Source organism: Ictalurus punctatus, chromosome 16, assembly GCF_001660625.3.
Source record: "Ictalurus punctatus breed USDA103 chromosome 16, Coco_2.0, whole genome shotgun sequence".
Lineage (NCBI taxonomy): Eukaryota > Metazoa > Chordata > Actinopteri > Siluriformes > Ictaluridae > Ictalurus > Ictalurus punctatus.
Window position 1 is genome coordinate 4,539,425 of NC_030431.2, and position 144,179 is coordinate 4,683,603.

Here is a 144,179-nt window from a genome sequence, read left to right on the forward strand (position 1 = left end):
CCCAGGGAGCATCGATGCTCACTATGTTCTCTTACTGGAAATGGCGTCATATTTTCTGAAGCCTCTCAGCTTAAAAAAATAATTACGGACAAACTCTCAGCCAACTTCGTCTACAAATGTAAACAGCTTGTCATCATTATCGTAGTTCTCAAATGACTACTTCCGTTAGCGATTTTTTTCCTTTTTTTGACGTTGTGTATACGGTTTGTGTTTTTAAGTGTTTAATGATTTCCACTAACTAGCCTACGATCCTGCTTGAAGTACCATGACGTGTGATTAAGTTAACAAATTTATACGACATCATGTTAGAAAGATATCAGTCCTGCCTATTGTTGAAAAATGCCTGATGTTTTACAAAGCGAGTACGTAGTCATGGGTGTCCTAATGCAGGGGTTCCCAAACTTTTCCAGGGCAAGGCCCCCCAAATGTCATTAACATTTGACAGAGGCCCCCCTTTTGCAAGATGTCTTTAAAACACATTAAAAATACAGACTTCTGAATATATCCCCCTTTTTTTGTTAATAATTACATCTTACATCTTTACATTACATTACATTAGGAATCGATTGTGTGTGTGTGTGTGTGTTTGGTTGTCTGAGAGTGAGAAAGAGAAAACATACTAGTGGGAGGGATGGGCTTGGTGGCTCCGACCAAATTGTTGAGGCCCCCTGGGCGCCCCCTGGCGGCCCCCACTTTGAAAACCACTGTCCTAATGTGACGTGAGCCAGGGTTCTTACTAGTGCCCTAATTTATGTAGACCATATACTGATTCACCACCTAGGGAGCTGATTGAGACGGACCCATGATCATGTCATGTCCAAGGCAGGAGAACCAATACTGACCTGACAAAAGAAAATGTTATCTCAAGGTTGTTTTTTGGCACAATGGCACGAAAAGGGCCAGCTGTCACAATTCTACCAAAATAATGTTGCTCCAACATGCTGAAAAATGCTCTGTAATTCTAACATTACAGAAATGTTTGTGTTGATGTTCTTACAACTAAAAACGTTAAGCAACAATCTTAGTAATGTTTATCAAGTCGATGTTTTACATGACGAAGTAAGACACTGTAACATAATAAATAGTAATAATTATCATGAATGTTCCAAACAATTGAATTTTTTTTAACCGTCAGCTTGTAATTTCTCGACCCGGTCAACCAGAAATGTAGTTAAATGCTAAATGAATTAAAGTTATTATTATTATTATTATTATTATTATTAAAGGTTTTATTTAAAACAGGTCCAAAATATTTCATATTTCAAAAAACTTCACTGCATAGCTAGCATTATGTCCACATGGAAACTTGGAAGTATGTGTGTGTGTGTATCAGGTGTAGAAGGTGTTTTTTTTTTTGTCAGCAGGGTGTGTGTGAGCAGACTGAGATTAGCCTCCTCCGTCTCCGTCTCAGCAGGTCTGATCTGAGCGCACTGACACAACGGAGTGGAAAAAAAAACGCACAGCAAATCTGCCTCCCTGACCGGAATTTAATTAGCGAACATACGGCGCTGCAGTCGGACGTTTCAAAATCGTAAATAACACCGCCTGTTTTTTGCTGTCCTACAATGCAGCCCAGACACTGAGATTTATCCCTTTTGGCCAGTTTTTGTGAACAGTAACTCACGATGAAAGCTATAATGCGCTAATAAAATCGCAGTATTTCGGATAGATCTCTGGATAACAGCGTGATCGGTATGCAGCGGTAAAAAAGTGTAGCCGAGCTCAAGGTTACACATTTATCCCGTCAGAACAGAGGCTTAAAGTTTACAGATGTGTTTGCGCCTCTCGTCTGAGTTATTCTAGTCGTGTAATGTGTTTAAATCATCAGATAAAAAAATAAAATGTACACAGTTTGACTAATTTGAGCTATATGTATACAGCATACAGTGTGTTAGCTTGCTAATTAGTGAACTAGCAAGCTAACAAGCTAGCAGTTTCAACGAATAAAGTTTCATTAGCTTGATAGATGGAGCAGTCAGAGTTAAAACACAGCATGTTTGAAACAGTATCTTTAATTCTCTCTGTAACAAACTTATGGTTTTGGACCACAATGTATGCTACGGTGCATCTTAAGATGGCAACCAGGGTTAATCAGTGAGGGGGAGTCAGCGAGGGTGAATTAAAAACAGGATTGGAACACACCCTGGGTTTACTCCTGTCAAAACACCAAGGCTGAACACCTTGGTATATATATATATATATATATATATATATATATATATATATATATATATATATATATATATATATATATATATATATATATAAGGCAGCCTAATACAGTTTAGGCACACACACACACAATACAGTTTTTAAATGTTAATGTTATTTAGTGAAATAAAAAAGTTATCTAATATAAACTGGGTCTGTGTGAAAATGTATTTGCCCCCGTAGTTGCTAATTCCCCAAATCTATGGAAGTGCATTCATAAGGGGCTTCAGCTGGACTAGACACTTCCAGGTCTGATTACTGCAAACCCTGTTCAATCAAATCAACATTTAAATAGAACTTTTTCAACAGCAGGAAGTTGGTTAAAAGATCTTATCCATGAGCACACTATGCCAAAGTTCAAAGAAATTCGAGAAATGGTGAGGGAGAAGGTGATTTGAAATACATCAGTCTGGGAAGGGTTACAAAGCTATTTCAAAGACTCTGGGACTTCAAAGAACCACAGCGAGAGCTGTTATCTCAAAATGGAAAAACTCAGCACAGTAGTGAACCTTCCCAGAAGTGTCCAACCTTCCAAAATTCCTCCAAGAGCACAGCATCGACTCATCCAGCAAGTCACAAAAGAGCCAAGGACAACATCAAAGGAACGACAGGCCTCTTTTGTATCAATAAAGGTCACTGTTCATGACTTCACTATCAGAAAGACACTGGACAAAAATGTCTTCCATGGAAGAGTGGTGAGGTGAAAACCACTGCTAACACAGAAGAACATTAAGGCTTGCCTGAACACACCTTGATGATCCTCAAACCCTCTGAGAAAATGTTATGCGCACTGATGAGTCGAAAGTCAAACTGTTTGGAAGACAGGGGTTCCGTTACATCTGGTGTAAACCAAACACAGAATTCCACAAAAAGATCATCATACCTACGGTCATGCATGGTGATAGCCTCGAAGGAACACAGACTGTGGTCATACTCTATCTTAATTTATTATTTATTTATTTTAAATGATTTAAGGTCTTAAATGAATGTTTATTTCCTAAATGTTTAGCTCTGATGTGTCACATGCTATGCCAGAAGAGAAGATTGAAGCTAAGGTCTCGACCACCAAAGCAATGTGAACTATGCATATAAATATTCATGAGCTCATTTGCATATGTGTAGTGTGATAGGGTGAAGTCGATATGCATAAGGGGTGGAGATTAAAAACAGCAGAGCTAATATGTGAAAAGAAAATGCTGGTTTTATCCGCACTGTTTGGGGAAATGTTCACATTAAACCACAAACCACTTGGATTTTACAGCAGTATGTATAGGAAAAGTGACCTTACAGTAGAGGGTACAAAATTACATCATTCTCCATCCAGGGTTCTGAAATGTTAGATTTAGGGTTCCTAATTTCCTAGTTCCCCAGTTGTTTCTAGTATGTACTCTCTTTGTGTTGTGAATGTGTTTGTGAATCTTGATTTTTATTTTATTTGTTTTACTACTTACTTTCACTACAGTTTGTTACAGCACCTTAACTTCCATCTTATTAATATTTTAGACTTTTTTTTTTTTATCTTACTTGGCCAGTAAAAAAGAATCAGATTTACAGCAACCTAAAATGATCCTAAATATCTGAAAGTCCATTTTCCCCCAAAAAAATAATAAAATCTGTGCATGCAGGAGTTTTTTGCTGTGCTTGGGATATTTTTGTGCAGTTTTTGCAGCTCCAGCATGATTTTTGATGATTTAGGTACAGATAGTATTACAAGTGTGTGTGTGTGTGTGTGTGTGTGTGTGTGTGTGTGTGTGTGTGTGTGTGTGTTTGTCCGTGCGTGCATGTGCATGCGCCCGTGTGCATCTGCTTCTCATTTGCTCTGAAGGTCAAGAGCGTGTCTGGATGCTGAAGAGGTTTTTTTTTTTTTTTTTTTTCATTTCCTCGGGGCTTTCTCTCTCTCTTTCTCTCTCTCGTTCTCTCTCTGTCTCTCACACACTGCCATGACAACAACACCTCCCTGTCATTCATCATAAAACACACACTTAGTGAACAAATCTCACTCAGCATCGCCTAATTACCTTATCGTGTAAATGAAATTCACATTAGTGTACATCTGTATGTGGCTTCAGTGGAGGAAAATCTGTTTTAGAGCCATCTTAGACATTTTACATGAACATCCTGAACCGTGATTAATGATTAGATTTTTAGTTCAGATTCATTTAAAGCTACAGTTAATTACAATATGTTGTGATACAGTACTGCACTGCAAATAAACCATCACAGAAATAATCCTGTGCTCCTCTTTCCATCAGAAGATAACGTAGAGAGGTGCCAATACTTTGTGTAGAGCAACAACGTGACCTGTATAGATAAACTGGCAGCTTGATGTATATTAAAATAAAGAAAATTTAACAAACTGATCTAATATCTGATCTAAACCCTTAGAAATGTAGAAGCTTTACGGTTGTTGCTCTGGAGAACCCATCTACACAGAACCTTACAACACAGTGTTTTCCTATCAAATTGGATTCCAAGTAGAACCTATTTAGAAGCTAAGAACCATTAATTATACAATTATTGGTTATCATTATCTTTTAGAATCTGTCAGGTATTTAAAATATAGCTCTTGGTACTTGGGACACTCTTTTAAAAAAGGATTCTTCAAGAGATCTTTAGGGTTCATTGGTTAATTAAGGGTCCTAAGTGTACATATTAACTGGGTAAGTGTGCAGTACAAACTTCAAATTATTGCACTTTGTTTTCTTCTTAATGCCTGGAACCTGTCAGGAGTTTAACATTTAGCTTATCTGCCTTGGTCAGGTAAAACCCTTTCAGAAGGCTTAATTATCCAATGAATCCATGAATCCAAGAATCATTAAAGAACCCTTTTTTTTCTTTCTTTTTTTTCTTAACGAGTATTAAGTAGCTACCAAAAGCTAAATTTTAAACTCCTGACATGTTCTAGGTTTTAAGAAGAAAATCATGAGGAGAAATAACTTTCCCAAGTAATCCATGGACTCTAAAAAAGGTTCCTCAAGTGTTCTTTAATGGTTCGTTGGATAACGATTAAGGGTTCTTAGCCAGTTCTACTTGGACCAAGACAGGTTAGCTAAATGTTAAACTCCTGACAGGTCCTGGTTATCAAGAAGGCAATAACGAGCAATACTTATGTGTTTGTACCACACACTTGCCCAGCTCTCAACAAAAAATGGTTTCTTCAAGGGTTCTTCAAGGGTTCAGGGGATGACGGGTTCCTAGCTTCTGATTGTTGTAAATTCTGACAGGAAACTATTGTTCAAGGGTTCTCCACAGCACCTTTAAGGTTCCCCACAGATGGAGGAAGAACTCTGAATAGGAGTTCTGAATTATTTAGGAGCATACATGGTCTGTTCAGTTACTGTACATATTTGGGCTATAAAATACCCTGTTCCTATTTTTTAGAACCAATTTCTGGGACTTTATCTAAGGCTCTAGTGCTCTCTAGTGGAGCTGCTTGACACCAACCTCATGAAGAAAATCATGAATCACATGCTATAACCTAATACTTGGTGTTTACTTTGTAGATGACTGTCAAAAAAAACAAGCAAACAACAGATTAATTAAAGGAATATCTCTACACCTTTATCAGGATCTATGAATATGCACGATTATGCAAATTAGACAGATCCTCCTGTCCTTAATAATAACCTAATTTCACTAATGTTAGCTAATTCAAGCCGGTTTTATATTGAGATGTCCAACCACCTTGGGTCCCCAGAAGCCAGGCTTTCATACACAAATAACGCATGCTGAAAATGTAAATATCAATGTTAGTACACCGAAATGATTTATATTGCTGTTATTTCAGTGACAACCAGGAGACACCGCTGCTGCATTATAACAGAGAAAAGAAGCTCAAAGATAATTGATGTAAATGTGTGCAACTGAATAGGGCCCCATTACTATATTTTACCTAGGGCCCCCAAATCACTACATTTACAATGAACAGATTCTGTGACAGCAACGTCAGGCCGAAAATCACACATCGTTAAGCCGGCTTAAGTTAGCTAACCGGCTAAGCTCTAAGAATGGCCATACCCTCCACTGAGGTCACTGAGGTTCTGACCTTGGTATTTTTTCTGAGGTGTAGCCTATATCACTGGTTTTCAAACTGGGGGCCCCCTTGGGAGCCGCCAGGGGGCGCCTCAACAATTTGGTGGGAGCCACCAAGCCCATCCCTCCCACTAGTGTGTTTTCGCTTTCTCACGCTCAGACAACCACACACACACACACACACACACACACACACACACAATCAATTCCTAATGTAATGTAATGTAAAGATGTAATTATTAATAAATAATGGGGGATGTATTCAGAAGTCTTTGTATTTTTAATGTGTTTTAAAGGCACCTTGCAAAAGGGGGGCCTCGGACAAATGTTAATGCCATTTGGGGGGCCTTGCCCTGGAAAAGTTTGGGAACCCCTGGCCTATATTTAAAAAAAAGTTGTGAAATAATTGCCTTCTGGAAATCAATTTGTGCCAAAAGTATTGAACGTAACTTTTCAAGAAACAAACAAAAATATACAGTGAGAAAGAAGAAAAATGCTCTGAAACCGTGAACTCAGTGTCAAAAATTTTATATAATTTTTTTTTTGCACGTTATGGATTTTATTTGTATATGGTGTTTCCATCCAGCATTTTTATTTTTAAATGCGATATCCCAAAATTCTAATATAAATACGTGGATGGCAACATAGCTATTTTCTCAGACAAACTTGTCAGAATGTAGCTAACGCTACCATAACAACCACTAATTTGTTATAATTAACTAAATTAGCTAGTTTAGCATGCATGTTCTGTGGCTAAATTAGTCGGTAGCACGTTATCATCCTCTAATAATCTAATCTCAGACGTGATTGGTCTAGACATTATTTACTGACAGCACACACAAAAAAAGAGCACATCATAGCCCCATCCCAAATCCGTTTTTACAGAATTGCTGAAAGTATCTGCTTTTTAAATTTTTATTATTATTATTATTATTATTATTATTATTATTATTATTATTATTATTATTTATTTATTTATTTATTTATTTTATCAAACAACAGTCTCGGTTCTTTTTTTAAAACTACTTTTTAAAGTTACTGTACTTGTGTTTGATCACCAGATGGCAGTGTGTTACTGCTGAACACCACTCAGGAAGCCTGATAATGATGGACAGTCACCTGAGCCAATTACTATTAATAGGGGGTGGGGCTTAATGTGACCAATATGAGCCATTAGACGGCAGTCATGTGATTATACTCAAGTTTCATGTGAGGTCCAGATGAATTAAACACTCAGAGACAACAAGAATGATGATTTGGGAACGTATTATTAGCAAATATTAGATTATTAAGGCAGTATTTTTTTGGACATTTTTACTAAATTTATTTTATTTTGGCAGAAAAGTTTGCTTTTAAAGAAATAAATATCTGCTTTTTAAAATATTGAAAAACTTTTGTTAGGGCATTTTTAACCGTGGGTTAATACAGAGAAAAATCAAGAAATTAAATGTTCTAAGAATTAAAGAACACACACACACACACACACACACACACACACACACACACACACACACACACACACACAGAGAGATCACAGATCACAGTCACTCTAATGAAACACAATTGGTGTGTATATTGCAGACACACACTTTCTAATCTCTCTTAAACACACACACCCCCCCACACACACTCATAATGCATATATTGCACACACACACACACACACACTCATAAACACATTATTTGTGTATTACAGACCAACACTATCATAAACACATTAATTGTATATATTACAGACACACACAATCTCATAAACACACTTTGTATACTGCATTTTTTATACTGCAGTCACACACACAAATTGTGTATACAACACACACACACACACACAAATGTTTATATTACAGACACAATCTTATAAACATTTATTTTAATAAAAAAATACACTGTAAATTGCAATCACGCACACTCTGTATATCACACACACACACACACACACACACACACACACACACACACAATCTCGTTAAAACATTTTGTATACTGCATTTGTGAAAGACAGTTATTTTGCGCGTGTGTGTGGACTCCATGTTTGACTGACTTCAGTGTGTGTAGTCCTGTTACCATGGTGATCATGGAACCCCCAGTTTAGCATTCCAAGCCCTCTGATTGGCTGAAATCCCGTCATAGACATATCAGTATTGTCCAATAGGGGCAGAGCAGCACTGGTGCAGTTGCTATGGGCAGTGAGTGTGAAGCCTGGAATCTGTCTGTCTCTCTCTCTCTCTCTCACACACACACACACACACACACACACACACACACACACACTGAGGTATTCACTGTCTGTGTGTGATTTTACGGCTGTGGTTGTAGACGGATGATGAAAGATGGGAGGAGACGAGGTCATGTTTCTGTATGTGATAAATAAAAGGACGCTCCGCAGATCCTCAAGCGTGTGTTTTTATCTGAAAATCACACACATGCACAATGTAAAGTTAATGATGCACAGCTTTCGTCTCTTGATGATGCATAAATTGAATTAAAGGAACAGTTCAGCATCGGTATGAATCTCAACAATGTCCCCTTTACCTCAGATGTCGTATATCAGACAGGACGTGTTTCACGTCTGAGGTTTGCTTGTTTCGTTTCGCACTAGTGCATTGATGCTAATGTAGCTAACAAGTAAAGAAAGATTATTCAGTCCATACAGGATTTGCGCCCAAAAATGCTTGATTCTGCCGGGGTTTTTTTCCCCAAAAATTTGCGATGCGACTTGCATTTCTTGCACTTTCATTGCTTTCACAGCAATGTTTGTTGGTAAACGACTTTTAGCTGTACTCGTGTTTGACGCGCGTGATTCGAAGAGGGCTTTGGATGAAGGCGCGTCAAGATGACGTCACATGATGGGTCACGGCCCAGATCTGTCAAAAATCTGTGGTGATTTTGAAAAATTGCACGCTCCTCAGAATATTGCGGAGTTTGCTTGATTTTGCGTTCATTTCTACGATCGCAAAATGTGTGCATTAAAAAAAAATCCCAGACGGACTGATTAAATGAGACAGAGATTCAACTGATCGACTCTGGTTCGACTGAGAAAGAGATTCCACTCTAATGCTTGGACTCAGATCAACTCCGAGTACAATTTTCGCTCCTAAACTACCTCTGCAGCGTAGCGCTGCTTATGCTGTTATTTTTAAAGAAATTAGAACCACAGTGGTGGCCTCTAGTGGCAGACGGTGGAACACCGCGAGTTTGGTTCCATTCATTGAAGACAAACTTTGCAAAACAATTAAAAAAACAAAAAAACAAACCTGCATTATTTGCTAACAGATGATTTGTGTGTTTTATTTTAATGAACAGTTGATTACGAGTTACAGTTTAGAGTTATCAGTGATAAGCCCCACCCCTTCTGTTCCGTCACACATGACAGGACAGGTGAGTTGATGTCATGGATCATCTGGCTCTTTTACTGTTTGATGTATTTGTGTTTCTCAGAGTAGGTTTGAGAGGCAGCTTGTCTAGCGGCAGTGTTGCTTTCGAGGTGCTACTACGGCGCTGTATCAGCTGCACGTGCACAGGTGTTACAAAGTGAGTTTGCTTTGTTTAGACTCCAAACAAAATTTCCATCATGTGTGCAATGAAAGCCTGGTGGGAAAGACCAAGCACCGGTGTGAATATTGTGAATATTTCACAATTCTAATTTATAAAACACACTCTTCAGAGCGTTATGGTACACACCAGCTTTCCAAAGAGACCCCTGTTTCTGTCAGCTAGAAAATGGAGTCAACTGTGGAGGGCTAAAAATAGCTTGCAGTGTGTTGGCCTTGTTCCAAAATGCACACACATATATGCACTGCACACACATTCACATGTACACACACTCACACATACACACACTCACACACACAAACGTACACACACACACACACACACTGTAGCTGAAGTGCACTCCCACTCGGTCCTGATTGGTCATACTGCCCTGAGTGGCAGAGAATGGCACACAGGGATTGGCTGCCAGGTTTTGACAGACAGGTGAGCCGTGTGCACGTGCATGAGTCGGCGACCGTCTGAGCATCGGAGAGAGGAGAAGAGGAAAGAAGGAGGGAGGAAGAGGAGGAGGAGGAGGAGAGGAAGAGGAGACAGGTTCGGGTTCAGGGAGCAAAGGATCAGTGGAGCGGAGGAGGAGAAGAAGACAGGACTTTTTTTTTAAAAAAGGGAGAGGACGAGGAGGTGGGGAACTGCTGATGTCTATTTCTGTGGCTCTGCAACATGAAGACACCTCCTGCATGTGTGTGTGTGTGTGTGTGTGTGTGTGTGTGTGTTCATATACATTCATAAGCATAATTTGATTGTATGTTAATTATCATTAAATTATCATTATGCGTGTGTTTGTGTGTGTGTTCCATTACGATGCAGATGGCATCTATATTGATCTATAAAAGATCATGCATGAAACACACACTTGCAGTTTTACACTTGGTGCTACTAATCATTTAAAGATTTTTCAATCATGCATTTTGCATGTGTGTGTGTGTGTCCTTGTCTAGTGCAGGCTTTTACGGCGGGTTGTGGACTGTGTGAATGTGTGCATTAAGCTGCTAGCTACACACTGACCTACATTCATTGGTTAATCACCATGCTGGGCTACAAACCACTAACATGTCATTCTGTAATGCAAAGCTCTTTAAAACTCTCACACACACACACACACACACACACACTCTTGCTCTGTTTCACCGCAAATCCATAAATCAGAATCCAAACCTCTCTCCCACGATGCATCACTGCAGGATGAAACATTTGTAGATGTCCCTTTCAGGAGCGTAATTAACGATCCAGAGTCTCAGCCAATCACACGCTCTCTTTCTCGCTCTTCTGGAACATTAATCAGGCGTCTTTCTCTCACTTGTGGAACGGAGATTAGTTGTTGTATTCTTGTCGGATAATTAGACACATTTTTTGCTCTCTAGGTTTATTTTACATTAGTCTACATGTAATATTGTTGCGTTCCTTTGTATTCCAAACTTGGGAAAATGATGTGCAGTGGACAGGGCGTGTGAGTTGGAATTCCCACTCGGGAAAGGTGAACACAGTCACACTTCATGAGGTTTTATTCTATAAAACAGGGTTCGTTGTTTTCAGTTATGAATAATTTGCTGTAACAGTGTTCTGTTTTGGGATATTGTGACTTATTAGATACCACAACTTACTCTAATGTAACAATGTAGTGTTGTTTTTGAGCTGTTGTTAAGATTAACATTGTTCGTTTGTTAGGATTATTTGCCACGTTGTTGTGTTGTGTTATTAGGATGTGATGTGTTTTTGTGCTGTAGGATTGATAAAATGTAACTGGTGTTGTGCTGTAACGTTGTTAGTATGTAACATTGTTAGGGTGTAACATTGTTGTGTAGTGTTTTAACTTGTTAGGATGTAATATTCTTGAGTTATAACATTGTCAGGATGTAACATTGTTGTGTTGTAACACTGTTAGTCTGTAACATCGTGTTGTTGCATTGTAACATTGTTGTGTTGTGACATCGTCAAGATTTAACATTGTTGTGTTTTAATGATGTTAGGATATAACATTGTTGTGTTGTAACTTTGTTAGAATGTAACAATGTTGTTTTTAAAATTATGTTAGGATGTAACATTGTTGTTTTGGTACATTGTAACATTGTTAGGATGCAGCATCATTGAGTTGTTGCATTGTTACATTGTTAGGATGTAACACTGTCAGGATGTAACATTGTTGTGTTGTAACATTGCTAGAATGTAACATTGTGTTGTTTCATTGTAACATTGTTAGGATGTAACATTGTTGTGTTGTAACATTGTCAGGATGTGGCATTGTTGTGTTGTAACAATGTTATTATGCAACATTGTGATATTGCATTGTAACATTGTTAGGGTGTAACATTGTTGTGTAGTGTTTTAACTTTGTTAGGATGTAACACTGTTGTGTTGTAACATTGTCAGGATGTAAAATTGTTATGTTGTTGCATATTAACATTGTTAGGGTGTAACATTGTTGTGTTTTAATTTTGTTCGGATGTAACTGTTGTGTTTTTGTGTTTTAACTTTGTTAGAATGTAACATTGTTGTTTTTAAATGATGTTAGGATGTAACATTGTTGTTTTGGTACATTGTAACATTGTTAGGATGCAGCATCATTGAGTTGTTGCATTGTTACATTGTTAGGATGTAACATTGTCAGGATGTAACATTGTTAGGGTGTAACATTGTGTTGTTTCATTGTAACATTGTTAGGGTGTAACATTGTTGTGTTGTGCTTTAACTTGTTAGGATGTAACGTTGTTGTGTTGTAATGTTGTAAGAACGTTTCTGATCACAGTTAAGCGTCCCATTTAAACAGAATTTGGGTGAACAGTCAAGCTAGTGAAAGCTAACCTAGCGAGAGTAGCTACTGTGAGGTCGAATCCTGATTCCCTGTTGGAGTGGAGTTACAAGCGGAGTCTCAGACAAAGGGCTGTGGATTAGGCATGCTCATTAGAATATTAGGCCAGGCCCTTTAGGACAGTTCTTTAGTAGAGTTCAGCTGATGTTTGAGCTTTCACCATATTTCAATCTTATTTAAACTTTGCTAGATGTTTGATATAACAACTGTACTCATCATGTTGTTGGTTCTACAGTAGCAGGAGCCTTATGTCCTGTAAAGTGAGCACACGGGAGATAAGTGTCACCTCACCACACACACACACACACACACACACACACACACACACACACACACACACTACAAAACACACTGTTTGTCTTCATTATTCGAAGGCACAGCCTCTTGCAGAGTGTTGTGGTAGAAGATTTGAGGAAACAGCGTTCAGACAAAAAACACTCATGACGTCACGTAGGAGACTGCGGCTTCCTGCCACTCACACTTCACATCGCACTGACAAGAAGAGTGGGTAAATGAACGGAGTCACTTTACTACATGCTCTCTGGTGGGCAAACGTTAACTCAAATTATAACTCTGTCAAGCTTGCTAGCAAAGTAACAACGATGAATGTCACACGAACGAGTTTGTGATTGGCTGATCAGGTTTAAGGGTACTTCCTTCCCTTGTTGTTCCAGAGACTCCTGTCACTCGCTAGGTTAGCTTTCCAGTCAGCCATAAAAACTATTGTGTTGTACAATAAACACCAGTAGTGGTGATGTCACATGATCAAAGAGCTTGTTGCGTCGCCGTGTGTTCAAAAGTGTATCAGAAACCGGAACGTTTGTATACACTGGAGTGGCATAACAATTCTGAAGCTCATGGCCAGAAAAGTGTACAAAAGATAGCCATGGGTGGAGCTTCTAAGGCTGAAATGCCCCACCCACTTGCTGGAATGTTCCATTTGTGCAAATGTTCGGGGAAGGGGGCTGGCGTAAACTTATAAACTAGCAACTTAAAATGCATTAGTGAGCCGTGATGGAGATTCGGTGCCACTGAAGTGTGCGTGGATCAGTAGTGTTAAAATGCACACACACATACACACACATACACACACACAAACTACAGTGTGACTGGAGAATACAGTGATTTGTGTCTCCATTTACCACTGGAAGGTGATTTCTTTTGTGTTACATGGCAGTGTGATGGAGAGAGCATGTGTGCACAGGCGTGTGTGTGTGTGTGTGTGTGTGTGTTTGCTGACTGAGCGAACTTAAAACTTCATCCATCACATGTACAGTGCTGCAGTGTCTCCTCCTGCTACAGAGCTTCAGTGAGCAGAAGGGCTATAACGTGTGTATGTGTGTGTGTGTGTATGTGTGTGCGCGTCAGGTGAGGTTGTCCTGCCAGATTGATCGAGTGTGAGGGGAGTAGAGTGTGTTGCTGGTTTCCTTGGAAACGCATACTGTATACCAAAGGTGTGAATGAGCGAGAGAGAAGAAAGAGAGAGAGAGAGAGAGAGAGAGAGAGAGAGAGAGAGAGAGAGAAGACTGAAACTACATATAGAAATAGATTTAGAGAAACAGGCAGAAAGACAAAGAAAAATAGAAACAGGTAGATGGACAGATATGAAAATGTATAGACAAGAGAGAGAAAAAGATAGAGGGACAGAGACAGAAGAAAGAGGGATAAACAGACAGACAGCAACTGAGATTGAGACATATGGAGAAAGAGACAGACTGATAGACAGAGAGACAGAAAAAAGGCAGAGAGAGAGAGGGAGAGAGAGAAAGACATACAGAGAGAGAGGTGACAGAAAAGGAGGAGCCAAAGAGCTGCAAGCTGATTGGCTGGTAAAAATGGGCGGAGATTCTTTTTTCCCCCCAGCCTCTCTCTCTCTCTCTGTTTTTTTTTTTTTTTTTTTTTTTGCTTTCTCTTTCCCAGCCATCCCCTTCCTTTCTTTGTCTGTCTGCTGGAGGGGGAACAAACAGGGTGGAAGAGAGAGAGAGACAGAGAGAGCGCACGCAAGAGAGAGAGACAGAGAGAGAGTGAGACAGAAAGTGGGAGTGAGGGGAGGGGGAGAGGGGGTGAGTGTGCAGGAAGAAAGGAAAGAAAGAAAGAATGAAGGAACTGCAGTCATCTGTGTGACACCGTCTGTCTGTCAGAGTAAGTGCTGCGTGTGTGTGTGCGTGTGTGTGTGAGAGAGAGTGTGTGAGTGTGAGTGGCGGCTGTTTAAAGGGACTGAACTCGGCTGCCATTATCTGCAGGCGTCCGGAAGCGTGTGTGTGTGTGTGTGTGTGTGTGTGTGCGCGCGCGCGCGCGTGTGCATGCATGCATGCATGCATGCATGCATGCAGGTTCTCTCCTGTGTGTATTCATCATATGCAACAATAAAAAATGCAAAGAGGATACAGATGATTGCCCACAATGCCGCGTGTGTGTGTGTGTGTGTGTGTGTGTGTGTGTGTGTGTGTGTGTAATATGATAGCAGTGTAATAGTGAATGCAGGAAGTGAGCTTATTACCTCCGCTTATCATGATCCTGCCCTCACAGTGTGTGTGTGTGTGTGTGTGTGTGTGGGTGGGTGGGTGGGTGGGGGTGTGAGTCGAAGGAGAAGTTAAAAATAAACATATAATGCAGTACAGTCATTTTTTCACAATATATATATTAAACTATTTACTTTTTCTCTAAATACTAACACACGCGCACACACAATAGCAAAATAAAATATTGTGAAACAATAAATGTATTGAAATTATCATTAATACATTTTACTATAAATTTAAGTTGCTTTTAACAAATGTAAGGTGAACATACAATACACTGAATACACTGTGGATAAAGTTTGTGTGAAGATTGTTGCTAGGCGATTGGGTGACAGACACCAAACAGAAGCTAGCTAATGGCTGAAGTATCAAAGTGCAGCTAGCATGTCTTCTATACAGCAGGGGAAAGACACAGTGACAGTGAAAATGTAACAGAAATATCTGGAATGTCAACATTTACCTCAGATATGTAGGTTAAATTACTAGGAAAATCTCAGAATGCCTGAAATTACACTGTAATAATACTTAGCATCAAACGCTAAATAATATTCCATATTCCATGTCTGAGGATTAACAACAGTAGCAACAAGGGAGGAGCTTCAAGGTTTTTCTGATTGTACTTTACGCGAATGCATTGAAATTCTAGCTAGCTTGATTGTCTTATGAGGATGGTTTGACTTGAGGTCTTATATACTGTTAACTTGGCAGATACGTTCTGATATATTCCAGGTTTTCCTGAATGTACTCAATGTAGAAAAAGATTTTAGCGAGCTAGAAATCTAGCTAGCTTCCACCCCCCCTCCCCCGGCAAAACGGCAGTCGTCTGAGTTGTGTTCTTGGTCCTCAGACCTTCCGCAGTGGCATTATTTCAGCCATTGATAAAAGATTAAGTTCTACCAAAGCTTACTAAGTTAGCTATTTACGTTGTACTGTACATTCCAAAAGTTGGCGAATGCATTTCCGAAAGTCTGCTGCTACACGTGCGTGTGATGTGTTTTGTTGCCTGCATGTTGCGTCCTCGACTCCTTTCAGAGAACCGACGTAGGCGCAGGGTGTCGAAATGAACATCCGGAGTCGCTCCCCCAGAAATCAGTGGGATGTACAGTAAACCTACTCCCTGTCCAATACTCACCCCTAAAATTGGTTTGTTCTGGAAAGTTTTCCTCAGTTTATATATTGGTTTGTTCGGTTTGCCAAGCCTTTCTTCTTCTGTAAACGTTAAACTGGGGCGTGCTGATTTCAATCATCAATTTGACTAAAGACAAAGTGCTTTGCTTGCGGCTTTCGCGTCACACCCTCGCACACATAACAAACCATCCTACACACAGTGAAGCATTTGCAGTTTATGGGGTGGTTCCTGGATACACGTTAATGACATAGTCTGAGATTAAAGTCAAAACAGAAACTTTGGTGCAGTACCTGTGTGTGAATGCTGTGATGATTCTAGGATGTATTCCTATTGGTTTATTTACACACATTCGATTGTTTGTACTCGAAGCAGTAGAACAGGAATCCCCGCATGTGTGTGTGTGTGTGTGTGTGTGTGTGTGTTATTGTGTTTTGTTGCCTGCATGTTGCGTTCTGATGATGAACTCCCGAGTCAGTCCAAATCCTTGGTAACTCGATCCCCTTGCCCTTGACCAGTGCTCTCTTACTCCTAAATCCTTCTCCCTCCCCCCCTCGTCCTCTCTTTCTTTCCTTCCGGCTCTCGGTTTCCCTGTGTAGTTTTCTCTCTGCTCCGCCCCCTCCCTCTTCTCATGTGCTATCGGTTTCAGGAGATTGAGCTCGGTTGGAGATTGTTCTCTTTGTCTTGGTTCAGTCTGAGCTCTCGTAGTCGTCTCGTTGTCTCGCAAAAGTGCAAAGTGAGACAGACATGGATACAGATACCTCAAACTAAGTTTGTATTGATGAACATTAAGAGTGTATGGGCTCATTACCGGGGATGCCCTGATACAACCCTGGCTATTTTTATCATCTGGGGTTGAAGTTGGACTTAGTAAATGAAGGAGCTCTGCTTCTTTTAGCAGTGTGCTAGTGATAATTACCTTCAGATTCTTAGCTGGTATAAACCAGTAACCAGAGCCTCAATGTGTTTATGCCAGTGTAGGTTAGTGTGCCTTTATGATCACATCTGCAGCAGAAGTAGTTACTTTTCCACAGGAAATTAACACCACTTCCGTCTCACCTCGTTCCCATGCCAACTATACTATGCACCTGCCCACACACAGTTTTTCACATACAAATGCAGGGTTGCATTTCACCCCATTTTAAAAAAGCTTTAGGCTACACCCCCTACTTGAGCCTGATGCTTGAGCTTTCTGAAGAAGAAAGTGACTTGATTGTTTGTAGCTCTGCGATAGCCTTTTGTCCATATTTGTAGACAACAGGGTGACATACAGAGTCCGAAACCACATCAGCCAGTGTGTTTGAGATGCTAAACAGCAGCACAGTTAGTGCATCATGCTAAACTGGAGGCTGTGAGTTTCCACTACTTTCCACTATAGCGCTAAAGAAGCAAACTTTAAACACAAACATGCCTCAGCTGATCAGCTACATTTGGGGTTTTAGTAACGAAACAGCAGGATGTTAGAATCATGAAGAGGGAGGACGTGTCCGCAAAATTGTGCATGAAATAGATCCAGTTTGATCTATTGGTGATTAGTCGATCATTTTTTGGCTTAACATGTGTTCATTTTGCACTGTCTGTAAATCTTAAAACTATGCAAAGGACACCACATTGTACGATGCCCGTAGTTTAGATCTAGCGCACGAAAGAGCTAGGGGTCTTAGAAAACCCTTAAAGGTTCTAACTCTGCAACAAAGGATTCCCTTTCAAATACCCTTCCTCTAGGATGCTGCGAACCCTAAATTATCCATATAAATCTCAAGGAACCTTTTAAGGGTATATAATCAAAAAGCCATAATGTGTTAGTGCTTAATTTGAGATAAGTTTTAGTGTGTGTGTGTGTGTGTGTGTGTGTGTGTGTGTGTGTGTGTATGTGTGTGTGTGTGTGTGTGTGTGTGTGTGTGTGTGAAAGAGAGAGCGAGAGAGAGAGAGAGAATGTGCAAGACAGAATCTTATTGGTTGGCTGTTGGTGTTACGAGGGGAATGTGTGAGCTTGCCACTTACTGTACAAGCAGAACTCTTCACAGCGTTAAATAGGAAACTAGGAAAACACACACACACACACACACACACATAAACGCATGCCGTGGCCTCATTCCTCTCATTCTTCTCCTGCTGGTCCGTCTCGCCTCCACACTCTGATAATGTCTCTGACACAGCAGTGACATTCATGCACTTATCAACTCATTGCACACACACTTCAGAAGAACTTGTGTGTGTGCGCATGTGCATGTGTGTGTGTGTGTATCTGTTTCTTGTCATGGTTTGAGTCATGATCGGAAGGGTTTCGTGGTGTGGTTTTGTGTGGTGCATTTGGTAAAGAAGTGGGGGAAGAGAGAGAGACAACGAGCTAGAAAGGTTTTCCAAAATAAACACAGCTGTGTGGGTATAACAAACTTGACTACATACACCCACAACCGGGCAGTGCAAATGACATGTGTGTGTGTGTGTGTGTGTGTGTGTGTGTGCATGCTCTATTTTGGTTCCAGTTCCACTTCCAAACAATGGCTTACTGTTAACGATTTTCCTCTTGCTCCGTTTCAGGACTGGAAGTGAAGTCAGGTGCTGTTGTTGTGGTGTCACACTTCTGCACTGGAGGGATTCCCACACACACTAGTGTGGTGAGTTTTTATTCGCAGATTGGATGCTCACTTCCCTGTTCTGAATGTGTAGTCTGCAACAACATTCTCCATGTGTTGCCTCAGGCTGGATGTATCACACAGAGCACCAGTATTCTGGCCGGTACTCATGGGACTCCTTCCCCTCTGGCGGTTCCAGCAGGGCTTCATGGACTCCCGGCTCCAGCCGCCACTTTCCCCCTCCATCCAGGTATGCTTTCTAGTTACCAAAATACTGTCATTCATACACCACTGTACTCATGTACCTTCTCACCGTACGTACAAAGGAGCAGTGGTGGAGGGTACCAGTCAACCCTGAACCATGCGTCAGGAAGGAACTATCACAAAGCTTATAACAACAGGTCAGTCCGAGTCTAGACAATACCATTCAGCAACTTTCATGATATACTTTAGCAGACAAGTGGTTCAGCCACTTATATATTTTATTTGCTGTGATCTTTTAAATTTTCTGCTTGCCACCAGACCTCCGGAGTTCAGCAGGCACAGAGTTCATGATCACCCCAGAGAGAGGGGGCCAAACAGTAGAGATCGGGTCACGTCATGGTCTTGGGGTTTGAATCAGCACCAGAACCCTGACCGGGCCGCTATGAATGGATACAGCTCAGGATGTGGAGGACGTGTTCCCAGTAATCAGCCTCCAAGGGTGAGCAAGGGTGAAATATAGAGAAATTTGTGAGCCTGTATGCAACCACTGAAAAAATTAGGAAGCTTTGTGATTCATACATTCACTTTCAGTAACTGCTTTATCCGAGTCAGGATCTGGCACCTATGCCTGGAACACAGGGCAGGAATATGCCCTGGATGGAACTGGTTTCTGGACTCGCCTAGTACTGGCAACACAATGCTAATATTTCCTGCAACACAATGCTAATATTTCTGTTTTGGTATTACCAAAAGAGAATACACCTCAATGTTATTACATATTTCATTCCATAGTATGGAGGCCCTCACCAGCAGCACCGGACTCCAATGGCAGACAGATGGAGTCCGGTGGCCTCGTCCAGATCCTTTCAAAGTCCCTCACTTAAACGTCCAGGCCCCCGAAACCCCTCACCATCGAGAGATGACTGTCCGAGCAAGAGGAGCAAAAGCGTCAGCTCACACCAGGTCAGTGACCCTTTTCTTTAACGTAGCCTTCATATATGGCTGTGAAGGTCTTCAGTCCTTACTGCATAATTTCACCCCTCTTTCACATGGTTTTCCAAGTTATTATGGCTCACACCTATTGAAGAGAAGTATCTTAGCACCATCTGCTGGTCAGTTTAAGAACCGCTTGGGTAAGATTGATGTATTCCTAAATAGTTTGTTCTTATTTATTCCTCAGCAGGCTCTTCCCTCCAAAATGAAGCACCCTATGCCTATGAATCACCCTTCCTTGTCTCATCTCCCTCACACTTGTAGCCCTCCATACCGCAGTGATGCCCAGTGGAATCAGTCAAATAAGAGACAGTCTGCTTCAGGCTTTCAGGTCAGTCACCAAACGTCCAAATTTCCTCCTCATTTCCTCCCTTGTTTTGGTTTCCCTTAAACTAAGCCTGTTATTATCTCAAAAAGAACATCTAAATATTCCCACTCTGTTCCTGTTTCAACAGGATTCTAGTCAGTCCAACAGCAGAGATCACCTACACAGGATCTATCCAATGTTCTCGTCTACACTTGGTGGCCCTGGCCAAGATTTCCACAACTCAAAGTCCCATCACTCTTACAGCCACCAAACCTATGATCACCTGGGACCCCATGGAACCAAAGGGGACTGGGAGTGTTGTGTTCCGTCCTCACCAGCAAACCTCACCAGAGTGCCTTATAGCCCCCAGCATCAGCCTCCAGCGGGCCCACACAGGCATCCAGTACCTCATGCCAGCCGTGGTTCACCCACGCCAGCCTGGAAGGACAAGCAGAGCAGTGTGAGTGCTGTCATGCCTCATGAGCCATTTAAACCACCTTAAGACCTTCTATCTTTGGAGTTTTGTCCAATCATAGGGAAGAAGTGCGAGCAATCGTATTTGCTCCAGGATGGACTTTCAAATCCGTCAAGCCCTTAGTGAGTAACTAAGGGCTTAGGGTGTTGTAAGATCAGCACTTATCTTGTGAGCTTTGAGTGATATGTTTGTTTATCCTAAAATGTGGTGTGCTTCTGTTTCTGCACAGGAAACCAGGCGCTCTGGTCTAGGGCCTGAAGAGCGGCAGCAACTGCAAGGGTTGAAAGAGGGAGGACGGCATCACAGCACTCCAAAACACACCCAGCTCCGTTGCAGCCCTGAAGGCAGAAGTGTGCGACATGGCACCACCTGCGGGAGAGCAAGCCTGTCCCCAAGCCCACAACCTAGGTTCAGCTCTCAGAGGCTAGAGGGGAAGAAAATCAGGGTTTCTAAACACCGGGCTCCATCGAATTACACTAAGCCCAGCTACTCTAACCATGGTGGCCAGGAGAGCCCAATTCGTCGGCTGGACACAGACATGTTAAAGCATGTTGAAACCAAGAAGAGGCACAGAGAGCGAGAGAGAAGACAAGAGAGGAAAGGGGAGGAGGGGGCGGATGAACGAAAGGCGAGGATACTAAGAAAACTGGAGGCAAAGAAAAAGAAAAAGGAGAGGCAAGAGAAAAGGCGTCACCGGGAAAGGAAAGGAAGCCATAGAAAAGGAGAGACAGATGGACAGTCTGAGAGAAAAACAAAAGATGAGAGGAAAAGAGCAAGGAAAGCAGAGAGAAATGGCATGAAGAGAGGGGAGAAGGACCATTTAAGAAGAGTAATGTCTCCCCAGACTCCTTCTTGTGACTCACTGGGTAAAAGTCCAGACTCTGCCATCCTTGAGTCTCCGCCAATGGCAGCTCCTTCAGACACATCACTGTGTATTCAAAAATACACAAAACATGAAGAAGAGGAGGAGTCCAACTGTGACTCTGACTCTTCACACACCTCAGGGTTCATTTCGCCCTCCACTCCCCCTCCAGCAAATCAGAACCATCCGCTTCGGTGTCAATCAAAGGACATTGCCAATACCATAACCTCAGAAAGTGACAACAGCCTGCCATCCTCTGAGCCTACAAGTCCAAACACCAGCAGTTTTGGGACTCAAGACAAGCAGCTTCACCAGGAGGACATTACCTCTGAACCACCTGCTAGCAATGAGCAGGAGTTGCCAATGTTGGTTCGCTCCAGTTGTTTAGAGGTAAAAGTTCCTCAGCCTGAGGAAAAGAACCAACATGCTCCAGACCTGCTACCTGCCCACAGCAATTCTATGGAGGACCATCTGAGACTGGATCCCTCAGCTAGTCCCCCAGTACTGAGCTGGCAGGGCTCCCCTGTTTCAGATATCAGTGAGGAAGAGGAGGATGTAGCAGGGGCCAACATAGATGGAGTGATCAGGAGACCAGTCCTCCAGCCAAGCCCCACTCATTCTTCTCCAATCCGAGGCCTAGAGGAAATCTGGAAAGAACCAGGTCATTCCTTAGGTCTGGACTACTGCCACAGTGACCTGGCCAAACTGTATGGCATTGCTGAGCCTTCAGATGTTGTGGAGGAAGAAGAAGACAAAGAACCTATGGAAGAGCAGCAGGACAGTAGCACAACAATCTCTCAGGGACCGCATCTGCATGACACTGATGGTACCTTGGCCTCAGACAGCCATAAATACACCTACAGAGGTGGCCCCTTTGGCTGGCCACCTCCCAACACAATGACTGGGGTCAAATACTCTTCCTCACTCTCACTGGGACCAGAGATACACCCTCCAGAGCAGCACAGTCCGCCATCCACATCCCCAAGAGCTGTGTCTCCAGTTGCCGTGCCCTTGACCAGCCTTTCCCCTTCCATATCTACCTCAGATCTTTCAAATCCTGACACCAACATGCAGGCAAATGAAGAGAAAAAAGAGTGCAGAGTTGTTCAGAATGAAAGCGATGACCTGATCGACGATGTACAATCATTAAAAGAATCAATCTGTACCTCTATACTGAAGGAGGATGAGGTCAAGGTGTTGCCGTCCACCTTGTTTCCTGCTACCTTGCAGGCTAAACTGGCACACAGCTGTGAGGTGCTGCTGAAGCAGAGCTCCAGTACCCTCCGTCCGTCAGAAGTGAACAGTGGAAAGGAAAAATCTAAAACCAAGCTACAGAAGAAGAAGCGAGGGCAAGGCAGGGACAGAAAGAGAGAGCAGCAGAAGAATCAGAAAACAAAATCTGACAGCAGCGGTATAACAGAAGAGCCAAGAACCAGAGAGGGAAGACATAAAAAGCAGAAAAGGAACACCAAAAGTGGAAAACAGCATTGCTCGTCTAGTGGTGAACCTGTCAAACAACTTGCCAAGGTCTGCAACAAACAAGAGGTAGCAGAGAGGAAACCGACGGAGACGGAGAAGGATCAAAGGAAAGGGGATAAGGAGATAGTCAATGCTAAAGAGGAGAACAAGGATGGAGATGCAGGAATGACAAAAACAACCTCCTCCAGCGGAAGTGACTCCAGTACAGCTCCAGCTGTTCAGGTTCTGTCCTCTGTGCCACTGAAAGTGCTAAAGATTCAGCTGGTGAAGCTCAAGATCAGTGGGAGGCGAACCTTCACTGCCTCAGAGTTCGAGGCAAAGAGGATCCTGCTGAAAGAGATTACCATCAACAACAGTGCAGAAGATATCATTAGAGCCTGCAAGTGAGTGTTGCTACTTGTTTGGGCTAGCATCTTCAAACGGTAACATCTTTAGGTGGAAAAGCCTCTTAAGCTGTAACAGCGTCTTTACATGGATCTTTTGATGAATACCAATAGTACCAAGTTTAGCTGGAATTACCTTTAGACCTTTACCTGGGTAACATATCAACTTTACCTGACAGGCATCTGTATAAGGAAATAGCATTGCTAGCTACTTTACCTTGAGTAGCACCTTGAGTTGTTAGCTGCACGTCACTTTAATTACTAGCTTCAGGCATGAGATGGATTAGCATGTATTTGAAATAGCTTCTGTGGGTGTAATAACATTGTTAGCTAAACAGGGCCTTTAGCTGGAATAGCATCTTTACCTAAGCAGAACATCACTAGGCTAACATGTTTATTTGGACTAGCATCTGTAGGTGTAATAGCATGTTTATCTGGAATGTCATGCATTTGAGCTGATTAGCATCTTTAGCTGTAAAATAACCACTTAGCTGGACAAGCATCTTTTCCTGAGCAGAAAGGCATATTTTGCTGGATTCTGTTTTAATTCTGTGTGTGTGTGTCTGTCAGAGATGCGAAGGTGCGAGGTCGTTTCCGTGAGTCCTATCTGCTTCCTTCATTGTCTGTGAAGCCCGTGCTGAACGTCACGTCTCAGATTCCTCGAGAGAAGCTCAACCCGCCCACGCCCAGCATATACGTAAGCTAGAGATTTCACCTTTTCATGTTAGAAACCTTTTATGTGTTTATTAGTATAATCTCCCTGTCTGAATCTGTGCGTGTGTGTGTGTGTGTGTGTGTGTGTGTGTGTGAGTGTGCGTGTGTGTGGGTGTTTCTAGCTCGAAAGTAAGAGAGATGCATTTTCTCCGGTGCTGCTCCAGTTCTGCACAGATCCCAAAAACCCGGTCACTGTTATCCGAGGCCTGGCAGGATCACTCCGACTCAGTGATGACACACACACACACACACACACACACACACACACACACACACACACACACACAGGCAGTGAGACACATCATCAACCAATGTACCTGATCAGTCGCAACACTGTCGTGACTTATAAACCAAAGCTTATAGCTACCAGTTTAGCATGGTTCACGAAATATACATTTTAATTCATAACACAGTGGCATTTCCTTAATCCTGATGCTTTTTGCTGTAAATAAACCACAAATAACATGAACGTATGACATCACCGCTAGATTTAGTATCAAATACTATTTGAATGTTCAAATACATTAGCTAAGCTTGCAAACAAGCTAGACACAGCAATAGCATTAACTAGCCTGCTAAAAGCTTAGCTAATATTTCTCCTACAGCAGATATTTGATGTTATTAGCCAGTCAAGTTTGCTTAAAGTTAGGCTAAATATTTATGTAATTCAAATTTCTAGTCAATTTAACTAGCATGCTAGCTAACATTAGGTAACATGAGAATGTTATATTGACATTGACTAAACAGGGATCTGCTAGGTTTTAGTGGGAGAGTGTTAGATCTCTCTGATGTCAGATCTCTCTCTCTCTCTCTCTCTGTCAGACCTGGGTTTGTTCTCCACTAAGTCTCTGGTGGAGGCGAATGCTGAACATGCCGTGGAGGTGAGGACTCAGGTGCAGCAGCCAGCTGACGAGAACTGGAACACGACCGGCTCGGCTCAGACGTGGCCATGCGAGAGCAGCCGATCTCACACCACCATCTCCAAGTATGCTCAGTACCAGGCCTCCAGCTTCCAAGAGAGCCTACAGGTACACACACACACCACACACACACTATAGTGTTTATTCCATTTGAATGTTCAGCTGCAGGAAGTGAATCAAACATTCCATGAAAATCAACACAGGATGTGAGAACGCAAAAAAAAAAACATGCAGTGGAGCACAATATCAAACCAACCAGGAAAATAAAAATTAATTAAAACATTATCATTAAGGGTGCCAATCATTTCGTAGATCTCTGTGAATATATTTTAACTCTACAGATCATTACAAGCTTTTAAAGTGCAGATCAAACCTAAAATTGAATGGGAAGCCCTTGTTTTCTGGTCAGGACTTGTTTGTGTTTTAAACATCCCACAGGAAGAGAAGGACAGCGAGGATGAAGATGAAGGAGAGGGAAAAGAAGAATCAAAGTCAGACACTCCAGCCAGTAACCCTTCCTGCACACAGAGGTGTGAAGATACCTCGTTCAGTCATCCGTTTATCTATAAGTGTCCTCTAATGTTCTTCATAGAGGTGTGTGTGTGTGTGTTTGCATGAGGTGTGTAAGCTGTTTGCTTCCCTCTCGTTCAGCTCAGAGCAGAAGTCCGTCGGCAAAATCATCAAGTTTGGTACCAACATCGATCTTTCTGACCCAAAGAGGTAAAACATGCACACACAGACACAGTTGATTTAAACCGGTGTGTGTGTGTTAATTATTTGTGTGTGTATGGGTATGTATGTGTGTGTATGTGTGTGTACAGGTGGAAGTCGCAGCTGCAGGAGTTGTTGAAGTTGCCCGTGTTCATGCGTGTTTCATCCACGGAGAACATGCTAAGCCACGTGGGACACACCATACTCGGCATGAACACCGTCCAGCTGTACATGAAGGTCCCGGGCAGCCGTACACCAGGTACACATACACACAAATACACACACACACAGATGCACACACACTGAAATACTTTCAAAAATCATTCACAAAGGTTCACATAAATCAGTAAATGAACAAAACAGCTAAAGGAAAAAATTGAATCCTGAAGAAATTACACATAAATTAACATAATTAAACAAACAGAAATGCTCAAAAGTGAGAAATTGTAAATAAATAAATAAATAAATAAAGACACAAAAGCAAATAGACAAAAATATAACTCAGAAATATAAATAATTCAACAACAAAGAACTAAAAACGTAAACAAAGTTAAAACGCAATCATTAAGACACAACCAAAAAAACACAAAAAGAGGGAATAATACACAAAGAACCATAAATTAAATTTATTAAGAATAATTCAGTAAAAATGAATTACAATTTAAATCCAAAATATAGTCATAATAACTCATGCTCATAGTAACATTTAAAACAAAAACCAAACTTACAAAAATAGCAAAGAATGACACACACACATACAAAATTTACGCATACCTGCACATACAATAAACTCGTTTGTATGCTACACCCACACTTGTTCATTTATAAACCTTGTGTTGAGTTTTCGTATTTATCTCCTCAGGACACCAGGAGAACAACAACTTCTGTTCGGTGAACATTAATATCGGCCCCGGAGACTGCGAGTGGTTTGCTGTACATGAACACTACTGGGAGGCCATCAGCCACTTCTGCGAGAAGTGAGTCGTGTCTCACATTCTGTCACTAATCCCTTTATCCTGTTCTCCGTAGTCTGATCAGCTTAGCATACAGCTAAACCAGCATTTCCCCAATGTCCCCTTGTTTGTCCCTTTCCTGTCCATCAGGAACGGAGTGGACTATCTGACGGGTTCATGGTGGCCGGTGCTCGATGATCTATATCGTTCCAACATCCCTGTGTACCGTTTTATCCAGCGTCCCGGAGATTTAGTGTGGATTAATGCAGGGACCGTGCACTGGGTTCAGGCCGTCGGCTGGTGCAACAACATCGCCTGGAACGTCGGGCCGCTAAACTGTGAGTGCTGAATAAATACAGAAAAAGTGTAATGATCTCCACCAATAACACACCAAACACTAAAGTTCTGAACTAAACATGAGACTTTCCAGTGTTTTTTAAAAAATTGTGCAATATTTGGACAGGAACATGAGACACTCTGAGATAACAGAACAGGTTCTGAGCGAAATATGAGATATTAAACTAAATAATACATTCTGTGCTACATATGAGATAGTAAACTAAATACGAGACATCCTGTGTTCAATATGAGGTGCTAAACAAAACACAAGACAATCTGTACTAAACATGAGATACTAAACTAAATACAAAATATTCTGTACTAAATATGAGATATTAAACTAAATACGAGATATCCTGTGTTCAATATCTGGTGCTAAACAAAACACAAGACATTCTGTACTAAATGAGATACTAAATTATATACGAGTCATTCTGTGCTAAATATGAGATACTAAACTAAATACGAGACATCCTGTGTTCAATATCTGGTGCTAAACAAAACACAAGACATTCTGTACCAAATATGAGATACTAAACTATATATGAGACATTCTGTGCTAAATGTGAGATACTAAACTATATATGAGACATTCTGTGCTAAATGTGAGATACTAAACTATATATGAGACATTCTGTGCTAAATGTGAGATGCTAAACTATATATGAGACATACTAAGCTAAATACAAGATATTCTGTACCATATATGAGCTATTAAACTAAATACAAGATATTCTGTACTAAATATGAGGTACTAAATTAAATACGAGATATTAGACGGATCGTGGTTTTCTGACGTAAATATGAGTTCATAGCTAATGATAAAATAAACATTAGATATTCTGAAATATATTAACTATTCTGAGGTAAATTAGATTAGTTTGGGAGTGGTCATACCTGAAATCATAGAGTATATCCAGTGTGCTTATAAATTCCCACAATGCACTGTGATTGGTTAGTGTCCAAATGATGTAGTACAGCTGGTACAAAATACTCACAATTCCCTTTGAGGGGTGCATATTGGAACACTACAAAACACCAGTCATGCAGTGATGCAAATGTTTTAAGATGTAAGAGCACGGAGCAATAAAGCCTTTAATATGGTAAGTGTAAAGACAGTAGTGGAAATGAGATAGAATCATGAGGAACGTCAGCATTTCCATCAGACGTGTGGGTAAATGTGTGTGTGTGTGTGTGTGTGTATGATTGTGTGTGTGTGTGTGTGTTTGTTCGCAGCCTATCAGTATCAGCTGGCTCTGGAGCGCTTTGAGTGGAATGAAGTCAAAAAGGTCAAATCGATTGTTCCCATGATTCACGTCTCCTGGAACGTCGCCCGTACAATCAAGATCACCGACCCAAACACTTACAAAATGATCAGGTGACTTCGGTTGAGGGGGGGGGGGGGGGGGGGGGTTGTTGTGAGATAATATGGGATAAAATAAATCTGAGGCTTTCTGAAATCAGATTCTATGTTTTTGGCAAAATATGAGATATTCTGAACTGAACTGTAGAATCATTTTCAAAACTATGAAACTGAGTATGAGATGAAACATGAGACTTTCTATGCTAGATGAGATGCTCTGACAAAAATATGAGACATTCTGAGATAATTGAGATTCTGTGCTCGATATGAACCATGGTGAGGTAAAAATGAGATACTAAATCTCCCTCTCTCTCTCTCTCTTTCTCTCACTCTCTCTCTCTCTCTCTCTCTCTCTCTATATATATATATATATATATATATATATATATGCAGTGGCATCCGGAAAGTATTCACAGCGCTTCACTTTTCCCACATTTTGTTATGTTACAGCCTTATTCCAAAATTGATTAAATTCATTATTTTCCTCAAAATTCTACAAACAATACCTAATACTGACAACATGAAAGAAGTTTGTAGGACATTTTAATGTAAGTAAGATATTCTGAACCACTTGTGGTCCATGTCTGGTGTAGACATTGCCTCCTGCAGTCCATAAAACACATCCAGATCCTGAGAGAGCAGCTCGTGGAGGAAGGGAAGAAGATCTGTTACCAGAGCCGAGTGAAGGACGAGCCGGCCTACTACTGCAACGATTGTGATGTGAGTTATGCACTACATATACTATACGATGAGGACCAATTCATTTTGTCCCCCTAATTAATTTTGTCCTGTGTGTGGGTGTGCACGCAGGTGGAGGTGTATAACCTGCTCTTCGTCACCAGCGAGAACAGCAGTAGGAAGACATACGTGGTGCACTGCGAGGACTGCGCTCGTCGGAGGAACTCCACCCTCAGCGGAGTTGTTGTGCTTGAACAGTACAGAGTGGAGGAACTGATGAGCACCTACGATAACTTCACCCTGGTCAGACACACACACACACACACAAAACACACACAAAACACATGACAAGACATGTAGCATGTTTTTACATTATAGGATGATTTTTTACAGATTTACAGGTTTTACAGATGTTCCTTCATTATCACAAGTGACATCTGTGCAAAAGTTTCTACCCCCCCTTTTCTGTATTTGATGCAAATATAAACATTCTCTAATAACTTGTATATCCACTCTTTGCACTCTTCAACTTCAAATCTGATTCAAATCATGTTAAATTGGTGAGTTTAAATACGAATTACACTGTCAAGTTTACACCAGTTAAGACAGAAGTAATGGCACCCTATTAAAAGGAGGAAGAGTTTGTGTGTATCTATGGTAGTTGACGCGCTGCCGTGGCTGAGCTGCATTACTGGAAGATTTTAGCACATGCCGCACTTAGAAGCATTTTCTCACCATTTAGTTTAGCATTCTGCAAGCTTTGCCTTTTATACTGATGTAATGGAAATGCGCTTGGAAATTTAAGACTGATTGGTGTGTATTATCATATGGATGTGAAGTATAAAGTACATTTAATGTCTTGACTGTGTTGCACCACTAGGGGGTACTGAGGTGCATGTTTAAAGTAGTACAAATATTAAAATAATTTTTTTTGAAAATGAGTAAATGCCCGATATTCCAATACAGAAGGCAGCACAGAAAGATGATGATTTTCTCTCTCTCTCTCTCTCTCTCTCTCTCTCTCTCTCTCTCTCTCTCTCTCTCTCTGTCTCTCTCTCTCTCTCTTTCTCAGGCTCCGGTGCCGTGTTCAAAATGAACCCGAGGTGTTTGATGTCACACAGCCATGACCAAATCTCCTGCTCGCTCGCCAGCAGCAGTGCCAACGTTCAGTTCTCTCATTTATTTTTTATCATTATTTTTATTGTCGTGATTTTTTTTTTTTAATCAAAACCACTACTGCGGACTTTCCAATCCACAAGCTGTTTACTCGACACTGTTTACAGAACCACATCAGCAGGTGCTTCACCGACTCGCTCGTCTTCCCCCTTCACCAGCTACTGGAGTCATGACGCTGTTACGATGCTGTTACGATGCATTATAAGCGCTCTGAGGTCAGACCGGCCAGAGACGTGCCACACACATACACACCGGTACACACTGGACCCGGGCGCGTAATGCGAACTGTGTTTAAAAAGAAAAAAATTATATCACTTACACACACACACACACACACACACGCACACACGCACACGCACATGCACACAGAGCAAACAAACTGCTGTGATCGTTCACAATCGCCGAAAATGTGTGAACTCATTCAGGTACTATTGTAGTGTACATTTATGCAAATGTCTAAGTTTATTTATTCGGCGTCTCTGGTGCTTTTATACGACACAATATATATAACAGCAGGGGAAGGAGCTATACACACACACACACACACACACACACACACACACACACACAGGCATTACGAGGGGTTGCTACAATGATATTGTCGTGAATACATTTTACTACAACGCTAAACTTTCTAAATGCTGTTTGCATACTGATCTGGGTGCTATTATTTTTACTTTTTTTAATTTTTAAAGGTTTTCAAAGAGAGAAAAAAAACTTTAACACCATTTTGGCCTTGCGACAGATTTAAAAAGGAAAAATAAATAAAGAAGAAAGCAGTAATTCAATATTAATAATTTTTACAATATTGCATTTTCCTCAGAGCATTAACAATTTTCACAAATGTTTAGAAAAAAAACAAAAAAAAACCAACAACAATACGGGTTCAAATCTTATTTGCATTTGTCCAGAAAACCTTGTGAGTGTTTAGTGATTTTTTTAGTGTTATTGTTTTTTTTTTTTTTTAAAGAAAAAAGTAATAATAATGATTCCTGTTTTGTTCCCGAAGAATTTGATTTGCATTATTATTATTATTTTTTTTATTGTGATTTTATTTATTCGACTGCTTCGGGTGTATTTATTAAAGGGTACATGGTGCTCCTCTTAACGAGGAAAGTCCAGATTTTGTAAATGAATTTTCAATAATTAACCCTTTCAGACCCATTTTATAGGCACAACATCACTTGTAAAAAACAAACAAACAAACAAAACAAAAAACAAAGCAAAATGACATCAACAACAAAGCATTACATTCATTCATATTACAAAGGTATAAAAATGAAATAGCAAGTCAGAACTATTCTCCGATTGGTTAACGAACAGCCATCTAACAACCAATCGGTGTAGTGTATGCGTTTGAATGAGTGAAAATGGCGTCGTGGGTCTGAAGGGGTTAACTGTGCTGATTTCAGAGGCGGTGCTGAAGCTGAGAAGGAGGACGTTTAATTCGTGATGGTGCTTGATCCCCCTCGGCTCGTCCGTTCCTCGGCGTGTATATGATCTAGAGAATTACATATGAATATTAAACGATATTAATCTCACAGCTTGGTGCTTAGAACAAAGTCTGTACAACCTGAATGTCTTTGTACTGTATTCAGATTAAAAGAGTTCGTTTTTACCTCCCCCCCATTCCATGAAATGAAATGAAATAATATGAGATGTCGTGCTACCTGTGGATGACGACGATCATAATCGCTCTTCTGAACAATCTTTTTAACAATGCTGTTTCTCTTGCAGATTTCGACGAGACTGTGGTCGGTTGCTTTCTGTCCACTCGTCTCTCGAGTGTTGATTTTTTTTTCACTCTTTATGATTTTGGATTTTATTGTAAAAAGTAAAAGGAAAAAAGAAAGAAAGAAAGAAAGAAAAAATAAGAAAAAGAAAAAAATACCTGAGCCAGACCTGTCTTAAACACCTGTGTGATTTTGTGTGTCATAATTGATATAATAATAATAATAATAATACCTATGATTGAAAAAAAAGAAAAGAAATAAAAACATTTTCATAAATTCAGCAAGTTATTTTGGGGGTTTATTACAGAAAGCTTTATTGCAGATATTTCCTTGTCCTCTGTGATGTGTGTTAAAATAAAGATGACATCTCTGCGCCCTCTGCAGGCGGATATCCTGGATCCAAGGACAGGAAATCGGTCCTGCGTGACTCTCAGGATATCCCCTTAAACACTATTTGTTATTCCTCTGCTGCTCCTGTCACTGCTGATGCATGATTCCTACCAAATATTCATCCTCTTTATCTGACTCCGCTCCACATACATCTCCTCTCTAGAGAGGTTGAACTCTTTGCGATGAAGGAGGTGAAGGAAGGAATGCAGATAGAGAGAAACTCAAACTCGTCTGGTATCTCATTCAGTCATCACTCAGTCCTGAAGTCCTGAACATACCACATTCACATTGTATCTCCATAATGTTTCTATGATGAGCTTTGACAAATATACAAATTGGCCAAAAGTATGTGGACACCTGATCATCACATCCATATGTGGTTCTTCCCCAAACTGTTACCACAACGTTCTAAACACACAATTGTCTAGAACGTCCTTGTATGCTGGAGCATTATATATAATTTCACTGGAACTCTGAGGCCCAAACCTGTTCCAGCATGACACAAAGCGCACAAAAAGTGCGAGCTCCATGAAGACATGTGTTCAAGTTGGAAGAAGGTGGAAAATTTGAGTACCCTGCACAGAGCCCCGACCTCAAAACCAATGTACACCTTTGGGATGAACTGGAACTGGAGCCTCCTCAACACCCCAACATCAGTGCCTGACCTCACCAAAAACTAGTGGAAAGCCTTCTCAGAAGAGTGGAGCTTATTATAACAGCAACGAAGGAATAAATCTGGAATGGGCTGTTCAACAGGCATATATGGGTGTGATGGTCAGGGGTGCACATACTTTTGGACCTATCGTGTATTAAAACAGAACCGTTGACATTCAGGGTTGAGGATAACACACCTGCATTTATTTTAGAAAGGAAATGATCTGAATTTGTAGGGTAGGGTCGTGTGAATGCCGTGACACACACACAGAGGAAGTCTGAGCTAAATTCCAACATTATAAAGTCACTTTGTTTCCGGTGTAACAAAAATAATCACGCTGAAATGACGCATTAATCTTAAACACATGCACACCTGCAATGTCCATACATACCTCATCTTGCATTAACTCGTTACTGTGAGGACGTACTCGGTAGAGCAGCTTGGACAACATGTATCATAGAAAAGAATATTTTAATAAGCGATAAAAATGGCTAAAAAATGAATTCACCTAAAATTAGCTAGCCACTCAACACGTACTGAAGAATGTAAATCAACAATGTCGGTGATTATTGGTGATAAAAACCCAATAACACTGCAAAGGTTACGAGAACCTTATGAGGTATGTACGTACAGTACGATGAAGCTGAAACAGAGTGTATTCCTGCGTTTATGAGCCGCTCATTATGTTAAGCTTCCTGTCACTTTCTTTTCAGACGTTTTCTCAGTGACATTAAGCAGACGTGAAGCTGTCTGCATTCCAGCGGTGAAAAAGTGAGCTAAGAGTTCATATTTGATGGAGTTTGGTGTTTGATGGTGGATATTGGTGTTTGATGGTGGATGTTTGATGGTGGATAGTGGTATTTGATGGTGTATATTGGTGTTTGATGGTGAATATTGGTGTTTGATGGTGGATATTGTGTTTGATGGTGGATATTGGTATTTGATGGTGGATATTGGTGTTTGATGGTGAATATTGGTGTTTGATGGTGGATATTGTGTTTGATGGTGGATATTGGTATTTGATGGTGGATATTGGCGTTCGATGGTGGATGTTGGATGGTGGATATTGGTGTTTGATGGTGAATGTTTGATGGTGGATATTGGTATTTGATGGTGGATATTGGCGTTCGATGGTGGATGTTTGATGGTGGATATTGGTATTTGATGGTGGATGTTTGATGGTGAATATTGGTGTTTGATGGTGGATATTGGTATTTGATGGTGAATACTGGTGTTTGATGTTGGGTATTTGTGTTTAATAATTAATATTTGTGTTTAATAATTAATATTGGTGTTTGATGGTGGATATTCATGTTTGATGGTGGCCATTGATGTTAGATATGAATATTGGTGTTCGATTGTAAATATTGGTGTTAGAAGGTGGGTTTTGGTGTTTGATGATGAACATTGGTGTTGAGTTTGTGCTTAAAGGACATTTAATTTTGAATTGTGAATTGCTTTTCACACTGGAGCTTCTTTCCATGGTCTTCTCTTCAAAAATACTGTTAAAACATGTTCTACTGGGATTTTTAAAAAAAAATTATTTTCTTTTTAACTTGTTGATGGATTTGACCATTTGGGTTTGTGTTTCTCTTGCTCTCTCCTCCCATGCTGGATAAGGAGTTTATCTTCCCCACTACTCCCTTACACTAAATTGTGCAGGGAGGAATGTGACGGCTATAATGGTAGAGTTACTCTTATGTAATTGGCAGACTTGGCTTGGAGTTTTGCATTTTTTCATGAAGATAAATTAGATAAACTGAACAGAAATTAATGTTATACAGTGTTGAGTAAGTCAGGAAAATCATCTGGAAAGCATCATCTGTAGCCAAGGTTGGCTTTTTTTCCCCTCAAGTTTGAAAACTGTATATACGTCATTTTTTTTGTCCTAGTCCACCTCCTCTCTTCACTCAGCTGCTGAATAAGTTGTACCTCAGTATCCAAACATCCTATCTACCGTGAACAGGAGAGAACCCAAGCCCAAGAGAGGGAAAGGAGGATACCCTGGTCAGAGGAAGGAAAGAGTGAGACAGGAAAAGAGATAGAGGGAGAGAGGGACAGCGGAGGAAGGCAGACTTTTCCGTCAGAGATCCCTGTTTTTGACACTGTCATTGCTTGAGTACCAACGGCTAATGACATATGGTAAGAAGAGCTGAAATAAAAAATAAAAAATCAGGACCACGAAAAGAACAAAGGACTTTCTGAACATTTTCAAGTACAGAATTGAAGGGCTCTGTTTGCCAACTGGAGGATTAAAATCAACCACCTGAGAAAATATTTGGCAGATTTTGGAGAGGATACAAAGACCCAAAGTTCTTTAAGTTCATCCTAAAGTGAGTACAGTATAAAAAACAGGGAAGGGTATCATTATTATTTCCATGTGTTAAAGGTTTATTGTGTTTTGACTGCAAACTTTTGGTGTTACAACTTCATCAAAACTTCATCTGCATTATTATTTCTTTCGTCGCTCTGGCTAATAAAGCTAAAACGAGAAGGTTTTACCTTTACCTTTCTTAAGGTTTTACCTTTAGCAAATTAGAATTATGAAATGTTTGTGATCAGTTTTTTAATGGAAACAGTCCATCACTCAATCAAGAGCAATTTTTGTGGGTTTTTAAATGAACAAAAAGCTCTGATCGCTAATCCTAAAGCATTCTGTCGGGTTAATTTAGGATTTAGAAGGCATTGAAGCTCCTCTTCTGTCATGAGTTATTATCATTAATATAATCATTGATGTAAAAGAAAGGAGAGTAACTTAGACCTTGATTTAAGTTTTTAGGATTTTTGTCAAATTCAGCATCAATATAGTGTCCTTATTATTATTATTATTATTATTATTATTATTATTATTATTATTATTATTATTATTATTATCACAGTGATGTCATGGTATGATTTACATTTCCACTAAATTATAGAACCAAAATGCAGCTAGTGGAATTTGTCTCTCTTCAATTCTCTTTAATTCTCGCCATGAACGATATTTTTAAACCATCGCGTTGGTCATATTAGCGTTAAAACTGGCACAATGATGTCATGCTGTTTGTGCAGGAAACATACAGCTGGACTCATGCCCAGAACCGGTGCAGGTAAAAAAGTGGGCCTTTTTCCTAGAAAGACGGATCTTACTGTTCTCTAGACCAGACAATAAATAGGTGCCAAAGGTAACTAAACCAATGTGTCGGTAGACAGAGTTTTCCTGTCAGAAAGGGTGCCATATACAATCCTTTTTTTTTTTAATCCAAGAACTCTCAATTATCAAGTGAATCCACCAAGGAGAATCAATCCACCAAGGAGAATCAACCACTAAGAATCAATCCACCAAGGAAAATCATCCAGCAAAAATCAATCCACCAAGGAGAATCATCCAGCAAGAATCAATCCACCAAGGAGAATCATCCACCAAGAATCAATCCATCAAGGAGAATCAAATCACCAAGAATCAATCCACCAAGGAGAATCATCCACCAAGAATCAATCTACCAAGGAGAATCAAATCACCAAGAATCAATCCACCAAGGAGAATCACCCACCAAGAATCAATCCACCAAGGAGAATCATATTTTTGTCTAAAAATTTTTTATCTAATCTGTTTTGGTCCAAGTTTAACCATTTTTGGAGAAAACTTAATTATGCAATGAGCCTATAAGGAACCCTTAATGAAGCATTTTATCTACAGTTTAGCTAAATGTTAAACTCCTGACAGGTTCTAGGTGTTGAGGAGAAAATAATAAGCAGTGATTTGGAGTTATGCATATAGTTATATATAACTTATGCAGTTATATATAAACTTTTAGGGGAGAAAAGGGTTCTGTGGGTAAATAAGAGCTGTTAGATTCCCAGAACGGATCTATTTGGAACACACTGGTGTAGAGTTCCTTGCAGAGGGACAACCAACAGACCCTTAAAAGTTGTCTAAGACTGTACTAATCCATACAGTCTTACGCTATTTATTTACAATAGAGATTTGATAGGTTTTTTTAAAGGACTAATCACGACTACATTAGCACCCCGCTGGAAGCTCAGGGTCAGGGGGTTATCCGGATTTATTTGTCCCAGCATGAGCAGGAAGCCGTGTGTTTGAGGAGATGTCCTGCTCGTGCAGATATTCGCAGTCGGTTCCGTGCACATGCTTTCCTCTTGGCTCGGTTCCTGCCTCATTGTTTTGTGTTTTTAGTTTTTCTCTCAGTTCCTGTTTCCTCCTGTTCACAGTCACTCGATTAACTCTGTTTACCTTCCACACTCCGTGCCATGGAGTTTTGAGAAGAAGAAAACACTTGCTTGAATTTTTGTCCGAGGGTATTTTAAGGCAAAGAATGATTTTTCTGTTGCTGGTATCTGTGAGATTTGAGCGATTTTTATTAGTGTTTTAATATACATCATGCACAGGATTCAACTAGTGTGTCACATGGAGAGGAAAAGACTCGCACCTGTTTTTTAGGCTTTTACTTTTATGTAAATTCAAGGTCACATGCACAGACACAGTAGCTAGAGCAGGAAACGTCTTCGACCCAATCCCAATCTTACAGAGCCACGCCCACCCTCCCACCTAATGTTCACATTTAATTTGAGCATTTTTTTTTTTTTATTACAGCCTTATTCTATAATTTTATGTGATGATGCTTCTCTGAAGGTTATAGATATGTATTTTTGGTTAGCCAAATTAGCCTCATAGCTTTAGCACTTGACTAAAGAAGCAAACTCCAGACACTGAACATGTCTGAGGAATTTGTGGACATTTTTCATTTAGGTTTTTGACTAAACTGTTCGTTTTACATATTACTATATGACTATACAAACCAGGGCAAGTTAACAAACAGCTAGAGTCGAAACGACTCCCTTGTCCCAGGCAATTCTTATCGATCTGAACCATTTTTCCTTCCTTAGAGTCCCCTTAGGCCACTTGTCTACTCAGGGCACAGAATCATCCCACACTTTACATCACTTCATGTCATTACAAAATCTTATTTGGATATATTTTTACCTTAATTCTAACAAAATAATTCGAAGCTTAGCTAATTGTTTTGGTACAAAGTATATATGTGTGTTACACAAAGATGATTTAATCACCAATAGTGACAGTATTTTATGCTTTAGATGTTTTATGAGCTATACACAAACAGTTGTATTGAATTTATTTGCTAAAACAGAATCATAGTAACAGAAACAGAGGCTATCTAGTATAGAAATAGCATTCAGAAAGAAAACTGATCTCTCTAAACTTTGAGACTTCAAGCAGAATTTGTGTAGAATACTTGTAGAAAATAAGTAGTTCATCTGCTAAAGATGTTCTTGAATCCCCAGAACTCCTCAGATGCATTCTTCTGAGCTCGCTTTCTCTGTGATTCAGGATGAGTTTGTCTCGTAACGGGACGCTGGAGAGGACGCCATCTCAGCAGTTCACCTCTGATGCAGATGACTCCGAGTTGACCCGACTGCATCATGCGAACTCCATGCCCCCAGCAGTTGTTGACCCCGTGACCCCAGCGGCAGTGGTTCCTCCTCCGTACTCATCCTCCAGCGCTTCGGCCGAGCCGCTGGAGCTCAGAACCTCGCTGGACTGCTGGGCGTGCTCGGTTCTCGTCACGGCGCAGAACCTCATCATCGCCGCCGTGAATGCAGCACTCGCCGCCGTCATCTTTGGAATCATCCTCACTCCGGCGCTCACCATGGTCGTGTTCGGCTTCCTCTGCCATTCCAAGGTCAGATAATAGCATGGGAATTTTGAGTATTTTAAATGAGTCGAATAATTTGACTCGCCCGAACAATGAGGGTCGACTCCCAGACGATTCATTGACTTTTTTTTTTATACTGGATAAAGATTTCAATATTTACATCAATAATTGTTCTTATTCACCTAAAATGGTTAAACAAGACCTTTTAATTGACAAAATGGTGTTAATTTGAAGTGCATTTGAAAAAATCTCATAATAAAATCGGCAAGACGCAGCAAATGTGAATTGGCATTTAAAGTTAAGGTCATGTTTAATGCTATCTGTGCTTTGTTAAGAAGTTTCATTTCCATTTATCCTGATGGATATAAGATTGACTTTCCTCCCATCTTCTCATCCAGGTTCAGCCCCATGGTACTTCGGTTTATTGCTCGGACCTGCTCAACGACGCATCCTGTGTGACTCTGCTGGTCGTGGGGTTCGTGTTGTTGGTTCCTCTGCTGGTGTTGGCTCTAGCGGCGTACTGTAGATTGGCACGTCTCCTGCAGCTCAGCCTCTGCTTCATCCCTTACAGCCGCGCCGTCTATAAAAACCTTCCTGTGTCTCAGCACCCGGGGCTGCGGGGCTGCTGCAGCCAACAGGGGGCACCGGAGAGAGACGCCAAAGCCAGCGTGTGGGTGTGAGGACATACGGGACACTCTGCAGGGCATCGGGCTGAAACTGTGATGAAGAGTTAATAATCCAGTGATCAACATTTAAATTTTTTTTTTTTATTTGTATAGTAATTATGCACATTTTAAATCAGGCAAGACGAATCCACTGATTTCTTTCTGAACTTTTTAATCAAAGAAATACCTAAATTGCATGTTTTCTTCCCCTTGATTTTATTTTTGCATTTTAATTTGGAGGACTGAATGTCACATCGAATGGTATTGCATGATTCTGATATGCTTAACATACTTTCATGTCCTGTGTAGTAGGGTTGTTTAAAAAAAAAAAAAAAATTTATATATATATATATATATATATATATATATATATATATATATATATATATATATATATATATATATATATAATGTTCAAATTCAATAAACTTAAAATTTTCAAAGTCAGAAGATGTTGATTAATTTTCTAGATCAGCAGGTCTGAAAGTAGCGCAGCTTCAAATCACAGGTTCCAGCAGTAACATCTCATTTACAGGGACTTGTACGGTGGATGATCCACATAAACGGATAAAAAAAAAGTGTAATCATTGATATGTTGAAGTTTTCTGTAAGGAAAGGTGTGGAAGGAGTCTCCAGATTCAGAGCTTTGTAACACTCAGTGGTAAGTTTCCTGACATGTTCAGGATAGATGAGTTTGCGCTTCTTGGCCGTTTCTCCATAACATTTTTTTTTTGTCTGATTAACTTCAAGACAGAGAAAAGAAAAAACACTGAGACGTGGTGTGATATAAAACCTTTAATGGATGACATCATAAATTACGAATATATTGTATGACATCTTCAAGTATATAAAGTGAATAAGGTGAAATGTTCCTTTATATGTTGCCATGAAATCATTTGGCTTTAGCATGTGTAGCTGCTCCAAATTTGAAGTATAACTGAAAACCCTTCCTGTGTTACAGTACTGTTTTGACTCAGAAGTGTGTATGAAATGTCCGCTCACTGTTGGCTTGCTTATGCTAACTAGCTAGTGCTCTAATTAGCTAAAGGTACATTAGAAAATACCAAACCAAATGTTCTTTTTTAATACAAGTTCTTCTTTTTTTATAATTGTATGCAGGAGAGTTAAAAGGCGAAAACACAACAACATAAAATTGTAAACTTTGTCAAAACGAGAAATACAATTCTGTGTTTTTGCCTGAGTGTTGCTTTAGGGAATAATTTCTATGGATTCATTCATGTTTTACTGTCATGTGTCAGTTTGGTTTTTTTGGCTGTTCTGTATTTTCTGTGTTGTTATTAGCCGCGGAGATCAGCACGGCTGGTTGTTGAGACTGGTGAGGATTTTGTGGTGTGGCGCTTTGTACATGGCCGTGAAACTGCCTGGAGGGAGAATGCCACGCCCATCTTCATCGACCTGACCCATCAGAATGAAGCTTTGTCCTGAAACAGAAAAAAGATCAATGAATTTCATAATAAGTTCATTCATTTTTTTTCTTCTGCAGTCAGTGTTGGAGTCCAATTCAGAGCAACACTGTTTATCATTCCTTCTCAAGTGGTTCAATGCAGCTTGCTGGCCCATGTTAAATTTTCCTATTTTTTTTTTCCTGAGTGATTACCTCTGAAATGTAATGTATTGGCATTGCAAAACCACCATTTTTAAACTACGAAACCTACTACGAAGGCCATCTTAGTGTCGGTCATCTTCTGTTTACAGAAACCTCAATATCTCGGCTTAGGATGGTCCTACAGTGGCTCCTTGAAACAAAAACTGATCTCTAGAGCACATTACAAGGTACAAGTACATATATAAACATTTTGCACACCCTTGTTCCGTAGACTTAGAACTTAAGTCCAAACGTAATGCTCAAGATTGCTCACAGTTCCACTTTCAGGGTCAGTTTATAATGGGAAGGGTTCGAGCCTCAGTCTTAATCTTTTTTAGGGGGTACCTGTACAGTGAGGGAAAAAAGTATTTGATCCCCTGCTGATTTTGTACGTTTACCCATTGACAAAGAAATGATCAGTCTATAATTTTAATGGTAGATTTATTTGAACAGTGAGAGACAGAATAACAACAAGAAAATCCAGAAAAATGCATGTCAAAAATGTTATAAATTGATTTGCATTTTAATGAAGGAAATAAGTATTTGACCCCCTCTCAATCAGAAAGATTTCTGGCTCCAAGGTGTCTTTTATACAGGTAACGAGCTGAGATTAGGAGCACACTCTTAAAGGGAGTGCTCCTAATATCAGCTTGTTACCTGTATAAAAGACACCTGTCCACAGAAGCAATCAATCAGTCAGATTCCAAATTCTCCAACATGGCCAAGACCAAAGAGCTCTCCAAGGATGTCAGGGACAAGATTGTAGACCTACACAAGTCTGGAATGGGCTTGGACCATTGCCAAGCAGCTTGGTGAGAAGGGGACAACAGTTGGAGCGATTATTCGCAAATGGAAGAAACACAAAAGAACTGTCGATCTCCCTCGGCCTGGGGCTCCACGCAAGATCTCACCTCGTGGAGTTGCAATGATCATGAGAACAGTGAGGAATCAGCCCAGAACTACACGGGAGGATCTTGTCAATGATCTCAAGGCAGCTGGGACCATAGTCACCAAGAAAAAAATTGGTAACACACTACGCCGTGAAGGACTGAAATCCTGCAGCACCCGCAAGGTCCCCCTGCTCAAGAAAGCACATATACATGCCCGTCTGAAGTTCGCCAATGAACATCTGAATGATTCAGAGGACAACTGGGTGAAAGTGTTGTGGTCAGATGAGACCAAAATGGAGCTCTTTGACATCAACTCAACTCGCCATGTTTGGAGGAGGAGGAATGCTGCCTATGACCCCAAGAACACCATCCCCACCGTCAAACATGGAGGTGGAAACATTATGCTTTGGGGGTGTTTTTCTGCTAAGGGGACAGGACAACTTCACCGCATCAAAGGGACAATGGACGGGGCCATGTACCGTCAAATCTTGGGTGAGAACCTCCTTCCCTCAGCCAGGGCATTGAAAATGGGTCGTGGATGGGTATTCCAGCATGACGATGCCCCATAACACACGGCCAAGGCAACAAAGGAGTGGCTCAAGAAGAAGCACATTAAGGTCCTGGAGTGGCCTAGCCAGTCTCCAGACCTTAATCCCATGGAAAATCTGTGGAGGGAGCTGAAGGTTCGAGTTGCCAAACGTCAGCCTCGAAACCTTAATGACTTGGAGAAGATCTGCAAAGAGGAGTGGGACAAAATCCCTCCTGAGATGTGTGCAAACCTGGTGGCCAACTACAAGAAACGTCTGACCTCTGTGATTGCCAACAAGGGTTTTGCCACCAAGTACTAAGTCATGTTTTGCAGAGGGGTCAAATACTGATTTCGCTCATTAAAATGCAAATCAATTTATAACATTTTTGACGTGCGTTTTTCTGGATTTTCTTGTTGTTATTCTGTCTCTCACTGTTCAAATAAATCTACCATTAAAATTATAGACTGATCATTTCTTTGTCAGTGGGCAAACGTACAAAATCAGCAGGGGATAAAATACTTTTTTCCCTCACTGTATATAGTATAGTGTGCACGCAGAACATTTCAGGTTTGAGACTTCTCTCTTTTTTTTTTTAATGGTGGCGTGAATGCGCTTTTTTATTTTAAATTCCCTTCACTTTCAGGTTGAATATCTCTGGTATGGGACCACATACAAACCTGACATTTTCACAGAAATAAGTTTTCTGTAGTAGCATTCTACTGTTAGAAATCTGGGCCTACTTTATTCATGCATTTTGAGAAATGAACAGAGGTAATATAAGCATAACAAATAATAAAAATGAACAGTATTTTATAGTAATATTAGCATATTCTATTACAGAGTTCACTATATTGGCATGATATATTACATAGTTCTTCAAATCTGCCAAGTTTAGCTCCAACCTCCAAACTTACCTGCCTGTAGTTTTCTAGTAACCCTGAAGATGTTGGTTAGCTTGTTCAGGTGAGTTTGTTTAGGGTTGGAGCGAAACTCTGCAGGACAGTGGACCTCGAGGGCCAGATTTGAAGAACCTTGATATATCGTGTTGGTACAGGTGTACAGTTGAATACATTTTTATTGAAATATGGGATTACAGTGACCACCTGGGGGTGGTTACAAATGAACAGTGTCATAAACAGAGCCGTGGTGTTGTTTCTCCTGTGATAAAAGCAGTAAGTGACTTCTGAGCTGTAGTCATTGCTACTTCTGCTATGTCTATTGTTTGTCATTCATCATTTTTATGACTATGCCACATTAATTGTTTGTCACTGATACTTTTGGTTACTTTTTGATACTTTTGGTCATATGTTGTAGGTAATTGTTCTTACTTTTATTGTTTGTTGTGTGTACCTTTTAGTACTTTTGGTACTTTTAATGTCCTGTCTAGGCAATTTATGTCATTTTTGCTACTTTAATCATTTGTTGTTGGTAATTTCTGTTGTCTTGTTTTTATTGTTTGTTGTAGGTCATTTTTAGTACTTTTGCTGTATTTGTGGGTTATTTTTGCCAAATTTATTGCTGCCATAGTCTGCCATTGTGGCTTTTTTAAATTCCTTTTCCCTCATTTATTGTATTTTACATTTCATTTTTGTTAGTTTTGCCTCAAATGTCATTAGCTGAAAGTTTGTTAGATTTGTTCGGCTGTTCGGCATAGCTTACCTCTGCGTAGGACTGGACACGTCTTGCACATGAGCACTAGTTTAACAGTCATGGTCTCTCCAGACTGAATGATAGTCAGTCCTCCAGCTTTATAAGCCTTAATGATGGAGACGGTGGCCAATAGGCGGCCCTGTGGAGCCTGAGAGAGCGCGTTCACGGTCCCCGTGATCACTACGAAGAGAGAAAATATTTATTTTTTCAGTATTTATTTCTCACACATCTCTGATCTGGATCTGTGACTACGAACAGCATGCTCACCAAATTCACTGCTGCAGAAACTCGTCTTTATGCTGCCGTCTCTCTTGCACGTTTTAGGGCACAGAGGGTTCGGGTCTGAAAATTTGCACAAGGAGAAGACAGATAATGTCACAAAACACATTTGATTAAATATCGTTTTTATATCAAGAAAAATGGTTGCTGTTAAACAAAGTATGTTGCTTCCAAGGCATGGAAAGTTTTTCTATACTCCACTGTAATGTGCATGGCCTGCATTTTCATACAGAGCCCTGATTGGCTGTTGTATTGTTTGATACAAAAAATGTGATATTCCTCTCTCACCTGGACGTACTGGATCGGGCCGACCTGATTCTGGTCTGCGACTTGGAGGTCTAGCTGGCTGGTTGGGATTGGCTGGTGGGCGTCTGCGTGAAGTTGCGGTGGTGGTTGTGGTAATCGGTGCCTCTGTAGTTGTCGTGGTGATGGGTTTGCGGGTCGCGGCCGGGGCTGGGACGAGCCGTGGGACTGTGGGTAATGAGTGCACACGTGATCCTGGCTGAACAGAATACCCTCTGGGGACACTGGAATACAAGGCAATGAAGCCATCAGAGGTGACGCTCTGGTCTGAGACGAACTGGACCAGGAGAACATTACTGTTGGTCACGATGGGCCTGGAGATGGAGGGAAAGGAGAAAGAACAAGAGAATATGGATGGAAATTAACTATGTAGTTATAAGACTGACCTCAATGCATATGATGAGCTAATACAATCATTACCCTTTAATGGTCTGTTTATTCATTTGTTCAAGTACGAGCTTTCTCAACTAGGTTATTGTCACATCAGCCATGGACAATTCACCACCACGCCACCAGAGGGCACCCTGCCACGAGTTTTAGTTCTTCGTTTGTCATTTTCATTTCCTGTCACCTGCCTATATAAACCACATGGACACTCACACACTTTGTGAAGCCTTACAGTTTGTAAAGACTTCTAGACACCACTAGGTTCAAGTATGTTGTGAAATGAATGTAGTATTTTGTTATTTATTATAATTATTAGAACTGTTTTTAGGAACCCATAACTATACAAAGAACCCTTTTCGTATAAGTGTAGCAGTCACACTAGTTAAGCAAATCAAGCTGTACTCACTCAGGTGCCTTGTCACCGCAGTATTTTCCGATGCGTCTCGAGTCATCCCTCTCTACTCCGTTATAAAATGCCACGTAATCGAAGCGGCAGTACGTGTCACGCTCCACATCGAACTTATCGAACTTCACCTCAATCACCTGAAAACACATGCATCATTCATCGCACAACTTGTTGTTTTGTTTTTTTTTTAAAAAAAGCTCTAAGCTCAGAAATGAACACAGCTATGAGTTATATTTTTCAAACAGAATTCCATTTAGTGTGTAATAGTTAGACTGTAATGTCCAGGAGCTGTGCCAGATATCTTATATTTTGATTCTTGATTCTCAGATTATCTCAAGGTCACTAGTCCTGACCTTGTCTGGATCCACGGTGATCAACCACGAGCAACTGATGCCCGGTGGGTAATTTTTCTCGGGCCAGTTGGGCGTATGGATGGTGCCATGTGGTTTTGTCATCTTTCCACCACAGAACTGTTGCTCTGAAAATTTCAACACAATTGATCAGAAAACCGTGCCAAAATCTAAAGAACCCAAATGTCATACTTGATTAAGAGAAAATGGTTGCGGTAAAAGTTTTTCTCTCACGAGAAAAGTCAAGTATCTAATATTAAATGTACCTAAATGTCATGATGGCATCACATGTCTCAATCACTCACACCTGTGTCTCATTTCTCCATGATTAGCACCACTATATAAATTCCTGTATTTCACCATCTCATTGAAAAGCTTTTGTTGTTGTCGTGTGCGTGTGCCACGGTCTCGCTTCTTGCCTTCTTTTTCTTAATCATCATAATTAACTTATGTTCAGGATTTATGATTCTTGTTTTCACGTTTCTAGTTGTTGTGTTTTGCACTTTGTACAGTAAACTATCCGCACTTGTATCCGCCTCCTCTACAAATCCCTGACACTAAGTAGTAAAGATAGCACTTATAAATATTACAGAACTGCTGGTGGTTGTATAATAATTTAAACTCTAACATGTTTAAAATGTAAAAATGCTAATGTTAGCAATGCTAGTTGAGTTGGGAGGATGATGGTATCTAGTACTTCATTTTTTGGTGGGGGGTTCGTTAATTATTGAATTAAGTGATATAAGTAATGACTACCATTCAGGTGTGGTTTTGCTGCACTAAAGTGGGCGAGGAAGCCACGCCCTCCGGTTGCTGAGTCTGACTCCATTTGTAACATCATAGTGCTGGATGTGGAGATGAGCGTGCCGGGCCGAAACGTCCCGCAAAAGCGACCCAATTTCTGCGCCACGTTCGAGTGACCGTTATATACGTCCACAAAATCGTATCGGCACAGAGTGTCAGCCTCGAGGTCAAAAATCCTGAAGGAGAGCATGACCACATTGCCTTCTGGGACCTGAGAGAGATTGAGAGACAGACAAGTTTAGCAACAATTATAGTCATGCTAATAAAGCTGTCAGTGTGTATTCAAATACAATTGCGTGTTTACGGTCTTTACGTGAATGTCCTACTTTTGTGCTAACTTTGGAAGTCAAAATATCCCACATAGTTCTCACACAGTGAGTCCTTTAGCAGTTCAGGCTAAGTGTACTTATTGTGTAATTTTAGTCAGAGTCTTTATTTTTAGAAATACACCAACAAATCTGAGGAAAATGTTGACGTTTCGGACAGTTTTGTATCGTTTACACTGTCACCGTACCTTTGCATTGCTACGTACTAGCTATTTAAAAATCATAAGTGTCAGTTGTTAGCTAGTTTATGTTCACTCTCTAATGATGCTTTCAAATGTGGTTGTGTTTTCACTGTGTTTAGCAGAAGAGTTCATATTAATGTCACAATCATTTGTGGCTCATGCTTTACGAGTTAACTTTTTCTGACAGCTTAATGATGACAGCTTAAAGACATTTGATTAGATTCCGACCCGAAATGTAAGTACAGTCTTTTTTTTTTTTTTTTTTTTTTAAATAACTAACATATCCGAGGAAAATATTGACATTCCTGTCTCATTTACACTGTCACTGTACCTTTCCAATGACTATATATCACACTAGCTAGCTAAAAGTGCATTTTAATGTATGGGGTGTCCAAAAAGTCAAGAACCAATGAGAGTAAACCTACATATCCTTAATTTTGTATTTATTATTTATACCATATACTCTACATTTCCACCATTATGCTCTTAAATTAATGATTTTGCTTCACATATCCCCATTGGTTCCTGATTTTTCAGTCACCGTGTAGCTGTGTTTTCACTTTGTTTGTATGAAAAATGTGCTGTTAATGATTTTTGAGTTAAGAGTTGGTTCTCAATACATCAGGACACTTGGGTTATCGATCAATGCTAAATGTAATAAAAGTGTGATTGTAGTCACATGGAGTCTTTTCTTAGTAATTAACTAAAATGTCGACGTTCCTGACAATCCTATCTCATTTCCACTGACACTATGTCTTTACAATGACTATATACAATAAAACACTTAATGGCTATCAGTAGCTACCTAAATGATTAGCATCAGTCTTTAGCTAGAGTTTGAATCTCTTAGTTCCAGGTACCCATAGTTGCCCAGTTGTAGTGACATAACTTGTTCTCATCACTTGATTTACTTGCACGGTGAGTTTATGGTGTTTTGACTCCCTGTGTAGAATGAAATTGATGAGTTCAACTAAAACGCACAGATAGAAATCTGTCTAGAGAGGAAAACGGCATGTTAATATGTATGTGGTCATTTGTGTCTCAGACTTTGTTCAGTTAAAAACACACTGAATGGACTCATGAATAAGAGGAACATGAATTCACACTCACAGTGATGTACCAAGTGCACTTGCTGTTTGGTTTGTAGTATGAAGGAAAGTCCTCACTGGCCACGAAGCCCGAGTCTCCATCCAGATTCCCTCCGCATTTGAACACCGGCCTGAGAGCAGGATAGAAAGGACACACACTCTATGAGAGAAAGGAAACACTTGAGTATTCCTTGGACATGTGTTTGTTTGGTAATGTTGCCGGAAAACCTCTGCAACGATTACGTTTGATTTGCATGGCACGAGCGATCTCTCTATAATTCATTCACATAAACCAGCTTCACAGCTACACAGAAGGTCAGGAAGGTGACTTCAACCCCGAGGTCAGCATATGATGTCAACGTTGACATGGCCACTCACACTGTCACTAGTAAGTAAAATATCACTTCACTATTTAAAATAAGTTTACAGCAGTATTAATCAACATCGACACATCAGTCGGTTAAATCTAACACTGATTATATTGTACAGTTCACCGTTTTGAAAATGAATACATCCTAAACTCATAAACGCAATGTTAGCTGGCTAGATTGTTGAACAAAACACTGGAAAATTGCTTCAATCACAGAGTCTTCACGACACACGCATGCTCTTCACATTAAACCTCCCACACACACCTCATTTTATTACAAGAATTACTGTACCTGTGCTGGGAACTCAACAACTTACCTAAAATCAAGCCATAACTGAAGTGATGTAAAACAAAATCACAGCAATCAAGTGCGGCACCAGTTAATACTGAGGTTCAGATTGAAGTCATTGCAATTAGGGATGCTCAGAATGTTCGGCAACCGAAATTATTCGGCCGAAAAAGTGAAAAGGCCGAATAAATTTGATCGAATAATGACGTGTTTGATAACGCGACCAAATAACCTAGCAACCAGAGTGAGACGCCGAATGTCACGACCTTGATGAGGGGGCGCGCGCATGTACGAGCTACGTGCACGAGCTACTGCTCTTCGGATGTTTACTGTGCGTTTGTTTTGTTTCTGTCATGTCGTGAGACGTAAGGTAGTAGAGTATGGAAGCAGGTAAAGACGTATTTATTTAAGGGCAGGCAGACAAATCCAGTATCTACTATAATACTCCGCGAGGTGTACAGGGACGTGAGCGGTATATATCCCCAATATAATCAGCCGTATAGAACCTAATAAAACCATTTTTTGCACTCTTGTCAATGCACTTTTTAATGCACTTTTTAGTTGTAGGCTACAGAGCGTTCCATTCTTTCAGCAGTCAGTTATAGGCTTAACATAGGTTATTCAAGAGGGCTCAAAGATGACCATATCAAAATATTTTTATTTTACTCATTTATTTATTTAAAGTTATATTGTGCCTTTTTGGTAGCCTATGCCTGCTGGAATGAAAAAAAAATATTCAGTGTTAAATAAATATTTTGAAATTGTAGTTTTTGTAATTGATTTTTTCTTTGAAAAGCAAGACAAAATAGTAAAAAGCACATTTTGACTATTTAATTTATGCAATGGTGAAAAAAATGGCAAAATAAATGGAAAAAACGGGAAAAACGTCTTCAGCCTTTGGTCTTCGGCTTTCGGCCAAGTTTTTCATTATATTCGGTTTCGGCTTCAGCCAAGAATTTTCATTTCGGTGCATCCTAATTGCAATAAACGATAAATTACTGTATATAAGGTCCTAGAACAGAATCTTGTGGGAGACTTGTGCTTTACTTTCATAACTTCTTGTATTCTATTCTCCTCTTGTGTTATCTTGTGTGTTGCACTGTGGTTATTTTATGAGTTTATGGATCGATTCATGATAAAAAAAAAATAAAAATTAAGTCTGGAAAATGAGGTGGTCCATACTGATTTAAAGTCACAGAGAAGATTCAGAGAAACAACATGGAGGCAGTGGGTAATAAATGTGGTTATTAATAGATACAGTGAAAACTGGGTAGGACAGTTATCATGTCATGAACTTTTCCTTCCCTCTAGGCTTGGAGGTTCGAATCCTGCCTCTGCCCTGTGTGTACTCCCAGTGATTTGGGGGTTTCCTCCAGGTACTCCACTTTCCTCCCCCAGTCCAAAGACATGCGTTGAAGGCTGATTGGCATTTCCAAACTGTCCGTAGTGTGTGAATGTGTGTGTGAGTGTGTGTGCGATTCTGCCCTGAGAGGGGTTGGTACCCTGTCCAGGGTGTCCCCTTCCTTGTGCCCGGAGTCCCCTGGGATAAGCTCCAGGCTCCCTGCGACCCTGTGTAGGATAGGTGCTATAGAAAAGGGATGAATGGATGGATATTGTTCTTGACAATCAGGGACGAGGGTGAAGAGAGAACATGTGGACAAGCAGGGGGTGAGACAAACAGACAGACAGACAGACAGACAGACAGACAGGACGATGCCTGGTCAAAGGACACGATTATTTGTTATTCAAGTTATTACTTTTTTGATTCCAACAGATATTGTATTTATTATACAACGCTTACAGCGGAGAGAAACCTCAGACGTGCTGTTCTGTAAATTCCGTGTACGGTTTTGCAGAGTGTGGAGGTCATAAACTTTGAGATGCTTTTGTAATCATATTCAGTTTTACTATGCTGTAATAATTTCCCTTATTGCCTCAGACTGTCTAGACCCTGATTTCTGCTGAAACGTTTAAGCCCAGACCTTTAAAATAAAATTGTTCTCTTATTGTTTTAAATGTGAAAACGCTGCCAGCTAGGGGTGGGATGATATACTGTTGTTATGATATTATACTCTAACCATACCACTATGGAAATTTTATGAAGTAGAAACTCAGGACAGCAGATTCAGGGAGACAGCAGTGGGAAATAAACCCAGGAGCTGAAAATGTCACCGTATTTTCATTTCTCCTGTAAAACTCAGTTCTAAAATTTCGATGAAATACAGACTAAAGCAAAAATACAAGTAGGTGCAAAATGAACTGCTTTTATTTAAAGAGTTCTCACAAATGCAGTTTACTGAGTGTGTTCAAGCGTAGCGTATACCAAGGGGCCAACTCTAAAACAGACCAGATTTGATATTAAGATGCACCAGTAATGACTTTATAGGGTTAATTCAGGTAATAAAAGAGTGCACTACTTACTATCAGGTGTTAGATGCTTTTAGGATCTCACATATATGCAAATTATCATTATTAATTGTGTCATTATTTCGTCATTATTAAATGATGAAATAAAACCTAGTTCTCAGTGCCGAGTTCAGGAATTTTGGACTCGGCTGTACAGTAAGCAAATTCCCAAAATTCCTGCAGGCTGAAGAACTCGAAGAACTTTTCCAGCACGTCTGCCAGTGTGATTGCTCAATTTAGGAGAGGAATACACACACACACACACACACACACACAGAAAAACAGAGGCTTCTTCCACATTTACAGCCTCTTCCAACTTGGCCAGGTGGAATAACACGCACACTTTAACAAAATTGAACAGTCTTATAAATCTTATGTCATGAATAATACAATTGATTAGAATGTATGACCATTTACTCAGTATTATTCATAAGGATCCTATCAACTGCATGTGTACACACACACACACACACACACACACACACACACACACACACACTACCTGGTATTGTTAGTCATCTGGCTATGCGTCCATCCAAAAACCAGCAGCAGAAAAAACCCTAAAGAGGACATGGTCTTGCTCAGATGCTCCATTTTCCCTCAGTGAGACGGAGCGAGGGGAAGAAGTGAGGGAAGGAGCTGACTGGTGGAGGAGGAGATGGAGGAGGAGCGAGGAGAAAACAGGACAAGAGAGGAGAAGTGTCTTTAGCCCATGCAGTGACAGGGGGTGATCCAAAACGAAGGGGGGAAGGGGGTTTGGTTTTAATCAGCTCCAGATGTAGCTCCGGATCTCCTTTTACTGGACTTCGAACATTCCAGAAAGAGAGAGAAAGAGGGGGGGGGGGGGGGGGGGGGGGGGGCGGGGATCAGAAAGGACATAAAAAATATCCCATTGTACAGCATGTAGCCTGGTTTCTGATTCATCTGCTGATCATGTGTGATGTTTGAACATGAGTAAATGAGGTCACTATGTTAGGAAGACTCACGTCAGCAGGGTTTCATGCAGATTGGACACATAAGTGCGTACGGTTTGTCACAGAAAGTCAAGCCAGGACCTGACATTTAAGAGATGTTTCTAACCTTTCAGGATCTAGAGAATCATCCTCATTTACTGCTCATTCAATGTGATTGTGTTGCGGTTGCCAGATTGCAGGTTTGCACTCTTGCAGTGTCGAGGGCAGATTAGATGTATTACTGAATCCTCTGACAGGCAGAATAATTTGAACGGCAGATTATTTAAGACACATCATCCCTCCAGTTTATATTAACTATAATTGTAGTTAATTTTCTGACTCCAGTTGATATAAGGAGGATGTCACTTGATTCCAAAAAAAAAACAAACTTTCACTTAAAATGTTGGAAAATTAATTTCTCAGTGTTTAATGAAAGGCCCTTAGTAGTTTACCTGGACAAATGTGGAAAACATATTAAACCAGTGGAATAAACAGACCCAAAGCAAGCTCAGTATGCAGGTATAATCAACAGAGACAAATGGAAAGTTGTCTCAAGTGCCCGAAAGTTCTGAAAAGTTTTTAACATTTTTTTAACAAGTTTTTATTTGCAGAATTTTGCACGTTTAGTTTCCAGATTTCAGATGTTGTGAGGAAACTGTGCTCTATGGCATGTAGGTAACATCAGGCCCTAGAATGACATATTTGCTGGTTTTGCATTCCATGCAGCTTATTCAGCATCTCTGGTTGCCAGGTTTTGTGTTAGTTTTTTGCTCTGTGCATGCTGTGTAGTGAGAAATCAAGTCAAGTGTGAAGATAAGACGTGGACATGTGCACGATGAGAGTGACAAGACGTCATTAACATCCCTAATTTTAGAGGTAAGGCCTGTTCATGGATTATTCACATTATGCAGCATGTTTAGTTGCCAGATTTCAGATCTCTGGTGTACAGATTTGTGTGAGGAAATGGGATATAGTTAACAGTCCTGGCTTTAGAGACACGTTTTTTTTGTTCTTGGAATCCTTGCTGCTTATTGTGTGCTTTGTTTGCCAGATTTGCTTTTTTTTTTTTTTTGCTGCACTCATGTTGTGTAGATAGAAGTCAGAAAGTGAGAAAGTTCCTCAGCATCTGATGTTTTATGGGACACGATAAACATCCTCCAGACTGTCTTTGAATTCTATACAGTTTATTCAGCTCGGTTTGTGTTTGTGTTTCGGTTGCCATGTTTCACATTTCAGACCTTCTTTTGTGTATCATTCAGCTTATTAGCATAATTTTGCATATTTGGTTGCCAGATTTGAGATTACTGGTCACTTTGACCTGTGTAGTGTCCTGTGAGGAAGTTTCCCCAAGATCTTTTGAGATTTATTAGATGTAGTTAATGGGTTTATTATTTTTATTTTTATATATTTGGTTGCCAGATTTCGTATTGCTATGCCACGTACAGTGGGAAAATCCCTGGCTTTAGAAGGACACATTTGCTGTCTTTGGATTCCATGTGACCTATTCAGCATGTTTGGTTGCCAGATGTATTTATTTTTTGCTCTGCTCATACTGTGTAGCATGAAGTCAAGAACAGGAGCTCACTAAGAATGATTCAAATGACAACACATCATTAACCTCCCTAGTTTTTGAGAGACAGACTCGTGTTTTCCATGATGACGATTCCCAATATTTAGGTAGAAATGTTCCCTAACTTTTGATCTTTTGATCTTTTATGAGACACATTAAACTAGTAAACTAGTAAAGTAGACATCTTTACTGTCCTTTTCCTCCATGCAGCTTGTTCTGTGTCTTTAGGTTGCCAGATTATTGATTTCAGTCACTCTCTCTGAGTTCTGTGTAGGAGTCATAAGTTTTCCTAGGACTTTGAGCTTTTAGTAAATGACCCTGACTTTACATAGGGATTGTTATGTTCTTCTTACTTAGTCTGTGTTTTGGTTGCCAAATATAAAATTTGCTCTTCTTACACTGTGTAGGGAAATGAAGAAACACACTGCACAATTAGAATGAAAAATATGTTATTAATATTACTAGTCTTTTTCGATGATACATATTTGGGTTATCTGGCATGTTTGTGTTTCGGTTGCCAGATTTAAAATTTACATCTGTGGCATCACGATTTAGGCAAGTACACTAAACGTTTGAGGTTCTATGAAATGTTCCCAGTCGTGTGTTCCAGCAGCTTATTTGCATAATTTTTTTTATGTTTTTGGCTGCCCAGTTTTAGATTGCAGGTTGTATTGAGGAACTGCCTTAAGGTTTTTTAAAGCTTGTAGTCTCTTTCAGCCATAACATTCCTGATCTTTACTGTTAGTGGAGAAAGTATGGAAGCTGAATAATATACAGATTAGAGTAAGGCGATCAACTCGGTTGCAACAGTCCGAAGTTTACACAGCTCTGGTTGTAACTTATCTATCCAATCCAAGTGCTGAGGGAACATAACACGCAATGTTGCAAGAATTCGCCCCCTACGCTGTTTGGTTTGTTTGGAGGCCTGCAGCAGGGAACACACACGTTCACAGATTCTAAGCCACTCAAAAGACGTTAAGAAGCAGCCGAGAGGAGGTGATGAGTCAGGAGGAGGATGACAAACGTTCAGTCAGTAGTGCTGCAATGGAAACAGGAAATCTTTTCATTAAAACTTCTTTTAGATGTGAAATGGTTGTATTTATATCATCTTTCATACATGGAGTAAAAAAAATCTCTCTTTCAGGACTCTTTCTGCTTATTCAGGATTCGGGCTGACTTGAGAATCAGAGATAAGGTTCAGCAGGAAACACACAGGAATGTGATGATGTGGGAATGCTGCTTGGGGGTGGATGGAGGAGTGAAGCACATTTCAATGGAGTAAGAGGGTCAAAACCAGCGCTATGTCTAATGCTGCAGAGTTGTAATGATGTCATTTCCCACCTTTTGTTTGTTCTGTCAGAGCACGTAACCTTGCCTCAAACACAGCTATAATATAATAATATACAGCTTTAATGTATATCCCAAACCTTCATGGTTTTGTGCTGTGCAGTGTAGAACTGCAGCAGCTGACCAGACAGGTCAACGCCAACCCATGTTTTGACTTTTCCAGTACATGGAAAAGTCTTTGTCCTCTGTGTATCTTGAGCTTTCACCTCCTCTGCATAGTGTCTCCTGTATAGGCAGCATGGATGGCGGTCCATCCTGAATCCACCTGATGAATCCCCTGGAGGACCTCTTGGTCAGTGAATTAGCTGTATTCCATGGGCAGCCCTTCCTACAGTCTCTGTAAGTCCCACAAGCACCAAACTTCATAGCAAACAAGTATGTTAGGAGCTTTGGACTTGTGTAGAAACTGCCCATGTACACATGGTAGCCAGAGCCCAAAACGTTACTGTCCAAAAGAGACGTCATGAGATAGTCCATGACCAGTAGGAAAACCTGTACCTAGCGTTTCTTTCATGCACATTACATAAGCCGAGAATATTTGTTTTAGATTTGAATCGAGTCATTTAAAAGTAGACATTTGAAGGTTTCTGTAGACTTATTTCTCATGTCTGTGTGACAGTTATACGGCGTTTCGGTTCAGTTTTGTTTGATAGAAGTTCACGGAGAAGGACGCAGTGGAAAGTGGATCCTATTTGTTTTCTGTATTTTACGATACTGGATGTAGACCAGAGTACCACATGTTGTGAAAACCATCCTGTTCACTTAACTTTTGTGTGACACTTTTTGTTTTAGAAAGGCTGTATGCGAGGGCGTGTCAGTGGTCATGAATACTGATGTTTTACACACATGGGGAGATAATGACCCACCGCCTAATGGAACCAGCAAGGCCCATTTTTGAGCACACAGATTTGAACACACAGTCACACACCTTTGGGTGGAAAACGTACAGAGGAACAGTTTTTCAGTAAAAATTTCAGAATCTTATTCAATTAGATTCAAAAGCGACTGGAGTGAAGGTCAAGAAACTGATCAACAATTAACAGTTTGACATGACATCAATGTTTATTTATCTTATGGATTGCTGGAATTAATACAATGGTGTTAGCAACAAAAATAAAAAAAACTTGCTAGCAAATTTACAAAACTTAAATCTAACTTATATCTCAACATTCGTCAACTTTTTATTTGTGAAGCAAAGGAGACAGGTCCTGAATTCAGCAAATGAGAACTATTTATAGAACTATTTATTTAAATGAGACTAATCAGCAGTTTCATTTGATGTGGATTTGTTGGATGAATTTTTTTTTTTTTTTTTTTTTTTTTAAGTACATTTAAATAAACGAGAAAACAACTGATTGGTATTAGATATTTGAATGAGGTCAAAGGGGGTAAAAAGTATGAATGGTTTTAGGTTTTTGCTCAGCTCAGAGAGGTTAAGAAGTGATTTTTTTTCCCTCCCTCATTGTACCATCTGGACATTTAATCCGGGCTGCTGATGGTTTTGTCTCGTCTGTCTTGATTTATTTAGTCTCCAGTGTTTAAAGCTGGAACTCACCACAAACCTACAACGAGTCGAGAAGCGTTTGAATATCCCACGCGCAAATACGGAAATGTCAAACAGTGACATGGCGAACGTTTCCACAGAGTTCTATAGATGTGGAATACAGAAAACACAGAAGAGAAATGCTCTGTAATACATCCTAATACATCTTCTGCTACATTACCATAGCAACAGGCAGATCAACTCCATGCACTTTGGAAGGTAGTCCCAGTCTACAGTCACACACAACAGAAATGTAGGCAATACTGGGAAATTAACATGTAATATGATTATGTGACGATAAGTAAGGACTGAAACACTCTGTGTGGTGCTGTAATAGGACAATAATCAACGACAGGGTGGTGTGAGTCACTAGCTGCGTTTACATGGACAACAATAATCCACTCTTAATCCGATTAAGACCATACTCTAATTAAGAAACTACCATGTAAACAGCAATTTTTACTTACCTTAATCTAATTAAGGTCATAATCGAAGTAAGCAATAATCTAATTAAGACAGGTGGAGTACTCCTGTTTTAGTCGCATTATGGACGTGTAGTAGTGACATGTAAACACCTTAATCACATTATGAACGTCGTGTAGGAGTTTTCACCGCATTTTGCGACAGGACACGATCACACACGGCAGTTTTACGTTTTACGGCAAACAAGAGAGTTCGGCTGTGTCCCAAATCGCATACTTTCCTACTACAGGCCTGTAGTGGGGAAAAATACATGTATCTCGGCTACTATATAGATGGTAAGTACGCGATTTGGGACACACCCACCGCTTCAAGCAGTTGTCTATTAGCACGTAAAGCATGACAAATAATTAACTGCACTTAAAGCGTTCGTAAGAAAAAATAAAAATAAAAACACCCAAAACTGTATACGGTACCATAACAAAGACGAACTGTATGTTGATACGTGAAATTCTGGAGGGACGTCGGACAGCGTGGCGCGGTCACGTAATGACGCGGGCTGTTAATCTAATTATGTTCTAAAACATGTAAAACGGGAACATGACAGGAGTATTCTAAAAGCGACTCATGTAAACACCTTAATCACATTACTATCTTACTCGGATTAAGGTCAATAATTAGATTACTGCTGTCCATGTAAACGTTACCACCCTGAAGTGGATTATATGTCGATAGGAGCAGTGTTTTATTCTACAGCGGTTTGCCAAGTACTACAGTCTTTGTTTTAAATAAAAGAATGAAGCATCACACTTTTTATGCATTTGTAATTAAGTTCAATGTTGTAGAACGTCCATGAGGCAAGGTAGTTCCTGTTCTCACTTACGTTGTAGCAGCTATACCGCTGTTTATTCTCTCTCTTGTTAATAAGTTAATAAGACTAACAAAAAAAAACAAAAACAAAAAAAAACACAGTCTGAACTGTACTAGGTGTGTTAGAGCAGAAAACACTGAAATGTGCAGGACAGAGGTTCTCCAAGACCAGGGACTGAAACCTGTACACTATGTAGTGCTTTTATTAAGGGTGTAGGGCGCAATTACAACACTACTCCACTAGAGGGGCCTCTAGCCCTACTGGAAAAATCAACAACAAAAACCAAATAAAACCCCATGCTTTAATGTTTCAAATTATAGAGCATGATTTTTTCCCCCAGCAAACTTCATAATCCGAACTTTCTCCTGATGGTTTTAACTTTAAATCAATTTAAAGAATGCCCTAAATCATTCAATCTAAGCAAGTTTGGTTAGATTTGAATCTATATCCCATTAACAGTATATATGATGTAAAATGTGGTTAAATAACTCTCTTTTAAAAAAAATAGGCCTTGATGATTAATAATGATTAATGTTTTATGGGAATTGTTCTGATCAGCATTTACTATTGACGCAGGCTGGTTAATATTTGTTCCTGTTCCTGTTGTCCAGAGTGTTTACTCTGTTATCCACACTGTCCTGCATATTTATTATCACACTGCACTTCCCACACAATGTGTAGAATTCTCTGTATACCCTGGACCTGTATTTTATCAAATATTACACTGTGACACCGGACACTTGATATTTCATCTCGGTGTGTACGTGTAGAATGATGGAATGGATGATGATAATGGATTTTCATTCATATCTGTAATAGCGATTGGCAAAATAATGGTGTACAGTTGGGGGAACGTTTACAGGTTCACTGTCGAGTGTTTCCTGATAAGGGTTCCGAGTAGAACCGTTAATTATCCAACGAACCCGTTCCTAATGGACAACCGAAGAAGCCACGCTTATCTAACAACTCAGTCGTGTTAGATATGTATGTCCAAAACACCAAGCCCAATAAACTGTTCTTTATTAATGTTGAGAAACTGTTTACTGTAGGTTAGCTCGTACACGTGTACGAAATTTCTGGATTGCAAAACACAATCTTTCAAACTTTTAAATGCAACAAAGCAAAAAAAAAAAAAAAAAATCAAATGAACACCACAGACACACTCCTTTTTGTTTTTTTAATCATATATTTAATTTATGTTGAACATTGTCATTGTTTCCACACACACACACACACACACACACACACACACACACATACATTGTAATTTCTAACTCGGAACAATAAACACAGGTCATCATAATGTCATTATTTTCCCCAGTATATATGTATATTTATATATTTATATATTTATATATATAATCCCAAGATGTTCATCGATATAATTAGACATTGACAGATTTACTCTACAACTGTTTCCGTGGATGTCTGGTTATCGAATGGTAACGTTATAACTTCGTCCTGTTTTTAATATCCAAAAAACATTAAAGGTGAAGACAAATATGTGGATAGAGTAAGTAAGTAAATAAATAAATAAATAAAATCTGGCTTTTGTAGGCTGTGTTGCCCGTGTTTATCCGGCCAGGTCCCTCCGAAAAGGCCAGACGAACAGGGGCGACGCAAATCTACATTTCCGAATGAAATAAATAAAGACATTAAATTACAAATAGTGTCAGAAACCAGGCTCTTGGCTCTATGTCTCGTAGTAGCGAATCCAGGAGACTAGATAATCTGAGCGGGTTAACTGGTGTATGGTTTGGATTGAAATTTCTAAACATCCTGGCAGACAAGAACCAACTGTGATTGGTTACTTTCTGGTAACGTGTGATGTCAATAAAATTGTGTAAATTTCACAACATGCCCTGGGTGAGTAGCGAAATGCCTTTAAGATACAAGTCTGGTCGCTTTTAGTTGCTACTACGAGACATCCATTGTGACCCGGATGCCTGAAAAACTTTCACATATTGCCTCTCAGATGCGTTTCCGTTTTAAGCCACACGAATACGCAGCCTCCAACTTCCTGTTCCTCAAAGATACCCTGAAAAAAAAACGAGTCTTTTTTCCCCCAGTTCCCATTATGACGTCGACCACTGATTACACCCCGCCCATTTCCGCTAATGAAAAATAAATACAAATCATTCCTCTTTCCCCAAAGCAAAGCTGACCCACTGCTCCCTGAAGTGGCCTTTACTAAAATCTAAAATAAGGTCAAATCGAGTTCAAAACAAATGTACGTCAGGTGTGGGACGCTAAAACGTAAAATCTGATGAAATTGTGCAGCCAATTTATTATTATTTTTTTTTTTACAATTTCCCTCGATGACGCACAAGAAGATGCACAAACTTAACCAGACTGGGAGCGGTGAAGTTACCCGTGCCTGTTACCCCTACACCCACCCACACCCACCCACACACACACACTCACTCACTCACTGTTAAACCTAAAATAAATAGACAGGGGTACAGCTTCATACACACACATTCACAAAGGGAACAGAAATCATTTCAATCTCACATACATCTGTTTTTTTGTTTTTTTTAATTAATTCCGCTTCAAATCCTTTTCGTGATTTGTCCGTGGTGTACGAGTCCTACCCCGATGCTAAACAAATCGGCCTAATTTAAATATGTCAATTTGGCATGTACCTGAAGAAATGGGCCCCCACGTCCACCAGATTCACCCCACAGCACAACACTGAACACAATATAGTCATTTCTTTCTTTTCTTTTTTTTTCTTAACAGCTACAAATAAATCAGCATCACAGGGGGAGAAAGGAGAAATAACGGAGTTGTGCTATCGATGTTGAGTGGCTAAGAATAGCGGACACCTTCGTCACCATCACCATCATCATCATCGCGTATTATTCTTGAATTAGGTCCACTGCTAATCCTGAACGAGTAAAATAAAGTCCGAGATCAGCTGATTGGGGCTTGTAGCCCGAGATGAGTCTGAGTGAGCATCGTGAGGGGTGAAAGGAAAATGCTTTGTCCCTGAACCTGTTTTTGATGGCAGTTTGGCAGCGTTAGCAAGACAACGAGGTCTTTGGTTGGTTTCTGTTCTGGGTTTAACGAGTGAGTGTTTGTTTTTAAAAAATAAAATTCTCCATACAATCATCCATACAAGATGGAATTAGTAATGTTGATTAAAAAAACATAAAGTGGAAAAGACAGCAGACCTCCACAAGCTATAGGATTGATAGTAAGCTAACAAGCTAGTTAGCATAGTTTCAGCATGGTTTCTTCCGAAACTTTGATCGACTGCTGGTTGAACATACAGCAAGAACAAGAACAATTTAACTGGCTGTTTTTGGATTTTATGCCGCCTGAGTGCTGTTGTGTTTCACTAAAATGAAGTACAGCTATGAATAGCTATACATTTCACATCAAGCTAGTTAGTCATTTAGTTAGTTAGCAAGCACTGACCTTTACATTTTTTTAGAGTATGACTAGATGGCTGATGGGAAGAATGAAATCACAAGAATTATTTTCTCCACCATTCCCGATTTTTATGCAGTCTGAGTGCCATTAGGTAGCAAAGAAATTAGCTAACGTGGAAGCTAGAGGTTAGCTAGCTAGCATAATTGAATAGCATAGTTTCTGGAGGTCTGGATGTTCCATGACTATGCAAATAACAGGCAAAATTATTGGAACAAGGTTTTTTATGCCACTCTTCCTTATATATCTAAAGAAATAACGATTAAGAATGTCAAAGACGGCACCTCCTCAGCTCCCACACACACACACACACACACACACACACACACACAGTCTTATTTCTTTAAGCTACACTAGCATGCCTAGTTAGTCCTTCTGGTTTAATCCAATGACGGACTGTACATATGGCCATGGGGGAGGGGAGATATGAACAGAATGGAGGGTGAGCGTGTGTGTGTGTGTGTGTGTGTGTGTGTGTGTGTGGTAAAAATAATCTTGTGTGGCTCCACACATCATCACTGGCTCATTTCATGCTGACAGATCGGTCCTACGTGACTGGAGTCCTGTATTTGTGTTTTTGTGTGTGTGTGTGTGTGTGTGTGTGTGTGTTTGTGTGTGTGTGTGTTTGTGTATGCATGTAGGTGGCATTATGTTATATCACTGTATGCATAAAAGCAAACCGGTGCGAGCAGTGTGGACATAAAGGGACGGAAAAAACACACAAAAAACCCCCAGGTGCTTGGCAGTGTATAAACTAGACAGCTAAAATCAACAAACACACACACACAATCTCCAGGTGATAATCTGGTCCCTTTTCCACATGCAAAAAAATGACAAATATACTCTATTTCTACATATAAACATAAAATCTAAATAATAAAATTTCAAGAAAGAAACAACAACAAAAAAGCATGCCATTTAGAAATAATGCGAGCAGTGTGCTTTCAATTTTGCTGGCAGCTCGGCTGTACTTTCAAATTATTATTATTACTATTTTCTGTTTAAAAGCGCCATCAAAAACGAGGTTCTTGTGCATGCTGATTCCCCTTTAATCTTATCGGCCACGTGCGTCCGCTGTTTTCACCAATTACAGACTGTTTGTAAAATATTCCTGTATGCATTTCAGTTGTGTAGACAGCATCGTTCTACCCTGCAATAAAGGAATGTTTAAGAGATAAGACACTACAGACTTAATAAAAATATAAATCTATCACCATTGGTCCAAATCATTTCTGTGGCAGTTTACAAAAGTCTATTGTTGAAAAAAAAGAAATACAGATGCACTGACAGTGAGAGAGAGAAAGAGAGAGAGAGAGAGAGAGAGAGAGAGAGAGAGAGAGAGAGAGAGAGAGAGAGAGAGACATCGGGTTTTGGAAGAGTATCTCGGTTAAAGAAGTAAACTACAAGCATAGAATAAGTGACACACATCGTGCGTTATATACACAGAGATTCATAGGCAGTTTTTTCAAGCCAAAGAAGTCATACAAAAAAGAAAACATTTTTTGTTTTTTAAATAATACAAACGCACACCCACATACGAACTCTACAAATAAAACTCTACAAATAAGGACGAGTCGTACACACACTGAGAGATTTACTGGGATTACCGTCTGCTTTCAGAGATCTCAGAAAAGCGGGAGGTATTTACAGAGGACACACACACGCGCACACACACAGGCGCACGCTCAGAGGCCGGACGTGGGGACACAGAAACCGGGGTCCGTACAGGGGGTCATCGAGGGCAGAGATTTACACTCGTTTGTTGGGTATTGATTGAATAGTTGTAAATCGGGCGCAGGGTGGGGTAGGAAACTCGCCCTTTAGGTGCTGAAGTACACTGAAAAACATAAAGGGCAAATTTCAGTGTTGTGCTTTTAGACGTGGACTTGTTTTCAGTTGTTTTCAGACTATAAGTAAGTAAGACAATAGAAATAAAAAAAAAACAATGACTAGAGAATGAGATTTTTACAAAAATTCAAGTGTAATATGGTTAGGCTGTAAATTATACAGCAAGTGACAGAAGGGAAAATCCATTTTTAAAAAAATAAGTACAAAAAAAAAGTACAATTATTGGTCGAAATCATTTTTACCCAAATAAAAAGGATATGCGAAAGAAAGAGAGAGAGAAATTGAGAAAGAAAGAATGTAAGAGAGAATGAAAGAAGAAATAAAGAAAGAAAGAAAGAAAGAAAGAAAGAGAGAATGAAAGAAAGAAAGTGAGAGAGAATGAAAGAAGTAAAGAAGAAAGAAAGAGAAAGAAGGACAGGGAGAGAGAATGAAAGAATGAAAGAAAGAAAGAGAGAGAGAAAGAAAGAGAGAGAGAAGGAATGAAGAAAGAAAGTAAGAAAGAAAGAGAGAATGAAAGAAAGAGAATGAAAGAAGGAAAGAAGAAAGAAAGAGAAAGAAGGAAATGGAGAGAAAATGAAAGAAAGAAAGAGCAAAAGAAAGAGAGAATTAAATGAAAGAAGGAGAGAAAGAAGGTAAGAAAGAAAGAAAGAAAGAAAGAAAGAAAAAAGGGAGAGGGAAAGAAAGAAAGAACTCTTCTCTTACCGATGATGACGATGAGCACGATCACACATATCACCCCCAGGATTATCATCATCTACAGACAGACAGACGGACAGAAGAAGAAGGCATTATAATGACATCTGTTTCCTAAAAATGAATCCCAGGTGTTTCTTCTCTGTATAGAACGACTATCATAGGATAGTCCACAGGATATCCATAGGATAGGATTATCAGAGCGATCTCTCTGTGATCAGGTGTTTATTGTTTTTGTACCTTGGCGTTCTTCCACCAGTATTTATTCTTGAGTTTGGCGGCACTGGTCTCGAACTGAGATGCTCCGGCCTGCAGCGCGTCGGCTCGGTCATCCAGCTCTGAGAGCTTCTGGTCCCGCTCCAGGACTTTATCCACGTTCACACGCATGATGTCCACCACCTGAGGCAGAATTTTTTTTGGGGGGTGAAATGTATGCACTCATCGAATAAAAAGCCGAAAGGATGCCTTAATGCACTTCACATATCTTTACCCTTAATAAAAGAACTACTACTACTGTTATTATTGTTTATATTTATATCATTTACCACCTAGTTTTATCTCATAATCATACAGTATGCATTCCTGCTTTATTATTCTTCATTTAGTTGTTATTGTTGTTGTTCTTATTTACACTTTAAGATACTTTAACGTACAGAAGCAAAAACAGATTAGTTACTAATGTCCGAGAAAATTCATTATCTGGCACTAAACTATCAAGCTAACACTGGGGGGATCACCATGCATGGAGGTGCATCTGTATATCTAAGTAGCTCTCGGTAAATAACTGATACAAGCGGTCAGTTGGTCAGGTACTGGTTTTTATTTTTCCCTGATTGTGCTCGGGCGTGGCGTCTGTACCCTGATACGCCAAAAACAGCGCTATTAAGCTGTGTAAGTCATTACAATCCAACTGTGAAATGTTCAGCCTCCAGAGTGCAATGAAAAGTGTGTGTACAGTATGTCTCTCTCACCTCGTCCACCTGAGCCTGCGTCTGCTGTAAGCGGCGGTTGCTGGTCAGGTTGGGAGGAGGCTGATTCCCTCCCTCAGGGGCGGGGGCGCCGGCAGGGCCTGGAGCAGACCTGGGGTTTAAAATAAAAACAGTACACCTTAACCAAAGAAAGGGCTGCGAAAAAGGACATCTGACAAATGAAGAGCTCGACATACAGGGGTGAAAATAATTTTTAAAAAAAAACAAGGTCTTAAGGTAACGTTGGTGAAATCTGAAAACTGAAAATGAAACTGAGCTGATGATCAAAAGAAACAAAAGATCTCCGTTCAGCAAATCTTTTCATCTATGTACATGGAAATCTCAAACAGAATCTGGACTGACATGAAGATACAATTTAAAAAATATAACCAAAAGGCACAGGGACACCAAAATAACTGCTGGACCAACGTTCATTAGTTCTGCAACATCCCTGGCTGATTTTTCCGATTTCAGTCGTTTGTTCACATTTTTTTTTTTCGTTTATGAAAAGGCTTAGATAAAAGCAACTAAAGACAAACAATCATCCAATTGTAAATTATACAGCAAGAGAGAGAAAAAAAATCACTACTTACTTTAACAAACTACTTGAACTAAAAGTACAAGATAGTCGTAAAGCAGTCGTAATCCAGTAATAACAAGTATTTAGTATTTAAATTATTAAAAATGAAAGAGAGCAGTCTACAGATCATTAGTTAAACAATCAGGTGCAAAGAATGAGCTGAGAGATGTGACGTGTAATAAGTAATAAGAAAGTAATAAGAATTAGTAATAAGAAAACCCTAATATCAGTCTTGTAAGAAGAAAAATACTGGAAAATCAAAGCTCTAAATCAATAAACCAATACAAATAAATATTAGGCATCGAGGCATTTCTGTAAAACTGGATCAGTTATTCAATCATCATCAGAAATTCATCCTCATACAGTATACCTTATGCTTGAAATGTGCTCAAATTTTAGTCAACTGGGTCACACCCACCAGCCCGCGCTCCCCAATCATACTCCACTACCAACCGGGGAGGGCGACGATTAACACGTGCCTCCTCTGAGACACGTGAACATCTTTTCAAACTGCTGCTCATGTTGCGTCACAGGGAGGAGTAACATACTCAGAGGAAAGCGCTATCTGCCCTCTTCCACATACATGAGCTCAACGATGCCCACAGCTGGCTAGTGTCGCTGTGATTGACAGGAGAGAGAGAGAGAGAAAGAGTAATGCCACTCCCACACAGACAGCACTGATTTTGCTCTCCTCGTTAGGCTACAGACCATGTATTCGAGGACCTTGCTAAGGTGGGCGTCGTTTTTGGGAGGGATTTGAGCTTCTGCGATAAAATCTGTGTTTTTCAGAAGGGAGCATACGAAAGGCACAATTACACATCCTTCTAAATTCTATTCACCAGACAAGAAAAGCCTGAAAGCTGGCAAACTGAACTACTGCATTGACTAATCTCTCTCTCTCTCTCTTTCATATATTGTGAAATGGACAAATGTTCAAATTTTGTCTTTTTCATAATCACTGTGATTGTTGCCTACTGTATAGCCCTGCATCAATAATCTGTTAGATGATACATCATGATCATAACACACACAATATTATCATCTGTTTACACTGATATTTTAAAACTACACTGTGATTTGTCCTGATGAAATCTTGAGCCGTGACTGAAAATGTGTGCGCACGTGGGGGCGGGGGGGGACGGGGACGAAAGCTCTGCGATTCTTTGATCTGACCAGCAGACGGAGACAAATCAGGGGATAAAGGTGACCTCTGAACGCTGAATCCCATCACACTTTTGTCTTGTTCTCTGTTAACACAATTACGGCGTATTTCTTTTTATTTTTGCTCAAACAGACAGAGCAGACGGGACGAGAGGACAAATGGATGTGTTCAAATCCAGACACTGCCTACGTGGTGTTTTCACATCTTCCCCTGCCTCCATTTCCGCCTCTCCTTCTCTTTCACTGCTGTCTATATTTAGAGCCTTCGGTCCCCTTCAGAGAGGACGAAAATCACCAACAGCACATCTACACATGCTTAAGACTTCAGTAGCTTGTGCACTCTTGACCAAAACTGTCCTAATCGATTCATTTGAATCTTTAGGCTATTTTAGTGAAAGGTTTCAAGCCACGTCTGGAACGTAGTAGTTAACTTGAACATCTGTGTTAACTAGCTGTGTTCTGATGTCCATTTAGATGATCTTCTCAGGTGTTTCAGTATCACAAAGGCTGTGATTATTTTCATATGATTCAATTTTTGCGTGATCACATATGACTCACATAATCACATGAGGAAACAGATGACTACATGAAATGTAGCCTATGAGATTTTTACGTAACAGGAATTGTCCCATTTGGGGATCGAACAGCACCTGGGGTCTGAATTTGCCTACTTTTGAATTAAATAAATTAAAAAGAGCATGTTTTTCATGCAATATCTTTTATCATGGACACCTTAAATCTATGCTAACCAAGTGTGATTGTGCATAAATAAATGTCACATGCACAGAAATTTAGCAAAGCGAGGTGCATTTATGGTTAAATGAGAACAGGTAGGACTATAATATCATAAAACTACTATAAAATGTGTTAGAAAAGTTTCATTTCAGAACATAATGTGTTCAGATTTCAAAGACTCAATGACAACCAGTGCAGTTTGTGATTTTTTTTTTAATCCAGTAGAATTGAGAGACAAAATCTCGAAATGTGAGAGAAGCTTCAAAAACATTACTATCACGCGTCCAAAACTCGCATAATACACGAGGTAAGGAGTGTGTTTGAGGATCTGCCGTCAATCTAAAGCTTTGTTCACACATCAGAGAGCTTTATCGTTAATAATTTCTTATATTTTACATCAAAAGGTTTCATTAGAAATATCACGTGATCCTTAGACCTATTATCCTTGCTGATTGGTCAAAATGCCTTAATCGTGCACGAAACCTCGAGCCAACCTTATAGAATACATTTGCTTACATATTATTTTAAAAATAGGGCTTCATGATTTCCAGGATTTTTTATTATTTTTTTTATTGAGCTGTATATAATACATGTAAAACTCTATAGTGTTTGTGAATAGCATTGCATTTCATGTTTAGGGATTGGCTCATTTACATATCATGATATATCAACTCATATTCACGAGATATATATTGTCAATCCAAACCTCATATTTAACAACTTGGCATATAAAATTTTTTGTCACATGATCAGCCCTTCCACAAAATTTGCCAGTCAAACATCATTTTGAGCCTCGACATCCACCTTTCTTTAAAAAGAATAAATTATTAAATAAATAAAGCACTACTCTATCTCACCAGCAAATAATAATAACAATAATAAATGATTAATTCAGACTGCTCTTTGCCATGTGGATGATATTAAAAGAGGTGTGTGTTTTCCTCGACGCTGTAAACATAAGGGACGTGATTAGGATTTTGAATGTAATCTGGCGTTGCAGCGTTTGTAGCTCGCTCAGCTCGGAGGAGACTCGGGCTCGGCCATCTTGCGCAGGAGACGTGTTAGTGCCAGCCATTTGGTTACAGCCTCCATGTAGGAGCAGTACGACAGGAGCTTTATGAGCTCCTAAATAAAGAATTCATCTATAGAGATAATAAACCTAAACCAATATTTTTTAAGAAACATACATTTTCTGGAAAGGGTGTGTGATGGATAGGACAGGACAAGACAGTTTTGCTTCATAGGTACAAGAGCAATATGACAATATGACCCTCCCAACCCCCACCACCACTGAGGAACATGTCTACATTAAAAAAAGAAAGAAAAAGAAGAAAGAAAGAAAGAAAGAAAGAATGAAAACATTGATATTTTATTATTTTATGATTGACAGATGATCACAGTAAAGCTGATTTAACCCTGGATTTAGGCCATATCTCATCCACTTTCATACACGAGTTAAAAGATATAATATAAATGCAAACATTTAGAACATGTTCTTGAACGTCAAGTATTCGAAAAAATATATATATATATTTTTTTCAAAGTAAATAACAATCAACCAAATTTCCAACAAAGCCAGTCTGATCCAGAGCCTATAGGCGTGTTTCGGCCATGTCTACCATCATTCACAGCTCTATAAATAATAAATATTAAATAATAAATAATAAAACGCGCTGCAAATCATTTACAAAATAACCAGGCAGGAAGGTCTGATAGCTATTCTGATGGACATATATTTCAAATCATTATTATTATAGTCTTACTAGAATTCATGAGTAAACATCATCTGAAGCTGAGATTATTTTTTTTAATTAATGAAAATACAGTCATAAACATCCAGACATATCAATAAGAAAGAAAGAAATTTCCTTTTTTAAAAATAAAAAAAGGCCTTTAAATTTCTATGCATAATGCTTTCCCCGCTTTGATGCCTTTCACTACCCAGAGCACCTTCTAGAAATAAGCATCCGCGCACGAGCTCACTAACCCCAACCCGAAATAAAGAAATTAATAATAATTTTAAAAAACACACACACAAACAAATAGCATATGTGGTAAATGAACCAGTACTCACATTTCTTTTTATTGTTGGCGCGTGCACACACAAATCCGACAGAAAGGTGGTGTAAACGACACGACGACGTATGTTCCCCTCTCTCGCCTTCTCTCAGGTTATTTATTATAAGGACGCGCGCGCTTCTTCTCGCAAACACGCGCACACGCACGCACGCAGGGTTATTTTTCCCCCGCACTGTTTTTTATTTTATTTTTATTTTAATAAAAATGAGCAGGTTTCGTGTGTCTGCGCTCCGTCACCGAGCTGCCTGCGTACATAAAAAATGGATGCTCTCGGATTAAGAGAACAAAAAAAACAGAGACAGCTAGCTGACGTCACTAGTCATCCGGGGAAGCTGCAGGTTGGAGAGGGTCACCATGACGACCGCGCGCACTAAGAGCACTATCTGTTTGTGCTAGTGTGCGCGCGGACGTAGCCAACATACGCGTGATTTTCACGCAGAATGTGGTGAGCTTAATGTAACGTGATCACATGCGGTAAAAATAAATAAATAAATAAATAAAGCATCCTTGCTGGAAAAAAGGCCAACTGAAACCCTTATAGAATTTGGAATTATTTTAATGGTTAAAATGGGAATTGTATTGGTTTTAATTGAAACGCTAATCGTTTCTACTGGTAATTTGTTGCTTTCTATTGGTGACATGTTATGTCGAGTTGTCTATTGCAAGTAATTGTTTAGCACGGTCTTTCACATTGATGTTGGTAAATGAGAACTTTTAGCTCGACGCACGTGAATCGAACAGGGCTTTGGTTGAATGAGCGGGTGTGATGACGTCCCATGACGCGTCTTGGCCCAAATCTGCAGAAACATCTGCGTTAATTTTGAAAAATTGCAAGCTCCTGCAAATATTGCGGAGTTTTTTGGGTTCGTTTTTTTACGTTAATTTCTGCGACCGCTAAATCCTGGAAGGACTGAATAAATGCGTTCAAATTAGAATATTAATATCATATCATATCATATCATATCATATCATATCATATAAGACTTCATACAATGTGCACCTGTCTGGAAGTTAAAGAGTGATGAACAAATGAGCTCTGTTTGTTTAGATTTTGGATTCAATATTTTCAGTTTGTTAGCCTATATTTAGGCTGATTAACTTCATATATACCCTTAATAGGTCCTTAAATCCTTCATAACCTGCATTCATACTATTAAATACTAACTAGTGCACTAGTAGCCCGAGATAGTAACTCAGCCCATAGCCCAAACCCCTCTCTGTACAGTGTGCCTAAGTAGTGCGCCACCTGTGCCTCTCCTGCTATTTGGGAGAAGAGCCATGAAAACGTGCGAGATGGAGGATAAAAGATACTGGACTTGACACGCTAAATTATATATTTGAGAAAAGAAAATGGGTGTTGTTTTTCCACTGAAAGTGAGAGGTAGATAAACAGCTGTCTAATCTGAAGTCTGTTAAACTGTTTAATCCCGTGGTTTATTATTGGTTAGTGAGGATGTCAGAAAATAAACAAAATGGCGGTATGAATGAAAGCAGCATGGAGTGCTTAGAGCCTAAACCTATAGCTAAATATACCGACGAAAAGACTTATAAATTGTTTGTGCTTTCTAGTAGAATGAGTGAGAAGTAACATGATTAAACAGAGAAAAGCTCCCTCACTGGGCACTTAGTTTTTTTATTCTCTCCCTAAGTGATTGGTTCTGTATAAACAATCAGCGCCGTAGTGGCGCTACATATTGTAGGGTCGTGGAAAATTGTATAATTATATTATTGCTGATTTTTAAACATTAAGAAAACAATGTTGGCAGCGGTGGGATTCGAACCCACGCCCCCGAAGAGACTGGAGCCTTAATCCAGCGCCTTAGACCGCTCGGCCACGCTACCTTAAAGACGCCATAAGACTGCGAATATTATCAGTATAATTCAGTATAATTAAAAAGTTTAGAGTAACTTTATTCCTGACTTTAAAAGAAAGATGTAAACTAGCCTTCTCTGAAGATAATCACCGGAAACTATCGTTACTTGGTCGATCATGTAATCGCGATAATCATGATAGGTTACATGAACCAATGTGAAAAATGTTGTTGCCTAGGAGACCAAAGGAGCAACTGCCCTCTAGTCTGTTAACTAGCTAATAAGCCAGTGTTTTTCTATGAGTGCCGCAATGATATTCGCTCGGTACCTGATAAACATAAATTGCGTTGTCTGTGTATGTTGTCTGTGTATTTATTTAGGGATAAATATGTGTCTTATATATACTTCTTTATTTAAAAATAAAATAAAGCTGTAACGTATGCCCAAATGCCCGCCTCCTGTGTTAGCATTGGCGGCTACACAGTCTCGTGCGTGGAGCAGATTGGACACGATGTAGAATAGTTCTTCAGCGTCTGTTTTTTCACCCTAACTTGACTCGCCTCCCTCGCGCTTTCATTTCGCCTTACAAAATGTCATTTAAAACTTTATTTTCTAAACCGTGAACAGTTTAACAGTGTGTGAACATATGACCCATATTCACATTCAACTGCGAGTGAATTAGATATTAATTAAAGCGTCAGAATAACAGAAATAACACGTTTATGAAACGAACCAATCACGTCGAGTTATGCAAATTAGAGTGTGTTAGAAAAAATCCAGAAAAAATATTCCTGAAATTATCTTTTGTGAAACTTCGAGTTTTAAGCACTCTGTCTGAAACGCAGTATTTTAAATTACGTGATATTAGACATGTTGGAGCTCTGTAAAAAATATCACAAGACTAAGAGCGGAATCTACCATGATGGAAAACACGGGTGTGTTACATGTGTTTGGTCCTTCGGTTTAAGTAAGGTTACATCAGTGAGGTATATCCTTACCTGTTACCTTAGAAATAAGGTTGCAGAACATGATGATTGGATTCAATGATTGCGTGATTATATTCCGCATTTATCAAGGAACCGCAACACCTTGATGAATCCTGTCTGATTCTTATCTCTGTGTTCAAAAATGAGAAGCAATTAAATAGGTAGTTAGAATTATACTGTAGTTATTTGTAAAGTTGTTCGTGTTTAAAAAGAAGCGTTATTTTTATAACTATTGGTTGCTTATTCTACTGTGTTCAAATTTTCTACTGTGTTGTTACGTACTTCTAGATCAGAACGTTGTTGCTGACGCATATTCGTTACGGGCATCTAGACGAGGTGGCCGAGTGGTTAAGGCGATGGACTGCTAATCCATTGTGCTCTGCACGCGTGGGTTCGAATCCCATCCTCGTCGGTCCACGTTTTCTGTCTTTCACAATTTATGTGAACGTCTACAGTTATTCTTTATTCCAGTGTTCTCATGCTGGGGTCCTTGGCCCCCTGGGGGTCCGCCAGATGGCGCCCGGGGACCGCACAGAAACTCTACCTCAACAGAATATACATGTGTGTGTGTGTGTGTGTGTATATATATATATATACACACAGTATCTCACAAAAGTGAGTACACCCCTCACATTTTTGTAAATATTGGATTATATCTTTTCATGTGACAACACTGAAGAATCTTTATGTAGAGCAACAATTCTTTTTTTCAGATCCTCAGAGAGTTCTTTGCCATGAGGTGCCATATTGAAAAATCATCTTTAATCAATCTTTATATTGATTCAAATTTTTGCTAATTTAAAAAGATTACAAAGAAGCCCTTTGTCGCCTGGCGCCGTGGCTTAGTTGGTTAAAGCGCCTGTCTAGTAAACAGGAGATCCTGGGTTCGAATCCCAGCGGTGCCTTTTACTGCTCATTTAACCTCCAGACGTTACTGCACTACTTACACAGGCTATACGTCACCACATGTACCATTTTATCTGTTTTGAGAGTGTACCGAATATAAACACGTATTTACTTCGGCTTGACTGTGCCATATTGTAGTTGCTCCTCACCTGGTTTTACAATCAACTTTGTCATGTCCCATAGAAACAAAAAGCATCGTGACTGAAAATACCTTCATACTTTTATTAGTCAGACTTTCGTCGCTTTGTTTTGACTTCACATCAGTGAGGTATGTTCATATCTGTTGCTTAGAAAATCGTGTTCTAAAACATCACAATTGATTCCATGAATGTATGGGAAAGGCTTATTGTGTTACGTTTAATGGCGTGGTTATGGTTATATCGCCATGTCGTCATCATTAAACACTATATAATCTTTTTATTTAGAATGTTACAGGTTCGATGAAGAGATTAAAAACATGAGATAGTCGGGGTTTTTTATTGTAAACGAATTAAGAAAAGAAAAACTTGATGGCAGCGGTGGGATTCGAACCCACGCCTCCAGAGAGACTGGAGCCTAAATCCAGCGCCTTAGACCGCTCGGCCACGCTACCGTGCTTAAGTGTTTGACGTGGTCCTATATCAATCTCTTCCTACCAGACGACAGCAAAAATGTAAAAGTTTGTTAGTTCGAACATGTTTGAGTAATTAGTTGGAAGCAGTCAAATCGATAAATGACCAAAACGACGACGTCAAAAATTCCTACACTACAGTTACTCATTATTAGATATTTACATTTTGTCGATAGTTAATTGTTTGAAGTTAGCATTTATCTAGCTAAACAAGTTACCAAACGCTAATTTGAGTGTTTTTGTCGTAAAATGAGCATATCAATTTAAAGCTGAAGTCAATATCCATAATAAAACATTATTATTAACTACATATTGAACGTTCATACGTTTTAAGACTGAGTTTACATCAAAAAGACAATAAACCTTAAAAATATTTGCATAAACTTTAGCCAACTGGCCCTTTTGAGGCGTTTATGATGATGATGATGATTATTATTATTATTATTCATTATTAATGAAAACATTTGATCATTAAAATGTCTTTATTTTAAAATCACTTTACATTGTAAAATTTTTTTCAAAGTTATGTTTGGTGATTATTTTACTTTCCATACTACAAGTAATTCACCACATATATGAGAAGTCTAAATAATAATAATAATAATAATAATAATAATAATAATAATAATAATAACAACAACAACAACAACAACAAAATGGTTGTACATTTTTTACTTCCAGTATTAGAGTAATGTATAGTGGTCTGCCATTTTGACCCACTATTTTTCCAGTATTATGCATTTTGTACATAGTCACAGTCTTACTGAGGACCAGGGGCTGGATTAACATACCGATAAGGATCATAAAGATCCCTGTAGTAATCAGATGGCTCATTGAGGAGATAAGAAGCATCCAAAGTCCTTTTGTCCTCTGATGATGAAGCCAGATGGTCCTTTTCATTCTCTTTTTCTGCTCTGTTGACGAGCAGAGATTTACTGGGGAGGTTAGATAGTGGAGGATCGCTCAATTTTACAGGTCTCGGTAGGTTTTCAATCAAGAAGTCAGGGTCCCAGTAAGGGTCACAGTCATTCTCCATCCCTTTGATGATGCTGGGAGGTTTTGGCACAGGCGGATGGATGGTGGAATGCAGCTCAGTGGCTTCAGAAGGGCCCTCAGTAGGCATACTCAGCGTACAGCTAGGGTGGTAGCGTGGATCACAGGGTATGACGACAGCACCAGTGGGCACATAGACAATTCTGGGCTTACAGAGCGGGTCTTTGGGATTGCACAAGTATATAACATCAGACTGTGGGAGAGACAGCACTGATGGATGGGTGGTGGGTAGAGGTGGAGGTTTGGTGGTGGGAGGTGGAGAAGTGGTTTTGGGAATCCGAAGGCCTACGATGTTCTGGTATTTGGAAGCGTCTGCGCCGTAGTTCTGCTCTAAGTGGCGCATTTGCTGGTAGAGAATCCGGATCTTGTCGATCTCATAGAGCTGTTCAGGAAGAAAAAAAACACACAAAGGAAGAGTAAAGCAGCAGGAGTAACAGACAGACAGACAGACAGAGAGACAAACAGATGGACAAAACGTACTCCCTCAACATGTCCAATGCTGCTGTAGTATCCATAGTAGGATTGGAAGTCTGGATCCTTGCGGTACCATTTTGGCTCAGCTGAACGGCGAGAACGCGCCAGGAAGTTAAGCGCTTCAAATGAGTCGATACTTAAAGACTGACCTGATTCTGAAATTAGAATATATTTAATCTGCTTCATCTTCAAAATTTCAGTAATAACATTTCAAATTAAGTGGATAAATTGATACTCAATACCAAGTTTAATGTTTGTCAATAATGTCTATAAGATTATTCTTTTATACTTTCATATCTATAATTTCCTCTGTTATTTCTGAGCTTTATCTTATTATTTTTGCACAGCTACTACTAATCAGCCTTCAAAGTGAATAAAAATGTGATAAAGATCTGTACTGTTAGCTTCATCAGCAAGCTTTGTGAGAGGCGTCGCCTGCAGAAGAGCTGCACATGAGAAATGATCATTTAATATAATAGCATGAAATAAATCAATAAAATTGTATAACTGGATGGTAATAAAAACAAGTCTACTTACAAGGCAGGATTAAGAAACAGGACAATGCCCCAACAAGAGACATGGGGGAGGAGAACATCTTCGAAACCTGAGCAGGATGAAAATGTTAAAACTGTTCACTGAGTTTCTAGAAAAATATACTATACAATATAATAGTATATTTAATATGAGCAGAAAAGGATGTTAATACACTTTAAAAAATCATGCTTTTTAATTCACACGTGTGAATATGCATTTCTTTTACCAACTGCTTGAATTTTTAAGCATTTTAGACAGAAAGACTAAATCATTTGGAATCAATGACTGACTGAGACTTTAATAATAATAATAATAATAATAATAATAATAATAATAATAATAATAATTATTATTATTATTATTATTATTATTATTATTGTTATTATTATTATTATTATTATTATTATTATTATTATTATTATTATTATTATATGAAATAAAAATACAGGCCTACCTCTTGCACTCTTTACTCAGCACCCAGGTATGAACTGTTAGCATGAACGTTTGGAATAAATACATTTTGGCTGCCTGATAATTAAGCTCTATATGGAAGCTAAATTAGCCCCTCCTACTTGCTCTAAATCACATGTTGGATGCTGGAATTCTCTGGTAAATGCAGTTCTCTCCAATTTGCTGTCTGCTTTGATGAACAGCTCAACATCTATGTTTAAAGAATAAAGTAGGAGAGCTGCAAAAATTGAAGCCTTCTTCATGGAGAAACAGCTGGACATTTGTGCTTCAACATCTGCCTTTGTGCTAATGGGAGGGAGGGGGTGTATCCTGTTTCTTTTAACAAACAGCCACAAACAATAACTAGAAACATCCATCTGTATCTGTCTAGCAAAAAGTGTAATAATCAATCAGAACAGAGCAGAGAAGTGAAAAACAAGCAGGGTCTCCTGTAGATTAAAGAAGACAGTCCTGTACCTGGCAGTGGCGGGATGTATATGAGTAGTTATGGGGTTCAACAACCAGGTGTGAGAGAAGAAAACAGGAATCCAAAATACGTTCTAAGCAAAGCAGGATCATGATAGTGAGACAATCAGTAATCATAACAGTCATGTTTATGTTCTTTTCTACAACTAGCCTCATCTTTGCACGTGTTGTTTTTATTTATTTATTTATTTATTTATTGAATAAAGGGGTCACTCAGTCACTTAGAGGCCTCAAAGGCACAAAAATAAATGACAGCTTTCATATGTCTGGAGTAAAATATGAAACAAAATATTATCTTATGATAGAAAAAGCACCAAAACAAGCAGCAATGATTAATTGATTCATTGACTCATTGATTCGTTAATTAGTTGAATAATCAAATAATCAATTAACAGAACACACCTCAGATCACATCAACACACTGACACCTGTTGAAACCTGTAGCAGCATATCTGAGCCTCGGTTGTGTTCATGTGAAAAACTAAGTGAATATATTTGCATTTGTACATGATGTCTAAGCAGTGGGAAGCATCATACATGCCCAAACAACTTCCTTGCCAATAAAAGTGACTGTATTTGTGAATAACTGATTTTAAACACTGTAAACTCGGCTGCAATATCTTATAATGTATATAAAATATTCCAAGCTGCAATCTTGAAACACTGAGTCTATTTGTTTTTTAAATTTGCGATTTGATCTACACTAGTGTCTGTTTCTCTTCAATTCCTCTTTAATTCCTCTTTAATTCACATGATCATTGATTTCCGGAGAAGCTGTGCGACTGTGCATTTGTATGTATTTCTTACTTATTGTCACTACGTGGCAGTAGTTGGTATAAATTAACAATTTAGGTAGCTATTGATGTGCCTGATTCCGGGTGGGGCTTGTGAACTGAAGTGTACTTAAATTAATTCAAACAATAAGCACATAAGTTTAATGTAAAAATATAAATAGATATATCCGTGCTTAAACGCGTGGAATTTTAAAAACGCTTGTCAATCGTGCTAACTATCTCGGAACGTTATGTAGTGTCGTTTCAAACGGGCAAGTTTCGGACTTCATTCTGTTCAAGTGGTCCTTTAAGATATTTTTTAAAACTATATTTTGTTAAAATTACGCCTGTTAAAATTCAACCTCACTTAAATTACAACTTATCGATGTTGCGTGTTAGCGAAGCAGATTTTTAATCAGGCGCATGAGACGGCTACACAAAGGGTCCTACAGATTCCGGAAGTACACCATCATATACACCAGTTGTTGTTGTTGATATTGTAGCATAGCCACCTAATGTCGATATTTGACAGTTTTCTGTTATTTTGATATTCACAAGTAAACTATGTTATTTTTCCGGAATTTAAAGCTGACCCTGTTGCTATCTAGTATGGAAATATTCTGCTCCGTTTTAGCGTTGATGTAAATTGGAATTAGTGAGTTAGCAGAAATTATAGCAGAGAAAATGATTTCTCAGGTGTTTATTCTGTCATCAAAAGGCGACCATCTAATCTACAAAGACTGTATCCTGACCCTGTGTGTGTGTGTGTGTGTGTGTGTTTGTGTGTGGAAAAGAATAAGTGGATGTTATTGTTAGAAGTTGTAACGTACGCAACAGTGTGTATCAAAGTGGTGCATGTTTAAGAAAATTGTAATAATAATGTACTTAAACATATATAATGTTTAATTTATATAAAGTTTTTCCAAAGACTAAACTTTATCCAAGATATATTATTCATATATGATTCTCCTCCAGTCTTTTATTTATTTATTCGAGTTGCGTTAAATATATTTTATAAACATATCTTATTTACTAAACAGTCAGGGACTAAAGGAGTCAATTGTGCGTATGTTCAGGTATCTGTGTGTGTTTGTGGGTTTACTTAACTCTCATTGAGTCCGTGGTGAAGTTGAAAAAGACTCCATGAGCACGTTTTATGAGATGGTGTCATCTCTGAGTGGAGATCAGCCTCCTGTAGTCATGGTAGGTTTTTATGAACTTGTTATTACGTTTATCTTTGTTATGATTAAGAGTGCTGCAGAAACTGATTGTTCTGTGTCTCCGTACTCTCTAGAGTCGCAAAGGTCTCAACTTTATTCACATCCGGCACGCTGGACTTTACTGGGTCGTATCTACGAAGACGGATCCATCTCCGTTCACTGTTGTTGAGTTTCTGAACAGGTAAACTGAAGAAGCGTTTCCGTATTCATCCCCATCCTCAGCGTTGTATGGATTCCTGTGACGTCGCTGTAGAGTTTCTGCCTCTGTACGACGTGTGCGGTTGTTCTAATTGTTGCCGTGATGTATGTATCATGCAGGCTTGTCGCTCTGATTAAGGATTACTGCGGCAGCGTATGTGAGAAAACTGTCCGCATGAACTTTGCTCTGATCTACGAGCTCCTGGACGAGATGGTGGTGAGTCATACACACTTTTTTATTTTAATTTTTTTTATCCATTGTAAATCACGTTACTTATGTATTAACATGATCCAAACTTAATGCAAAGCTGTAACTGAGTGTAAATTGTGATAGAGAATGAAATATCTCTAATTCTCATATTGGATATTTTAAAAAATCTAACTGTCTCCATGTTTGTTTCTTTCTTTCTTTCTTTCTTTCTTTGTCAGGATTACGGCTACATCCAGACAACCTCCATGGACATCCTGAAGAATTTTATTCAGACGGAGCCAGTTGCCTCCAAACCTTTCAGTCTGTTCGACCTCAGCAATGTCGCCCTCGTAAGAATTTATAATCCAGAAAATACGGTCTGATTGCATACTTGTTAGTTATAGTAAAGAGGGTTAAAAGTGTGTGTGTGTGTGTGTGTGTGTGTGTGTGTGTGTGTGTGTGTGTGTGTGCGCGCGCTATAGTTCGGAGCAGAGACACAGCAGAGTAAAGTGGCTCCCAGCACCGCTGCCGCCCGACCCATCATGACGTCTTACAGTGGAGAGGTCACTTGTCCACGCACGCACTCGTCCACGCACGCACGCACTCCATCATCCATCCACTCACGCATTCACTCACGCATTCACTCACTCCTCCATCCACCCACTCACTCACTCACTCACTCACTCACACACTCACTCACTTATTCACTCACTTGTCCATCTGTTCATCCACTCACTCATTCACACACTCATTCACCCACTCTCTCATCCATCCACTCATCACTCACTCATTATATTTATTAACATGATTAATGTGATTCATTTATTCACTATTTAACATTGTCATGATCTTTTATCCAGTCATTCAGGCATTTATTCATTGCACAATTAATTCAGTAATCAATTCATAAATTAATTATTTACTATACTGATTTATTTTGTAATTCAGTCATCTCCCTCTCTCCCCCCATTTCTCTCTCCCCTATCTCTATCCCTCTTTCTCTCTCTCTCTCTCTCTCTCTCTCTCTCTCTCTCTCTTTGTTTCTCTTTCTCTCTATGATGGATTGAAGTTTTTGCTGCATAACACTTATTTTCTAATAAGTGTCGTGTGTGTGTGTGTGTGTGTGTGTGTGTGTGTAGGGAAGTAAGAATGAGATCTTTGTGGACGTGGTGGAAAGACTCTCAGTGGTTATTGGCGCTAATGTGAGTGCTTCAGTTTTTATTACATGAAAATAATAATACCACGTTTCTAAAATTAACAAGAACAATGAATTAAAATATACATTTTCTGTACAGTATATTATACAGACGAAGTGCAGAGGTCTTGACCTGACACTAACAGCATGGGAAGGATTTTGGGGAAATTTATATTAATCATCACTGAGACTCAACAATGTTTGTGTGTGTGTTTTGTGTGTGTTTGTAGGGGGTTGTGATGAAAGCAGACGTGGAGGGAGAGATCAGAGTCAAGTGCTATCTTCCCTCATGTTCAGGTACGATAATGCTCATCTAACACTATCGGCTGTGTTCCAATTCTGTGTTAAACTAGCCAGCTAATCGCCACAGTAGCTGCTTAGCACGCTAGCTAGTACAGAGTTTAGAGAACATAAACTGTGTGTTGATCGTCGTGATCCTGATATTATGATTAAAAAATGAAGCTTAATGTCTTATTTTATGAAAGTGTTCACTAGCTAGCTATTAAACAGATCTGCATCTCTCACCCGACATGTTCCTCTCATGTGTGTGTAGAGATGAGGATTGGCGTGAACGAGGAGTTCAGCATTGGGAAGTCTCAGCTCAGAGGTAAGCGTCGTCACCACGGTGACTTCTTCATTTACACATTTATTTATGTGTATTTAACTCCACACGGCTTTTTAATAAGACTCGTAGTGCATCCTTTACTAAAATACTACACCATCTGCACGCAGCCACAGAGACGCTTTTCCAGTTACCATGGCAACTAGCTGCTTTTTCCAGTTGATTTGCTGATATTGTTACAGCATAGCAGTTTGTTGATGCCAATTTAATGCCATATAACCAACTAAATCAATAAACAAATAAGTAAATGTCATATAATTAGGCATAATTATGTATATTACATAATTTTTTATATCATTTCTTGATTAGAAATCTGACCTTGATCCTACAGTTATCATATTGAGAGAACACGTTATAATATCTTCATCATCAGTTGTTTAGTTGTGTGAATATTTTGAGACTAAAGGTTTAAAAATGTACAGCGTTCTATAATTTCCCACATGCTAGTACACTAGCTTATTACAAGGCGAATGAAAGAAAACTTAATATTGTCCATTCTGCTCAGGGGAAATATGATGCCCTGAGATTCTGCCAAGTGGGCGGAGCCAGGAGTTGTTCAAAGTTGCTGACTTTCAAATTAAGTAACGAGACGTGAGCAGACAAAAACTGCAGTTTATAAACTGCAGACGCAGCTTATTCTTTCTCTGGATCTATCTCTACTTTTTGTCTTTTTCATCTCTCTCTCTCTCTCTCTTTCTGTGTGTGTGTGTGTGTGTGTCAGGTTACGGGGCGACCGTGCGGGTGGATGAGTGCAGTTTTCACCAGTCCGTGAAGCTCGATGAGTTTGATACACACAGGATTTTAAAAATTTGCCCCAGCCAAGGAGAGGTATTCAGCATTCAGCTTTGTGGTGTGTTATCGTTTCTAGCCCTCTGTCTGTACCTAATCACTTACTCACTCACTCAGTCACTGGTGTATCAGCTTAGATAAATAAACTACAGTTGTAGTGATTACACTGAATTTGTCCATAAGCATAATGTGTGTGTATTAGCAAACCCTGATGCAGTACCAACTGAGTGACGAGCTGCCGTGTCCTCCTCCGTTCCGTCTCTTCCCCACTGTGGAAAAGGATTATGGGAGCAGGTAAAATAGTCCACGTAAGAACACTTCAGTTAAAACTTGTACAACACAAACATCACAGCATAGCACGGGCGTGTGTTAAAAGTGTGTGTGTGTGTGTGATCAGACTTTTTTAAAGAACGACAGCTAAGGATGTAACAAACCTTTAGTGGTTACTATGGCAACATCGCAAACCACATCCTATCATATTAATTTCAAACATATTAGTTTCTCTCTAATAAATTCCATTAGAATGAATAATGAATTGAATATTCTCCATCTCTTTGCTCAGGTTGTTGATTTTCCTCAAGCTGCGCTGTGATTTGCCACCTAAAAGGTGCGTTATAGCACTGTGTATTTGTTATACCTGCTCACAGCGCCAATCTGATTAGCTTATGTGCTCCATTCCCACTGATTTGTTCTGCCATGCTCAGTTGTATATTTTTCCTGTTTCGCAGCTCTGCTATAAATGTTTCAGTGACAGTTCCTGTGCCCAAGGGTTCTCTAAGGTACGCAGAAGGAGAAAAATGTCACGTCTTCATATGACCACATTTCTCATTGTTGTACAGACGAAAGAAATGACACAATACTCATCCCTTTACTGAAAATATTTAACAGATATCTTCCCCTCTCTCTCTCTCTCTCTCTCTCTCTCTCTCTCTCACTCTTTCACGCTCAGTCTCTCTCAGGAGTTGAGTAGTCCTGACCAGACAGCCGAGCTTCGGCCCAAACACAAATCCGTCGTGTGGGAAATCCCACGATTCCCAGGAGGAGCTCAGCTCTCTGCTCTCTTTAAGGTGAGCTCTACATTTTTCTTACACACCCAGAACCTCTTAGTGAGTATCATACAGGCGTTTCTGAATGCTCAGGTACAACCTGTGGCACTCCCTGCATACATCAGGACTCATTCAAATGCTAACTCTTCCTGCAGGTGGAAGTCCCTGGTCTTAGCTCCGCCTCTCTCCAGGAGGTGGGGCCTGTCAGCATGAGCTTCGAGCTTCCCAAGTACACGTGTACAGGGCTGCAGCTCCGATTCGTGCGTCTCTCTCCAAACCAGCAGGCTCCGTCTCATCGCTGGGTCCGCTACGTCACACACTCTGAGTCCTACACCATACGCATCTGATGAACACACACCTACACCTACATACACACACACCTAATGGTGTTTCAGTATTTCAATATTTTATTATATATTGATTCCACCCTAAAGATTTACTCTTTAGAGAATACTCTAAAGATTTGTGATGCTGAGTTTGTTTATATATATATATATATATATATATATATATATATATATATATATATATATATATATATATATATATATATATAATGTATATGTGTATATATATGTCTGTGTGTGTACATATATATGTACATACATCTTTTTTTATTTAATTGTTATTATTTTGTATTGCGCTTTGTGATTTTCCATCCACATTTATGCTTTGTAAAGGTGCTGTATAAATTAAACAAATTATAATTGTTGGTCGTGTTGTAGGTGTGCTCTTAGACACAGACACACACAGAGACAGACACACACAAAACGTGCTGTAAAGAAATGACGATGGCCCCCTCTAGTGGAGTGAAGTTAAAAGACTGGAATTAAGAATAACAGAAGCTGTGTAAATATACACTAGTTAAATCCCTGTACAATCACATGAGATGGGAATGTTTTCCAGATGTGTCAATACATTTCAGGAGTTTTTTTTTTCTTTTATTGCTTTGATTTATTCCACATTTGTCATTTAGAAGTAGTGATGGTGTTGATACCAGAATAAGAAACCTCAAACAGTAAAAACACTAATAATAAAAAATCTTACTTCTGATCCGGGTTGCCAGGTTATTGTGCGCACAGTTGAAAGCTGTCCAAGTTCACTATATCTTACAAATCCACATAAACCGCACAAATTCTCTCTGTCGTTTGTGATTAAAGATATGTCTGGCACCCCTGCTGTAGATGGAAATAAGATCTGTAACTTTAACTGTGTAAATTTCTTCCGACTTTTTTTGTACGTGACGAAACGAAATAAAAATGGCGATCTTATTTAATTACTTTTTATTTTAAACGACGAATTTAGGTGAAGTAAATCCAGGTGAGATGTTGAGGGACAGTTTCATTTAGCCGTTTGTTCTTTACCTTTCTCACTGAGTGTACAGTAGTAATGGTAGTTGGTATGCAAATGAGATCCTCGGTTACCTTATGGTTGCGCGGTCGTGATTGGTTGGGTGAGGGCTGTCAGTCAGGCGCAGTGGGCGTGTCCTGTGTGCAGCGTTTAGCTGTAGAAACTCCGTGCGCGCGCACTGACTCGGTGTGTTGTGTAATGAGCGCGGGACAACAGCACGAGAGTGTGTTTAACTTTCTGTAACTTTATTCACACACAGACAGAGGGGAACCTCATGCTCTGAACAGACTCGTGGGTGGGTGTGTGGGTGCGCGTGAGTGTGAGGGTGTGTGGGTGCGCGTGAGTGTGAGGGTGAGGGTGTGTGTGTGTGTATGGGTGGCGTTTCTTCACTCGGGTGTCAGAGTCGCGGGGTTTTTTTTTATTTTATCTTAATCAGACTGACCCCCGGAGTTTGCTTTATTTGATTTGTTATTCCTCTAGCAGTAGTAATGGCAGAGGCGGCGCATCAGCTCCAGCCGCTGGACTCAGACCCGGATTTCGAGCCTTTTTGCCGGCCGCGGTCGTGCACCTGGCCGCTGCCCAGACCCGAATCCTCTCCGGCGGCTTCGGGAGCGGAAGCAGAAGCAGAGCCGCGGGACCTGGACTTCATGGGCAGTTTGAGCTTGGCTTTGCTGGAGGAGACCGAGACTGAGACGGAGGACAAGAAAGCGCACGGCTTTCAGAGAGATGAGGCGCAGCAGCAGCAGCAGCAACATCCGGCACTGCCGGCCGCTCAGGTGCAACAGGTGCCGCAGCATCATCAGGTGCAGGTGCAGCCTCTTTCCTCCTCTTCATCCTCTACCTCATCCTCATCCTCAACATCCTCATCCTCGTCGTCCGCGCAGAGGAAGAGCAGCTCGTGCCGGAGGAACGCGTGGGGCAACATGTCGTACGCAGACCTGATCACGCAGGCGATCGAGAGCTCACCGGAGAGGCGCCTCACCCTAGCGCAGATCTACGAGTGGATGGTGAAGAGCGTCCCGTACTTCAAGGACAAGGGGGACAGCAACAGCTCAGCCGGCTGGAAGGTAAACACACGCACGCGCGCGTACGCACACGGTGAGACGCAAACACCGCGCGCTTTAGAGTTCATAATTTGGTTTTGTATGTTTCCTTCTTTATTGAAGTTAGAAACAAGTTCTCAAACTTTGTTTTCCTTTTTCGCACCCAAGGAGCCTTTAACTGTAAAACAAAGCCCACACACCCCATCAGTACACATGTATTAAAACCTTTGAAATAATGTAGTTTGTTTTGTTTGTATTCTTTCTTATAGGCTACGCTTTGTGTTGCATGGGTGTAAACTTATTGTTGTACACCATTTAGGAAGAAAACGTCATACCAAGAGAACCTATTCAAAGAACCCTTGAAAGGTTCTACATCTTCTGAAAAGTGTCGAAATTGTTGGGTTGGTTTTTATAAAGCTTTAACAGTTTTACAAATTAACACAAGAACTCAATTTCACAAGTCCTCAGTGGACCAAAAAAAAGTGTAAATAATGTCAGGTTTATGTCAGTCAACTCTTTATAGGGTACAAAATGTTTTTAAGCTCCTTTTTCCCCCCACACAGTGTTACTGGTTGTGTGTGTGTGTGTGTGAGAGAGAGAGAGAGAGAGAGAGAGAGAGAGAGAGAGAGAAAAAATCCAGAATCAAAAGCTCTATATTAATAAATAAGCTGGAACGTGTTGGTGTTATGTTAGAGAAAAGGAATTGTGCTGCAATCAGGATGCGTTTCTTTGCACTTGGGATAAAAGTGTAAGAGGTGACTGAGAGGCGTTGGAGCTCCAGACACACCTGAACAGGTCAGAAAGCCTGAGGTCATGAACAGTCTGGTGATTTCCCCGTTCCGACACATGACTAATCCTGATAAGTAAGGGGTGTGTTGAGTTAAGTGTCTTTGCTCTGGGAAATCACCCGAGTTAAAATATTCTGTCGTATGAACTGTTTTTACTGTGTTCAGTTACTGAGCTTTACATTAAACCCAATAAATTCAATGAGCCAATCAGTTAGACTTCGATTTATAACGAGTTATTAACTTCGATTTTGTTAACTCTGGTTCCGGTTAGAGCATCACACCCAAGAAGCTTAGTTTCCTGTCAAAAGAATGACTTGTCTACAGTCTTCTTTTTTTTTTTTCGAAGAAAGTGAACCACACTTTTTATCCATTTATAGTTACATTTAATGTCATGGAATGTCCACGAAACAAGCTAGTTCCTCTTGTCGCTTACGTTATAGCAGCTATAATTCGGGCCCTTCCTGGATTTTGTGATTTTACAATCGCAGAAATGAACGCAAAGTCGAGCAAACTCAGCGATATTCTGTGGATTTGGGCCGAGACGCGTTACGTGACGTAGTGACGACACGCGTTCAGTCAAAGCCCTCTTCGATTCACCTGCGTAGAACGTGCAGAACTATTTTGTGAAATTGCAATTTCGCCAGTTCAAGTAGTTTTGCGCAAAAAAAGCACAGAAAACTCCACAAGCCGCAGTTTTGGCCAGAACAATCGCAAAAATACTCGGCGAAATCCTGTACGGACTGAATAAGCGGTCATTTCCCTCGCCAGTCTCTGTTTACTTCTCTCTCTCGAAGTTATTAAGATATAAAAACAACGCGGTATGTCGGGTTTCTTTTTTGTGTTACAGAGAAAGCACAAAAAGCGTAAACTCTTCTGTCCTGAAGATGTCGGAAAAGCCCTGACACTGGAGACTCCTTCCATAAATTTGAAATAAACGCGTCCTTTCAAAAAACGTCACCGTATTATTACGTCCACGTCCCTTTGAATGAGATGTTACTATACAGCTGATAACGTATTAAAATGAGGCCCATTAATAAACTTGCCCTCAGACACCGTGGTACACGTTTGTCCCCTCCGACACCGTGGTACACGTTTGTCCCCTCCGACACCGTGGTACACGTTTGTCCCCTCCGACACCGTGGTACACGTTTGTCTCCTCAGACATTGCTGTAACACAAGCAGAGCTTCAACACGTCCTTAATCGCAGTTAAATTCCTGAGTGGCGTGTGTTACTGTACACTGTGGGAGAAGTGGAGGCTCTCATCATGCAAAGCTCATGGTTTGGGAGTATCTTGAGTGAGAGATCATTCACCGCACACACACGCACACACACACACTCACACACTCACACACACACACATCCTCGGTGTATGAAGCTGAACGGAAGTGTGAGGTTATTTGGGGTGACATGAAAATGTCCTGACACTGACAAGAGGTGCAGCGCTGTTTCACTATGAGTAACGCAGGAAAAGAAGGTGACATACAGACTGTGTGTGTGTGCGTGTGTGTGTGTGTGTGTGTGTGTGTGTGTGTGTGTATAAAGGTTTCATTGAGTGAGTCATTCTTGTGCAGCTTAACATTAACTTCCCTTGACCAGGCATACTCCATTTTCTCTCTCTCTCTCTCTCTCTCTCTCTCTCTCTCTCTCACACACCCACCCACACACACACACGCCTAAAAACATTCCCATATTCAAATATTTAAATTAAAAATTCATTAGATGATAAATTATATAAACATATTAAGCTGTGTGTGGGCTTGTCCGGGATGTGTTGGGGGGGGGGGGGGGGGGGGGGGGTGTTAGGCGATTCACACTCGTATATCATATTCATATATTTTTGTCAGTTTTCTTCTATTTAATTTCTCTTTTCTTTCTTTCTTTCTTTCTTTCTTTCTCTCTCTGTTCTTTTCATGTTGAAATGTGGTCTCGTTCTCAGATGAATCTCATATTTCTTTGAAGTTTGAAGCACTTTAACATCCTCTCACCTAGTCTCTAAAGCAACACACACACACACACACACACACACACACACACACACACACACACACACACACACACACACACACACACACATACATAGTGAATGTATATGCAGTGCATGTGAAATGAGGGGCGGATGTTTGCAGCCGTTAGATGATCAGATCATATGATGGTGGAGTCAGTCTGGGACTGTGTGTGTGTGGTCACTGATACTCAAATACTATATCACAGTGGCTGACCTTGACTGGTGCTTTGTGTGTGTGTTTGTGTGTGTGTGTGTGTGTGTGTGTGTGTGTATGTGTGTTAACTCATTGACTCATTGAGTGTGTGATGTGTTATCATCCCTACTGCTCTCAGCCAATCAGAAGGCTTCGTACAAACTGCGATATAAATGACTGAGTCCTGTATGAATGAAGACATAGTGGAGCTTCCAGGTTTCTAATAATATTCCACCTTCAAAGTTTTAGAGGTGTGCCATGAGGGGTGTGGCCTGATGGGCGGAGTCATACTGTGCGGACATGAAATGTAATTTCAGCATGTTAATCATGACGATCCGTTTCTGATGGACCTTTGAGCACTGAGGGTTGAGTTTTCTTGGTTCTGCCGGTACGTTTCAGCTCCTGCAGTGATTTTCTGTGAAAGAACGCTGATGCAGCTCAGGAAGTATGAAGTATGAAGTCCGCCGTATGAAGAGTAGTTTATTCTGATCAGTATCAGTAGCAGTGCAGCGCTCGTGGTTTCTCTGCCGATAATCCGCCTGGTCCGTCATTTGTGCAGGTGTGCAGTGCACAGTTAGCATGGTGCAGACGTGCAGCGGGAAAATGAAAATGTCACGCTCAGCTGTGTAAAAAGCACGTGAAACCCGAAGCTGTTCTCAGAAATCATTTGATATCAGAAAAAAAAAAATTCCCCAGTCAAAAATGTCAAGAGGAAGTTCTGTGAGACAATGTGGAGCAGTCAGCAATCTTCACTCCTCATCATATAGCTTTCATCTTCAATGCTGTACATCATCAGATTCTTACACACACACACTTGCATCATTTACCTGTTAATGGAAGTGTATGTTAGAGGTGTTAATTCAGTGCTCCATGATCCTTGTCCTCACCTGGTTAGTCATGTCACTTAAATTTAGATTTAATGAAACAGAGTTAATTGGCCATTTGTTTGTTTGTTTATTTTAATCACACTTGTGTTGCACCACTTAGTTTTTAAACACTGCTTAACAAAATCATTATACGCTACTGGCCTGTGGGCGTGTCCTACCTCCTTCAGTTTCCTGCTTGTTGCCTTGGTTTCATTTGTAGTATATTGCACAAGTGGCAGTGCTGTCTGTCAATCACAGCAACCCTAGGCACTCATGGGTGTCTGTGAGCTCATGTATGTAGAAGAGGGTAAATAGCGCTTTCTTGCAGCTATTTGATGCATTTATTTGCATTTATTTGATGCAGCATGAGCAGCATTCGAAAAGACGCAGTTGGAGGCTTCAGGTGACTCAGAAGAAGCACATGTTAACCTTCAACCTCCCCAGCTGGTAGTCGTCGTATGATGGGGAGAGAGGGTTGGTGGGCGGGGCTTGGGATGGATTGTTGTTCAGCAACAACAACTAGATTTTTCTTACTTTAAAGTGCCACACCTCACACACAAGATTAAACCAAATCCAGACTACCATTTAAGTCTCAATTTAAAGTAATGGACAAAGAGGAGTTAAGTTTATTCTAAAAAATGATTATACGCAAATTCACGCTGGTTATCTGGGCTATTAGTAAATCAAGGCTTGAGAGTTTGGGAAGTGTCCTGATATCGAGCCTTTATAAACCCTCTTTCAGCTCCATCCCACATATATATCTATGATAGTTCACGTGTATAATTTTATTATTATTCAGTATGTGATCTTTATATACAGTCCCCTCTGAAAGTATTGGAACAGCAAGGCCAGTTCTATTGTTTTCGCTATATGTTGAAGACGTTTGGGTCTGAGATCAAAAGATGGAGATGAGCCGATAGATCAGAACTTCAGTTTTAATTTACTCATCTTTACATGTCAACGTGTTAAACAACCTAAAACACGGCACCTTTGCTGGAAGACCACCCAATTTTTTAGTGAGCAAAAGTATAGGAACAAATAGTCTTGAAGTAAAAGACACTTAATATTTGGTTGTATTTCCTTTACTCGTGATAACTGCATCAATCCTGCAGCAATCCTCACCGACACCAAACTGCTGGTTTCTTCGTTTGTGAAGCTTTCCAGGTGTTTACTGCAGCATCTTTCAGTAGTTGTTTGTTTGAGAGTTTTCTCCCTTCAGTCTCCTCTTCAGGAGGTGAATCGCTGCTCAGTTGGGTTAAGGTCTGGTGATGGACTTGGCCAGACTAAAACCTTCCACTTTTCCCCCTGATGAAGTCCTGTGTTGAGGTAGCAGTGTGTTTTGGATCGTTGTCTTGCTGCATGATGAAGTTCCCCCTGATTCATTTGGATGCATTTCTCTGTAAATTGTCTGACAGAATGTTCCTGTAGACTTCTGAATTCATTCTGCTGCTACCATCATGAGTTCCATCATCAATAAAGATTAGTGAGAATGTTCCAGAAGAAGCCGTGCAAGCCCTTCTAAACTGGAGGCGCTTCATCTGATGGATTGCATTTGGGGTAAAGTGTCATTATGCACATTGTTTACGCTTCGTCTTCCTGGTAAAAGTAGCCGTGGACGTGAGGTAAAGGGATAAGTATAAAGTATGTCCTGAACCTTCGCCAACACTTCTTTAAAAGCAGCTGAAGCGGAGTCGGAGTTGGATGGGAATTCACCTTCTGCTCGATTCTGCATCAGTTATAAATAGTGACGCTCGCTGTTTTGTACACTTTCTCTGAAAGGAGGAAACAGGAGTGGATTTTTAGAGTGATCGGTGCTAATAATGGGGTAACAATGTATGTGTGAGTTATATGTGTATGTTATTTTTATCAAGCGGAGCCTCGAGCTGTTTGACTCGATGACCTTTGGTTGTACAATCGCACATTTACGGGAATCACACCGGAATAAACACACAGACTGGCAGCGTTTCCCAGCGTTTAATCCAGCGTAAGTCGAGGTAGGGTTGGTGTAAGAGTGAGTGTAGGTAGAGGTCGAGAACATGTTTAGACATGTTGTTGGCTGATAGATTTATAACTATTTGAATATTGAAATTGGGATAAATACCGTCACAGTAGGCTACATCAGGCTTTTCTGAGATAGCACAGGTATCTTTTATAACATACACTATATGTCCAAAACTATGTGCTCCCCTGACCATCACACCCATATGTATTTCTTCTCCAAACAAAGCACACAATTGTGCACGACGCACAGTGCACAAAAAGTGCAAGCTCCATGAAGACATGGTGTGTTCAGGTTGGATGAACTAGAAGTGGAGGCTCCTTACCCAACATCAGCGTCTGACCTCAACCTCACTAACGCTCTTGAAGCCGAACGAACACAAATCCCCACAGACACGCCCCAAAATCTAGTGGAAAGCCTTCTCAGAAGAGAGAGTGGAGCGAATTAGAACAGTAAACACCGGGGGAATAAATCTGGAATGAGGTGTTCAACACACACATATGGGTGTGATGGTCAGGAGTGCACATACTTTTGGCCAAATAGTGTCTTTTAATAGCATTTTTTTAATGGTAAAACGATACACTGTGATAAATTGTTAGATCATTTTCGTCAGTAATCAGCACTTGTTTAGTTGTGAATTGTTTGTTTTTATTGCTTAATGAAGTGGATTTCCGATGCGGAAACTGAACCCACTGGATACCGACGGAATGAGTCACACACAACACGCTAACAAAAGTGTGTGTGAGTGTGTGTGAGTGAGTGAGAGGGAGAGAGAGACAGCGAGAGAGAGAGAGACACACACACACACATAGACACGTGTTGTTGTTTATTCGGACAGGTGAGACAGACGGAGTGATGTGTAATTACAGGTGTGTGAGAACGTAAAGCACACAGTCGGGTGCGGTGTTTAATCCCGGCTCCTCTTTTCTCTTTGTCATCTCCCGAATAGAAAATGAAACGTGTCCGTCCCCCGTGACCGCGCACCGCAGGGTCACACTCCGTGGTTCTCAGATTCTCAGAGTGTGTGTCACTTTCTAGCCTCGGGCACTTCAAAAGAGGATAAACGTGAATATTTTTAGGCCCCACTTTAAAAAAAAAAAAAAAAAGTTAAGTACCCTTAGCGTAGCGCACAATAACAGGAGGAAGAGAAGCGGGAGGTGTCGGAGGGGAAACGTCACACATCCTCCATTCCTGAGTCCTGCGTTCACTTCCCTCCATTTACACAGCGCTAAAGATGATGTGATTTATTTTTTTTCTTTAGAAAGCATCACAGAGACCAGGTTTCGACGAGGATTAATTAGTGTTACACGATCAGACTAATTACATTTATCCGACCTGATTGCACTTCTTTGTGTTTGTCTAATAAACTGCAATTCTGGAGTGGTGTAATTTAATTCAATCGTTACCTGAAAATGAGTTGTATGCAGTTTTTCAGGACCGTGCCTCCACCAGAAATGTTTTTATTGATGGAAAATAAATGAGAAGAATATAAACAAATGATTTGAGGAGCCGTGTTAATGAGTCTTAGGTGCGTTCGATTCACATACCGTTCATACCTGCTGCATACAGGCCTTTGTATCTGTGAGCGTGTTTACTTTTGAGCCTGTGCCTTTCTCTTTTGTGTGTGTGTGTGTGTGTGGAATGTGAGATTGAGTGTACCATCCGGCTCGGCTAGCCTCGTCGTCTCTGTGCCAACTAAGAAAGAAAAGTAATGAAATGCAAGCAGCGGTGACGGGTCGTCATTAAAAATGAATCTAAAATGAATCTAAAAGTCAGAAGTCCACCAGACACGTGGACAAACCAGGAAGCACTAATGGAGGAAAACAGGAATCAGTGAGTGTTGGGGGTTCGAATCCCGCCTCTGCCCTGTGTGGGCGGGGTTTACGTGTTCTCCCCGTGCTGTAGGGGTTTTCTCCAGGTACTCCGGTTTCCTCCCACAGTCCAAAGACATGCATTACCTGATTGGCATGTCCAAAGTGTCCGTAGTGTATGAATGGCTGTGTGAGTGTGTATGCCGCTGGTTCAGGGTGTGCCCCATGTCTCCTGAGATAGGCTCCAGGTTCCCCGCGACCCTGAAGGATAAGCGGTATAGAAGATGGATGGAGTTCGGCTTCACTCGTAAGCCACTTTGGATGAAAACATCAGTTTATAAACAAAACACTCCGTGTCATGCTGTTCCAGTAAAATAATCAGCGAAACCGTTTCATGTAACAGTATAACAGCACGTCCTCAAATGTTTTATTCCTCTTATACGACAGCAATAACAGTTCTTAAAGAATTGTGCTTTTTAGCTGTTTCTAGTTACATTTAATGTTGTGAAACGAGTTCGTTCATGTTGTCCGTCACGTTATAGCGGCTGTAAACGTTCCCTCGCCAGCCTCTCGTTTTAATTTTCTCTACGGAAAACCCCACAAAGAAGCGGAAACTCCAATTTCCTGAAGATGTCGGAAAACTTAAACTTACAGCTGGACCTCCTTACTAACTATCATACGCCGTTTTTAATGTGCATCGTCCCTGTGAAAGCTGTTGCTATAGAAACGATAACGTATTGGAACAAACAAGTTAATATAAATGTGTGATGTGCAGCTGCGCTACTGTCAGAGCCGCTGTTCTAGAGAATGGACTCCTCGAACGCTCGGAGAAAGCACGGAGCCGCGAGCGTGTCTCTTTCACCACACATCCTCACGTCTTCCCCTCGCTCAACACGCCCCCTTTTCCTTTAATATTAAAAAAAAAAAAAGGGATTTTTTTTTCATGCCGTGTCCAGCGGCTCCCGATGGAACCTTTGGGCTCGGGGTTATTTTTATTTCTGCACTTTTCCTGTAAAAACAGCGCAGCTCGTCTGCCACAATGAGCAATGATGTGTTTCCTGCTAAGTGACTGGAAAATACACTGCGTGTGTTAACAGCCTCCTCCCTCCTGAAACACACACGCACACACACACACACACACACACACACTCTGGACATAGAAATGAGGAGCACAGAGTTTAAGGGGAAAGCATGTTTAGTGTTATTACTAGAACATAGAGAACTCGTTCATACGGTGTTATTGTGAGGCTGAGCGGCCATCAGTATTACCCATAATGCACAAGGGCAGTGCTCTAGCTAACAATATCCTCATAATATCAACATACGTTGGGTTATGGCTTACTGGGAACACAGCACATAACAATAGCACTATGAGGAAGGTTATTCTGTTCATATTATGACTGTTAGGGCACACATTAATCCCACATTTAACTAATAAACACTTATACTTAAATAAAACCAAAACCAAAAAAAAAAGGGCGAGGCTGCTCATAAAACTTTAATTGGTCAGAAAAACACACCAGGATTCCTTTTAAACAGATCAAACTCTGCATGTGTAACTGTAACGTTTAAGGAAGGAGTCTCCAGTGTCAGCGCTGTGTAACAGTCAGAGGTAAAGCTGTAATTTCAGGACTGAGGAGTTGACGCTTTTTATGGTTTCTCTGTAACAACACCAACAACAAAAAAACTTTTTTTTGGTCTTTTTGCTTTCTTTTGTCTTATTAACTTCGAAAGAGAAAAGAGAGGCTGGTAAGTGAACTAACATTCCACAACAGTGACTATAAATGGGTAAAAAGTATCACGTGCCGTTCTTTAATAAATAAAATAAAATAAAAATACATAGGCAGATTCCTGTGCTGCGGCTGGCGACGAGTGAAAATAATAAAAGCGCGATGAGCATGCGTGTGAGAGAAAAACAGGGGAGGGGGACGGGAGGAGTGTTTTCCTTTACTCTATCGCTATACCCCACACACACACACACTCACACACACATGCACGTCTCTAGGGATTTTACTCAGAGCACGACTTCCTGTACCATACACATGCACGTGTGGACGCAAAACCATAACACACACACACACACACACACACTATAGCAGTTCATTTCCCGTGGGTCCTTGTCCACAGAGGACCACATGCGCTCTCTCTCTCTCTCTCTCTCTCTCTCTCTCTCTCTCTCACACACAACCCGAGGGCAACTTGGGCTCTTTAACCCTCGAGGGTGTCAGAAAACTCATCCCTGGTGTCAGTGTTTTTCTCACTGATGTGTGTTAAACCGTTGGCACACGTGCAGAGCGTTAAACTGTTTGTGTCTTTGTCATCCCGGGACGCCTGTGTAAAAAAATTTTAAAAATAAATTGTCAAAAAATAAAACGAATATTTAATGTCGTACAGTGTTAAAAACAAAAAACAGTCGGGCCGAGAACTGAGCCCTGAGGAACACCAAAACGCCGAAAGTGTCCGGTTCATCAGAACAACCGAAACTCCTCGAATATACTGTAGCTAACAGACATTTACATTTACAGCCTTTAATTTAGCACCACGCAGGGCTTCATTTATCATGCAGACTTATTCGGAAATTGCTCAAAGGAGCGTTTACACGAGAAATGTGCCATCCGTCAAAATCCAGTTCGTTGCGTATTCTTTCGCTTGCTCATACGTTTGTGTAAATTTCCTCATAAGGAGACTCTAACGCTAACGTGAACCTCGACTGATCAGCTTTAAATCGTGTAACGGTTATTTTCTGTACGGATTACGCGGTCACATTTAAATCACTTATTTATTTACATTACACACCAATCTAATGAACATTTTAAGAAACTCGCTCTGTCGCCTCATATTAATAACCCGTAAGAAAGACATTCCGAAACAAATCCGTAAATTAAGATGGTAAAGTCTAGAGTTTCAATGAGGTCAAAGTAATGGCACCCTATAAAAGGAGGAAGAGTTAGTATGTGTCTGTGGTAGCTGAGACGCTGCAGTGGCTGAGCTGCATTACACTACAGAGAGACAGACAGATCGATACAACTTTGTCATTGCACAGTTACTCAGCAGTTTAGCATCTACCAGAAGTGCAAACTGTAGCATTGTGCAAATGAACAAAATGCATATGTTATGAAGGATATTGGAGTGTTTTTGTCCCCCTGCTGAAAGCAGAGTGTGTGTGTGTGTGTGTGTGTGTGTGATGTGGGAAAGCCATGATGTGTGGAATCAGACATGAGATAAGCCCTCGTTCCCGTGACCTTGGCACGTCTGTTTGAACACAGCCAGCTTAGTGAGAAATGCTCGGTTCCCGCCAGCATCGTTTCCTGTCATTCTCCCTTCCCTGTGATTCACGCAGATCTCACCGAAACACCGCCACACTCGCTGTGTGTGTGTGTGTGTGTGTGTGTGTGTGTGTTTGTGTGTGTGAGTGCAGAATCATAGCTAGTGTGTGCTCTGCTCCATTACTGCCCTAGTATCTGAAAGCAGTTGCAGTTTCTCATTTATTTATATTGTTTAACACAATATTGTATTGAGTCTGTGTGTCTGTGTGTGTCTGTGTTTGTGTCATCTATTTGTCGGTGTCTGTCTGTCTAATTTTCTTCCTGTCTGTCTGTCTGTCTGTCTGTGGTGTCTGTCTTTCTGCTTATCTGTGGTGTCTGTCTGTTTATCGGTCAGTATGTTTGTGTATCTGTCTGTCTGTTTGTGTCTGTCTCTGTCTGTCTTTCTGACCCCAACTATCTGTCACTCTTATTTGTTTGCTTACCTGTCTGATGATGATGATGATGATGGTAATGATGGTGATGTCAGTGATGATGATGGTGATGAAGGTAGTGATGATGAAGGTGATGATGATGGTAATGTAGGTAGTGATGATGAAGGTGATGATGATGATGATGATGATGGTAATGATGATGTCAGTGGATGATGCTGATGAAGGTAGTGATGAAGGTGATGATGATGGTGATGTCAGTGATGATGATGAAGGTGATGATGATGAGGAGGATGGTAAAGATGGTGATGAAGGTGATGATGATGATGATAATGATGATATTGATGGTATGTAAACAAAAGCAGTAATGATTCATCACCTTTGAGTCTAAGCTCATACTGGTGGAACAACTGAGTCACACCCCGTATTCTTGTGTGTGTGTGTGTGTGTGTGTGTGTGTGTGTGTGTGTGTGTGTGTGTGTGTGTGTGTGAGTGAGAGAGAGAGAGAGCGTGTGAGCGAGCGAGAGAGAGAGAGAGAGAGTGAATGAGTAAGTGTACTGTATCCGTACACGTTTTTTTGTCACTCCACCTTTCCTGCCCCACCTTCTTGTGGCCACATAACATAATAAAGAGATGGTATGTGTGTGGGTGTGTGTGTGGGTCACACACTGTGAACAGGTGCATGTGCGCCTGTTCGTACTGTATGAGAGTTTTGTAAGGTGTGGTTTTATATACAGTTATGAAAATATGATAAACCTTAGTGAGTGTTAAACCCACCTTGTGACTCATTGACCTCTGTGTGTGTGCACGTGCGTGTGTGTGCTTGTGATGGTCTGTGGTAACACACACACACTGTGACACATACTACAATGACATAATAAAATAAAACAAAACCACCGTGATTTATTGGAGACATGATTAATCTGACTCATTTTTATACTGTATTTTTTTGTGATAGATTGGTATCACAATAATGATTAGTGATAAACAATAAATCCCGTATATATCACTATTAATTGATCATAAATACACTATTCGTATTGTCATTACACACACACACACTTGTCATTCAAGTAGTTAAAGCTGTTACACACACACACACACACACACACACACACACACACTCATCACTGAGTATTAGCTATCCAAAAGCTGAGATTAGCTAGCACAAAGTCATTTATACAGATATATAAAGACATAGCGACCATGGAATTAATACAGAATTATCCGGAACATCAACATTTACCTCAGATCTGTTGTTAAATTTCCAAAAAAAGACTCGGAACAACTAGAATTACTCTGTTTATACACTTAGCATCAATCACTAACACAAATCCTATATGGATTCGGCCATATTTGAGCACCGTGCACACCCTACAGTAATGTTGCTAACACTAAAGGCTAATGTTGCTAACAAGTGACAGAAATCTGTTTCACCAAAAATGATTAATTGTAGTATATATGTGGACTGTTATGATGGCGGCCATTTTGGATGACTAGACTTTTTTTTTTAATTTCTTTTTTTTTTTATCACTGACCCACCACCTGAAGTTTTAAAAACTGTAGTGGAAACCGGAAGTGATGGAGATATGAATACATTTCCATTTTGAGCCGTGCTACTTAACAAAAATATTTATTTTAAATTGAGTTTAAGGCGCTTAACCTTAACTTTGAATGTGATAGTAAGCAACAATTTAGATTTGACGTCTCGTTAAATGTCTATAGAGATGTTACGAAGAAAATTAAAGCTCGGAAGGAAGCAGCAGAGACCTTTTGGTGAGTGTACGTAGCTAGTACAGTTAGCACGCTTTGCTAATCCAGTCTGCGAATGAAGATTGTACGAAGCCAAGCGTGTAACATGTAAATCAAACTTAATTCAGTACCGTTATTTATCATCTAAAAACACAAACCCCGGAACATGTCTCAATGTAAGGGAACACTGTGGCCCTTTAATTTACTTTACAATAAATAGTATTTTAAATCATGTATTGGTTTAAAAAAAAAATGTCCGCAGATGGACTGGAGGTCAGCGAGACAGTATATCAGTGCGTAGTGAACTACGCTGATGTAGTGTGTGGCATGTTGGAGGGCAGACGGGTCAGGCTATCAGTCAGCAGCAGCTCTTCCTGAACTGACGCATGGGCAGATAAACACCCATCTCTCTCTCTAACAAGGCCTGTGGGATGCCAGATTTCTCTTTGTCTCTCGCTGGGTCTAATCTGGAGAATAACACGCGTTATTCCACGACTCTGTGCATATGCTGCATTCTGATTGGTCAAAGTTAAAGGTAAACTTAGCTTTTATTTCCTGTCACTTGTTAGGAACTGCGGCAGAACAGAGGAAAATAATAAACGAATGTAAAAAAAAAAAAATAGAAATCAAACACGCACAATGATTCAGATAAATGGATATTCGTGGTGCATAATTAACAGGCTCATGTGAAAACACAATCCTGTGTGTGTGTGTGTGTGTGTGTGTGTGTGTGTGTGTGTGTGTGTGTGTGTGTGTGTGAACCCCTGACAGAGTGCTCTTTCTGCAAAACATACGCCTTGCACTGCTCACTGTAACATATACACACTCGATTACTGTATAACTCTCTCTCACACACACACACACACACACACACACGCACTGTTCCACCTCGTCTAAGTGTGACCACACCTTTAGCTGTAAACTTCAAAGAAAGAAAAAGAGAGAGAGAGAGACAGAGAGAGAGAGGGAGAGAGAGAAAGGATGTGCGCAGAAGGAAGTGGTTAAATCATTGAAGTTTAGCACATTTGAGGCATTTCTCTCTGCAGACACAGCACTACTCTCTCTCTCTCTCTCTCTCTCTTTGTCTTTACTTTTCTTTTTTCCATTCTGTTGTTTCATCTCAGGTTCTCCGTTTCCACCCTCCGTGTACGAAAGTTCGGAAAATACCCTGATTTGTAGCTCTGTGATTGTGTTTATGTTAAGAGGGATCTCAGGGGCCGTAAAATTAGCGTTATTGTTTTTTTTTTTTTAAATCTCATCATTGTGTTGCTCGACCCACGCTTGTGAACTTTACATTACACAGGACAGTGATGTACCGTGACATGACAGTGATGTACTGTCATGTACAGTAATGTTCACTTGTGCCTGCAGGAAAATGAAGCTATAAAGTTGTGTGTGTTTTTATAAACGTCATCTAACAAGTCTAACATTTGCATATGATTGGACTGCAGCCAGTCAAGCAAGCAGCCAATAAACACCAACCTCTCAGACCAGGTGCACCCTGGGTTACAGCACACACACACACATCTCATATATCACACCACACAGTCCCTCACCAGAAATAGACTAGTCTCCCTTGTGCATGTACACACACACACACACACACACACACACACACACACACACACACACACACTCAGGGTAAGTTCTAACTGTTCCTGCACCTGTGTGTGAGCTCTTACTAAAGAGTCCAGCTGTCTCTAATACTGTACATCATTATACATTCATACAAATGGCGAATGTCAGCATTTTATTTACTTTTACTTTAATATTAATGCGCTTGTTCTATTACGTTACTGTTTCTATAGTAACAGCTCATTCACAGGGGCTTCACAAGGAGAACGCTCCGCATAAACTGATTAAAAAAACGTGTGTAAGTGATGAATGATCTGGTGAACTTTTCTGTAAGGAGACTGTAAGTTTATGTAACACGTACGGAAGGAGTCTCCAGTGTTTAGGTTTTCCCACGTCTTCAGGACAGAGGAGTTTACGCTTCGTTGCGATTTTTTTGTTGTTGTCTTATTAACTTCGAGAGGGAGTGAAGAGAGGGAGTAAAGAGAGGGAATAAAGAGACAGTAGAGAGAGAGCGAGTGAAGAGAGAGAATAGAGTGAGAGAGTGAAGTGAGAGCGAGTGAAGAGAAAGCGTGTGAAGGGAGAGAATAGAGAGAGAGTGTGAAGTGAGAGAGTGTGAAGAGAGAATAGAGAGAGTGAGTGAAGAGAGAGAATAGAGAGAGTGAAGAGAGCGAGTGAACAGAGAATAGACAGTGTGAAGTGAGAGAGTGAAGAGAGAATAGAGAGAGTGAGTGAAGAGAGAGAATAGAGAGAGAGTGAAGTGAGAGTGTGAGTGAAGAGAGAGATTAGAGAGAGTGTGAAGAGAGCGAGTGTAGAGAGAGAATGAAGTGAGAGAGTGTGAAGAGAGAGAATAGAGAGAGAGAATAGAGAGCGAGTGAAGAGAGAGAATAGAGAGAGTGTGAAGAGAGCGAATAGAGAGAGTGAAGAGAGAGAATAGAGAGAGAGATTGAAATGAGAGAGTGTGAAGAGAGTGAGTGAAGAGAGAGAATACAGAGAGAGCGAATAGAGAGAGTGAAGAGAGCGAATAGAGAGAGTGTGAAGAGAGCGAGTGAAGAGAGAGAATACAGAGACAGCGAATAGAGAGAGTGAAGAGAGCGAATCGAGCGTGAGTGAAGAGAGAGAATATAGAGAGAGCGAATAGAGAGAGTGTGAAGAGAGTGAGTGAAGAGAGAGAATATAGAGACGGCGAATAGAGAGAGTGAAGAGAGCGAATCGAGCGTGAGTGAAGAGAGAGAATATAGAGAGAGCGAATAGAGAGAGTGTGAAGAGAGTGAGTGAAGAGAGAGAATACAGAGACGGCGAATAGAGAGAGTGAAGAGAGCGAATAGAGAGAGTGTGAAGAGAGTGAGTGAAGAGAGAGAATAGAGAGAGTGTGAAGAGAGTGAGTGAAGAGAGCAAATAGAGAGAGTGTGAAGAGAGCGAGTGAAGAGAGAGAATATAGAGAGAGTGTGAAGAGAGTGAGTGAAGAGAGCAAATAGAGAGAGTGTGAAGAGAGCGAGTGAAGAGAGAGAATAGAGAGAGTGTGAGGAGAGCGAGTGAAGAGAGAGAATAGGGAGAGTGTGAAGAGAGAGAATAGAGAGAGTGAGTGAAGAGAGCGAGTGAAGAGAGAGAATAGAGAGAGAATAGAGAGAGCGAGTGAAGAGAGCGAGTGAAGAGAGAGAATAGAGAGAGAATAGAGAGAGCGAGTGAAGAGAGCGAGTGAAGAGAGCGAGTGAAGAGAGAGAATAGGGAGAGTGTGAAGAGAGCGAGTGAAGAGAGAGAATAGAGAGAGTGTGAAGAGAGCGAGTGAAGAGAGAGAATAGAGAGAGTGAGAAGAGAGAGAATAGAGAGAGTGTGAAGAGAGCGAGTGAAGAGAGAGAATAGAGAGAGTGAGAAGAGAGAGAATAGAGAGAGTGTGAGGAGAGCGAGTGAAGAGAGAATAGAGAGAGTGTGAGGAGAGCGAGTGAAGAGAGAGAATAGAGAGAGTGAGTGAAGAGAGCGAGTGAAGAGAGAGAATAGAGAGAGTGTGAGGAGAGCGAGTGAAGAGAGAGAATAGAGAGAGTGTGAGGAGAGCGAGTGAAGAGAGAGAATAGAGAGAGTGAGTGAAGAGAGCGAGTGAAGAGAGAGAATAGAGAGAGTGAGTGAAGAGAGCGAGTGAAGAGAGCGAGTGAAGAGAGAGAATAGAGAGAGCGAGTGAAGAGAGAGAATAGAGAGAGTGAGTGAAGAGAGCGAGTGAAGAGAGCGAGTGAAGAGAGAGAATAGAGAGAGCGAGTGAAGAGAGAGAATAGAGAGAGTGAGTGAAGAGAGCGAGTGAAGAGAGCGAGTGAAGAGAGAGAATAGAGAGAGCGAGTGAAGAGAGAGAATAGAGAGAGTGAGTGAAGAGAGCGAGTGAAGAGAGCGAGTGAAGAGAGAGAATAGAGAGAGCGAGTGAAGAGAGAGAATAGAGAGAGTGAGTGAAGAGAGCGAGTGAAGAGAGAGAATAGAGAGAGTGTGAGGAGAGCGAGTGAAGAGAGAGAATAGAGAGAGTGAGTGAAGAGAGCGAGTGAAGAGAGAGAATAGAGAGAGGGCTGGTGAGGGAACGAGCGTTTATAGCTGCTGTAACGTAAGCAAGAAAAATTCTGACGTGTTAATAATAGTTGCTTAATTATCTATGAGCGTCTTTACTTGTTATTTATTTTGCATTTTAATTTCATTTGTCCGTCTGTAAGTATTAGTGATGTTTTCTTTCGAGTCATTTTTTGTAGTTGAACATGTGAACAGATGAGTAATATTATATTTTAATGACAGAGATTTCCTCTCAGGCAGCCGGTAAAATACGTTAGCGTTTGAAGGTTGACTTTGGGATTGCGGAGCGCGTTGTTAAACAGATACTGTAAAATTGACCTTTTTTTCATTTTAGCATGAGTCACTTTTGCAAGTGCACTTTGCAACACTTTCATTTTGTGCAGTTTTTGTCTGTCTTCTTTTCCCTGCGCTGGTACGTTTCATCTCAGATGACTCAAAGCGTTCGGTAGGGGCTTTTTTTTCCGCTCTGTGCTTGTCTTTGGGGCTTCAGGTACACGGGGGAAGGCCAGAGCTCGGGCACTGAGTCGCCCACACGTCTGACATTTGCAATGTTCAGCATACAGGACCACAGCATCCTCACACTGATCTCACACTGATCTCACACTGATCTCACACTGATCTCACGCTCTGATCACGCACTGCTATACCCCCGAAATATTCTCTTCTCTCATTGGCTCACAGGTGTGGGAGGTATGTGATCCCGTTTAGCAATTTGGAATGTGACCAGGGAACGATGAAAATGATTATGTAGGTACTGTAGTGCAGGAAAAAATTGAGAGAGAGAGATAGAGAGAGAGAATGCCTCCTCGAGCCGTAATCATAGCAACGCTATATAACATTGTGTTGGGATTTCTGTAATTATGAGACGATGATGGTTTACGCGTCGTTCGAACCCCGAATGAACAGATACATCGATGGTTAGGATCGCTTGCTGTTAGCGAAACCATTCTTTTCTTTTTTTTTTTTTTTGTTACTTTTATTTTAATTCAGGTTTTCACATTGTTTCATTGATGTACTATATTTGACTCATTCCAACAGACAATGACTTCACGATGCAAACAATTAAAACCTGTCAATAAATATGTTCAAGTGGAAAACCTTTCAAAGATAACCCGTTAAAACCGGGGAGAATTCTTTCACACTCTTGTGCGCATGAACATTTTCACTGTTTTACGATATAAAGTTAAACAGTAAAAATGTATAACTCTAAAAGTACACCGCACTGATTACGAGGTCATGGTGACGACAGCCATGCGCGCATGTTTTTGTTTCTGTGTCCACCTCTCTCCACCTCTTCCTGTCCTGTCACTGGTTTGTTGCCTATTGTGTTCACCTGTTTTATGTTTAGTCCTTGTCTGTTTAAGCTTGTCTGTTTATACGCTGCTGTGAAGTGGCATTTTAGTGTGCGTTTCTAGCGTTAAATCTAATAAAGTCCTTTTTTTTTTAATTCACCCTTTTATCCAACAGGTGATTTACGAGTTTGATGAAAATGCAAACACTCTTTGGACTTGTGTAAGCTTATAATTACCAAAGCATGTATTTTTAAATATGTTTTTAGGTCTTATTTAGATTTTGACTATTGCCAATTAAATAATACTAATAATAATGATGATAATAATAATAATAATAATAATAATAATAATAATAATAATAATAATAATAATAATTTACAACCTTTGGTGGAATGAAGAAATTAGCAAAAGAACCCCCAAAAATAAGTGGTTGAGCAGGCGTTTAAACAATAAACGAAAAGAAAACATGGGTGACCCGAGAGAGAGAGAGAGAGAGAGAGAGAGAGAGTTTAAAGGGGTTAAAGAGGTTAAAGTGAGAGAGACAGGAAAGGGGAGTTTTTTCCTGCCAAAAGGGAACAAGGATACTGGGTTCATGTGTGCCTGTGTGTGTGTGTGTGTGTGTGTGTGTGTGTGTGTGTGTGTGTGTGTGTGTGTGTGTATAGCATGGATAAACGCATGTATAGCTATGTGTATGTAAGCTCACAGCTACAGGGGATATTAACATTTTTGGTTACAAGAAATGTACGTAAATAAGAGATAGAGGTAATAAATAAGTACAAAATAGAGGTAATAAATAAATAAGAGATAGAGGTAATAAATAAATAAGAGATGGAGGTAATACATAAATAAGAAATAGAGGTAATAAATAAATAAGATATAGAGGTCTAAGTGAAATACGAAATGTTTACGGCTTTTTATTTTATTAGTAGCGTCGTGGACATTGTTCCCTTCTGCTCGAAGAGATCTGAGAGATTGAAGGCGCTGTGTGAACCTCACACTGACCTCACGTTCAGCCTCATGGTCCGGTGCGTCATTTCAGCTTTCCTTTTGAGTCTGCTTCCTCCATGACAGGAAATGCACCCCGCTCTCCCAGCTACTTCCTCCTCTCACCTCCTGTTTATAGGCTGAGATTGGGCTTCCCTAAACAAGAAAGGGAATCATGACAAAAACCGTCTGGAATTTGAAAAATGCGTGTTGAGGTTCATTCAAGGCGAGTTTTTCACTTATCTTGCCCTGATTAAAAACAACAAAAACATGTCGTCTGATTTTAGGCTGCTAATGGACGGTTTGTTCGCTAGTTACTTTTGGGGCAAATTGGTTTTGGTCAGTAATAATGTTAACAGCTAATTTCGCATTTAGAAATAATATTTAGAAATTAGTTGTTGAAAATCGACAGCAGTTTTTGTCAGTGAAAATACAAAAGCACTGTTTTTAATCTGACTGACTGTAATGTCGATTAATGCAGAAATGAACCGTGTGGATGTTTATATTCGAACGATTGTTTTCAGGAGTTTACTTCTGTGTAGACTGTAATACCAAAATGAAGCCACCGGGGGCAGCAGAAGCACTGTTACTACTGGACCACACTCTGTTTTCGGGCCAAACACTGATAATCAGTCCCTCCGGGATTTAGCGCTTTTGCAATCGCAGAAATGAAGGCAAAATCTAAATTTACATTATCACAAAATATTTGCACAGATCTGGGTCGAGACGCGTCATGTGACATCATCACGACACTCATTCAGCCAAAGCCCTCTTCGATGTGCGTCGAACACGAGTACAGCTAAAAGCTCTCGTTTACCAACAATCATCACTGAACGAGCGCGCAGAACAATTTCGTGCGATTGCAATTCGATTCGTTTTCCACAACAACAAAAAAAACTGGAACCCGTTGCAAATTTTGAAAAGTTTTCAAAGTTTTCAAAGTCTGGTTAAGGTTTAAATAAAAATTCAGGTTTCCTGTGATTTCATTTGATTTTTTTTCAAATCTTATCAAGTTCCTTATTTGTAATTGAAATTGAACCGGGATGTTAATGGAACAGGGATCAGTGATTAGAGTAATCCTCTGATCGAACGGCGAATGAAATTTAAGCTGTTTAGTCGATTGTTTGTTGACGAATTCACCTAAATAAACGACTATCATAATATCTGTTGTTGTTTGTTTGTTTGTTGTTTTTTGTAAAATTTTGAAAGATTTTTCTCCTCAAAATTTCCCCAGTGTGTTTTCTTTTCAATTTTTTTTTTTTTAATTCGAATGCAGCAAATCTATTACGGGCTTATTAAAGCAGTCCTCTCGTAAAGCCGTGATTAAATGTTGTGCAGTTATGATGAGACGTAATAGTAATACTGAAACACGTCTGTTTTTGTGTCTTTATCGCTGCGTGATTGGGGTGTGATTCCGGGTCAGGCTGTTCTCCGGGGTTAAACTCGTCCTCGACGTTATTTTCATAGTTTCTATGGTAACGTTATCATGTGACGGTCCCTCAGGCCCTCATGCTGATGGAGCAGATACGAGGGAATCCTGTGTTTCTAACGGCATGCCGTGTTGTTTTCCGTAAACACTCGCGTCTCTCCCGCTGCTGTTTTTCTCGTGAGACGATTTTCGTCCTGCGACGATCGACACCCAAAACTCACGTCCTTCCTCACGTCCTCACTATAAACAACAACAATCATAACAGCGTGTTCTTACTTCATCTCGGCCTCACAGATGCTTTCCATTTAAATTATTTCACTTTTTCGCTTCATATTAAATTTATTTGAGTAATTATTGTGTGTGTGTATTTATTTTGTATATTTTTTACTTCCACATTTTATGAACTTGTTTTATTTTTTTTTAGTTCATGGTAAATATCTTTAGTTTTTACTTCATATTTCACGTTTATTCATTTTAATTTCTACTCTAATGTTTAATTTCTACTTTTTATGAACTTATTTTACTTTTCATTCCTCATATTACATTTCTTTTATGCAGGTTTAAGGCGTTTTTCTAATCGTTATTTTCATTTCGCTTCTTGTTTTTCATTGTATCATATCAATATCATCAGTAAAGTGTGTGTTCACACACAGCTGTGTGAGTTAGTGTAAGGTGTCTGTGCGTGCATGAGTGTGTGCGTGTGTTTTAGCTTTAACGCCATCTTGCAAGTAATTCATGCTGCATGTGTGTACATGCTGTGTGTTAGCAAGTTAAATATAACCACACAAACTAGTAATCTGGTAATCTACAGGTCCTCATATAACCGTTAATGAATGCTAATGTTTATTTAGCTAACTTCCTGAGAGGTTTTTTTTGTGAGGCACAGCGTGCCTTCACACCTGTAACGTTTCACTTAAAACTAAAAACATTACAGTTCATATTTTTCACACGTTTCTCTTTTAGAAATCTTATACGTCACTGTTTTTTTTTTTTTTTTTTTTACAGAACTCGATTCGTCACAATCTGTCTCTGCACAGCCGGTTCGTGCGCGTACAGAACGAGGGCACGGGGAAAAGCTCGTGGTGGATGCTGAACCCTGAAGGAGGAAAGAGCGGTAAATCGCCGCGCCGCAGAGCCGCCTCCATGGACAACAACAGCAAGTTCACCAAGAGCCGCGGCCGAGCCGCTAAGAAGAAGGTGAGACCGAGGAGCCATGCTAACGCTTATGCTAATGTTACCGCTAATGCTAATGCCAACGATGGCGCTGAGAACCGCTGACTTCACCAACATCGAGGCAAAGTACAGCGTAGTGACTGAAATAACACACAGCAAAACGGAATAAATATAGAAACAAATATACTGCATATAACATCTCAAATAAACCGATGAAACATTTCTGAGTGAAAACCAGATTCTAGAAAATAAATAATAAATTTTAAAACTGCTCAACGATTACTAATTGCTACCAGAGAATTTGAATATGACCATAAATGGATGGATCCTTTTTTAAATAAATAAGTTGAACGTACTGTAAATGGTAAGAGAAAGATAAAAAATATCAAACTAAAATAAAACACGGAAAGACACAAGATAATACAAAAACGACAAAAAGTGCCCAAACAAAAGAACATTTCAAATTTCATGTCAATAATACATTTTTATTTTATATACTTTCATATGATGGTTTTATTTAAAAGCTAAATCAAGCAAAAAGAACATGACGTTCTGAAATATTTATTTAATTGCATTTTTTAAAAACTGATATATAATAAAGGTAAAAAAAAAAAAAAAAGTGGAAAATAAAGCGGGTTGTTAAACAGGAAATAAATAAATAAATAAATAATGATGGCTGTGGTAAAAGCTAAAAGTAAATTTGAAGAACATTTAAATGAAAAGATCTAAAGCGAGTAAATATCATTAGGAATATGATGTAAACGTGAGGATTGTCTGATAGAAAGTGATGTATGATGATGATGTATGATGATGATGAATGTTGTTATGGTTATTATTGCTGCGTGTTAATGTAAGAGCGGGGTGTGTCCTGGTCCTCGTGTCCCAGCAGGTTGGCCTGGACGGCGGCTCGAACAGTCCCGGTTATACCAAGTGGCTCGGAAGTCCTAACTCTCACAGTAACGATGATTTTGAAGCGTGGGGAAGTTTCCGAACACGGGCCAGCTCGGACGCGAGCACACTGAGCGGCCGGCGCTCACCTTTCCTCCCCGAGGAGGACGTCTGTGAGGGAGGAGAACTCCACCTCGGATACCAGGCCACTAAATTAGCCTCCAAACTGCCCAGTCTGTCCGAGGTGACCGGCTCTTTCGGCTCCAAGAACCTGATGATGGAGAACCTGTTAGAAAATCTAAACCTGCTTTCGCCCAAGAACAGCACAGAGCCTACGAGCGCTCAGTACGCCCCCTACAGCGCAGGCCAGGACTTCCACAAGTGGCAGAGCGGCGGGAGCATTAACGCTATGACCATCCAGACTCTGTCGGACAGCAAGGCAGTGGGTTATAACCCCTACATAGGACAGTTTAATTGCCCTACTGGGCTTTTGAAGGAACTTCTGAGTAACGACGGGGAGCCCAGAGGAGATGTTTTGCCCCCTATGGAGGCAGCAGGGCCACAAGGAGGGAGAGTTTTACCTCCCTATAGTGCTCAAGGGCACATGGGGCAAGCAGGAAAAGCCATGGGCTCACACACACACGCTCACACACACACCTCTACAGCAATGGGCATGAACAGGTGCGCCCTCCTGCCTCAGGGACATCTCGGTCGTCATGGCAACATGAAGCCCTACCCTCACCTGGCGCACATGGGAGGAGGAGGAGGAGGAGGAGGTGCTGTCGATTCGGTGCCGCCCAATTACTGCATCGTCAACGGTAACGGTTTCCACAGACATGCTCCGGTCCAGGCGCATCCTCATCATCATCATCACCACCATCACCATCACAACCACCTGGAGCGGTTGCCTAGCGACCTGGACGACATGGCGATCGAGCGGCTGGAGTGTGACGTGGAGAGCGTGCTGCACGACACGCTGATGGACGGAGACGCGCTCGACTTCAACTTCGATCCGGCCGCCAGCCAGCAGCAGGGCTTCACACACACCGCTGTCAAGAGCCACACACACAGCTGGGTGTCGGGGTAAACACACACACACACACACACACACACACGCACACACACGCTTGGACGCACACACACGTTGTGAAATGTTGAGAACCAGAAGAAAAGGAAAAGTTCAGCACAATTCTTATTTTAAAAATGTATTTTAGGAACAAATCATGGATCTGTACACACACACACACACACACACATACACACACATTCATACTGCCAAGCAACTTTTTTCGACAATAAAACAAGTCAGAAATATTTTTTAATTAACCCAAAAATCTAAAAAAAAAAAAAAAAGCCCTCCTTCATTCTTTTTCCTCCCTTAATCGGTCTGTTTTCCCTGTTTTTTTCCACCATTACAAATAATTAAAGGAGAGGAAATCTGCTCTGAAATTAGTATAAATATAATAATAATAATAATAATAATAATAATAATAATAATAATAATAATAATGATAAAACCTGCCAGACATGTATCTGCTGTTGTTAATAGCCTATGTGCCTCTAAAAAATTTTTTTTTTAGTTAAATGAAATGAAACAGAGCAGATTATAAAGTAATGTTCGGCTCGTGTTGATGTTTTACAGTTTTAAGTGAGACTTTTGTACAGAGATGTATATAACTTCATTGTAAATATAACGTGTCGTTTATACTCTGTATGTATGTGTGTGTGTATGTGTGTGTATATATATGTATGTATATATATATATATACATATATATATATATATATATATATATATACATATATATATATATATAATACACATACATATATACACATACATATATAATGTGTGTGTGTGTGTGTGTTTGAGGGTCTTAAGAAACCTTTTGGCCCTGCTTTTATGACCTGATGTTCTTAAAATTGTTTTTTTTTAAACACACTTTCGGTGTCCGTTTTTTTTAATGCTTTTATATTGTATGGTGTCTTTTCTTCATTTCTAAAACCTTCCTTAATAAACCAGCCGCAGGACACGGGGCATTCAGCCTGGGGCTTTCCATGACAGATAAAAATGATATTATGTTTCAGTAAACAGTGAGTCTGAGTGGAAAGAACTCGTAAGTAAGATGCGGAGTAGAAATCATAAAATAAGGTTTGGGATTTAATTTAAGTTTCATTTTAAATTTAATTAAACCGCGATGTTTCGTTTTTTTGAGTTAGTTTTGTTTGTTGCAGACTCTCTGAAGCCCTAGAACTGAAAAAAAACAACAACAACTTAAAGTCGGTTTTAAACCCTCTTTCTTTCTCTCTTAATCGTCGTTCTCATTTCAAGGCTCGTCTCATGAATAAATGGCGTGTGAGCTCTTTCTGCTGGTCCACGCGTTCACGTACACACAAGTCGTTTAAAAAACCGTCCGTAATAAACGATCTTCTGCTAATTAACTGCGTTCAGCGTAAGTTCTAACAACAACGTTAAACAAAAGAAACTTATCTTAAAGATTTCAGTTTGCATATTTGGGTGGGCGGGACTTTTATTTATTTTTTCAATTGGAACCTGATTGGTGTGTGAAAAGTGGGCATGTCCCGAAAACAAACATAATGGCTGCTCTAGATGCGAGGCTCTCTCTGCACTTACTCCACTGATGTGTTTTTTGGTTCCACCCCCCCCCCCCCCCCCCCCCCCCCCCCTTCCACCAGGTAACTAGAGACGTCATTCTCACGAGGACTGACACGCAATTGTATTTTTAAAAGAATTTATTTTAAAAAATAGTCAGTCTGTTTTGGTTACGTGTTTGGGGGGGGGGGGGGGGGTGAGACATGACGTAAAATGATTGGTTGATATATTTTTGTCCCTCCCACAATTCTACGGTGATGTAATAGATTTAAATAAAAATCGGAGGACGTTTAGAAGTGGTGAAATGTCTCTGGAAGATTACGGATTTTAAAAAAAAAGTGATTATTACAGATCGTGAACAACAAAGAACCGGTTTCATTTTGATTTCAGGTCGTTTTATACGAAGTTTAATTCAATTTTAAATACATTTTAATTCTCTTAAGTTGAACCGGTGCAGCTGGACAGTCATTCTCACAACAGCTTCAGTCCCTGTAATGCAAATATTTAAATAAACACACACACACACACACACACACACACACACACACTTTTCTTTCTTTATCGTGCCTCTGAAGTCGATTTTTTTTTTTATAAGCAGAAAGAACAATGGGGGGAACGGTTTTGTGATGTAATATCATTTATAAACAGTATATTTTCACACTTTGTATTATAAAACACTGGGAGATCTTCTTTTTTTTTTTTCTTCAATCTATTTATTTCTGACCAAAAAACCTTTGGTGGCACTGAGATTGATTACTGCTGTTTATTTCTCATAAATATGTAGATAATTATTTGAAATATTATTGTGTTTATGTGGATTTGCAGTAGGTGTCGTGTAGTTGTATTATGTTCCTGATTTGTTTTGTTTTTAAAGTCGTTTGAATCGTACGTTTTATCATTTGTGTATAATGTCTTAACTTCACTGGTGAATCGGATGTTAATTAAGCGGCCGGAGTTCTGGTCTTTACTACCTGGATTTTTTTTTTTTATTATTATTATTAACAAAAATCCGAATTTGTGTAAAAGATCAAAGTGCCTGTAGGACGCAAATCCTAGCTGTAATTAACTGTAATGAGACGTTTTACTGACACGAGTTGTTCTGTAAAGTTCTGACGTACATAAATGATCTCATGAAAATAAAAGAAGTCCCTGCGTTTATTTCTCTGTGTGCGTGAGAAGGTCTTCTTAAATTGTTGTGCACAAATACACATAAAACATTGAAGTAAGAACATGTAAAAATGCAATAAAATTTCACAGTAAAAATATGACATATATGATGAGTAATGAAATAAAAACCGTTCTTGATCGTGGGATGCAGACTTTTGGACCTGAGTGTACACTTTTGCATTGTTCATGTGACCATGTGTCGACGGACTTTTATAATAAACACACACACACACACATGCGGGTGTGGATCATTGACATATATTACAGAAGGCCACATACGGTGTGCGTTAAACAGCCACGCAGTGAGAGACGTGACCATGAACAGAAAGTGCGACAGGACGTGAAGTCTGTGTCTCTGCACACTGCTGCGTCCATTAGCAAGGACCTCTGAATGTAAAAATGCTCGTCTGGGGGTCTGCTTCTCACCCGGGGGTCTTTATATCTACACACAGACACACACACACACACACACACGTAAACACTGACTAACACACCGCAGGAGGTCCAGGAGCCGTCATCTTCCCATCTCATGTGATTACAGAGACATGAACGACGGCAGAGATTAAAACCCGCTCCCGGGTGGGGGGTCTGAGTTCAAAACACACACACACACACACACACACACACACCATTAGGAATGAATGTATAATAATCCTCTGTTCTAATACAAAATGGTCATTTTAAAGGAAGTATTTTGTAAATGATCATACTATTACATTGTAAATGATAATACTACAATACTGTGTTTAACAACAAATTACTATGAACGTATTCATTTCTTTTGTTGTTGTTTTCATTTTAAGTCAAAAATTTTAAAAACCAAATCCGTCCCTCCTGTCGTCTGGTGAATAGAATTCATGAAATGTGACTTAAAATGTCTTGTTTCAGACACATTTCATAATTCCCCCCAAAAAACCCTGTTATTTTGATTGTCTGTATTTAGCAAGCTAGTACCTAGCTAGCAAGTACCTTGTGCTATCTATATAGCACACTAATGCTAGTTAGCAAGAGACTTTTGCTATATATCTATCTATATCCATAGCTATACTCTATTTATCCATATCTTGCAAACCAATACTAGCTAGCAAATAACTTGTGATAGCTCCTGTATCTCTGTTTAGCAAACTAATGCTAGCTAGTGACGTTTGCTAGCTATATGTATATCAGAGACACACACGCACTAAAGCGACGTCCACGCTAATCTGGATAAATCTGAAAAACGTTTATACAAAATGTAAAAAGAATTGCAAAAGTCCTCGTCAGCATGGCCATTTTATTTTGAGTTTAAAAATCATTTCCCTCCTCATTTTAAATGGAATAATGTACATGTCACTGTCACTTTTATGAGCTGGATGATATTTAAAAAAAAATAATAATAATAATAATAATAAAATGCCAAGTAAATATTATAAATAATATGATGGAAATGGGTGTTCCCTGGAGTCATGTCATTAGGTTACCGCTGAACAAACAACTCTTATTCTGGAAAAAAAAATCTAGACTTTTGACATCACTTTCTGTTTCCTACATCCTACTTCCTGTAGATCCATCAAGAAAGGCACAGGTTGAGTCTGCTGAATCTTTTCAGTGAACAGAAATGTTCTTATTTAGCTCATAATCTCATGCGAGGCGTTTCCTTTAGGCCACTGGTATAACCTATTGTATTATATTAAAAATCATTTTAAAAGAAATTGATTAAATGATATGGTTTAGAGATTAAAGCAAGATTAGCAACATGTTGTCTGAGGTTATATCATAGCTGTCATGTTGTAAAATGTGTTGTTTATGAAGTTTGTCACTGGTGTTTCTGCTCCTCATGTGAACACCAGTCTGTGGTGGTGTTTGTGTCACTGGCGTTACTGTGTTTTCTTTTTGATCACAATAAAAATAAAAAATAAAAAGGGCCACATTTGACATAAATCATTTCATATTAATTGAGTGTTACTATCATTAATATCCTAACTCTTGAATGAAGCATCATTACATTTTTAGAAATATTTTTTTTCTGATTACAGCAACTACGTGACGGAGCAGACGTCACGCAAATCACACACTCTTTCACACACTTGACTGAAATAAATCAAAGCTTAATCTTCTAATTTTCTGCGTTATCATTATATCCATTCTGCATGTGCAGAATAGATCATAGGAATAGAGAAATAAACTTTTAATAAAATAAAACACCAGTGACAAAAAGATGGCATAAGCTTTATTTAAATCAGTGTCAAATAAATAAATAAAAATCCAATGAGCTGCTATCTATGTAGATTCCTAAAGTAAAAGAGTTACTTGATATAGTAGCCTAATGTATAATAATTACATCAGTTTTAAGAAGTACTGCCTCTCTAAAAACGGACTTTTCTGTGGAATGACCCTTCTATCTAACAAACTAATGCTAGCTAACAAGGAACTTGTTCTGTTTGGGCTGTATCTAGTAAAGCAGTGCTAGCCACATCTAGTGAACTCATGCTAGTTAGCAGGAAACTGTTTTCTAGTTTATTTATTGTAATTTTAGTTTCTTTATTATTATTAATTTGTTTGCAGCTGATACGAGCGACCATTTTATACTCCTCTCTCAGATTACTGAAAAAGAGTTATGAGCAGAACCTCGAGTTCCGCTGGTTCGTCTTTGGTCTGTTTTTTGAGCAGGCAGATTCAGCAAAGCCCCAGCCCAAATAAGCAATAACACACACACACACACACACACACACACACACACACACACACACACACACACACACACACACACACACACACACACAGAGGTGACCTGTGATCTGCAGAGTCAATTGAGTGTGAAACAGGCAGCATCTGTTAAAGTACAGTAAAGAGAGAGAGAGAGAGAGAGAGAGAGAGAGAGAGAGAGAGAGAGAGAGAGAGAGAGAGACAGACAGAAGGATGGAGAGAGACAGAGAGAGAGAAACAGAGGGTGAGAGACACACAGGTAGAGAAACAGAGTGAGAGAGAGAGAGAGAGACAGGGAGAGAGAGACACACACAGAGAGAGAGAGACAGAAGGAGAGACAGAAAGAGAAACAGGGAGAGAGACACAGAGAGAGAAACGGAGGTAGAGAGACACAGACAGAGAGAGGGAGACAGAGAGAGAGAGACAGGGAGAGGTAAGAAACAAGTTCATGATATATCTCCTCACTGTTTGATGAAGTAGATAGAGGCTCATTGTGTGTGTGTGTGTGTGTGTGTGTGTGTGTGTGTGTGTGCGTGTGTTTGTGTAAATGAAATCTCCTCCAACACCACTCTGGTTTCCATGGTTACTCCACACACAAAAGTCCGTATTTAAGAGCAGACTTTAGCCTCCCGCTCCTCCTCATCTGATCTTTCCATGACATCGGCGATGGTAAATGGGCCGTTTACGAAAACAAAGGTAGCGAAGCGAGATGGTGCTAATCTCTGAGCTAATCCTGATCAGAGGTGAGCTCTTGGTCAATGTGAGGTGCTTTGAATTTTTTAAAAATGGATTAGTATTTGGAGGGTTCGATTCTCGCTGCTGTCCTGTGTGTGTGGAGTTTGTATGTTCTCCCCGTGCTGCGGGGGTTTCCTCTGGGTATCCTGGTTTCCTCCCCCAGTCCAAACACATGCATTGCAGGCTGATTTGCACGTCCAAAACTGTCCGTAGTGTGTGAGTGTGTATGTGATTGTGCCCTGTGATGGATTGGCACCCTGTCCAGGGTGTACCCCGCCTCATGCCCCGTGATCAATGGGATAGGCTCCAGGTTCCCCGCGACCCAGTAAGGACAAGCGGTACAGATAATGAATGGATGAATTAGTATTTTCACATTGTTATAACACATTATATTTGTGTACAGGGTAATTCATGAACCTCAACAGAAATCTGAGCCAACAGAAAACAAGAACACAAGAGGGCAGAGCTGGTCTCACTTTTCTGAAGAAAAAAAGAAAGCACCAGATGGTCGACGAATTCGGAAATTTGTTCTCAGGTGTGTTTTCACACGAGAAACCAGGGCCGATTGTACCTAGCTAACGTAAGCTAGTTCTTTACAGTGGAGTCCTTTTAAAAAAAAATAAAAATACACTGCAAAACGTGCCTTTGTCCTTTTTATTTAATAGAAACATCAAACAAACACTGATGACATCAGAATGCAGTGATTGGCCTAAATTAATGCTGTTCTAGAAACATGTTCTAGTTGGGAAGATCACATTTTTCAAGGGGATGATAGAAGGCATGTTATTGAGACCATGTATGGAAATGGTAGCAGCTCTGAGTGGGTCGGACCACAGAATTAAATGTGGGCGTGTCTTGGAGTTCATACATGGAAGCAAGGAGATGGAATTAATTGGTATGCTAATTTTAGAAGTAATCTTATTCCTGTAATAATGCTAAGCTCAAGGGGCGTGGCCATATCTGTTCTCAAAGACCTATCTGCAGTCTGCACATGGACCCCAGTTTGAGTTCCACTTTTCTAAGAACCAGGAACTGTTTAGCTCTCAGGCCATAATTTTGCCTCCTGGCTATTTTCATGATGTCGCTTGTTTGTTTAAATAAAAAAAAAAAAAAAAGCCAAACGATCTAGCAACCAAACATTAGCTGTTCAATAGGCCATCAAACCTCCGGCGTAGTAATCATCAGGCCGTCCATTTTGTCGTTTTTTCTGGAAACTATAGCCAGATAGTGAAAGCTGTGACACCGGCTGAGCGGCATTCATTTCCGGAAGGATGTGATACCGCGCGTCTCTGATGGATCCTTGTGTCTCATCAAGGTCGTAAAACCGAGTTTCATGGCCGCCGAGGATACGGTCATTACCGTCACATCCACTATAGCAACTATAGCAACAGCAATCAGCTCGTAACGAAGATGCATCTCACACACGGAGTAATGACCCTGTTTAACGGCTTTCCCTTCCTCGTTCGGGTCAGAGTGGAGACTCCAAGTGTGAGACCTCGTCCTGTAAACAAGGGACTTTACAGCGTGGCACCAGAATCTGATGACAACGTTACAAGATTTTAGAGTTCTTCTTACAAAACCCTCAACAATTTCACTTCTTCTGATCTTCATTTTCTGATCTTCATTCTTTTAACCCCAACCTCAGGTTCTTCATCCCCGCTAAAAGAAAACAAACCCCAAAACCAGCAAATTTTTTGCACCAGAAACTTTTGTGATTTTCAGGTACTTAATTAACACCACCAGAACTCCTCGTTTATTGGTAGATGATCAGCACCCAAATAAGATGAGATAAACCATCAGGAACACATTAGGAACCAGCAGAAATCTCTAATGATTACACCAGCATATAGAACCAGCAGGAACCAGTACAGACCTGCGATGCTTTGCATGATTTTATTAACAGGCACAGAATAATAATAATAATAATAACTATTATTTATATGTATACAGCACGTTCCTCGGAGACAGGTCACTTCGCAGTGCCGTGTAAACAGTAGTTGTGGGGGAACGTGTTAAATTGTCCAAACATGTTGTATTTTGTTTTTTATTTATTTAAAATGTTTGCATAAGGACAATATTGAGATGGCTGACTGAATTCATGAGACAAATTAAATGAAGCTTAAAAGGAAATTCCTAAACGGAACATAAAACAGTGTAATACAATACAAAACATTTCGATATGATATTATATGATAAGATACAATATGAAATGATACGATATTATATGATCAGATATAATACTATACGAAAACGATAATATGCTAAGATTCCATACCAGACGATACGATATATGATACGATATAATATGATACTCTACGATAAGATACGATACGATATATTACAATATAATATATTATACAATATAATGCGATATGATAATATGATTACATGATAGAAATGGTGTCCCAAAAGATCATATTTTGATCCCCCTAGTACATGAAGTGTTATATTATATCCATCTCCTTTATCTTTTACACATAACACACTTCAATATTTTGAAAGTCAAAGAGTTATATAGATACAGACTATTAGCTGTGTAGATCTCACACACAGCATGACTTTATCCTTTATTATATAGAAACATTACAGTAGGAGCTCTCATGTCCTTTTATTATTATTATTATTATTATTATTATTATTATTATTATTATTCATTTTACAAATTAATATTAAAAATATGACTCTAACTGTGATACTGTGATACTGTTTTTGAGCATCCGGACACTATCCTGACATGCTGCACTAGCCTAGAAGTTTCAGGAGACCAATTTTCCCCCCAATCTACCTCCACTAATTCCTTGCCAACATCGCGTGACAATTGAAAACATCAAGAAAGTGGAGAAAACCATCACAAAAATACACTGAAGACGAGAAACCAAAAACGCCGGGGGTCAGGGTCACATTTTGGTTTGCCCAAAAAGGTTTGAGAAGCCCCGCTTTAGAGTCTTCCGAACGAGGTGTTGAAGTATTAGCAACGGTTGCTAAGCAGTGATTGGATGGACAAGAAAATGAGGCCGGGCTTGGGATCGGTCAATTAATAACTTACTGTAACAGGAGCTTTGTGATGTACATCAGTTATGTGTTCCGTTAACATTATAACCATATAGTTAAGAGTTCTTCCTATGTCCCTTTGAGGAACCCTTAAAGGTTCTATAACAGGGTGTTTTCATATCAAAAAGAACTCTTTAAGAGACTAATAACCCTGATAGACCCTTTTTTGTCTAAAAGTATGCATCACAGCACATTGTCCGACTTGGACGTGTAAGATTTATAACAAAAGTAAAACGAGAAGTTCTCGGATTACTGCGACCGTAAACTTTTAATCATGGTCTTAATGAGTCACAGGAACCCTCCTACACGGAACATCTCCCGCTGGACGTGTTAAACCCCGGAGGACGACGAACAATAGGGACAAAAAAAGTCATGAAAATAGTGAAAAGGCAGAAAATCCTCTCGTTCTCCCACGTACGGAGGTGTAGAAAGGACAGCTGGACAAACTTAATTTATATATTTCCTTTCATGTGTTAAGAAGCGAAAGTGTTGCTTTTTTGAACTCTATTTTTTTTTTTTTTTAAGTCTACTTTTTGTTTTCGCAGAAGAAAAACTAAACAAGGTTAAATACCGAAAAACGTACAGTGCGATCAGTATAACGGCGACGTGAAGAATAAAAACGCTGTGTATACAGTTTCAGTTATTCATCTTGAGCTTGTTATAGAAAATATTTAGCTGTTTAAGAATGTCATTTTCACTCCAGTCTTTCAATATACTGAATGAGGAATGTTTTAGTGCTGCGTAACAGCCTTCTGACGTTCGTTCGTCAAGCTTCCCGACTCACTTTATCCTTTACCGTCAAGTCACAACCTGAAAATAAATCTGGAATGAAATCTTTTAAAATTATTTTAAGAATTTTAACAGCAACAGGTCGAGTCTCCGTGTGCTAAAACACAGAACCAAATAAAATGCAACAAGGGTTAAAAGGCAAACATATAAAAATACATTTTGCCTTTGGTATTTTTATTTAGAGGCCATTTGAGAAGCTGTCCCATTTTTTTAAATGGCTAGTTTCATTTAGACTGAAGATCTAAATGTCAAAAAAAAAAATATGGAAGGAACCTCTCTAACTTTATACAAATTAAAATACAGGCTGATGGAAGAAAGAAAAACCAGTTTCTGCACTGAATGGACTGAAACACAAACCTCTTAGAGGTTAGGAACTGTTTTGTGCGTCACTCACTTGAAGGGCTAAAGATAAATGAGACGCAGCACAATTAACGCTAATCACTCGATATTATGCTCATTGCCCTAAAAGCTTTATGCAATGCACCTGTCATTTTCCTTTAAGCCGTAATAAAAACTTCGTCCAAAGGAATCACGATTAAGTGAAGTCCAAACTTAAATATTATATCACTTGCTAGATGTGAATTGAAAAAAAATTGGGAATAGAAAAGGGCCTAAGAGAGAACCTAGTGGGACACCGGATCATCCCTTATTGTGTACATGACTTAAACACTTTTTATCAGGTGTTACGTGTGTGAAATGAGACACAACCCGTCTAGCACTGAGGTATCATCATTTGCTAGAAGGTGTACCGGGGACGTAGATCTCATGCTTCACTTGCTGTGAGACATAAAGCTTCAATCACGCGATCATTGACAGGGTAAAATCTATTCCCATGCCTGCCAGAAGCTAAACGAGACCCGGCCGTCTGAGAGAGAACGAAAACACGGCACGCAACGGCTGCATCATTCGCTTCCAGGCATAAAGCTTTAACCAAAGTGTGAAGCGAGGGACCAGAGCTCATCTTCAGCGCACTTCCACTTCACTTCACTCACGCTCCATTCCCATGCTAGCCGGCGGCAACTAAGAGAGAGAAAGACACAGAGAGAAACAGAGAGAACTTCTCTCGGGGAATTAAAAATGAACCGATAAGAATAATAACAATTATAATTGGGAGGGCTGTGTCCTGCTGTGGGATGTAACATGGCCGCCGGAGCCCCAGCTGTGTGTCGCTGCTTAATTACCACACTTTAAACATGGATGAGGCCCCTGTGAGCAGGAGACGTGAAGGTGTAGAGCACTCAGGCAAGCCCGGACAGGTGAGGAGAACCTGTGCGAAGGCACTGAGCAGCTCACCTTAGGTCTCCGGGGACAAGACGCCGTGTTTGGTGTTGATGAGCATCGAAAGTGAGAAGGAGCACCGAGGAGAAATATTCTGAAAATGAATAACCTGGTGTATGATGTAAAAAAAATTTCAGAAATTTTATTTTATTTCTATGGCACATTTAACAATAAACTGTACTTTTCCTTATTGCACATCTTTCAGTACCTTTAGTACCTTTCGTCAGTTTAGTGGGAAGGTGCATGTGGTGTAACTTGAATGATCTGTAAAGGTGAGTAAAGCTTTAAACGTGCAACAGTAGTCCTTAAGGTCCAGGTAAGGTTTTCTGAAGAACACTGGTGTGCGTGTATACGACGTGAAACTTGACAAAAAGTTCAAATAATTTGTTACACTATTAAAATGCTCAAAGGTTTTGTTACACGATACAAAGTCCCGAAAAACTTTTTTTTTTTAAACATATTACAGCATCACAAAGCTCAAATCACGTTTTACTGTAAAAAAAAAAAAATAAAAAAAAATAAATAAAAATACTCCATCAAAAAACTTATTACACAACACAAAGTTCGACGAATTTCTTACACTATAAAAAGTTCAACCTTATGACAGTGTGAAAAGTTTAAAGCACATGCTACTCAACGAAAAAGTCTTTTGATCCTTCTGATAATGTACTACTTGTTCTTTGTAATAGTAAGTAAACGAGTAAGTCCTCGTGTTTTGTTTTGTTTTTTTTTCCATGGAACATGTCTGCCTTTAATAATCCACCATTTTCAGAAAAGTAGAGCACTATACTCTTTTCCTGCACTTGATTATGAAAAAAGATTCTAAAAAGAAGTCCTTAACGAGCATCAGACCCTCTTATAATTCATAACCAACTTGTCCTAATTATAATAATGGAAATCTGCAGAACATTAGCGGAACATTTTCTCCTGAAAGGCGTAGCTGCGTATAGCGCTAATGCATTAGCGCTCCGGTGAGTAGGTGGGTGGATGTGATGTAGCACTTCAGATGTTGCGATCTGACGGTTTCTCAGGTCCGTCTCTCTCTCCTCGTCCATTTTTTTGTGTGTGTGTGTGTGTGTGTGTGTCCATGACGAGAACAAAATGCATGGACGCACCGAGCGGACGATCTGGCGGAGAGTGAATTAAAGGGACGTTCCCTGCTAATGGAACAGCGGATAATTGCTCCGTCTGATACAAAAAGAGAAACATGGGGTATAAGAGGGTGTCATTGAACATGTGAAAGGGAATAAAAGCGCTAATCACAAGGTCTTTTTTTTTTTTTTTTTACAGCGTGTTAGCAAAAGGTCAATCTTAATTAGCCTGCTACTTTTAGCTCCTTGCTCGATCTTCTACTGTCACACTGTAATCGTGTCTTTATGAAAAGGCAGCAGATTTGATCTGAATTAAAGACCATCAGGGGGAAAAAAGTGTAATGACCCGCGCAATTGCATTATGGGTAATTCTCTCGTATGACCGCGAGGAAGAAAAGTACAAAACGGCGTTGTTTAGGAGACGAAGAAATTTACAAGATGAGCGTAATGAATATCCAATTACAGACGCCGGAGTTCAACCTTTCAGAGATTCACTGCCATTTTCTGTCCAGGACACGATGATGACACTTTATTCCTTCACTCCGGTAGCTAATGAATAAACTAGCTAGTTAGATTCTGTCTGGTGTAAGTGCGGAAACTTTTCTTAAGATTGTCCGCATTACTTTACCTTTAAACAGATGTGATTGGGGTTGTCCTTGTAATATTTTCCTACTGCGGACAAAACTGGATAAAAAAGTTCAATCGAACTCAAAGTGAAGTCAGAAATTCTTCCATCTGCTGTTTTTCTAAACTGCCGCGTGCGGTTATTGCTAAATAATCGATGCTGAAGTAGTGCGATGTGTGTGTTTTATTCCTCTTAGACCGCAGCAATTTGACAACGGTTATAAATCATTTCTCATTTATTAAAGAGCTTGAGCTTTTCATCTAGTTACAGGTACATTTGACTTAAAACATGAATAAATAATCAAGCTAGAAAGCTAGAGCACATTGAAAACGGCGTTTTTGCCCGTCCTAGCCCTCTATAACGCCACTTTACCTTCAAATATAATTATTAATATACATCAGATATATTTGTGTTCATGTGTGAATCCAATAAACATCTCAGCAAATCAGTAAACATGCTTCATTCTGGCGCACAACTTCGATTATGGATTATGGACGAACAATTTCCCATTTTAGTTCAAGTTACACAAGTTCACCCCATGAAACATTTGGAAGATTCCACAAGTCACACGTTCAACAGGAAGTTGCATCATCTGAATTTCCTGTTGATTGTGGTAAGAAGAATAGTAAGCCTTTTCATTCTTTTTTCTTTATTTTCCAGAATGTGATACTGACTGAAAAGGTCGCTCGGGAAGTACGACGCGACGTGTTAGACGTTTTGTTATTCATTCGAAGCAAATAAATGCATTTTAAGTAAATCAATAGGATTCCTTTAATGTCCTCGCTAATGACAGTTAGCATGGATGTGTGTTTGCTAATTCTGTGCTAAAAACTCACCCCTGTTACTAGTTTGAGAGAAATGAAACGCAGCAAATAAACTGTATAATCGTTTCTCTCGAGCTCTCTCTCTCTCCTCCTCGGTGTTCAGAGTCTAATCTCCCTCAGTAGAAATGCTGCCTCTCTTTAACTCTCCAGGAAATCGTGTCCAATCGGTGACGCAAAGCAAACGATCACGGGCTCGGATGATTGGATTACGGCTCGTCTAATCGAGTTATGGCTTTAATGCATTTCTCTATTAAAGCTTGGCCTTCGCAGATTCCCCCTCCATCACCGAGGCCATGATTAACCGCAGTTTAACTTTCCCAAAAAAAGGACAAGCAGCTGCATTACAGCACGGTGTCAATTTTACAAGCTGTAAATTTGCACAGGAAGTCCAACTGTAAGAGGAACATACGACGCGTCAGAAAAATCTCGAACGCTTTACTGTAAGTTCCACAAATAAGCATGCGTTAATACTTAACTACGGCTGTTATATGTAAAAAAAAAAAAAGACTCCGTTTCATGCAGTTATAGGGAATTAATCAACGACCGAGCGGTGTGATGACTGTTGTACTGTTTCCACACCGAAGCGGATTAGTTTCCTAAAATAGCACATCCCCGAGTGTTTTATTCCTCTTATATCACAACAGTTTATTAAAGAACAACATGTCATACCTTTTATCCATTTATAGTTACATTACATTTCATGTCGTATAGTGTCCATGAAATCGCAGCTTGTCGTGGGAACGAGAAACCGCAAAGAAGCGTCAACTCCTCCGTCCTGAAGATGGCGTAAAACTTAAAGTTACAGCTCTAAACTCTGACGATTACACAGCGCCGGAGACTCCTTCCATACATGTTACATGTTTTTACCCCTTGTGAACAAGCTGTTACTATAGAAACCATAACGTATTATTACTGCTGTTATAGAAAATGAATCAACACCTTCTGATCTGACCAATCAGAATCCAGAATTCAACAGCACAGTGGTGTGACTGTATTTAAATTATCTAAATTTAAATTAGATAATTTAAGGATCTGATCTCATCTGATGGTACGAGGACTAGCCCCACCCCCTTAACCTGAATCTTAACTTCGTAACTACGATTTGAAAAAACAAACAAACAAACAAAGTGAGCAGTGTGTTCAAGGAGATTGAAATCGATCTCGTGAGGGTTTCTGACAAGTAAATGAGCAGTTGTATATCACGTATTGTACAGTAGTAAAGCTCACGTGTTTGATAACCGAATTAAAATAAAAAAAAACGTCTCGGTGCTGCACTCAGATATGAATTGAGATGTGTTTTTTCTCGGAACCTGCCAGACTTCAGTGACTTTTGTGCGGTTTGTGAGAAAAAAACGAGTTTAACACGTTATCTGTGCTAATTAACACCACGTTGCTCATATTCGAGTCAGACGGGAGTCATCGCTGGCCATCTGTGGAGACGCGGCTCCATGTCCAACTTCTGTTCTTCTACCAGGTGGGATGACTCCTTCTGTCCGACTCAGATTTTAATAATGTTCCGAATTTATTTATATATTTATTTTAAAGACTTCATTTAGAAAAACCTTACATACAAAAGATGTTTTTTTGAGTTGACTGTGTGATGATTTAAATACGTGTATGCCATTACTTGCTAGAAAAAAAGGTTCTTCAAGGATTCTTCGGAGTCAACGGATAATTAAGGGTTGCTAGCTTCCCAAAAAGTGAAAAAAAGAGTTCCCCTTCTTTCACATCTGTTCTCGTGTTCTGTCTCCGCTCCTCACATGACGTTGGTTGATTACCTTAATGTGTTCGCCTGTACTGTGTCTCACTGTGATGAGTCTTGTTCACTGCTTCTGACCCTGAATCACTTGGAGCTTGGAACCATTTACATGTACGTTTATGGCGTTTGGTAGACGCCCTTATCCATTCCGACTTACATTCATCTCATTTATACATTTGAGCAGTTGAGGGTTAAGGGCCTTGCTAAAAGGGCATTTGATTTGATCTCACGACTTTCTGGTCAGAAGTCCGACGTAATGTTTTATGTAAAATCATTAAGGGTTTCTCCAGAGGGACAACCGAAGAACCTTTAAGAGTGTACATTAAGCTTGAGCTCCAGTGTAAAACGTTCACACGCTGAACAACGGTGTGGTCAGCTCCAAAATTATTGGCACCCGTCAAGAAAATTCTCGCAGAAATGAAATATAACACAATCGTTCAAATTTTCCACACAAATAAGTTATTTAGTTAGTCCAAAATTATTGGCACCCGTCAAGAAAATTCTCGCAGAAATGAAATATAACACAATCGTTCAAATTTTCCACACAAGTAAGTAAATGAAGAAACGTTGTAACTTCCCTCTAAATGATGTCATGCTTCTAAGAAACTGTTTTTTTTTTTGTTTTTTTTTTTACATAATTACATAAGGCAACATGGGTAAAACACACGTACAACGGTTTAACATTTCCAAGATGCTAGTCCTTCGGTTGACCGAACACGTTAAATCCGTTCATCATCCATTTCTTCTCTTCGAAGAAAGCGATTCCACACAAGAGAGACGGGTTGATGTTGACCTGCAGAAGTCTTGCATTGCATGAATATAAAAGTACACAAGCCTTTAAAAGCATAATTTAACAAAATCAAGTCCATAACGAAAAAGAACAAGGTAACAATCTGCAATCAGGAACTGCAGGAAGACGTTAGAGCAAAAGGTAAAGAGCTGTTATTCTCTTGACTGGAAAGTTTCATCAAATATGAACTGTGAAGTGCCGATAATTTAGCAGAAATAAAAATTGCGCTAATTAGGAAATTTTGTAGAATTGGTATAAAACTATACAACGCATCCATGTGTTTCATCTCAAAATAATAATTATTGCATGTGTTAGTTATTTTTCATAAAGGGTGCCAATAATTGTGTAGACTTAATCACCAGGGGCCCTGATCATTTTCGTTCGATAGTGTACCTTTGGGTCGACTAATCAGGCCCTCTGGAGTCCCCCTCATTTATATAACCCTTAGTATGACCCGTCTCTTGTGAGGTGAGGGTGAAACACTGATGAATGCTTGATTGTTTGGTTAATTGGTGTAGGTTAGGGGTGAAGATGGCGGAGGAGATGCAGGACAGCTGGAACACTGACGGAGCGTTCAGTATCTCTGCACTTCACAGTGAAGCAGGTGAGGAGGTTAAACGCTTCTCCGCAGACCTGTTATCCGGTTTCACTGATGATAATGACACGTAAGTGAGTCCTGATGGACTGTTTTTCTGCGGGTTTAAAGACTTAAAGACTTCATTTTTCTGCTGTGAAATCTTCATTTTAAAAGTACAAGTGAATCAATACCTAACGCGTTGAAGAAACCTCTAATGTGCCTTACCCTGCGTTCACAAAAGTCGCAAGCCAACTGACACACTCACCAGACGCACTATCTTCTCTCCAAGCTTAATTTGTCTTTGTAAAATCTCTAGCCCCTTTTATTGAGAGGTTGTATATAATGGGATCAAATGAAACCATGATTATAGGTTTTTCTTCCATGTTTCTGTGTCAAACAGTAAATGGGAACTAACTAGTGAGAGGAACTAAAGTTGTTAGCATGCTAAGTGGCTAGCATGTTTGCCTTGAACCCCCGTTCTTCGGGGGTTTCCTCCAGGTACTCCGGTTTCCTCCCCAGTCCAAAGAAATGCACTGTAGGCTGATTTCCAAATTGTCTGTAGTGTGTGTGTGTGTGTGTGTGTGTGTGTGTGTGTGTGTGTGTGTGTGTGATTGTGCCCTGTGATGGATTGGCACCCCATCCAGGGTGTCCCCCACCTCATATCTCCAGGCTCCCCGCGACCCTGTGTAGGATAAGTGGGACAGAAATCTGATGGACGGATGGAGAAAATCTCATATTTATATGAAAATCTCATATATAATCACAATAAATATTTTCCCTCACTGAGAAAAGAGCAGAAAATATTTACTCCAAACTCACTTAAAACTGCAGTATTATTACATGTTGTCTCCTTATTTTGTAACCAAAACCAAAGCCAGTGTTCATATGAGAGCGATGTGAGACACAATTTTCCCCAGTCTGTTCTCATGAACTTTTATTTTTCCCTTTCACACATTGCATTGATGCAGTAAAAAGTAGTTCCGGATACTTTACACTTGAAGATTTTGTGGTATCGATACGTCACCCCCTTTTTTTTTACTTCCTCTGGGGCCTACAGATGTTTTCCATCTTCACAGCTGGTAGTTTTGCACTAACCTAATTGTAAGAGATCATTAAAACCCAACAGTTATTAAATTGTTATTACATTAATGATATTTCAACACAGTAATGTGGAGTTTGATAGCAGCAGTTTGAAAGATAAAGCGCCTTAAAAATCAATATCATTTACCTTTAGTTAAATATCGCCCTCTGCTGGGGTGGAGTGGACAGTGCAGGAAATTCACACAAGCGTACAAAGACATGAGAGAGAGAGAGAGAGAGAGAGAGAGAGAGAGAGAGAGAGACTATATACTAAAATAAAATAAAAAAATCTATGAATAATCACATGCTTATATATAGTGCACTCAAAAATAAGATCAAAGAAAGAAAATGTTACTGAGAGAAGTTATTCAATGATTAGTTCACTGAGGATATAATCAAAAGAGTATATATTGTTGACCTAAGGTGTGAGGTTAACAATTAAAAATAGAGATTATGTAGAGAAATATAGCATATAGTTAGTTTGTGCTTTTTGTGTTAATGGGTTTCCATGGCAACGCCAGCATTTTCACATTACTGTATCTGTAATCACATTACTGTATTACTGTATATTATGCATGACAAGATCATGCATAATAACTCAGTAACGTTTGAGAGACGCATTATTACACACACACACACACACACACACACACACACACACACACACACACACGTACACACACACACAACACACACACACACAGGCTTCCATTTTAACCCTGACATCAAATCATATCTGGCTGAAATTCTCAACCTGACCACTAGATGGCTCCCAATAACCGAAATCCAATTAAATCCTATAATGGATTATTGTATCAGTTACAGCCCGGGTTTCATTACTGATCCCAACACACCTTCATCAACTTCCTCTGCCTGCATCGACCCACTGTCCCTTTTACCCCAAATAAACCTGATCAGCCGAGACTTTTCCAAATTAAAGTCAGTGAACATGTCAGAGCTAATCGACTACGTTTGTAAACGGTGTACATCTGATTTCCTCAGTGTGTGTTGGTGATGGTGAACTTGGTTTATCCTTCAGTGATGTTGAGTTCTGGATTGTGATTGGTCATCAGTAGCTCTGACAGTCGTGCATCTGCAAATCACAGGCTTATATTAATGCGCTTGTTCTAATATGTTACCGTAGGCTGGTGAGGGAACGACTGTTTATAGCTGCTATGAACATTAAATGTAATTACAAATGGATAAAAAGTTTGATGTGTTGTGTTTTAATAAACAAAAAAACTGTAATTGTTGAGAAATTGTTGTGGTAAAAGAGGAATAAAGGACTAACTCTGCTCCATCACATTAGGTTACTGGAGCAGAATTACACACAGTGGTTTCTTTCTTGCGTGATGTTCCTCTTGGTGTGATGGAGCATTTGTAGACAGGGTGGAGACGGGTGGGGCCGTTTTTGTTTAACACCAGGCTTTGGAGTCGAACATCAAGGCCGCTATCAGCTTTTAATTAGAAGTGTTACAACGCAGCAGCTATTAATTACACAGAGAAGCTCAGAGAGCCGAGGCGGCCGTTAGGCTGCAGGTAAAACGGTGTCGTGTCTGCAGCTAGAAGAATCATCTCAAAATCTCTACTGTGGACGACAAGACGGAGAGGACACACACTGCACGTGCAAAGGTTTCAACTTTCCAAATAAGGTTTGGGTCCAGACACACACTCGTGTCTGTGTGAAGCCTGTACACAGAAAGGGAAAAGAGTGGCTCGATGTGGTGCTAGAAAATAAAAACATTTTTGCACAAATTAAAACATTTTAAGGAAAAAGTCATAATTGTGTCATAATATTAACATTCTAGTGAAGCAAGTTGTCACTTTAACTGTATAAAAACACAAAGGTTTGCATTTCGATGCATATTTTGTACAATTCCTACACAACTTGTGAAATTTCATTTCTTTAAATGTATTGAAACAAATTAGATTTTCAGTGTAATTTTTCACATTTGGTTTGTGTGTCATTTTTTTTCTTAAACCCAACCAAAAGATTGTCTTGTGTAAAAAAAAAAAAAAAAAAAGAACAAAAAAAAACCTGAGGATATCTCCAACACGATGTTAATGTTATACTGAAAAAAAAAGCTAACGAAAAAAACAGTCTAACTTTTTTTTTCTAATTATTTGAAATGATCAGATCATTTAGCTTCTTTCAAAAAAATATATTTTTCAATAAATAAAATTAATAATTACAAAACTGTAAAAATGTTCATGAATGAAATAAGTAATCTCATAATTTTTCTTTTTTTAGTCATTTAAGAAGAATTACACTTTAGAACTTTGGATAAAAACAAATGATTTAATATTAAAGTTCGTATTGAGTATAGAACCTAATGTTTTATACTCAATACAAATGAACAAATTGAATATATATGTGTGAGTGTGTGTGTGTTTGGGGGGGGGGGGGGGGGGGGGTATTTAATAACAGATAAATTATGTACAGAAACTTATCATTGGATTTTTTTTATTAATACATTGGCAAAAAAAAATAATGTTTAAAATAATAAGACATAAAGGATAATTACATAATAGTAAAAATGTATCTTCATCAATTTATAATTCTTTTAGATTCGACTAAATCGTGAATATTATGACATAATCCACTTTTATTCACGACTTTTTCATTTGGTAGGTTTTTTTTTACCGCTGTGCTTTTGTGATTCTCCATCTTGACGTGCCTCAGTGTCTCAGGTTTACTAATCTCTTCACATTGATACAGCGTCTTATAAAGTCTGCTAGAATCTCAGTGTGTTAGCTTCGACGGGCTGAGATCAGTGCGAATAATTATAGTGTCTTAGAGAGCAGCTGGCACCAAATCTCACACACAGACACCTACACACACACACACACACACACACACACGCAAGTGGTTTTCATCACTTCAGACCCTCTGTTTCTCAATATGGCAGAACCCACAGCAGTTACATTAGCGACTGATGCTAAGTGTAATAACACTTTAATTTTAGCTGTTCTGAGTCTTTTCTTAGTTATTTATCAACACATCTGTGGCAAACGTTGACGTTCCGGATAATTCCGTCTCATTTCCGCCGTCACTGTGCCGTCAAAATGTCTGTATTAAAGACGTTTCACGTCTACATGATGGGTAGCAAGACGGTTGGCCTAGCAACAGCACTATCTCACCCTGTTACACTCTCCTCCTCTGGTTTTATAAGGGCACGCCCGTGGGCCATAGGGCGTGTTGTCAGTTTGTAATAACAACATTAAAATGGGGTGGCTGTGGTTCAGGTGGTAGAGCGGGTTGTCCACTAATCGTAGGGTCGGCGGTTCGATTCCTGGTCCATATAGGGGGGGGACCAGAATCCGTTTTTCCAATATTCAGCTGTCCGGTTTGGGTGATCTCGTGTCCTCTGTGTCCTTCAGGGTCTCAGATTCCTGTTCTTAGCTGACAGGACCGAAACCGGATGTAGTGTTCTGCCTTCTCTCATCCGCCTCATGGGCCAACATGTTGTGTGTTCTGAGATGCTTTTCTGCTCACCGCGGTTACCATAGCCTTCCTGTCAGCTAGTCTCCATTCTGCCCTTTCTCCTCTGACCTCGCCCATCAACAAGGCGTTTCCAGATGCTCATTGGACGTTTTTTGTGTTTCACACCATTCTCCCAGGAGATCAGCAGTTTCTGAAATACTCAAACCAACAAACATACTAAGACTTTTTCCTCATTCTGGTTTTTGATGTGAACATTAAAGGGTGTGTGTGTGTGTGTGTGTGTCTGTGATGTATTCAACACATCTCTTTCTGAGGTGAGAAACCATGACTTGTTAGCAGGTGTGACAGTGTGTGAGTGTGTCTATGAGTCTGTGTGTGTGTGTGTGTGTGTGTGTGTGTGTGTGTGTCTATGAGCCTTCACTTCACACATCAGGCTCATTGTGTCTTTCATGAAGACTGTAAATGTGTGATTTTAGGTGTCCAGAACCCCCCCCCACACACACACATACACAGCAATGTCCTTATAAAGCAGAAGTAAGGGAAGTTTGATGGAAAACAGCTCTCTACAGCATTCCTTCGGGTACTTTAAAAGAAATAAAAGATACAAAACAAAATTAGCTTTAGCCGTTTAGCTCATCATGTTACGCCGTGTCTGTTTCCCAGCCTGCTAATGCATTAACCGTCAATGTTTGAATGTTTGAAACACACGTCTAACATACCTTACGGATCTGGAGCTTAGAAAGATCCCATGACAGCGTAACACCCACATGATTTATGGATTTGCCAGAGCGTATTGTACTCAGCAGCACTGCTGTTATTGTCCAGCGGCCGGCTGTTTAACGTCAGTTCAGTGACTCAGTTTACAAGCAGAAACAAAGAAGAAACTTTTTTATTTTGTTTGTTTTAATAAAGTCTTACCCAAGCTGTCTTGCAGCACATCAAAGACAGTGCCGTCTTTTTTTTTTTTTTTTAACACCACAGAGCTGCTAAATTCTTGAGCCAGGTGTTGATTAATTTTCTATAACAGAAGCTCTGACAGTAGTTCTGTCAGAGATTTATATTAATGTGCTCGTTCTAATGCGCTATCGTTTCTATAGTAACAGCTCAATCACAGGGGCGCGGACGACTGACGTGTAATCGTTGATCTGTATGTAACATGTAAGGAAGGAGTCTCCAGTGTCGGCGCTGTGTAACAGTCAGAGGTAAAGCTGTCATTGTAAGTTTTCCGAAGTTTTCAGGACAGAGGAGTTTACGCTTCTTTGCGGTTTCTCGATAACGTGCGTAACAAGCTGCGATTTTTCTGTCTTATTAACTTGAAGTGAGAGAATAAAGAGAGAAAGAAAACATTGTAATTGTTGCTGTGGTGTAAGAGGAATAAAGCACTTGATGTTAGAGATAAATAATCAACTTCAGCATGGTTACAGCCACTCGCCTTCACCACACCACCCTGTTATTGATTAGTTTATTAGAGCAGCACGTCACACAGCGGTTTATTTATAAAGGAGGCGGAGTCTTGTACACTACTAACGTTATTCCAAACGTGATTATTCCGCCTTTCTTTCGGACACACCCGTGAGTCTTGCGCTTTGTGGGCGGGGTTTTACCGAGAACGAGCCCACGCACTTCGATCGCAGTGTCGGCGCGTGCATATATGTGTGTGTGTGTGTGTGTGTGTGGTGGTGGTGGTGACCGAACTAGCTCGCGCTCTGTCGGTGAGGAAACTTAAAGCAGCGCGTGAAGCTTGCGAAGATTCTTTTTTTTTGTGCATGAAAGTTCTGTTGTTGTTGTTGTTGTTGTTGTTGTTGTTGTTGTTTTGCCCAAAAACTATCCGCGTTTATCTGAGAGGATCTGAAACCGGGGCATGTAAGAGCTTTTACATTTTTACCCTAAATGTTATAATTAGATGCTTTTGAAGTATGCACGTGTGTTGGTGTTTAAAAAAACACTATATATATATATATATATATATATATATATATATATATATATATATATATATATATATATATATAACAAAAGCTGTGAAAGACCAGTGTGTGTCAGTGTTAGTGTAGATTCCAGAAGTGAGTGAAGTGATTATGTGATTCAGAGCTTTCATTTACACTATCAGATAAAATGGGCGAATATTTAACCAGCTCCTGTGTGTGTGTGTGTGTGTGTGTGTGTGTGTGTGTGTGTGTGTGAGAGAGAGAGAGAGAGAGAGAGAGAGAGAGAAATAAATTTAACAGCTCAAACCATCTGTATTATCATTAAAACTACCTGGAAAGTTCACTCTACAGACAAAACTACCACTTGAACCTCTTAACCAAACACATGATTAGGAATACTCACACACATTTTGAAGAGAAGAACTGGATCCTTTCAGTCTCTGAGAACTGGGTCATGTGCACTTCCTCAGAAACATTTTACGCCTGTGTTTAATCTCACCTGGATGCTTTAGAGCTGCTGTGGTCATCATAAACACGGTCCTGTTGCTCATCCCAGGAATGTTCACAGTAAGCTTCGTTTACTCTTCTACACCTGTACAGTTTACTGTGATGATTTATAAACCCAGAAGAGGATGGGTTCCATTTACAGTCTGGTCTCCAGGGTTCTTTCTCATGTTGTCTCAGGGAGTTTTTCCTTGCAACTGTCACCTCTGGCCTGTTTATTAGAGGTCTAAATATACGTTTATTTACATTTCTAGAATGTAAATGTACATTATCTGCCTACTTCAGAGTGTCTGCACTTGTTTTTACTGTTCTGTTTTTATTCCATTTATTAACTCACTGTCACTGTATTCCACATGCCTCCGTATTCCACATGACTCCGTATTCCACATGACTCCGTATTCCACATGACTCCGTATTCCACTTGACTCCGTATTCCACATGACTCCGTATTCCACATGCCTCCGTATTCCACATGACACTGTATACCACATGACTCTGTATTCCACATGACTCCGTATTCCACATGCCTCCTATTCCACATGCCTCCGTATTCCACATGACTCCATATTTCACATGACACTGTATACCACATGACTCCGTATTCCACATGCCTCCTATTCCACATGCCTATGTATTCCACATGCCTACGTATTCCACATGACTCCGTATTCCACATGCCTCCGTATTCCACTTGACTCCGTATTCCACATGCCTCCGTATTCCACATGCCTCCGTATTCCACATGACTCTGTATTCTACTTGACTCCGTATTCCACATGACTCCGTATTCCACATGACACTGTATTCCACATGACACTTTATTCTACATGACACTTTGTTCCAAATAGCTCCGTATTCCACATGGCTCCATATTCCACATGGCTCTGTATTTCACATGACACTTTGTTCCACATGCCACTTTATTCCACATGAAAGTGTATTCCACATGACACCATTCTGCATGAGACTGTATGCATCTAACTTACTTACTGACTTACAGATGTGTTTTATTAGTGTTTGGTATCTGAAATGTCATGTGTTATGTTTATAATTGTCTGCTGCTGTGACAAAAAAAATTCACTCAGGTATCAATAAAGCTATCTGTCTGTCTGTCTGTCTGTCTGTCTGCCTGCTTTATGATGATGTCTATTTTTAAAAGCACTATATGAATAAAACTGAACTGATCCATCTTAACAAATAAACTTTGCCGGAAATTCACAGGAAAGTCACGATTTTGAAATAACAATTACTTTGAGAACATTGCACCAATTGTACCATAAATCAGTTAAATATTGGCTGCTCTAACACAGTGCTTCTTAAACTGGGGTCTATGATGTATATTTTCATGTATAGTAATTGTTATTTATTTTAGTTTTAAGCCTAAATGACTGGTTTAATATGATGTTAGATGTATTAATGGGTTTCTTATGGGAACTTTTTAAAAGCTCAATAACTTTGACAACATATGGTTGTATTTTCTGGTTTAAAAATGTGCATGGCCTAATTTACTGTCAGCTACAACTTCAGTTGCTGTTGTCATGGTAACAAAATGATATCATCTCTTAAGCCTTTCATTTTATCAGATCATGCCTCCAGACCTGAGTTTGGTAATCCAGAATCAAAAAAGTTCTAACGTGGCAGGTCGAGATTAAACATGATGAATGATGATCAGTGTAGAGATCATGTGATGTCTGGAATCCAGTGAGGTTTGGTGATGTTTGTCTTCTAACAGACTTGATTCATCATCATTACTTCATGAACAGGTGTGTTTAAGCAGAGATTCTTCATCCAGGTCATGTTTGTCTTGGGTGTATAGTTCCTAACACACCTGAGCCAGGTAATCAGGTCTGTTTGGACCTCAGACAGTGCTTAGATATGTGTGGTGACCCGAGGAGCTGGATCAAAAACCTCTGATAAAACCCACCTGATTCCATTTATCAGTTCATGACCAGGTTGAGGAGATATGGCATACCAGTCATTATCAAACACTTCATGAGGTAACAGATAACCATCTGACGGACATCAGACGCACTGTACGGGACCAAAGACAAAAACCGACTTAGGTGTTTCATTCTCTTTTATTTATTATAGATCTGAGCTGGAGAGATGGACACCAGATCTCCAGTTTTACTAAGCTGAGATCCAAAGGACTCCACACAGGACATGTGGCTCAGGAAGGTACGAGTGTAGAACCTTCACACATTAAAATCAGATCGGTGTGAGAGATGGGCTCCAGTCTGACGTGTGTTGGCATAGCGTGGGCTCTGATCTCACTGCTGTGCGCTGCCGCCTCCTGTGTGGGATTCTTCATGCCCTACTGGCTCCTGGGCTCTCAGATGGGGAAGCCGGTATCGTTCGGGACGTTCCGGCGCTGTTCATACCCAGTGCGTGATGAGGTTCACGGCGGTACGGTGATGATGGAGCATTGTGGACGCTATGCCTCGTTCCTGAGCATCCCCAGTCTGGAGTGGAGGATCTGTACGGTGGTGACGGGAACCGGGTGTGGCCTGCTGCTGCTCGTGGCTCTCACGGCACTCATGGGCTGCTGTGTGTCGGACATCATATCACGCACCATCGGGCGAGCGGCAGGAGGGATCCAGTTTGTGGGAGGTGAGTTTGGAGAAAAGAAGACGGATGGATGGATGAGATGCAGTTTAATGTTTCAAATCTGGACATCAGATAGACATAGAGCTTTGTATTATGTATTAGATGGATGGACTTTATCATAGACATTTGTATAAATGTGTTTGGATAGATAGATAGATGGGTAGATAGATAGATCAGTTAGAAGCAGTTTGAAGACATGTATAAAAGCTTGCTTGATTGACTTTATGGATATTTGGATGGATGGATGGCTGGATGGATGGGTGGGTGAATTGGTGAATAGATGGACGGATAGATAGATGGATAAATGAAAGGATTGGTTGGTGGGTGGATTCTTTATTGTGTATATGTATGGATGGGTTGGTGAATTAAAGGATGGCTAAATATATAGATGGACTATGTGATGGATAGATGGATGGATGAGAAGCTATTTAATCCCCATTGTTTGGTTATGATACTTGCATAATGAACTAGGTAAAAGGATGAATGGATGGATTGAGGGTTGACTGTAGTAATGTGTCTATGGTTGGGTGGGTGGCTGAATTGGTGGATGGATGGATGAATATAGATGAATGAATGAAAGGAATGGTGGATGGGTTGATGGCTAGAGGTATGGGTGCTTTATTGGATATATGGGTGGATAGATGAATGAAAGGATTGGTGGGTGGGTGCCTGTATACACATTCCACATGTTAAAAAAAATAGTTTCATCTTTGTTGGAGCGTTTGCGTGTGTCTCAGTGTGACTGTTTGTTGGAAGTTGAGAGGTCATGACCTTTTGCTGATTAAATTTTCCGTACCAAACTTACTGGAGGGTGATAAAGAGTGGAGCTGGTGTAGTGAGACACAAACACCATTTTCTTTCACTCAGGTGTGAAATGTTTCTCTCTCTCTCTCTCTCTCTCTCTCTCACTCACTCTTTTCTCTGTACACTTGATCACACACTTGTGGACAGAAATAATAACAATAATAACTGGTGATGCCCTCTGCCTCAGACTCTCAGAAATGTGTGTGTGTGTGTGTGTGTGTGTAAGAGAATGAGACAGAATTGCTCATATAAGGATATAAGAAGTGTGTGAAGGACTCTTCTCTTTGCTTCCTCTCCCCCTCTCTCTCTCCCCCCTTCTGTGTGTGTGTTTGTGTGCATGTTTTCCCAGGGGTCTCTCTCATGTCTCACTCAGGAATGTAAGGAATGTTTCCCACAGTGAGGTGACAGGATGTATGTGAGAGAGAAAACTGTAGATAAGCCACCACTTCTGTTTGGTGTGTGTGTGTGTGTGTGTGTGTGTGTGTGTGTGTGTGTGTGTGTGTGTTTCCTTATCAGTCCATCTCCAGTCTCTTATCTATAAACCCACAGGTTAAGTTTCAATGAGAGACAGATTTTTGGGAATGAGATGAGAGACTTTACTGGCGGATTTCATCAGAAGAATATTCCCACCTCAGGTGTGTTGCTTGAAGAGCGTGTTACCGGTGTGTAACGTAGCAAGCCATGATTATCTGCTCAGTTCTCTCCTGGTTTTTATTGTTGTTGTTGTTCTTCTTCTTCTTGTTGTTGTTGTTCTGGGCAGACTCAGTCATAATCGGTCAATCTTAATCAGAATTCTTTCCTTCCGGCTCCATTGTGGCGCAGAATAAGTCAGAGTTCTCTATTGCTAGGAGATCATGATCATGTAGCCGAGAATCCGAAGGCCCGCCCACACCTATACAGCCATTTCTGAGAAAATAGATATTTCTCGGTGTTATGGCCTCCGTTTCCACTGTGTCTGTGTGTGTGAATGCTTTTGTTTTTGTTTTCAGAGATATGTTTGAAAACGCTCTTTGGATGGATAAAAACAACATTTTCAATGAGATAGTGTATAACCGTCCTGTTGTCTGGGTGGGCGGGACATACTGCCTGTCTTCTCTGCCAATCAGAGCGACTCTAGCCAATCACAAAGTCCGTACAGTGTTATTAGCGCTCTTCTCCTGTGATTGTCCGGGAGGAAGCACTTCGACAGCGTGAAGGTTCGCCGCTAGCGGGCGTGAACATATTGTGAAACTGGGGCATAATCGTGGGCATGATGTTTCATCGCACACACTCCCCTTCTCTGTGTCCGTCTCTTTCATACTCACACACATTTGATCAAACTTTCCATGAGCGACGAAACAGTAGTGTCTCTGTGCGCCTGGTCTCTATCAGGTCCTCTCTGGTATGCAGTGCTGCATTCTCCTCAGAGCAATCAGTCTGGAATGTTCCCTTGTTCGCTTCTGAGGGAAAAATAAATCAGCGAGCGCGCTCCACCGCTCATGGGCTCTGCAGAAACTCTTTCATTGTGTAGCGATGTTCCTGTAACGTTAAATTCATTTCCTGATTTCCAGTGTGAACGAATGGAGCTCATGCTTTTGAATTGAACTTATTATATGTCAGGACGTTCACTCTAGGGCTGCAGAAGAAAAGAAGAAAGCCGCAGTGTTTCTGAAATAAATCTCACATTGTTCTGCTCATAAACACGCTTTTATCATCTGCCGGTGAAAAGAAAATTATTTCATGTCCGTGCTTGAATACACAAACGTCTACTGTGTGTGTGTGTGTGTGTGTGTGTGTGTGTGTGTGTGTAGAGTTGAGTTATGTTCTGTGTCTTATTGTATTGGTGTGTGTTGACAGCTTGGGTTCTGAGTAATGTGTTGGCAGCAGTTTAGAGGCCTCGTTGAGAAACCAGCAGGCCGTGAAGCTCACACACACACACACACACACACACACACACACACACACACACACACACACACACACTTTAAACTCTACTGTCTAAAATGGCTAAATCTGAAAACACAAATTTTGTGTTTGATGCATGATTGTCACATGACCTCCACAATTCCAAGATGGCGGATTTTATTGCCACCTTTTCTGTTTATGAAGCGTATATTATATATTCAATACAATGGAAAATGACGTAAGGAAATGATGTAAAGGCCACACACCAAGTGTGTATGCAATTTTGTATAGTGTTTCATTGTGGACGGGAAATATTTTTGAAACTGACGGCTGAACACGTGATTGCGACCCAAAACGTAAAAACGGTGTTCTCAAATTGACCTGTTTTAATGTGAACTCAAGTTTAAATTCTAAACACACCCTAACATATTTATATTTATAGTGACTGATGTGAGGAAATTACTCTCCACACCATTAGGGGGCAGCGGTCTATATAGTTTCATAACGCAGAAATGAAACCCAGAATGGCTGAGCTGTAAGTCATGTACTGTTGTAGTGCAGCAGTGTGAGACGTAGTGAATTTATGGATTTTTTTTTTTTAACACTTTGTTTTCGAAGCCTGCGCAACATGGCAAAAGGGGCGGAGCCGTTAGCTGCTTTTCCGGTTTAAAAAGCTGATTGATCATCAAGTTAAGTTCGCAAATTAGAAACCGGTTCTGTTCTGTTCTGTGATCCTGTGTGCTGATTCGTCACTTTGCTAAGAGTTTAATTAAAATTTTTACAGCATAAACGTCATGTACAATAGTGTATGTCATTAAAAAGAGTTCTTCAAGGAAGGGATCCTTTCTGATCTATTAAAGGGCTCTACGTAGAATCTTTAGGGATCTCCTAGTTTGTGATCCAAGGTTCTCTTCCAAAATCACAGGACAAAACCTTGCATTTGGGACAGCACTGAAAAATGTATACATTTCTTCTAGAGATGTATAATCGCGCTACCATTTTCAAGCAAATAAGCCTACCAAAGAACCCTCCGAGGAACCTTTGGGCGGCGTTCCCAGTTCTTTTCTTGTGCATCTGTTTATTATTTGTAATCCTTTACACGTTATATAAATGTATATGTTTCAAATTCTCACTCTAGAGCTAATCAGAAGCCCCTGAAAGTCCTCATGATCGTGGTTTTAGCGAGAGGGGGGAGAAGAAAAAGAAACGTGGCTTTCTGCGACACCCGCCGTGCCCTTCTGTTGTTCTGGAAAATTCCACAGCCGACATGAGGAGATAGATTTTCCGTTTCGCAAAAAGCGCGACTGAACTGAGACGTCATTAACGAGAGAGTGAGCTGTGTGTTTTCCACCACTGCCGACTCCATCGATTACAGAAGAGGAGGTGTGTGTGTGTGTGTGTGTGTGTGTGTTGTGCCTCAAAGTGAGGAAAGTAATGAATGCTTGAAATAAGCAAAATAATCCCCTGTAGCTAGCAATAAGCATAGTCTTGTTAAATATTAATAAAAAATATTGCTGCATTCAGGAATGTGTAAGATGTGTGTGTGTGTGTGTGTGTGTGTGTATTTCATTTTATCAATCTTGTGGATTATTTCAATTCTCTTCCTACTTCCTGTATAAGTGCACCATGTAGGCACCCTCATCCCATGTACTGCACTATATGTTCAAATGGTCATAACTCTGAGGAGAAGTTGGTCATGTGACCTAAATCATGTATGGTGATATTAATTATGATCATCATACAGTATATTAATGATTAATAACTAATGATCAGAGACTACATCAGACACAGGCATATGTTGGTGCGTGTCCCTGAATCAGACACAAATTAATGCGAAACGATATGCTGTAAAAATACTTTTACTCTAAATTAAACGTATTCTTCGGGGGAAAAAACACGTAAAGGTGTAAAGACGGAATTGTGGTCGCACACACAAGATGCACACCTTCAACAACAACGACTTATTTTGAATCTTATTTTACTTTTTGTTGCACAGAGACTAAAACAGCTACGCGTCTCTCGTTGTAGCTAGAGCTTACATTAAAAAAGTAAAGAGGCAGTTATACATCACACCATTGCACGCAGCGGATTATTACTAGTTTCGATTTATAAGTTATCGACTTTCTGTTTGTGCAATCAAATTAATTAAAAAATAACTCTTGGTGTTACTCGCACAACTAGCACTCATATTCAATATTCACCACCCCCTACTGGTGATACTGTGAACTGCAGTAGCTTGAAATATTTCCGCCTGTGTTCCTGGGATCTGTAGTGAAACTGACCAGAATCCAGTGCTTACTGAAGATGAATGAATGAATGAATGAATGAAAGGTAGCTGGCATTGTGATTCATATTAAGGACGCTTTTGAGAACGGGTGTTCGAAGTATAAGTGTGAAATAAACAGCTGTTCGGGCCAGCTCTAGTACTTTTCTGTGATTGAACTCTAGAGTGACTTTTAAATGAGCTTCAAGACAAAGCAGCATAATAACAGAATATTGTCCACGTAAATAATTTTCACGAAAATGATAATCTGGGAGATAAACAGGCAGTCGGAGATAATTCAAGTGTGACTTTTATTCTCTTTTATATTGAGCTACGGGGTGACTGAGCTTCATTTCTCTCCTTCCAGAGCTGCTTTTAGAAAATTCAGCTATAAATTAAAAAAAACATAAAGCTGTGTGAAGATTTCTAATGAGAGGTTTGAGGCGTGTTTGAGGCGCGTGTGTGTGTGTGTGTTTGAGCGTGTGCTCCGAGATCTCAGACACACAGTGTTAATAATAGGGACAGGACAAAAACACATACACACACACATAGAGAGAGAGAGAGAGAGAGAGAGAGATGTGTTTAGTATGATAATGCCCTATGTTCTAGTACGGTCTGTAGTGCACCCTTGTAGACTTCCCCTCAAAAGTATGTATCAGCTATGTGTGGAATTTGAATCAGATTGCAATGCATTCTGGGTAAAACGTGCAGTGATGACACGATGAAGGTGGAGTGAACGAGGGCGTGTATTGGAACACAGCCGTGATGATTTAAAAGGCACGGTGCCGCGATCACAGACCTCGAAAATAACCAACAGCTATTTGATGTGAACACCGAGTCACCTCTGTATGACCTTTAACCTTTGCCCAGAGTGGAGCTGTGACCTTTAGAAGCGTTAGGTCGCGAGATTTTTAACTGGGGGAAAAAAATGTCAAAATCAGAGTCAATATAAGTGAGAGTGATTTTTTTTATTTTAGCATAAAATTATCTGATGAAGGTTTGTTAGATTCAGTTTGGCTAAACATGCTAATATTGCTAACTGCTATCAGTTTGAAACTCCAGATGATTTATAATGTTTACGCATTATAAAGGGATCTGTGCACTCTACTTAGTGCCCTACATACACAGCGCAGAGAGACGTTTTAGATTCACTCACGATAAATACGTAACTTGTTGTGTTTTAACGACGTTTGTGCTCAGATGTCTAGGTTTGGGGAAAGTATTGGCACTTTCGACTGCGTTCGTACGCTCGCACTCGCCATGCCTCGTACTTTTTGAGGGAGACGTGTGTTAAATTCGGACACGTCCGAGATCTAACCTGTGGAAAAAGCAGATGATGTTCCAGCTCGCTTCGTTCATTTCAGTAAGGGGGGTTTTGTGATGTGACCCCAGGTCATGACCTTTCCCCTCCAAGACCTGAGTGGAGACGAACAGCTGCTGAGTGCTAACAGCTAACGAGGGACCTAATAAAACAATAAACTCATAAGAAGCATTCATCATTCATCACCATGTTCGCATGTTTGTGGTCTTGACGCTAAGCAGAAGCAGATTGACGGTACGTCTGCGGGATCTTCGTCCACCAGCTGCTTTCGCACGCATTTCCGATGCCCCAGCGGTCCGGACTGGCGGAGGGAATGTCTCACTGCTTTCCTGTCGTCTTCCCACTACGACCAGCTGCTTATCCCCCCCCTCCCCCGCCCCCCCACTACACTCTCTACACGCTGCGATGACGCAATGTCAGGATTATTTTGAGCGCGTTCTTTATTATTGGTGTGTGAGATGGCAGATGGTGCGGTGCTGAAGGGGGTTTCAGTGCTCTGAGGTCTCAATTCAGGATGACATTTGGGTCAGAGCTATTTAATATTCGACTAGAGAGCTACAATGAAAATGTGTCTGCTCGTAACGTAATGATTAACAACAACATCAACAACAACAAAAAGCCCTAGTTGGACAAGATTAGGTTTACAGTGAGACAGTTTCGAGGTGCTTCTCTGTGTTACGTCTGGATCGTCCACGTCTGTGATTATTCCTCCCCCTTTCTCTAAGAAAATGAAAGACTACTGATTATTTTTTGACCGTCTCTGTCGTCATCTGATCCTGTTTAGTGTGGACTTGTGGGAAATGAGAAAAGGAGATTTTTAAACTAAGGGAACGCAAACCAGACATTTTTCCCCATAGGGGTTTGATCATTTTGTTTGTCTCTGATCACGAACACGAGTGTGGGTTTAATGCAGAGCAGAAAAATAGCAGTGTGTTTTTAAATGTCTTTTTTTTTAATCATTAAAATCTTTCTAGTTATGTTGTTTGCTTTTTTTCTAGTTATATACATATTTGGTATAAGATCAGGAACCCATGTTTCCTGTGTGTGACTCAGTCAGTCTTACTGTAATGATGGGCGATGTGCAAACGATTCCTCTTTCAAAGTGAATCATTTTGGGTGAGCCACAAAGAAATAAAGGTTCTTCTTGCACCTGTGCACTCGTTCTGAAATCTCAGCGTCTGACACCGTGGCCCACGAAATATTTTTGCTCTGACTGCTGAATGGGTAACCGAATCAAAGCTGCAAATTTTGATTCAGTGAAAAAGAGTCGACTCTGTGAAGTGACTCTCACTGCACATTGTCTTCACTGTGTCTCAGCCCTATACACATATACATCTGTGAATGAGGGTTGCGGGTTGTCCACTAATTGTAGGGTTGGCGGTTTGATTCCCAGCCCACGTGACTCCACATACCGTAGTGTCCTTGGGCAAGACACTGAACCCCAAGTTGCTCCCGATGGCAAGCTAGCACCTTGCACGGCAGCTCTGCTACCATTGGTGTGAATGTGTGTGTGAATGGGTGAATGAGACACAGTGTAAAGCGCTTTGGATAAAAGTGCTGTATAAGTGCAAATCATTACTCATCATCATCTGTAGCTGTTAATATGCAAATTAAACTCTGTGTGTGTCTGTGTGTGTGTGCTCGCAGGTTTGCTGATCGGCTCTGGTTGCGCTCTTTATCCTCTCGGATGGAACAGTGAGGAGGTTAAACAGACCTGCAGCAACACCTCTGACCAGTTTAACCTCGGTAACATTACAGCATTTATTTCCAACGTTATTTTCCTGTAACAGCACGTCCCCAAGTTTTATTCCTCTTATCCTCTTATACCACAGCAGTTTACCAACAAGTATGAATTTTTCGACTAATTAAAGAACACATCATGCTTTTTATCCATTTATAGCTACATTTAATGTTTGTGAAGGGAGTTAGTTCCTGTTGTCACTTACATTATAGCAGCTATAAACACTCACCCCATAAACGTTACATTTACAGAAAACTTCACCAGATCACGGATTAATTCATTCACAGTCCCTGTGAACGAGCCGTTACTATAGAAACG

The 144,179-nt window shown here is 40.0% G+C and overlaps 8 protein-coding genes and 6 non-coding genes across 20 annotated transcripts in view; 8 read left to right on the forward strand and 6 right to left on the reverse strand.

Annotated features, from left to right (window-relative positions):
* Positions 1–14,525: 14,525 nt before the first annotated feature.
* On the forward strand, positions 14,526–32,398 carry kdm6bb (lysine (K)-specific demethylase 6B, b). 3 transcript variants are annotated; one of them, XM_017489621.3, is made up of 21 exons: positions 14,526–14,743; positions 18,794–18,870; positions 18,955–19,078; positions 19,155–19,229; positions 19,351–19,531; positions 19,825–19,995; positions 20,213–20,356; positions 20,481–20,792; positions 21,037–23,531; positions 24,102–24,228; positions 24,368–24,473; positions 25,068–25,273; positions 25,604–25,695; positions 25,817–25,885; positions 25,987–26,135; positions 26,739–26,853; positions 26,980–27,167; positions 28,405–28,546; positions 29,125–29,251; positions 29,342–29,512; positions 30,282–32,398. In XM_017489621.3, exons 3-21 carry the CDS (start codon positions 18,960–18,962, stop codon positions 30,303–30,305), a joined length of 5,013 nt encoding a protein of 1,670 aa, XP_017345110.1. In that variant the 5' UTR covers positions 14,526–14,743; positions 18,794–18,870; positions 18,955–18,959; the 3' UTR covers positions 30,306–32,398. The 3 variants fall into 3 exon arrangements, with proteins under 3 accessions (XP_017345110.1, XP_017345113.1, XP_017345112.1); XM_017489624.3 differs by having other exon boundaries at positions 14,527–14,743; positions 20,216–20,356; XM_017489623.3 differs by lacking the exon at positions 14,526–14,743 and adding an exon at positions 18,518–18,631.
* A 1,231-nt stretch (positions 32,399–33,629) lies between these two features.
* Positions 33,630–39,595, forward strand: tmem88a (transmembrane protein 88 a). Of its 3 annotated transcripts, none has more exons than XM_047160782.2 (3): positions 33,630–33,782; positions 38,514–38,865; positions 39,237–39,595. In XM_047160782.2, exons 1-3 carry the CDS (start codon positions 33,778–33,780, stop codon positions 39,516–39,518), a joined length of 639 nt encoding a protein of 212 aa, XP_047016738.1. In that variant the 5' UTR covers positions 33,630–33,777; the 3' UTR covers positions 39,519–39,595. The 3 variants fall into 3 exon arrangements, with proteins under 3 accessions (XP_047016738.1, XP_017343775.1, XP_017343774.1); XM_017488286.3 differs by lacking the exon at positions 33,630–33,782 and adding an exon at positions 35,074–35,496 and having other exon boundaries at positions 38,468–38,865; XM_017488285.3 differs by lacking the exon at positions 33,630–33,782 and adding an exon at positions 35,080–35,496.
* Positions 39,596–40,283: 688 nt separating this feature from the next.
* On the reverse strand, positions 40,284–52,030 carry pcolcea (procollagen C-endopeptidase enhancer a). Its single transcript, XM_017489988.3, has 9 exons — positions 51,872–52,030; positions 48,327–48,435; positions 46,661–46,919; positions 45,908–46,032; positions 45,555–45,691; positions 44,747–45,075; positions 44,447–44,521; positions 44,189–44,359; positions 40,284–40,945 (listed from the first exon to the last, which is right to left on the reverse strand). The coding sequence occupies exons 1-9, from the start codon at positions 51,961–51,963 to the stop codon at positions 40,815–40,817; spliced, it is 1,428 nt and encodes a 475-aa protein (XP_017345477.2). The 5' UTR covers positions 51,964–52,030; the 3' UTR covers positions 40,284–40,814.
* An 8,327-nt stretch (positions 52,031–60,357) lies between these two features.
* Positions 60,358–69,856, reverse strand: vamp2 (vesicle-associated membrane protein 2). Its single transcript, XM_017489940.3, has 5 exons — positions 69,568–69,856; positions 65,021–65,129; positions 64,290–64,448; positions 64,059–64,110; positions 60,358–63,345 (listed from the first exon to the last, which is right to left on the reverse strand). Coding segments are annotated over exons 1-5 (339 nt in total). The 5' UTR covers positions 69,570–69,856; the 3' UTR covers positions 60,358–63,328.
* Positions 69,857–71,332: 1,476 nt separating this feature from the next.
* On the reverse strand, positions 71,333–71,414 carry trnal-aag (transfer RNA leucine (anticodon AAG)). Its single transcript has one exon. It is a non-coding gene; the product is annotated as a tRNA-Leu (tRNA).
* Positions 71,415–72,359: 945 nt separating this feature from the next.
* LOC124629053 (U8 small nucleolar RNA) lies at positions 72,360–72,492 on the forward strand. The gene has a single exon (XR_006983900.1). It is a non-coding gene; the product is annotated as a U8 small nucleolar RNA (small nucleolar RNA).
* A 208-nt stretch (positions 72,493–72,700) lies between these two features.
* On the forward strand, positions 72,701–72,782 carry trnas-gcu (transfer RNA serine (anticodon GCU)). Its single transcript has one exon. It is a non-coding gene; the product is annotated as a tRNA-Ser (tRNA).
* Positions 72,783–73,201: 419 nt separating this feature from the next.
* trnat-agu (transfer RNA threonine (anticodon AGU)) lies at positions 73,202–73,275 on the forward strand. Its single transcript has one exon. It is a non-coding gene; the product is annotated as a tRNA-Thr (tRNA).
* A 511-nt stretch (positions 73,276–73,786) lies between these two features.
* trnal-uag (transfer RNA leucine (anticodon UAG)) lies at positions 73,787–73,868 on the reverse strand. The gene has a single exon. It is a non-coding gene; the product is annotated as a tRNA-Leu (tRNA).
* A 687-nt stretch (positions 73,869–74,555) lies between these two features.
* Positions 74,556–75,375, reverse strand: and3 (actinodin3; the record flags this gene model as incomplete). The annotated part of the gene is made up of 1 exon (XM_053687054.1): positions 74,556–75,375. A coding segment is annotated over one exon (729 nt), but the record flags the coding sequence as incomplete, so codon positions are not given.
* A 52-nt stretch (positions 75,376–75,427) lies between these two features.
* LOC108277318 (actinodin3) lies at positions 75,428–76,066 on the reverse strand. The gene is made up of 3 exons (XR_008398141.1): positions 75,951–76,066; positions 75,812–75,859; positions 75,428–75,568 (listed from the first exon to the last, which is right to left on the reverse strand). It is a non-coding gene; the product is annotated as an actinodin3 (transcript).
* A 2,030-nt stretch (positions 76,067–78,096) lies between these two features.
* ap4m1 (adaptor related protein complex 4 subunit mu 1) lies at positions 78,097–83,390 on the forward strand. The gene is made up of 15 exons (XM_017489935.3): positions 78,097–78,398; positions 78,774–78,859; positions 78,951–79,057; positions 79,195–79,291; positions 79,504–79,614; positions 79,747–79,827; positions 80,404–80,466; positions 80,690–80,756; positions 81,013–81,066; positions 81,803–81,909; positions 82,073–82,164; positions 82,433–82,477; positions 82,599–82,649; positions 82,820–82,937; positions 83,072–83,390. The coding sequence occupies exons 1-15, from the start codon at positions 78,341–78,343 to the stop codon at positions 83,261–83,263; spliced, it is 1,329 nt and encodes a 442-aa protein (XP_017345424.1). The 5' UTR covers positions 78,097–78,340; the 3' UTR covers positions 83,264–83,390.
* Positions 83,391–84,407: 1,017 nt separating this feature from the next.
* foxo1b (forkhead box O1 b) lies at positions 84,408–112,071 on the forward strand. Of its 2 annotated transcripts, none has more exons than XM_017490024.3 (3): positions 84,408–85,333; positions 107,245–107,436; positions 108,299–112,071. In XM_017490024.3, the coding sequence occupies exons 1-3, from the start codon at positions 84,755–84,757 to the stop codon at positions 109,385–109,387; spliced, it is 1,860 nt and encodes a 619-aa protein (XP_017345513.1). In that variant the 5' UTR covers positions 84,408–84,754; the 3' UTR covers positions 109,388–112,071. The 2 variants fall into 2 exon arrangements, with proteins under 2 accessions (XP_017345513.1, XP_017345514.1); XM_017490025.3 differs by having other exon boundaries at positions 108,302–112,071.
* A 20,362-nt stretch (positions 112,072–132,433) lies between these two features.
* lhfpl6 (LHFPL tetraspan subfamily member 6) overlaps positions 132,434–144,179 on the forward strand; it is a 12,699-nt gene continuing 953 nt past the window's right edge. The window contains exons 1-3 of one of the 2 annotated variants that reach the window (XM_017488255.1): positions 132,434–132,672; positions 135,333–135,851; positions 143,768–143,866. In XM_017488255.1, coding sequence (XP_017343744.1) covers positions 135,467–135,851; positions 143,768–143,866 — 484 coding nt within the window. In that variant the 5' untranslated portion in view covers positions 132,434–132,672; positions 135,333–135,466. 2 annotated transcript variants of the gene reach the window in all.

Bases quoted from the DNA above. Each gene is read 5' to 3' on its own strand.
- ap4m1 (XM_017489935.3), top strand. From the start codon at position 78,341: ATGATTTCTCAGGTGTTTATTCTGTCATCAAAAGGCGACCATCTAATC. The intron at 79,828-80,403 runs GTCACTTGTCCA...GTGTGTGTGTAG, and splicing joins TGACGTCTTACAGTGGAGAG to GGAAGTAAGAATGAGATCTT. The intron at 82,938-83,071 runs GTGAGCTCTACA...CTCTTCCTGCAG, and splicing joins AGCTCTCTGCTCTCTTTAAG to GTGGAAGTCCCTGGTCTTAG.
- pcolcea (XM_017489988.3), bottom strand. From the start codon at position 51,963: ATGGAGCATCTGAGCAAGACCATGTCCTCTTTAGGGTTTTTTCTGCTG. The intron at 46,033-46,660 runs GTAGTCATTACT...TGAAATTTTCAG, and splicing joins AGCAAAACCACACCTGAATG to AGCAACAGTTCTGTGGTGGA. The intron at 40,946-44,188 runs GTAAGCTATGCC...TTTCTGTTTCAG, and splicing joins GTGTCCAGTCCTACGCAGAG to GACAAAGCTTCATTCTGATG.
- tmem88a (XM_047160782.2), top strand. The intron at 38,866-39,236 runs GTCAGATAATAG...CTTCTCATCCAG, and splicing joins GCTTCCTCTGCCATTCCAAG to GTTCAGCCCCATGGTACTTC.
- foxo1b (XM_017490024.3), top strand. From the start codon at position 84,755: ATGGCAGAGGCGGCGCATCAGCTCCAGCCGCTGGACTCAGACCCGGAT. The intron at 85,334-107,244 runs GTAAACACACGC...TTTTTTTTACAG, and splicing joins ACAGCTCAGCCGGCTGGAAG to AACTCGATTCGTCACAATCT. The intron at 107,437-108,298 runs GTGAGACCGAGG...CTCGTGTCCCAG, and splicing joins GCCGAGCCGCTAAGAAGAAG to CAGGTTGGCCTGGACGGCGG.
- vamp2 (XM_017489940.3), bottom strand. The intron at 64,449-65,020 runs GTGAGAGAGACA...ATTCTGCCTCAG, and splicing joins CGCAGGCTCAGGTGGACGAG to GTGGTGGACATCATGCGTGT. The intron at 64,111-64,289 runs GTACAAAAACAA...GTCTGTCTGTAG, and splicing joins ACTGGTGGAAGAACGCCAAG to ATGATGATAATCCTGGGGGT.
- kdm6bb (XM_017489621.3), top strand. From the start codon at position 18,960: ATGTATCACACAGAGCACCAGTATTCTGGCCGGTACTCATGGGACTCC. The intron at 25,696-25,816 runs GTGTGAAGATAC...CCTCTCGTTCAG, and splicing joins AACCCTTCCTGCACACAGAG to CTCAGAGCAGAAGTCCGTCG. The intron at 28,547-29,124 runs GTGACTTCGGTT...TGTCTGGTGTAG, and splicing joins AACACTTACAAAATGATCAG to ACATTGCCTCCTGCAGTCCA.